The following is a 141,640-nucleotide window of genomic DNA, read 5'->3' as shown; positions in this document are numbered from 1 at the left end:
CTTTCTCTAGTTGCGGCGAGTGGGGGCTACCCTTCGTTGCAGTGCGCGGGCTTCTCATTGCCGTGGCTTCTCTTGTTGCAGAGCACAGGCTCTAGGCACGCAGGCTTCAGTAGTTGTGGCACGTGGGCTCAGTAGCTGTGCTCGCGGGCTCTAGAGCGCAGGCTCAGTAGTTGTGGCACACAGGCTTAGTTGCTCCACTGCATGTGGGATCTTCCCGGACCAGGGCTTGAGCCTGTGTCCCCTGCATTGGCAGGTGGATTCTTAACCACTGCGCCACCAGGGAAGCCCTCTTTATATAGTTTTTAATTTTGACTTATAAATCTATCATCTGTAGGATTTGTTTTTTTATGTGAGTCAAGTTGTGGAGGTGTCCCTGTAAGAAAGTTTGGAGCTTCTGCTGAACCTGACAGGTGTCTGTAGTGTGATTCCTGTGGTTAGGCTAATGTCTTGGCTTGGCGTTCCTGGACTGCTTGGGTACAGTGATTTTTGGAACTCATACTTGTGATAATGGGGTTTCGTTTTCTCAGAGGTGACTTTTTCACCTCTTGACTTCTGGCATATGGCATACTTCTTTTTCATGGACTGGAAATGGGAGTTCATGATATTCCTGTTTAGTTCTTTTGTGGCTTTTGGTATTTTATGCATTTGACTCATTTTCAATTCCTTGTCTCTTAGTTTCTTTCAGGCATTAAAACACCTGTCCTAAGCCCTAAGCCCTGTGTCTGGTTTTAGTAGCCCTATGAGTTATTTGGCCTTGTAGCTTGTTTCTAGCATCAGGGAATTTCCCTTTCTTGCTTTTGGGCTTGCCTATGTGTATGTGTTATATTTTGCACGGTTTTTCTGTGTATTTGGATTGGGAAACGAGTGTTGCTGTGTCAGGCCTGTCTGCCATATTCACTGGAAGATCCGTGACACATTTGCTCACTTGCAGTTACATCCTGTAAAACAGGTGTAACTCACTAAAACATAGAAGTTTCTGAGTTCTGTCAGAATGGTGCTACACAAAGCACGGTGTCAGACTGCAAGGATGTATCAGTTGACATCATTAATGGGCCCTTTATAGTTTGATTGATCAGAGTGCGTTTGATTGCCTTGAGTTGTAGCACAGTTCTTTCTCATCAGCTGTTCTTATGGGAAAGAATTGCTGGAGTGTCCCAGTGTTGTTTTCTGAATTTAGATATATCTTGGGATAGACCACAACTTTTCTTTTAGTGATCTGCTCCATGCCACGCGGCATGTGGGATCTTAGTTCTCCGACCAGGGATCAAACCCACGCTCCCTGCTATAGAAGCATGGAGTCCTAACACTGGTCTGCCAGGGAAGTCCCTAGTAATCTAATCTCCAGCTATCACAGCTGAATGGGCAGATGCCCAGGTTTCTGTCTGTAATTCAAGAACTCCAGATCTGCACGCCCAAAAGGACATTTCCATGCAAAGATTCCACGGGTATCACAGATTCACCTTTCTCTTCATCTAGTGTCCTCTTACTGACATCCCAAGTCATCCTTCTGTTATGTTTCCTGTTTCTGTCTGCGCCCTCACTGTCTTCTCAGTAACCCAGACTCAAAACCTGTTTGTGGCTGTTTGTGTGTGGTCAGGATATTTTTCCTTTAGGCATATTAGGACATAACTGGGAAAAGAACCAGAAATGTATTTCCCGTTTTTGTTCTGTTTTAAACAAGTTAGTGAGTCATTAGGAAATTTTGTCTGTGGTGGTCAGGGAGTAGGGGAAAGGCTGATTCTAGAGACTGGACTTTTAGTCATTAACTTAATAGGATGTTGGATAAATTACTTATATTCTTTGAGCCTCAGTTTCGGCATCTATAATATGAGGGTTGGGGACTTCCCTGGTGGCACAGTGGTTAAGAACCTGCCTGCCAATGCAGGGGACACAGGTTCAATCCCTGGTCCGGGAAGATTCCACATGCTGCGGAGCAACTAAGCCCATGCGCCACAACTACTGAGCCTGTGCTCTGGAGCCTGCGAGCCACAACGACTGAGCCCACGTGCCACAACTACTGAAGCCTGCATGCCTAGAGCCTGTGCTCTGCAACAAGAGAAGCCACCACAATGAGAAACCCGTGCACCGCAATGAAGAATAGCCCCCACTCGCCACAAGCCCGTGCACAGCAACAAAGACCCAACGCAGCCAAAAATAAAATAAATAAATTTATAAAAAAATAAAAAATATAATATGAGGGGTTGAAGTAGGTGATTATATTATAGTCAGCATTTATTGAGCTGTTAATTTGTTCCAGGAACTGGGCTAACAGTATTTTCATGTGTTGTTACTTTTAAAAAAAACTTTTTTATTTGGAAATAATTCTCAACTCACAGAAAAATTGCAAGGATAAAATAAATAGAACAAAAACATCCTTATTCCATACACCCAGATTCATCTATTGTTAACATTTAATATTTGTTAGCAATGGAAATATTTGCATCTGTGTTCATGATGTGTATTGGACTGTAGTTTTCTTTTCACGTGAGAGTAGTGCTGTTCTTACAGAATGAATTAGTGTCTTAGTTTGTTTGGGTTGTTATAACAAAATGCCACAGACTGGGTAGTTTATAAACAACAGAGATTTATTTCTCACCGTTTCAGAAGCTAGAAGATCAGGGTGCCAGCATGGTAGGGTGAGGGCCCTCTTCTGAGTTGCAGACTTCTTTTTTTCTTTTTGGCCATGCCAGGCAGCTTGCGGGATCTTAGTTCTCCAACCAGGGATTGAACCTGTGCCCCGCTGCACTGGAAGCACAGGGTCTTAACCACTGGGAAATCCCCTGAGTTGCAGACTTCTTATTGTACCCTCACATGGTTGAAGGGGCCAGGGAGCTCTGTGGGATCTCTTTTATAAGTAACCCCATTCATGAGTCCACTAATAATCCACCTCATGACCATTCAAAGTCCCACCTTCTAACACTATCACATTGGGCGTAAGGATTCCAACGTTTGAATTTGGAAGGGGGTGTGGGGGACACATTATGACTATAGCAATTGGGAACTATCTTTTCCTTTTAGATTTTTCTCAAAGAGTTTTTATAGAATTGGTATCATTTCTTCCTTAAATAGAGTTCACCTATGGAGCCATCTGAACTTGGAGATTTTTTGTTTGTTTGTTTGTTTGTTTTGCGCTATGCGGGCCTCTCACTGTTGTGGCCTCTCCCGTTGCGGAGCACAGGCTCCGGATGCGCAGGCTCAGCGGTCATGGCTTACGGGCCCAGCCGCTCCGCGGCATGTGGGATCTTCCCAGACTGGGGCATGAACCCGTGTCCCCTGCATCGGCAGGCGGACTCTCAACCACTGCGCCACCAGGGAAGCCCTGAACTTGGAGATTTTTAATTATAAATTCAATTTCTTCTATAGATACAGAGCTGTTAAGGTTATCTATGTCTTCCTGGGTGAGTTTTAGTAGTTTTTGTCCATTTCATCCAAATTGTCAAAATTACTTTCATAAGGATATTCATAATATTTCTTTATTATCCTTTTAATATTTGTAGAATCTGTAATAATGTCACTGATCTCTTCCTGATATTGGTAATTTGTGTTTTCTGTCTTTACCTTATTAGTCTGGCTGGTGTTTCATTAGTTTTAGTAATTATCTCAAGAATCAGGTTTTGGTTTCTTCGACTGTTGTTTTTCTGTTTTGTTTCGTCGATCTCTGCTCTTGTTTTTATTATTTTCTTTCTTACGCTTGATTTGGGTTTAATTTGCTCCTTTCTCCTTCCCATTTTTCTCATGAGGGAAGCTGAGGTATTTATTTGAGACCTTTCCTCTTTTCCAAGTTAAGCATTTAATCTATACAACAAAATTGGATGTGTTTTTGTTTTTATTCAGTTCAAAATATCTTTCTGATTTTTCTGTTGCTTCTTTAAAATTTTGGTTATTTGGAAGTTGATATTTAGTTTCTGTGTATTTGGGGAATATCCAGAGATCTTTCTGTTTTTGATTTTTAATGTAATTCTGTTGTGATAAGAGAACGTACCTTATATGATTTGAACCCTTTTAAATTTATTGAGGCTTGTTTTTTGGCCCAGGATACAGTCTGTCTGTGTAAATGTTCCATGTGTACTTGAAAACAATGTGTATTCTGCTGTTGTGAGGTGGTGTGTTCTGTAAATGTTGATTAGCTTGTTGGTGGATAGCATTTTTCAAATCTACATATATTCTTACTGATTTTCTATCAACTTATTCTAGCAGTTATAACTATATATAGGGAGGGGATGTTGAAATCTCTAATTGTGGATTTGTGTGTTTCTTTTAGTTTTATCAGTTTTTACTTCATGTATTTAAAAATTCACTTTAAAAGGTACAGAAACATTTAGGTTCCTCTTGATAACTGACTCCTCTGTCATTTTGAAATGATCATCTTTAGCCCTGCTAATATTCTTTGCCCCCAAATCTACTTTATCTCATAATAATATACCCACTCCTGCTTTCCTTGGATTAGTGTTTGCACAGTATATATTTTTTCCTTTTTTTTATAGTTAGACAATAATTTATTGTAGAACGAATAATACAGTTAGAAAACCAGAAACTATTTTGATATAAAAAGTTATACCACTTAAAAGTTTTTTTGGAGAGGTAATAGGAATAATTAAATACATATATTTTTGTTTGTTTCTCTTTTTTTTAATTGGAGTATAGTTGCTTTACAATATTGTGTTAGTTTATACTGTACAGCAAAGTGAATCAGCTATACATATATATGTCCCTTCTTTTTTGAATTTCCTTCTCATTTAGGTCACCACAGAGCATTGAGTAGAGTTCCCTGTGCTATACAGTAGGTTCTCATTAGTTATCTATTTTATACATAGTATCAATGGTGTATATATGTCAATCCCAATCTCTCAATTCATTCCATCCCCCCCTTCCCCCTTGGTATCCATACATTTGTTCTTTACATCTGTGTCTCTATTTCTGCTTTGTAAAGAAGATGATCTACACCAATTGTTTCAGATTCCACATATATGAGTTAATGTATGATATTTGTTTTTCTCTTTCTGACTTACTTCACTCTATGACAGTCTCTAGGTCCATCCATGTCTCTGTATATGACCCAATCTCGTTCTTTTTTATGGCTGAGTAATATTCCATTGTATATATGTACCACATCTTCTTTATCCATTTCTCTGTCGATGGACATATAGGCTGCTTCCATGTCCTGGCTATTTTAAATAGTGCTGCAGTGAACATTGGGGTGCATGTGTCTTTTTGAATTATGGTTTTCTCTGGGTATGTGCCCAGTAGTGGGTTGCTGGGTCAGACAGTAGTTCTATTTTTAGATTTTTAAGGAATTTCCATACTGTTCTCCATAGTGGCTGTATCAATTTATATTCCCACCAACAATGCATGAGGGTTCCCTTTTCTCCACACCCTCTCCAGCATTTATTGTTTGTAGATTTTTTGATGATGGCCATTTTGACCGGTGTGAGGTGATACCTCATTGTAGTTTTCATTTGCTTTTCTCTAATAATTAGTGATGTTGAGCCTCTTTCCATGTGTTTGTTGGCCATCTTTATGTCTTCTTTGGAGAAATGTCTGTTTAGGTCTTCCACCCATTTTTTTGATTGGGTTGTTTGCTTTTTTGATATTGAGCTGCATGAGCTGTTTGTATATTTTGGAGATTAATCCTTTGTCAGTTGCTTCGTTTGCAAATATTTTCTCCCATTCTGAGGGTTGTGTTTGCGTCTTGTTTATGGTTTCCTTTGTTGTGCAAAACCTTTTAAGTTTCATTAGGTCCCATTTGTTTATTTTTGTTTTTATTCTCATTACTCTAGGAGGTGGATCAAAAAAGATCTTGCTGCGATTTATGTCAAAAAGTGTTCTACCTATGTTTTCCTCTAAGAGTTTGATAGTGTCTGGCCTTAACATTTAGGTCTTTAATCCATTTTGAGTTTATTTTTGAGTATGGTGTTAGCGAGTGTTTTGATTTCATTCTTTCACATGGTTTCCTGGCACCACTTATTGAAGAGGCTATCTTTGCTCCATTGTATATTCCGATCTCCTCTGTCATAGATTAGGTGACAAAGGAGGTGCGTGGGTTTATCTCTGGCTTTCTATCCTGTTCCATTGATCTGTATGTCTGTTTTTGTGCCAGTAGCATACTATCTTGATTACTGTAGCTTTGTGGTACAGTCTGAAGTCAGGAAGCCTGATTCCGCTAGCTCCATTTTTGTTCCTCAACATTGCTTTGGCTGTTCGGGGTCTTTTGTGTCTCCATACAGATTTTAAGATTTTTTGTTCTAGTTGTGTGAAAAATGCCATTGGTGATTTGATAGGGATTGCATTGAATCTGTAGATTACTTTGGGTAGTATAGCCTGTGTCTTTGTATTTCAGGTGGGTATTTTGGTTTGTTTGTTTTTGCAGGCATCATATAATTGTGTCTTGCTTTTATCCAGTTTTTCTCTGCCTTTTTGTTGGGATGTGTAGACCATTTACATTTAGTGTGATTACTGACATTATAGAGTTTAAATCTACCATCTTGTTAGTTGTTTTCTGTTTGTGCCATCTCTTCTTTGTTCCTTTTTTTCTTCTTTTTATGCCTTCTTTTCATTACGGATTTTAAAAATATATATTTTAAATTCCCCTTTGTCTCTTAGTTGAACTTTTTTTTAAAAAATAATTTATTTATTTTTGGCTGCATTGGGTCTTCGTTGCTGCACGCAGGCTCTCTCTAGCTGCGGTGATTGGTGGCTGCTCTTCATTGTGGTGTGCAGGCTTCTCGTTGCAGAGCATGGGCTCTAGGCTCGTGGGATTCAGTAGTTGTGGCTCGCAGGCTCTAGAGTGCAGGCTCAGTAGCTGTGGCACACGGGCTTAGTTGCTTCGAGGCATGTGGGATCTTCCCAGACCAAGGATCGAACCTGTGTTCCCTGAATTGGCAGGCAGATTCTTAACCACTGTGCCACCAGGGAAATCCCTGAACTTTTAAATTTTGTTTTAGTGGTTACATTAGTACTTATCGTATAGATATTTAACATCACAGTTTGCCTTCAAGTAATATTATACCACTTTACCTGTATTTAAGAACCTTATAGCAGTATACTTTCACTCACCACCACCCCCCAGTCTTTGTGCTGCTGTTGTCATACACTTCAGTTCCACAGATGTTATAAACTCCATAGTACATTGTTATTATTTTTCATTTAAACAGTCTTTTTGAGAATCTTTTTGAGAGATTTAAAAAATAAGAAAAAGTCATTTTTACCTACATGTTTTCCATGTCTGGTACTTGTCATTGTCTATCTGGTATTATTTTCATTCTGCCAGAATGACTTTCTTTAATATTTCTTGTAGTGCTGGTCTGCTGGTGTTGGTATTTTAAAGCATTTGTGTGTCTGAAAAATTATTTCTCCTTCTTTCCTAAAGGATATTTTCATTTGGTACAGAATTCTAGGTTGATAAGTTTTTTCTTTCTGTACTTTAAAGATCTTGCTCCACTGTTTCTGGCTTGTATTATTCTTGATCAGATGTCTGCTGTTACTGTAATCTTTGTTCCTAAGTAAGTTATGTTCTTTTCTCCTCCTTTTTGTTAATTTTAAGATTTCTCTTTTTTCTTTCTTTTTTTTTTTCTGACTGTGTGGTGCAGCTAGCAGGGATCTTAGTTCCCTGACCAGGGATGGAACCCAGGCCCACAGCAGTGAAAGCATGGAGTCCTAACCACTGGACCACCAGGGAATTCCCAAGATTTTCTTTTCATCACTGCCTTTCAGCAGTTTCATTATGATGTGCCTTAATGTGGTTTGTTTCATGTTTCTTGTTGCCTGGGTTTTGTTACGTTTCTCGGATCAAATTTGATAAATATTCTGCCATCATTTCTTCAAATATTTTTCTCTTATATCTCCCTTCCACCTTTCGGGACTATAATTACATATATGTTTGGCCACTTGAGGTTGTTCCCAAACTTATTGATGTGCTATTCATATTTTTTCCAGTCTTTTTACTTTTATTTGTTCTGGGTAGTTTCTGTTGGTACATCTTCATGGTCACTGATCTTTTTTTCTGTAGTGTTAGGTCCCTTTGGGTGTTGTTTATGTCTTACATGTCTCTGCTTAATGTGCTCAGTGTTCAACACATGAAATACAGTTATAGAGGCATACCTTGCACTTTGCTTTATTGTCCTTTGCAGAAGTTGCTTTTCTTTTTTTTTTAAACAAATTGAAGTTTTATGACAACCCTGCGTCAAGCAAGTCTGTTGGCATCATTTTTCCAACAGCATTTGCTCACATCATGTCTCTGTGTCACATTTTGGTAATTCTCACAATATGTTAAACTTTCTCATTGCTGTTATTATGTTTGTTGTAGTGATCAGTGATCTTTGATATCACTATTGTAATTGTTTTGGGGTGCCATGAACTGTGCCCATATAAGACAGCAAACTTAATTGATAAGTGTTGTGTGTGTTCTGACTGTTCCACTGACTAGTTGTTCCCCCATCTCTTTCCTTCTCCTTGTGTCTCCCTATTCCCTGAGACATTATAATATTGAAATTAGGCCAGTTAGTAATCCTACAATGGCCTCTAAGTGTTCAAGTGAAAGAAAAAGTCTCATGTTTCTCATTTTAAGTCAAAAGCTAAAAATGATTAAGCTTAGTGAGGAAGGCACATCAAAGCCCAAGATAGCCCAAAAACTAGACCTCTTGTGCCAAATAATTAGCCAAGTTGTGAATGTAAAAGAAAAGTTCTTGAAGGAAATTAAAAGTGCTACCTCAGTGAACAGAGGAACGATAAGAAAGCAAAACAGCCTTATTGCTGATGTGAAGAAAGTCTGAATGGTCTGGATAGAAGATTAAACTAGCCGCAACTTTCCTTTAAGCCAAAGCCTTATCCAGAGCAAAGCCCAACTCTCTTTAATTCTGTGAAGGCTGAGAGAGGTGAGGTAGCTGCAGAAGAGAAGTCTGAAGCTAGCAGAAGTTGGCTGATGATGTTTAAGAAGAGAAGCCCATCTCTGTAACATCAAAGTGCAAGGTAAAGCAGCAAGTGCTGATGTAGAACCTGTAGCAGGTTATCCAGAAAATCTAGCTAAGATAAGTAATGAAGATGGCTACAGTAAACAACAGATTTTCAGTGTAGACAGAACAACCTTCGATTGGAAGAAGACACCAACTAGGACTTTCATAGTTAGAAAGGAAAAGTCAAAACCCAGCTTCAAAGGACAAGCTCTCTTGTTAGGGGCTAATGCAGCTAGTGATTTTAAGTTGAAACCAGTGCTCATTTACCATTCCAAAAATCCTGGGGCCCTAAAAAATTATGCTAAATCTACTCTGCCTGTGCTCTAGAAATGGAACAACAAAGCCTGGATGACAGCACATCTGTTTATCACATGGTTTACTGAATACTTTAAATCCGCTGTTGAGACCTACTGCTCAGAAAAAAAGATTCCTTTCAAAATATTCCTGCTTATTGACAATGCACCTGGTCACCCAAGAGGTCTGATGGAGACGTAGAACATGATTAGTGTTTTCATGCCCGCTAACCTAACATCCATTCTGTAGCCATGGATGAAGGAGTCATTTCAACTTTCAAATCTTATTATTTAAGGAATACATTTTATAAGGCTATAGCTGCCATAGGTAGTTATTCCTCTAATGGATCCTGGCAACTTTAAATTGCAAACCTTCTGGGAAGGACCCACCATTCTAGATGCCATCAAGAACATTCGTGATTCATGGGAAGAGGTCAAAATATCGACGTTAACAGGAGTTTGGAAGAAGTTGATTCCAGCCCTCATGAATGAATTTGAAGGGTTCAAGAGTCTAGAGGAGGAAGAAACTGCAGACGTGGTGGAAATAGCAAGACAGCTAGAATTACAAGTGGAGCCTGAAGATGGGATTGAATTGCTTCAGTCTCATGATAAAAGTGGAACAGATGAAGAGTTGCTTCTTGTGGATGAACAGAGAAAGTGGTTTCCTGAGGTGGAGTCTACTCCTGGAAAAGATGCTGTGAAGATTGTTGAAATGACAACAAAGGATTCAGAATATTACATAAACTTCGTTGATAAAGCAGTGGCAGGGTTTGAGAGGACAAACTCCAATTTTGAAAGAAGTTCTACTGTGGGTAAAATGCTGTCAAATAGCATTACCTGCTATGGAGAAATTATTCATGAAAGAGTCATTTGATGTGGCATATTTTATTTTATTGTCTTATTTTAAGAAATTGCAACGGCCACCCCAGTCTTCAACAGCCACCATCCTGACCAGTCAGTAGCCATCAGCATTGAGGTGAGACCCTCCACCAGCAAAAAGATCATGACTCAATGAAGGCTTAGGTGATGGTTAGCATTTTTTAGCAATGAAGCTTTTTAATTTTTATTTATTTATTTTTTAAACAATTTTCTTAAATTAATTATTTTTGGCTGCGCCGGGTCTTCGTTGCTGTGGGGGCAAGCAGGGGCCACTCCCCGCTGTGGTGCGTGAGCCTCTCACCGCAATGGCCCCAGGCGTGCGGGCCTCAGCAGTTGTTGCATGCAGGCTCAGCAGTTGTGTCTCGCGGGCTCCAGACCGCAGGCTCAGCAGCTATGGCACGTGGGCTCAGTTGCTCCGAGGCATGCGGGATCCTCCCGGACCAGGGATCGAACCCATGTCCCCCTGCATTGGTAGGCAGATTCCTAACCACTGTGCCACCAGGGAAGTCCAATAAAGCTTTTTAAAATTAAGGTATGCACATTGTTTTTTTAGACATAGCACTATCTTTCACTTAATAGACTACAGTGTAGTGTAAACATAACTTACATGCATTGGGAAACCAAAAACTTGGTGTGATTTGCTTTATTGCGATAATCACTTTATTGCAGTGGTCTGGAACTGAACCCAAACTCACAGTATCTCCAAGGTTTGCTTGTAATAACTTTTTGTCGAGTCTTCAGTAGTCCTACCATGTGTCATTTTTGGGTCTGTTTCTATTTATTTTTCTTGTCATTATGGGTTAAATTTCTCTGGTTTGTATTCTTAATAATTTTTTTATTGGTTACCATACGTGAATTTAACTTCGGGTCCTGGATATTTTTGTATTCATGTTAATATATATTTTTAAGTTTTATTTATTTTTGGCTGCGTTGGCTCTTCGTTGATGCACACAGGCTTTCTCCAGTTGTGATGAGCAGCGGCTACTCTTCCTTGCAGTGCACAGGCTTCTCATTGTGGTGGCTTCTCTTGTTGTGGAACATGGGCTGTAGGCGCGTGCGGACATCAGTAGTTGTGGCTCATGGGCTCTAGAGCACAGACTCAGTAGTTGTGGCGCACGGGCTTAGTTGCTCTACAGCATGTGGAATCTTGCCGGACCAGGGCTTGAACCCGTGACCCCTGCATTGGCAGGCAGATTCTTAACCACTGCTCCACCAGGGTAGTCCCCATGTTAATATTTTTGAGCTTTGTTCTGAAATGCAGGTAAAGTTACTTGGAAATGTATCCCTTGGGGTCTTGCTTTTAAGCTGTGTTAGGTGGAGTTTATCCTTCCTGTCTTTATTTTTATAAAGACACACCGATATATGTTTTCAGATTTCCTTTTCTTTCTTTTACAAAAATGGCCTATATGTGTTCTTTTCATTCATTCTTCCTTCATACTCATAACTGTCTTTTTCCTTACAGTTCTAATATTCTTACTCAGGCAATAATTACCCCTGGCCTAACTATTGCATTCGTCTCTTAATTAGTGCTCTAGTTTTCAGACTCTTTCCATCTCTAATGTGGTGTTCCAATTACTGTTGGAATGATTCTAAAGTACAACTCTGATAATGCCACTGCACTTCTTTTCAGTGCCTACAGCAGTGGGATTCACTTTTTTTTATTATTTCCCCAATAGTAATTTTAAAAAAATACTGAGTTCACATCCTCAGTGTGTATATGTTTATATTTGTTTATTTATACATCATATATATGTACTATTAGACGTAAGCATATGTTCTTTTATAATATGTCCATTGTGAAATACACCCTAAAACAAATTTTAAAGCATTTTAAAATTACACTATATTTTGAAAATAAATAGTTAACATTAGAGTGAAATTATTAAATGGCAGAAGGTATGTTTCAACTAGTCTTATCTCATTTTGAATGTTTGGGCTAACATCTTTTTTGCGCATGATTTGCTTGTTGTTGACTTTATCGTGTAATATACCTGATGAAGAGTTTATATACTTGCTATAAAATTGTCAGCTCTTCTGTTTTCTTAGTGTCCCTTGTACTTGCATTAACAGTATTACCTCAAAACTGCCTTTTCTTTATGGTAATGTTAGTAAGCCTGGTTAAAATTAGCTATAAAGTCTGTTAATCTACGTAACTATGCATGTGAAACATGCTGAAAAGAATTTCAGAATACTGAATATGATGTAGGAGTGATGTAGGAATTGAGAAAGAGCAGCTGTGTCATTCCATATACTAAATGGGTAAAGCTTAATTTCGTGTTCTGTCTTCGGATTAAAAATATATGTGGGGAATTCCCTGGTGGTCCAGTGGTTAGTACTCTGTGCTTTCACTGTTGAGGGCATGGGTTCAGTCCCTGTTTGGGGAACTAGGATCACACAAGCCACGTGGTGTGGCCAAAAAAAAAAAAAAGATGTTAAAAATATGTGTGTATGTACATTTTATTTTGGCAATTACTGGCCCCATCGATAGACACATCTCTGCCTAATCCTTGAGCACCTCCTGATTATTCTGTATGTTTAAATATTATAGCATTTTGTATCAGTTAGCTTTGCTGTGTAACAGGTCATCCCCAAATGTGGTGCTTTAACTCAGTTCCTTGGGAGAATTGGTTGAATGGGCTGTGTTTCTGGTTTGATCTGGTTCAGATTATCCGATTATCTGGGCTTGGTCTTTCATGTATCTGTGGTCAGCTGGAGGGATGGCTGGAGGCTGGATATGTTACACAGACTTCTAAAATGATCCTAGGACTTCCCTGGTGGTCCAGTGGTTAAGCCTGTGATTCCACTTCAGGGGGAGTGGGTTCGAGCCCTGGTGGGGGAACTAAGATCCTGCATGCTGCATGGCACGGCCAAAAAAAAAAAAAAAAAAAAAAGATCCTAATAATTGATGCCTTTCTATAATCTCTTTCTTGGGCATGGGAGTGAGATGTGCAGTTGGCTTCTCACCAATAGGATATGGCAAAGGTGAAGAGAGTTTATAGATGCATTTAAGATCTCTAGTCAGTTACCTCAAAGAGCTATTATCTTGAGTTGGCCTGACCCAATCAGGGAAGCCCTTTAAAAGAGGACCTGGAGGTCAGAGATGGGAGAAGTAAGCTGCTATATTGTGAGAGGGCCACACGGCAAGAACTGCAGAGGTCCCTAGGAGCTGAGTGAAAGATCCAGATGACAGCCAGCAAGAAGGTGACCTTAACTCTGCACCACAAGAAGTTTTCTGCCAATAACCACATGATCTTGGAAAAGGACACTGAGCTCCAGAAAAAAAAGCTTGGTTGACACCTCAATTTGAAACTTATGAGCCCCTGAACAGAGAACCCAGCTAAACCATGCCCAGATTCCTTACCCCTGAAAATTGAGATAATAAATGTGTGTTGTTTTAAACTACTAAGTTTGTGACAGTTTGTTATACAACAGTAGAAAACTAATATACTTGATGTCTAGGATGGCCTTAGTATAATTTTATCTTTTCCAGAATGGAATAGAATCATACAGAAAGCCTTTTGAGATTGGCTTTTTCACTCAGCATAACACCTGAGGTTTACCGAAGTTGTTGTGTATATCCACCCTTCCATTTTATTGTTTGATAGTACTCCACTTTATGGACATATCATAGGTTGTTTAGTCATTCTTATACTGAAGAACATTTGGATTGTTACCAGTTTGGGTCTGTTACAAATAAAACTACTGTGAAAATTTGCATGCAGGTTGCAGTGTGAAAACATTTTTATTTCTTTGGGATAAATCTATGAGTGTAATTGCCGGGTCATATGCTGTGTGTGTGTGTGTGTGTGTGTGTGTGTGTGTGTGTGTGTGTGTATTCATTGTTCTCATCAGTTTATTTTATTATTATTTTTTAATTGGAGTATAATTGCTTTTTACAGTGTTGTGTTAGTTTCTGCTCTACAGTGGAGTGAATCAGCTATATGTATACGTACCTCTCCTCAGTCTTGGACCTCCCCCACCCCATCCCACCCATCTAGGTCATCACAGAGCACTGAGCTGACCTCCCTGTGCTGCTACATACGTGTTTAACTCTATAGGAGACTGCCACACTTTTCCAGATTGGTAGTACCATTTTTTGTTCTCACTAGCAATGTATGTGTGAGTTGTTCTGCTTTCTCATTAGCACTTGATATTGTTGGTATTTTTCCTTTTATCCATTCATAGTAGAATCTCATATGGCCTTTAATTTGCATTTCCCTTATGGCTAATTATGCTGAATTTCTTCCCTTGTGTTGCATCTGAATATCTTTTTTTTGGTGCAGTTTATGTTCATGTCTTTTGTCCAGTTTCTAATTGGATTGTTTTCTTATTGTTGACTGTAAAGTGTTCTAGATAATTTGTTGGATATGTGACTTGCAAATATTTTCTCCCAGTGTATGGCTTATCTTTTCATGTTTTTAGGAGTGTCTTTTACAGAGGAAAGGTTTTGAATCTTGATGAAGTCTAATTTATCAGTTTTTAAAATTTATAGATCTGTTTTTGTATTTCTGTGCATCATGTCTTAAGAACTCTTTGCCTAACTCTAGATGATAGAAAATTTTTTCCTTATATTTTCTTCTAAAAGTTTTATATTTTACATTTAGGTCTACAATTTCTTTTGAGTTAATTTTTTAATTAGGTGTAAGGTTATGTTAAGGCTTTTTCTTTTTTTGCCTCTGGATGGCCAGTTGTTCCAACACCATTTAAATTGCGTTTACACCTCTGTAAAAAATCAGTTGGCCATATTTTTAAAAGGTTCTGCTTTTGGTCTCTCTTCCATTAACCTATACGGCTTTTCCTCTGTCAGTACCATGTTATCTTGATTACTGTTGTATACCCATATGATAAGTTGTAAAATTAGGTGATGTGCTTCCTCCAACTTTATTCTTTTTCAGAATTGTTTTACCTATTATAATAACTTTGCCTTTCCATATGGAACTGTCTTAACTATATCTGCAAAATACTTTGTTGAGATTTTAGTAGTAAATACATTAAACCAGTAGATCAGTTTGGGGAGAATTGACATCTTAACTATGTTGAGTCTTCCAGTTTATGGGTGGTATGACTTTTCATTTACTTAGATTGTTTTTGGTATTTTCATCAGCAGTTTTTGGTTTTTAGCATACAGAGTCTATACATGTTTTGTTAGATCTATACCTTAATATTTAATTTTTGGACAAGCTATTGTAAATGGTACTGTGTTTTTACTTTTGGTTTCTAATTGTTGATTGCTAGCATATAGATAGTACTGATTTTTTTTTTTTTTTATGTTGACCTCTGTCCTATGAATGTGATAAACTCACTTGTTCTAGGAGTTTTTCCTTTAGATGACTTGGGATTTTCTATGTAGATTATCATGTTATCCATGAATAGGACCAATTTCACATGTTCTTTCTGTTGTATGTGCCTTTTATTTCCTTTTCTTGACTGATTTCACAGGCTAGGATTTCAGGGATTGTGTTGAATAGGAGAGGTGAGTGTGGACATCCTTGCCTTCTTCTCAATCTTAGTGGGAAAACATTGTCTTTTACTATTACTATGATGTTAGCTGTAGATATTTTGTATATGCTCTTCATTGAGTTGAGGAAGTTCTATTCCTAGTTTGCTGAAAGTTTTTATCATGAATGTGTATTGAATTTTGTTAAAAATTATCCAGCTTTAATAAATACATGGTTGCTTTTTTTATACATATCTCATTGTTTTAATTGATATTTCTCATGATAAATGATGATGAGTACCTTCTCATGTACTTATTGGCCATTTGTATCATCTTCGTATGTGAATTGTCTATTAAAGTGTTTTGCCCATTTAAAAAATAATTTATATTTAGTTTTTAACAGTGATTAAACTTTCAGAAAAGTCTTAAATACAATGCAAAAAAGATCTCTTTTCCTGAACCATTTTAGGGCCTTGTTACAATACCTTAATACTTTAGTGTATATGTGTTACAATTAAGGACATCTGCTACATTTCCATAATACATGTATCAAATTCAGAAAATTACATTGAGTCATTTTTGCCATCTAATCTTCCGATTCCATGTAAGTTTTGTTAATTGTCCCTGTAATATCCTTTATGCCTAAAGGATCTGGTTCAGAATTACATGTTGTGGGACTTCCCTGGTGGTCCAGTGGTTAAGACTCTGTGCTTCCAATGCAGGAGGTGTGGGTACAATCCCTGGTGGGGGAACTAAGAGCCCCAAACTGGTAACAATCCAAACATGCTGTGTGATGCGGCCAAGATAGAAAAAAAAAAGGCAGAATTACATGTTGTATGTAGTTGGTATAAGGAGTTGGTCTCCTTCAGTCCAGAACAGTTCCTTCGTCTTTCCTTGACTTTCATGACCTTGACTCTTTTGAAGATTATTTCATAGTTACTTCATAAAATGTTGTTCATTTTGGGTTTTCTTAGGTTTTCTCATGATTCGATTCAAGTTATGCATCTGTGTCAGGTATTAGCAGAGAAGTGATGCTTCTTAGTGCATCTTGTCAGTTGGCTCATTATTTCTACTTGTCCTGTTACTAATGCTGTCTACTTTTATCACTTGGTTAAGGAGCATCTGCCAGACTTCATCACTGTAAAACTCCTCTTTTCCCCCCTTTTAATAACTGTTTTGTGGGAGGGGCTTTTAAGCTCTGTGATATCCCTTTCTTCTAAATTTTGGGTTGTTTATATATCGATATGAAATCATGGTTTTCTGTTTTACTCAGTGTGTTATAATCTGTTATTATTACTTATTTAGATGTTCAAATTGTCCCTGATTTGGCTGGTGGGAATTTTGTCAGTATGACTTATGTGTCCCTTTGACATATTCCCATCATTCCTGGAGTTCTGTCTTCTTTCTGGCAAAAGATGATCTAGGCTCACTGTGTAATTTCCCTGCCTTAGCCCTTATTATTAGCATTTCTCCACAGAGCCCTGGTTCTTTTAATGTGTAGTGGCATTTAGAAGCCAGGATCTAGGTTTTAGATATGCTTGATGTTATTGGGGTGTTGCTGATCCCAGTTCCTCTCAGTGAGAAGCAGCTAAGGAATATTTGAGTGTATTTACATACATATACATATATGCACTTATATACATACATGCCCTTCTATCTATATTTATGTGTAGTTTTATCTAAATATATTGAAAACCATAAGTTTACACTAATAACACAAATTCTAATGTAAGCCCAGAGGGTTCATTCTACTTTTCTGCCTTTCCATATTTAAAAAAAATTTTTTAATTAAACATTTAAAAAAATCTATTTATTTATTTATTTTTGGCTGCGTTGGGTCTTCGTTGCTGCACACAGGCTTTCTCTAGCTGCAGCGAGTGGGGGCTACTCTTTGTTGTGGTACGTGGGCTTCTCATTGCGGTGGCTTCTCTTGTTGCAGAGCATGGGCTGTAGGCGAGCGGGCTTCAGTAGTTGTGGCTCACAGGCTCTAGAGCGCAGGCTCAGTAGTTGTGGCACACAGGCTCAGTTGCTCCACAGCGTGTGGTAATCTTCCCGGACCAGGGCTCAAACCCGTGTCCCCTGCATTGGCAGGCAGATTCTTAACCACTGTGCCACCAGGGAAGTCCTCCATATTTTTTTTAGCATTCATTTATTTTTATTTATTTATTTTGGCTGTGCTGGGTCTTAGTTGTGGCACGAGGGATCTTCATTGAGGCATGCGGGATTTTTAGTTGTGGCGTGAGGACTTATTAGTTGCAGCATGCGAACTGTTAGTTGCGTCATGCATGCGGGATCTAGTTTCCCAACTGGGTATCGAATCCGGGCTCCCTGCATTGGGAGCACAGAGTCGTACCCACTGGACCACCAGGGAAATCCCTCCATTTCCATATTTGTAACTCATTTCTCCAGCAGTAAGAAATCCAACTCCTATTTTTCCTGTTACCTCTATATATCTAGCGTATCTCTTAATATATTTACTTGTTTAATTTTCCCACTCTCTTATATAACTAATCTCTCCCATCAGTGTTGCTGCCTTTCCCTCATGAAGATGCCCTCTTGACGCCTCTTGAATTCCAACACCCTCTGCTAGGTTGGCCCCCATGGATGATGGCCTCGTCTGCTCAGACTCTGATCCCCTGCACCAGGCTGCCATCTCGTATAAGCGCCGTCCTCACCCAACTTGGGCTTTGATACTCTGCCCCTTGTCATTCCTTGTTTGGGAATTTCACCCTTTTTTAGCTCTCATTCCCACACCATGCTGCCCTCAAATGTGAATACCCTCTGTTCCCCACTCAGGCTCTAACATCCTACTCTTGGCCACTGGGGCTCCTTTCCCCACATTTCTCGTACACACACCTAATGGGAGGAAGAAAATAACAGCCCTTCCCCTTTTATTTTTAAATTGAAGTATAGTCATTTTGGTTTCCATTTGTAGATTTAAAAAAAAATATACCCTGGATTCAAGTCCTTTGTCAGATATATGTATTGCAGATATTTTTACCAATCTGTAGACTGCCTTTTCAATTTTTTTTTTTTTTTAAGATCTTTCTTTTTTTTTTGACCGTGCCACGTGGCTTTCGGGATCTTAGTTCCCCTACCAGGGATCAAACGCAGGTCCACAGCAATGAAAGCACCAAGTCCTAACCACTGGACTGCCAGGGAAGTCCCCGCCTTTTCATTTATATTAAGCTGTCTTTAATTAGAAATTTTCAATTTTGAGAAAGTCCATTTAAAAAATTTAATGAAAGTATATAGTTAGTGTTTTTAGAAATCTTTCCTTTCCAATGAATATTTTATTACATTTTCTTCTATAGAAGCTGTATATATTTGGCTCTTACGTTTAGGTTTGGCTCCCTACTTTATCTACTTTGTATCTAGTTATTTGCTCAGGTCTAGAATAAACATTTAATACTTTAAGAATTGCCAACCTATTCTCCTATGAAAAATCTAACTAGAGCTCAATATTTGTTTATAGTTCATTTATTTCTTTAGCGCAAGTGTACATAGTTAAAATACTGTGTTTAAAAACTGCTACTTGAGGGACTTCCCTGGTGGTCCAGTGGCTAAGACTCCGTGCTCTCAATGCAGGGGACCTGGGTTCGATCCCTGGTTAGGGAACTAGGTCCTGCACGCATGCCGCAACTAAGAGTTCGCATATCACAACGAAGACCCAGTGCAGCCAAATAAATAAATAAATATTTTAAAAAGGAAAAAAAAAAATGGAGTTGCTACTTGGGTTAAATCCACCCCTGCCCCCCTTTCAGTGTGGTTGTGTTATTTGAATACATAAAGCAAAAAATTTTTAAAGTATCACAGTATATTTTCTCTTTTCAAGGCTGTGGGAAAACAGGCATGTCATACTTTGCTGTTAGGAACACAAATCAGAACAAGTTTTTTTTGAGGGGAATTTGGCTGTTAACAAAATTACATTTACATCTACCTTTTGACCCATCATTTTCCACTTTAAGAATTTATTCTGAAGATACACCTTAGTAATATAAAAGCACAGATTCACAAGGTTATTCAAGGCAGTGGCATTTCTATTTGTAAAATATCAAAAAGACATCTAAATGCCGGCATGTGGAGAAGTAATTGCATAAATAAAGTTCGGTACATCTGCATCGTGGAGTATTATGCAGCTGAGAAGAGAATGAGGAAGAATGTCTATAAAATGAAAGAGTTATTTTCAGGATACTTTTTTTTTTTTGGCTGTGCCTCACGGCATGTGGGATCTTAGTTCTACCTGAGATCGAAACCACGCCCCCTGCATTGGAAGCGTGGAGTCTTAACCGCTAGACTGCCAGGGAAGTCCCAGGATACATTGTTAATTGAAAAAAGTATTTTGCACTTTGCTATATATAGTGTGCCATTTTTTTGTCTAAGGATGAAGGGGAAATTAGGTGTATATATTATCATTTGTGTAAAAAGAAACACAAGAGAAATAAGCTGGAAACTAATGAGATTGGTTACCTAACCAGGGGATGGGTAGGAATGGATTGGAAAGCTGGGGAGTTGGGGGAGGAAGAAAGGGATAAAGGGGGGCAGTTTCGATTCTCTGAGTGTAACCCTTTAGATAATTGTGACTTTTATAACCATGTTATAGTTCACATTTACTTCAAAAGTAAAATGATAAAGATGAGGAATAAAAAACAACATGGATTACAAACAGAAAAGATGAAGCCTAATGCTATTACTAGCTATAAAAGTCCTCTTGATATGGTCAGACACAATGGTTTTGTTCTTCTTTCTAAAGGTTGGTCCTATTGCTGTCCTTATTCCGGTTCCCAGTATGGACTATTTATCGGGTGGGCAACCATCCTGGTTTGCCCAGGATTGAGGAATTTCCTGGGGTGCAGGACTTTCGGTGCTAAAATGAGGAAAGTCCCAGACACACCTGGGGCAAGTTGGTTACCCTGTCTGACATGCATATAGCTGTTTTCCTGGGAGTTCCTTTCATTCTCACCTTAGAATTCTCATCACCTTTCTCCTGTGTTATAGCCTCTCTTTCCTATACCTCGTGCAGGTGTTGTTTATTTATGTAACACATTCTCTAGTTGCTTCCTGAGAACAGGTGCATAGGAGGTAAATTATTTTGAGACCTTACATGTCTTTGTTCTGTGTTCCATACTGGATTATGGGTTTGACTCAGAATTCCAAAAGATGTTATTTTAGTACATTCTCTAAAACTGCTCTTGAGACGTGTGATGCCATTCTGACTTCTTTGTCATGTAATGTGTTCTCTCTGATTAAAAGATTTTAGGATCTCTTTTTCAATCCTGTATTCTCAAATTTCATGGTGAGGTGTTGCAGAATGGGTCTTTTTTCATTCACTCTGCTGGGCATTTTGCCTTATTAAACCTGGAAACTCAGGTTTTAATTTTGGGAAAACTTCCTGTCTTTTTCGGTTTTCTCTTTCTGGGACTTTTGTTTGTTGTATGTGGGACTTTTCTTGATGCAGCAGCCTGTTCTCTTTTTCTTTCGAGTCACTTCTCTGAGAAATAGCCTATTGGTTGTTATTGCTGATTTTTTGGGGGGGGGTATTATTTTTAATTACTAGCACATTGCTCATGTTCTCTGATGTTCCTTTATTTTTTAAAAATAGCATTTTGTACTTGTTTTTGGACTGTCTCTTGGAGGACATTTGCTGTGAGATCTTCATTATTTCTGTTTCCTTTCAGTTCCTCCTTTGTTATTTTGGTTGCTGTCCTTCATATAGCAGTAGTGCTTACTTATCTGGTGGCCGTTGATAGGTCATTTATGGTGAGAACTGACAGATTCTGTGCTTGTGGGCACTGCTTGTTGACTGTGGTAGAGTGAGGACCTGGATATTTTTTTGGAATCTCCCAATTATCTGTACTTTGAAGGTGTATTTTTTTAGGTTGGGCACTTTTTGCAGGAGGAGAGATCCTCCCGTCTCTTGCCAGGTAGCTGAGAGTAGGCTGGGGCTGTAGGGCTGCCACTGTTTGGGGAGCTTTGGGAGCCGTAGCTGGGGGAGAGAGTTAATGGTGTCACCGTTTTGTATATGGTCTTTGACTTAATGCTTCTGTTTATGGAGTGTGGCACCTCAGTCTCTCCCCACTCCTTGAACTGGTGTCTTCTATTCCAGAACCTCTCTGGTTTAGTCCAGTCAGAATATAAATCTCCTGTTTTCTTCTGGAGCTGGAGAAGGGTATTGCTTGACTGTTTGGGGACAGAGAGGAGATCTGAAGGGTCTGACTTCTTGTTCGGACTTCCAGCCACTTCTATTTTCATTCCCGTGCCTCACCTCTGTCTGCAGTTGTTCCTGGTACCTCTTAATCCCTGCCCCCTTGGGGGTTTTACAGTAGAACTGGCTTGCTCTTTGTGGCTTTTCCCTCTGCAGTCTTAGACTTTGGTTTTCTTTCCCCTGCTGAGTCATCACTTGTCTTCCTGTTATTCATCTTCTAGAATTTTATTGATAGTCCTCATCTACTGCTTTTTCTTCCCTCTTTCTCTTTGTGCATTTGTACTTTTTAAAATGCAGCCATTCTAAATGAGGCTTCAGGAGTTTGCAGAGAGCTGTGTGTGTTCATTTCGCCATGTTTAAATGGAAGCTGCAGCCTTTGTGCAGAGAAAGTGAGAAATGCCTTTGACTTCCACACCAAACCCTACCCTTGTATATGCCATCCAGGCCTATGGCCCTTGTTCCTTCCCAGTAGCAACCAACTACTGTCATCAATTTAATGTGCATCCTTCTTACTCGTATGTGTCCATGAAAAATGTGTGGTTTGTTTATATAGATGTATTTTTTTATTCCTTTTACCTGCTGTTTAATTGTGCATCATATCAATATATCTTTTTATTTATCCAGTCCCTGTTGTGTACATTTAGGTTTTTCACAAGTTTTCCAGTTTTTCATTATTACAAACTATAATAGTAAAATTGCTGCAATAATCATCCTTTTACTTTTGTAGTCTTCATATGCAAATGTGTGAAATTTTTCTAGGAGATACTTCCCTATCTTTTAATGGGTAAAATGGAGGTGATTTGGAGGTGCTGTGTGGGGCTCAAAAATATTTCATTACATTTTCTTTACGTGTTACACCTGTGATGAGAAAAGTTGAATTATAAAACTTCCAAATCTTTTCAAAAATTTTATCAAGAAGCATGTGCTTTTTTAATGGTCCAGTAACCCCTTATTAACAGTACGGAAATCTGAAATATTTTGAGAACTGACAAAATTTATTCCTAACTCACTTGGCAGTAAAACTTGACTTGCTTAAACTCATTTGGTGGCAAATCTCTGATCTAGACTGAGAAGGACACTTTAAACCTATTTATTTCACCTGGTATGTACATTATGTTAATTCAAAAAATATTACTGTGTTTGATTATGGGTTGCTGGTGGTGTTAATATGATATATTGCCATTTGTAAAATTCAAGAAATCCTAAGTTCTAAAACACATCTAGACCCAGGGGTTTCAGAGGAGGAATCATGGGCCTATGGTCACCATCAGCTAGAAACTTTGTTTGCAGATGTGGGTGGCACATCACAAAATGAGAATTTTTCTGGTTGATGGAATCTACTTTTTAGTCATTAGTGAGATCTCAGACAATTTCTTGTCTTTAAACTGTATTCCAAGAATGTGTTCATTTTTTAAATAACAGGTCTTTTCTTTGACAGCTGTAATATTGAAATTGCTTCTGATAATGCAAATGGATTTCAAATTCAAAGAACTTTTTTTACGTTAAGTATTTTTAAAAAGGATAAAGCCTTTTCTCAAGCATACACAGAGGTTGCTTTACAAGTTTTAATCTTTCTTTAGGATTCACATAACAAAGTTAAAACATAATAACGGACCATTGTCTAAAAATGAATTTTAACTTTCGATCTATAAACGTTCTATACACTTTAATGGGTTTTATGTGGTTTTTATAAATTTTGATTAGATTCTTTCATGTTTTCAGAGCTGTCAAATTTAGTAAGCAAATTTTTATCCAGGTTTTTTGGGATGTAACTCACAGACCATATAGTTTACCCATTTAAAGTGTACAATTCGGTGGCTTTTAGTATATTCATAAACTTATGCAACTATCACCATTATATAATTCTAGAACATTTTCATTACCCTTAAAAGAAACCCCATACCCTTTAGCAGTCATTTCCTATTCTCCCCTCCCCCTAGCCCCTAGCAACTGCTAATCTACTCATTTCATTACTAGAGCTTTATTAAAAAATAAAATAAAATAAAGCAGAGCATCTCATCTTGTTCTTCTTCAGGAGTGTCTTGGCTTATTTGCGGCTCATTGCTTGTCCCTGTACAGTCAAGTTCTACCAAAAAAAAAAAAAAAAAATCTGGTTGAGTGTTTTATTGCAATTTCATTGAACCTACAAGTCAATTTGAGAAGAGTTGACATCTTTACAGTGTTGAGTCTTCCTAATCAAGAACATGGTGTAGCTCTCCGTTTACTAAGTTTTAAACCTTTCTTGATAAAGTTTTGTTTTCTTCATAAAATGATTGTTTCTTTTTGAGCTTTATCTCAGAGTAACATATTCTTTGTTATAAATTACATTTTCTAATTGCTGGTATTATGCTGATGTTAGGATCGCTTGCGTTTTTAATGTGATTTTGAATCTTACAGCCTTGCTGAATTTCTTACTAGGTCGGAATCCCTTGCATCTTCAATGTGGATAATTATACTTGTCTGGAATAACGACACTCTGGTTTCTTCTAATTCCTTCTTGTTTCTTTTTCTTATGCATTGGTTAGGAACTCTAATATACTGTTGAATGGTCAGTACGTTCTTAGTTTTTGATAATACACATTAAACAACCCTCAGATCAGCCTTCTCTAAGAGAGTACAGATTTCTTGTTGAGGACAGGTTTGTCAGACCCATAAAGAAAGCAAAGGCATACCTGAAATTTGCTTATCGTTTTTTAGTTGTGAACCTAATCCTGGGTGGTTTAAAACTTCATCGGTTTAAATTTTAGAGTTCCATTTTATTCATGTTTGGGGCTTCTTGTATTTACAGTGCATTTTATTTTTTAAAACATTTGACTTGGGCTTCCCTGGTGGCACAGTGGTTGAGAGTCCGCCTGCCGATGCAGGGGACACGGGTTCGTGCCCTGGTCCGGGAAGATCCCACATGCCGCGGAGCGGCTGGGCCCGTGAGCCATGGCCTCTGAGCCTGCGCTTCCGGAGCCTGTGCTCCACAACGGGAGAGGCCACAACAGTGAGAGGCCCGCATACCACAAAAACAAACAAACAAAAAAACATTTGACTTACGGGAAAATATTGTATCTGGGTTTATTTATTAATGCTGGTTGCTTTTTTCCCCATCACTAGCCTCTTTGCCAGTTGCCTTGCCAAACTAATATATTTTATGTATTTTTGAAACATTTATTTGTGTTAATAGGTGAACACGGGTAAAAATTATACGGCAGGTGTTCTTTGTACTATTTTTATTCTTACAGCTTTTCTTTAAATTTGAAATTATTTCCAAATAAAGGTGTTCAAAATGTATTTGTTTGTAAAGGTAATACATGCCCATTATCAAAATAAAAAATGATTCAGAATAGCTATAATAAAAAAAGACAAGTAACTCTTTTTTTCTTTTCTTTTTTTTGGGTTTTTTGGCCATGCAGCTTTCAGGATCTTAGTTCCCCAACCAGGGATCGAATCTGTGACCCCTGCAGTGGAGTGCCGAGTCCTAACCACTGGACCGCCAGGGGATTCCCTTTTTTTTTTTTTTAACAAATAAAAACACTTGAACAAACAACTTCAGAAAAGGAAGATATGAAAATGTCCAGTAAGCACATAAAAATGCGCTCAATATCTTTAGTCATCAGGAAAATGAAAATTAAAGCCACAGTGAGGTACTCACTGCATTAGAATGGCTAAAATAAGACTGATACCACCAAATGTTGGTGAGGATGTGGAGCACCTGGAACTCTCATACAGTGTTGTTGGAAGTGTACATCTTTGGCTTTTTTTTTTTTTAAAATAAAGTTCAACGTTCATCCATCCTATACCCCCCTTGTTCTATTCTTAGATATTTACTCAGGAAAAATGAAAACATGTCGATAAAAGCTGTGTACAAGAATGTTCAGAGTAGCTTTGTTCATAATAGCCCAAATTTGGAAATACCCCAAATGCCCTCAACAGGAGAATAGATAAACAAATGGTTGCATATGAATGCTACTCTGTAATAACAAGTAATGATCTACTGATGTATGCAGCAGCATGGATGACTCTCATAGACATGAGACTGAGCAAAACAAGCCAGACAAAAGAGAGTACCTACTGTATGATTACATTTACATGTAGAACAAAAATAGGCAAAACTAATTTTTGGTGGTAGAAATTGGAACAACCATTGTCTCTGTGGGGTGGGAGGGGCAGTGTAGAGTGGGGATTGACTAGAAAGGGGCACAAGGGGACTTTTAGGAGTGTTGGGTATGTTCTATATCTTGGTATGAATTTTTAGAAATAAATTTATTGGGCTTCCCTGGTGGCGCAGTGGTTAAGAATCCGCCTGCCAATGTAGAGGACATGGATTCGGGCCCTCCTCCGGGGAGATCCCACATGCCGCGGAGCAACTAAGCCTGTGAGCCACAACTACCGAGCCCGCATGCCACAACTACTGAAGCCCACACACGTAGAGCCCATGCTCCGCAACGAGAAGCCACTGCAATGAGAAGCCCACGCACACTGCAACAAAGAGTAGCCCCCGCTCGCCGCAACTAGAGAAAGCCTGTGTGTAGCAACAAAGACCCAATGCAGCCAAAAATAAATAAAATTAAATTTAAAAATAAAATAAAATAAATTTATTTATTTATTTATTTTTGACTGCATTGGGTCTTTGTCGTTGTGTGTGGGCTTTCTCTAGTTGCAGTGAGTGGGGGCTACTCTTTGTTGCAGTACACGGGCTTCTAATTGCGGTGGCTTCTCTTGTTGCGGAGCACGGGCTCAAGGCGCGTGGGCTTCAGTAGTTGTGGCATGTGGGCTCAGTAGTTGTGGCTTGAAGGCTCTAGAGCGCAGGCTCAGTAGTTGTGGCTCATGGGCTTAGTTGCTCCACAGCATGTGGGATTGATCTTCCCGGACCAGGGCTCGAACCCGTGTCCCCTGAGTTGGTAGGCGGATTCTTAACCACTGCGCCACCAGGGAAGCCCCTTGATACACATTTGTCAAAACTAATCAGATAGTATACATTTCACTCTTTGTAAATTGTACCTCAATTTAAAAAAATAAGGGAAAGGACACAAAGGGTATACATTGATCCAAGGACAGTCTCCTGCATAAGCACAATACAGTTCATCCATGTTGTTGTGAGTAGCTGTAGTTCGTTCTTTTTTTTTATTATTGTATAATATCTATTTATTGAGTATTGATCAATAAATACATCAGTCAGTCCATGTAGTGATTCTACTGATGGGCACTTTGTTTATAGCCGAAGTTACAAATGACGCTGTCACGAACATCCGGATGTGTACATGCATGTATTTCCCTAGGGAATCCAAACCTAGGACTGACATTGCTGGGTCATAGGATGTTTGTATCTTCAAGTGTAGCAGATAATGCCAAACCACATTCTTAAATGCCTGGATCCATTTTCAGTGTACCTGTTCCCTGTTCCACATCCTCATTAGCACTACTTGGTATTGTTAAACTTTAATTTTAGCCATTCTTGTGGATGTGATGTCATCTCACTGTGGTTTTAATTTGCATTGTTTTGTGTCTTCCTTACTTTATTGAGGTTAAATACCTTTCCGTGTGAATGTTGGCCATCTGGACATCCTCTTTGGTACAGTGCCTAATACAGGTCTGCCTATTTTTCTTACTGGTTGCCTTTTTCTCTTTTTTTTTGCTGTGCTGCGTGGCATGTGGGATCTTAGTTCCTGGGCTAGGGATCAAACCCGTGCCCCCTTCAGTGGAAGCAGAGTCCTAACCACTGGACTGCCAGGGAAGTCCCTGGGTTGCCTTTTTCTTATTGATTTATGCAGTCTAGATACAAGTTCTTTATTGGTTATATGAATTGCAGATCTCATCTTCAACTCTGTAGGTAGCTTGCCCTTTTTACTCTATTAATGGTATCATTTGCTGAACAGAGGATATTAATTTTAATGTAGTTCAATCGATTGATTTTCTCCTTTTTAAGATAATGTCCTGGGTGAGTCTTACAAGTGTTGGGTTAAAAGGTATATACAGTTTTTAGAGTTTTGCTTACAGTTTACTTTACCACTGGCTGTGTATAAACCTTTTTATACCATTTTCACTCTCACCAACAGTGTATATGTGATTTTCCCACACTCTTGCCAGAACTGGAGTTTTGGGGTCAGTTTTGACAATGTAATAGACCTCTTTTCTTCATTAAATGAGTATTTTGTCTTAGTTTGCCTGTATGATTCAGGGAATAAATTTGTTGCATTGTTCCAAGAACATGGCAGTCAGTAAGCCTAATTACAAGATTAATACTAAAAATATTCTTTAGCTTTTGATCCTGTGAGGAGCATTTATGGTTGGTAGGGAAAAGAGAGAAAGATATAAAAAACCATTTTCTTTTTTATTAACTTAAGTCAGCTTGATGTTGGCTTAAATTAATGCAAATAAACTGATGAAGACTTAAGACAGTAGTCCTCCGTTGTCTGTGGGGGAATATGTTCCAGGACCTCAAGTGGATGCCTGAAACTGTGGATAGTACCTAACTCTATATATGCTGTGTTTTTACCTACACATACATACCTATGATGGAGTTTAATTTATGTATTAGGTACACTAAGAAAGTATAAATCAGGCAGAGCGGGAAGTGCCAGCACCACTACGCTTGCCTTTGGGGCCATTATTAAGTAAAGTGAAGAGTTCCTTGAACACAAGTGCTGTGATACCATGACAGTCGATCTGATAACTGAGATGGCCACTCAGTGACTAATGGGTGGGCTACGCTGGACAAACAAATGACCCACGTCCCAGGTAGGTCGGAGCTGGACAGTGTGAGACTTTAGCACAGTACTCAGAACAGCATGCAATTTGAAACCAATGGGTTGTTTATTTCTGCTACTTTCCATTTAATATTCTTCAACCATGGTTGATTGTGGAAAGTGAAAAAAACCCCTCAGATAAGGGGAGGCTACAAGGAATCCATGGAATTGATGAGTTAGAATTTTGTGGATTTTCCTTGTAAATTTCTGGCATATTTTTAAGTGATAGAATCATGATTTTACCTACTCTTTTCCACACACTTTTACTCAAAGAAGACATCCCCACCCCAATCTCTATCTGCTCCTCCTCTCTCCATCCCCAGTATTCATTCATACTCCTTCCTGGTTTCAAGGTAGCTCCTAAGTTTTCCTTGGGGATGGGTAGAGTTTCATTTTGAGACTCCACGACAGAGACTGTTAGAAGGAGTATTTGTTAGGAGATGAAATTTGGAGTGGAACTCTCCTCTACACTCTAGCCTTGTTCCCACTCTCTTACTTTAGTTTAGATCTTTATCCTTTTCAATAGATTTCTGTCATAATCTAACTCTTCTTCTGCCTCCAGACTTCCCATGGTTAACAGAATGAAATTCCTAAAACTCAGATCATTCTCCTGATTCATATCCTTCAGACTCTAAAAAAATCAGTCTTAATCCCTCAGCACAGTGCCATGATTATCATCAGCCCTCTTCCTGTCTCTCTATCCTCCTCACGTATCCAGTTTCCCACACACCTCCTGAAGTCTATGGTTTCTTTGAATTTGGAATGTTCTTCCACATTCGCTCATCACATTACCTAGGACTCCCTCTCCCTCCCCACTGGCAACTCATCTGCCTATTAACTGACTTCTTTTAAAACTGAGCTCAAGCAACACATCTCCTTGGAAACCCTACCTCCCTGATCCTTATTGCCCTTCTGTACCTCCATGCCCTCTTCTCCAGCTCAGTGAGTTAGATGTTCCCTGTTCTGGGCTGCTACAGTTTTCTCTCTATCCTTCCATCACTGTGCTTTGTATTGTTATGGATTTGACTTTGTCCTCTACTCATTTGAGCTCCTTGAAGGCAGGGCCGTGATTCCCCTCCTTATTCCCACCCCACCCACCGCTTGGAACTAGCATGGTGTAATTTATAGGAGGCACCCCATAAATGTTTAATGAATAATTAGATGCAAAATTATATCTAACTCTTTAATTTATTTTTGGCTGCATTGGGTCTTCATTGCTGCACATGGGTTTTCTCTAGTTGTGGCGAGCGGGGGCTACTCTTCGTTGTGGTGCGTGGGCTTGTCATTTTGCGATGCCTTCTCTTGTTGTGGAGCACAGGCTCTAGGCACGTGGGCTCAGTAGTTGTGGCACACGGGCTCAGTCGCTCCGCGGCATGTGGGGTCCTCCTGGACCAGGGATCAAACCCGTGTCCCCCGCATTGGCAGGTGGATTCTGAACCACTGCCCCACCAGGGAAGTCCCTCTAACTTTCTTAATGTACGTATGAGAAGAACTTTCTGAGAAAAAGAGGTCAATTAGAAAGGGACAGGAATTTAATCAATATTCTAAATCCCTCTTCTCCAAAAGCAATGCACATTTAGGAATGACTACTGTGCTTGTAGGATTTGTAGGGTTTTGCTCACCTGAGTTGTGCCTTGTTGTCACAGAAGGATGCCCTGCAGTGGTCTCGCAGTCCGGCTGCAGTGGAGGGAGAGGAGCCAGAGGACACAGCTGATGTGGAGAGCTGTGGGTCTAATGAAGCCAGCACTGTGAGTGGTGAAAATGATGGTAAGTGTCCTTGACAAGATGGGTGAAGAGCCACAAGCAGTCGCTAGGGTCTAACCTTTATTTCCCTCTCTTACAGTTTCTCTCGATGAAACATCTTCTAATGCTTCCTGTTCTACCGAATCTCAGAGTCGGCCTCATTCCAATCCCAGGGACAGCTACAGAGCTTCCTCACAGGTGGGGGGAGAGTTGGTGACTAGGCTGGATGGAAAAGTGAGGCAGGCACAAGACAGGACTCTTACTCCTGTAGTTAACTGAGCGTGTTGAAGAGTGGAGAAAATCACCTTGGTCTCCACCTGTTAGTACCATTTAAAAGCGGGCCATAGGAAAAGTGGGTAGTAGATCTGAGAGCAGGGCAATTTGTTTTTTCTCTTTACCATGGGTGGATAATTTTGTTTGTATTTATGAAAAACCTGGGAACATTCAGGGAGAAGTATAACAGAGTGGGGAGAACATGAGCTTGGGAGTCATCAGTTTGAATTGCAGCCCTGCCACTCACTAGCTTTGGGCAAATTCCTTACCTGTAAAGTGGGGAGAGCAACACACTCTTTTCAGTGTGAGGTGATGCTTGGCACAGTGGCCAGCACCTGGCTCAGCAGAATGAGTCGTTGCTATTATTGGCATTACCTGCCCGTGCTGGTTGAACACTAACTCTGTTTTACAAGACAGCGAGGGAGACGTGGTCGAGAGGGACAGCTGTTGTGGCCTGCAGGTGACTCAGGCTCCTTTTGTATCCCCTCTGGGAAAATAGGCAAACAAGCAGAAGAAGAAGACCGGGGTGATGCTGCCTCGAGTTGTCCTGACTCCTCTGAAGGTAAACGGGGCCCACGTGGAATCTGCATCAGGTATGTGTAAACTCGTGATTGTGATGCTTCTTCCTCAGGGCCTGGGGACCTGCCTCCCTCTGGCAGCAGCTCTTGGCCTAGGTAGTAGAGTCAGGAGCCATCCTCTGGCGGTCAGCACGCCGTGGCGGTGAGACCCGACCTAGCTTCCGGCATGGGCTCTGCTGGGCGCCCTTCCCCTGGCCTCCCAGGGCAGTTGTGAGGGTCCTGTGAAGGCGTGTGCAGGTGCTTTGTAAAAGACACAGTGCAAACCAAGATGGCGGTTTGGCATTCTTACGTGATAATTTAAAGCCAGACCAGGAGGTGGTGATCTCTGACGGCCCAAGGCTGGGCCATGGAAGCACCAGTATTGCTGGCAGCATGTCAGGGAGAGCTGGGAGAAGTAAGCTTGTCTGAGAGCCGTGGGCGCGGCGTGTGATGCTTTTGACCGGTGGAATGCTGTGCCTTCAGGGTTCTCAGGCCGCCACGCCGATGGCGAGAGCGGCAGCCCGTCCAGCAGCAGCAGTGGCTCTCTGGCCCTGGGCAGCGCTGCTATTCGTGGCCAGGCCGAGGTCGCCCGGGACCCTGCCCCGCTCCTGAGAGGCTTCCGGAAGCCGGCCACAGGTAGGTGGCTTGGCACTCATTTCTCTGCCTGAAAGGGGGCCCCTGCAGGCCTAGAGAGAAGATGATGTCTTCTACTCCACTCCTTTACAGTTTATTTTTACTTCGCAGGTGGCCCTCTATTTTTGTTGGTTTTTACCTTGTATTTTGGTTATGTCACATACAGATTTTTCTCTGCTAGACTGAGAGAACTCCCTGTGGGCAGAGATGGTGCCACATTGCTCCTTGTATGTCCCTGTAAGGGCCTAGCCTGTGCCTGCCTTGATACTGCTTAGTGAGTGCTCAAGTGAGTGAAAATTGCTTCTGAGTGTCTCAGTGAAGAATTCCAACATTTGTTTTCTTTCTTCGGTAGCATCCTGCCAAGTTTGTTCTCAACGTCTGCAGTCTCTGTCAGATGCCCTTTTTTATAACCTAGTTAGTATACGGGGTGGAAGCCTATGTTGAATATGGGCTATGCAGACAAGTTCAGTAGTGTGCACCTCCCACCCGCAGTAGGGCTATTTGCAAGGCTAGTATGCCATTTGCTATTTCCGGATTTATTTCTCAAAGCCCCCATGCTGGGTTTTTGTAGATGGGCCACTTGAAATCATTAAGAAGACTAACCTTGGCTTCTGAAAATTAGAATAAACCATCACCCAAGTGGCAGCTAGGTTTGCTGTCTTGTAGCCTCTCCAGCTCATCAGCCTTGCTGAATCTTAAAGCCTCACAGGTCTCTGTTCCATTTGCTGAGGCTTTTGTGAGAGGTATTGACATTGCAGTGGGCTTTAAACAACCCTTAGCACCTTTCTGCCTGGAGGTCAGACCTCTCCAGCCCATTCACAGAAGACTTCTGCAGATTTTTCTGTAGGACGCTAACCGGATTCACTTTTAGACTTCCATCGTTTCTCCCATTGGCTTTGTGGAGCCTGTTCTCCAGCTTTGGAGGGAAGCTCAGAGCCTGCCCCTTGCCTGGTTTTCTGTGGGAAGAGTGTCCCTTCAGGCTGTGACACAGCATGCTACTGAGTCTTGTCTGAGACGATGCAAGCCCAGGTGTTCTCTTAGGTTTGATGGTAGCTGATAGGTTAGGGTAGACTGGATGATTGAGCTCATTGTGTGCAGATAAGTTCTGGGTAGCTTGGGTGCTGCCACCAAAGTTTTCCCTCAGTTGGCATTTGCTTTTTTGGTTTAAGAAGCTGAAAATCTACATTTTGCTTCCTACTGCTTGAAAAATCACAGGTCAAATGAAGCGCAACAGAGGGGAAGAGATAGATTTTGAGACGCCTGGGTCCATTCTCGTCAACACCAACCTCCGGGCCCTCATCAACTCTCGGACCTTCCATGCCCTGCCGTCCCACTTCCAGCAGCAGCTCCTCTTCCTCCTGCCCGAAGTGGACAGACAGGTACATGTGGGCGGCTTCCTCTTTGCTTTCTCTGGGCTAGCTTCTGTTCTCTTTCTAAGTTTCTTTATTGTTTTTTTTTGCCTTGATCCTTCCAGGTGGGGACCGATGGCCTGTTGCGTCTCAGCAGCAGTGCACTGAACAACGAGTTTTTCACCCATGCGGCTCAGAGCTGGCGGGAACGCCTGGCTGATGGTGAGTAAACGTTCTCGTCCCAGCGGCCTGAAAGGTGCCTGCCACGTGTGGTGTCACTTGTCTCCTGTTTTTTAAAACCCAAAACCCAAATACGCATTTTTCAAGTCTTTTTTTTTTTTTTTTGGGCGGTACGCGGGCCTCTCACTGTTGTGGCCTCTCCCGCTGTGGAGCACAGGCTCCAGACGTGCAGGCTCAGCGGCCATGGCTCACGGGCCCAGCCGCTCCATGGCATGTGGGATCTTCCTGGACCGGGGCACGAACCCGTGTCCCCCGCATCGGCAGGCGGACTCTCAACCACTGCGCCACCAGGGAAGCCCCTTTTTCTTTTTTTTCCAAGGGGTATTCTTTAGTATAAGGCAGGCTTTCCTCTAATAGACGTGGTGGATGTTAATATGCCCCGTAGCTCTAAAGAAGGTACAAGAGTATTTGGGCTTTCACTATTTTGTGTGTATATATTCATCTGCATTGCCTCTTCATCATTAAAACTATAAACTCCTATTCTTTCCAGTAAGCATGGCATTGACCTACTCGGTAAGTTCCACCAGGTGCTCTGTCTTTTTAGATGTTGCCACTTGGAGTGATTGTTAGCTTCTCGTAATTCAATTTTGTGGGGAAGCTACGTGGGAAGTGCACTGGGAGGTCCCCAAGACTCCCCTCCAGGTTCGATGATTTGCTAGGAGGACTCACAGGACTCAGCATGTAGTTGTACTCATGGCTGTAGTTTATTTTGGTGAAAGAATACAGAACAAAATTAGCAAAAAGGGAAAAGACGTCTGGGGTGTAGTCCAGGGAAACCAGGTGCACACTTCTGAGATCCTCTCCCGGTGGCGTCCCACAGGATGTGCTCAGTTCCCTCAGCAAGGAGTTGTGACCGCACGTAGTCACAAGTGTAGTCTGCCGGGAAGCTCGTCAAGGACTTGGTGCCTGTGGTTTTTACTGGGAGCTGATCATGTAGGAAGCCTCTGTCTGACCCAGACCCAAATTCCAGATTCCCCAAAGGAAAGCAGGTGTTCACCATAAACCATCTGGTTTGCTTCAGCTGTTCAGGCACAGTGAGCCATTCCCTGTCAGTTATGGGGTGGGGACCCTCCTGAAATCCAAGGTCCAAGATGTCAGCCAGGGGCCCACCTTGTCAGCAGGCCTGTCTGAGCCTGCTATGTTAACTTTTTTCTGCGCATGGAGTAAGAACAATTCTCTTGTTTGTTTTTGTTCTGATCAATGTGGTGTTTGCTGTTGAAGGACTGATTACCCGAGGGAAGGGTAAATTTCCCTTATAATAGGTGGGTTAGTTCTGTCCTGAATAAGAGCACCATGTGAGAGTTCCTCTGGGGGAGATGGGAGCCAGCGTGAGGAAGATAGTGAGGGTTAAGAAAATGATTTCCAAGCTCACCAAAGTCACGTGTTATTTTGAAAACTCCTGACATGGTAGAACTGCAAGATTTGGCGTTTCCTAAGACAGACCTTAATATCCTTAATGCATCACTTGAAGAGTTTTGTTTCTCTCTAGGCGAATTCACTCATGAGATGCAAGTCAGGATACGACAGGAAATGGAGAAGGAAAAGAAGGTGGAACAATGGAAAGAAAAGTTCTTCGAAGACTACTATGGACAGAAGTAAGGCCCTTGGTGCTGTGAGTCCTAGTGTGGTTTCTGGGGGGACAGAGGCAGGTGTTCTCAAAGCCATGCATACTGCTGTGTCACCCAGGAATGTGGAGATTGCAGTGACTCTTATTTAGCTTAATGCCATTCATGGGGAAGCTAACATAGGTTTTTCTATGGTTAGTGTTACATACCATGCAGATTTATTTTGTTCTGAGAGATCTAATATTTGGGTGCATATTATTCATAGTGGATGTGCCCTCTCTGCCCTGTAACTGATAATGTGAGTTTGGTTTGCAGGTTGGGTTTAAGCAAAGAAGAGTCATTGCAGCAGAATGTGGGCCAGGAGGAGGTTGAAATCAAGAGTGACTTGCGTGTCTCGGGAGAATCAACACGACCGCAGCGTGGCCCGGCCACCCGGCAGCGAGATGGGCATTTCAAGAAACGCTCTCGGCCAGATCTCCGAACCAGAGCCCGAAGGAATCTGTACAAAAAACAGGAGCCAGAACAAGCAGAGGTTGCTAAAGACACACAGTCTGTGGCACCAGACATCCCCCTGTACAAGGATGGGGAGGCTAAGACCGATGCAGCAGGGGTGGGCGGTCCCCACCTGCCTGGCACATCCTCCGCTGCACCCAACCCAGAGAGTTCCGAATTCCCGGTGGAAACTGTGGCTTCCCGGATCCAGCCCAATCCAGACGACCTGGCACATGTCTCCACGTCTCCAGACAGAATTCCCAGCTTGCCTCAGGAGACCGTGGATCAGGAACCCAAGGATCAGAAGAGGAAATCCTTTGAGCAGGCGGCCTCTGCGTCCTTTCCCGAAAAGAAGCCCCGGCTTGAAGATCGTCAGTCCTTTCGTAACACAATTGAAAGTGTTCACACCGAAAAGCCACAGCCCACCAAAGAGGAGCCCAAAGTCCCGCCCATCCGGGTAGGAGGCTGTTTGATACTGGCTGCCCTGAGCCCAGGCCCCTTTGAGGGACGGGAGGGACGGGAGATTAGTGGGGCTCCTTTGCAGGGACAGAAGGACCCCGGGCCCTTGTGTTAATTATGTGGGAGTGTAGAGCTCGCTGTACGAGAGGCGTTCTTGAGACTGACTTGAGTATCAGGGGGATAAGGTTCTTTTCTTCCTCACTTGGTTGTTCACTCTGTTGAAGTTATCTCTAGAGGTCATAATCCTTTGGGGTTTTAAAATCTTTTATTAGGTGGTGGTAGATTTTTTGTGTAGTGACTTACACAGTCCCACCAGAAATTAAATTTAGAAGTGTGGCATATAACAGCCCTTGAGCAGAATCTTCTCAGAATGGTGTGGTGTCTTGGACAGCCATTTTACCATGATTATTTCTTTTTTTTTTTTTTTTTTTTGCGGTACGCGGGCCCCTCACTGTTGTGGCCTCTCCCGTTGTGGAGCACAGGCTCCGGACGCGCAGGCTCAGCGGCCATGGCTCACAGGCCCAGCCACTCTGCGGCATGTGAGATCTTCCCGAACCGGGGCATGAACCCCTGTCCCCTGCATCGGCAGGCGGACTCTCAACCACTGCGCCGCCAGGGAAGCCCGATTATTTCATTTTTAAGGAAAATGATTGGATTCTCTAGGCCACTAGGGTCGCGATTTAGCTTTACAGTTCCTAGGTCAGAGTGCTCAGTCAATTAAAACTGTTTTCTTACTTTTCTCTTGCAGATTCAACTTTCACGTATCAAACCACCCTGGGTGGTTAAAGGTCAGCCCACTTACCAGATATGCCCCCGCATCGTCCCCATCACGGAGTCCTCCTGCCGGGGCTGGACTGGCACCAGGACCCTTGCAGACATTAAAGCCCGTGCTCTGCAGGTCCGAGGGGCGAGAGGCCACCACTGCCATCGAGAGGCGGCCACCACTGCCATCGGAGGGGGGGGTGGCCCGGGTGGAGGTGGCGGCGGGGCCACCGATGAGGGAGGTGGCAGAGGCATCGGCAGTGGTGATGGTGGTGAGGCCTGTGGCCACCCTGAGCCCAGGGGAGCCCCAGGTACCCCTGGAGAGTGTGCGTCAGATCTACAGCGAACACAACTACTGCCGCCTTGTCCTCTAAATGGGGAGCATGTCCATCCTGGAAGTGCCGTGTCCAGAGCCAAGAGAGAGGACCTGGCTTCTCCCAGAAAGGAGAAGAGCTACCCACGACAGAGGGTTCCAGATGGCCTCAGAAGTGGGCTGGAAGATGCTTCCCGACTTCCCATTGCTCCCACTGGGGACCAGCCACGCCAGGCCTTACTCCCACTGCCCTCCAAAACCCCGGCACCTGAGCGATTAGTTGAGCAGCCTGCGTTGCATCTGGGAGGTAGAACTGAATGTGGGTCTGGTACCACTTCCTGGGAAAGGGGTAATGAGGAGCGAGGACCCACCATCCCCCTGGAGAGCAGTCCTGTTCAGGCTCTAGCGGGGGATGTTGGATTAGAAGAAGGAACCGGCCAGGCTCTAGACAGTGACAGTAATCCCACCGTGAAGGATCCTGTGAATGTGACCCCCAGTCCCATCCCTGAACCATCGTTGGCCGGTTCCCTGCAGGACAGACCATTTGATGACGAATCAGGACTTGGTGGCTCGGGCCCACCCACGAGGGAAAGTGCTACTAGACAAGAAAACTTGAAAACCGAGGCTCCCGTCTCCGCTGGTGCTGCTCCTTGGATGCCTGGCCTGTCAAATGACAAGGCAGTGGGACAGCCTGAACCCGACTCCAGAGAAGACGTCCCATCTGTTGAGCCGCAGGTTGGAGAGGAGTGGGAGAAAGCTGCTCCCCTCATTCCAGCGTCACCTGGGGGGTTGACTGCTGAGGAGGGTCTGGATCCCCCCGACAGCTCGGCTTCACTCTGGACAGTGCCATCTCCGGGGTGCGTTGCGAGCACCGGCCACGACCGCAGACAGCTGGAAGGTGGAAAGCTGAAAATCAGTGGAGACTCTGAAGTGCTGAGTCCTCACAGCGAGTCCACGGACACAGCCTCTGACTTTGAAGGCCACTTCTCTGAGGACAGCATTGAGGCCGAGCCTAGTGAAGCTGCAGTGCCGAAGAGGTCCTCAGCGGTGGAGCAGGGTGAGAAACACGCTTGGAACCGCTCCACCTCACCCTCCAAGGTGAACGGTGACCTGAGTCTGGTCACAAGGACAGACGGGATGGTTGCTCCACAGAGCTGGGTGTCTCGAGTATGTGCGGTTCCCCAAAAGATCCCGGACTCCCTGTTACTGGCCAGTACCGAGTACCAGCCGAGGCCTGTGTCCCTGGGCAGGCTTGCGTCCTCGGTGGAGGCTACTAACCCCCTCGTGATGCAGTTGCTGCAGGGCAGCTTGCCCCTAGAGAAGGTTCTTCGTCCAGCCCGCGGTGGCAGCAAACCCGAATCCCCACGACTCCCACTGACGACAGAGCCGAGCCATGACGGCTCCCTGCATGTGGGATCTTTGCAAGACCCTGCGGAAAGCAGTTGTGAGGTTGGCAGTAGCAGTCCCAGTTCTTTAAGAGCTTCGAAGGAGTCTCTTCTACCTGAGAGCCGTGAAGCAAGCACCGGCCTCGCCAGGCTGGAGGCCGCCCAGGCTCCTGGAGCGCCCCCAAAGATTTCCAAGCACGCCCTGAGTTTAGGCTCCCTATATCCAGTGACAAATCCAGTGGCTGCCTCTGGGAAAGTAGAAGTGGATTCCAAAGAGCAGTTCTCTCCCTTTAGTTTTGAAGATCAGAAGGAAGTTGGTGACCTGTCCCAGTGCAGTAATTCAAGTGCTGCCCCAGGCACGAGTCCGGGAAATCTCACTACCTCGAGAGCCCCTTGTTTCTCATCTCCAGTTGTGGTCTCCTCGGGTCCCGATCAGGCAGGTCGGGCCCTGGGTGATCAGAACAGTGCTGGAGGCCAAGGGAAGAAGCTCTTTGGCTCCAAAAACGAGGCTGCAGCCCTTCAGTGCCCCCGGCCTGTGGAGCCAACGCCTCTGCCTGCTGATGCCCCTCCCGATTTTCCCAGCAGGAAGTTGGGGCCAAGCAAAAACTCTGTGTCTGGTGGGGTACAGACTGCCAGGGAAGACTGGGCTCCAAAGCCACCGCCTGCCTCTGTTGGCAGCATCAAGAGCGAGAAGACTTTTGGTGGGGGGCCTCCCAAGGCGAATGCAGAGAACAGAAATGTCGCGGGGCCTGGTCCTCGGGAGCTGGTGGATCACTTGCAAGGGATCCCCTTTGTCCTTGATTTGCCCTTCTGGAAATTACCCCGAGAGCCTGGGAAAGGGCTCAGCCAGCCTCTAGAGCCTTCTTCCATCCCCTCCCAGCTCAACATCAAACAGGCATTTTATGGGAAGCTTTCCAAACTCCAGCTAAGTTCCACCAGCTTTAATTATTCCTCTGGCTCCCCCACCTTTGCCAAAGGCCTTGCCGGAAGTGTGGTGCAGCTGAGCCACAAAGCAAACTTTGGTGCGAGCCACAGCGCATCACTTTCCTTGCAGATGTTCACCGACAGCAGCACGGTGGAAAGCATCTCACTCCAGTGTGCGTGCAGCCTGAAAGCCATGATCATGTGCCAGGGCTGTGGTGCGTTCTGTCATGATGACTGTATTGGACCCTCAAAGCTCTGTGTATTGTGCCTTGTGGTGAGATAATAAATTATGGCCATGGGAAAAGTTGTATATTTAGTGTGTGTATTTTGATAATGACGGATCTTAAATCTGTATACAGAATATCATTGATAAAATAGACTGTCTCTAGGCAAGAGTTCTCTTGCCTGTCCCTAAAATCTGTAGTGCTAAAGCCCCTCGGCCACTTGTCGGCCTTCTGGTTTTGCTGGAAGGGTTTCCTGCAGGGCAGGTTGCTGGGCTGCCCAAGGCTGGCCGGCCAGCCCGAGCTCTTGTCACACAGACAGAGCCTGGTGCGGCGTGGGGAGCCTCCTTGAGACTCAGAGGGACTTGAAGCTGAAGCAAGAAGGTTGTGTTCTCCACCAAGGGGACTAACCTACCCGAACTGAGTAGAAATGTCAGTCTTCCACTGCCCCCTCCCTGCCGTCTTTCCTCCCGCTGTTGCTCTGGGAGTTGATGGGGAAGAAGCCAGCACAGGGTTAAAGCAACTCCCAGCAGTGCCCACCAGGGGGCTTCAGAACCTGCTGACCTCAGGGTCACAGTCATTTGCCAGTTGGTGGAGCCAGTTTGACCTTTGGTTCTGTTGCTGAAGCCAGTTTGGGACTTGGCTGTCTCCGAATAATCCACTGGCCCACGGGAGCTTTCGGGACCTTGAATAGACCTGCTTGGACAATGGTCGGGCATAGGATTGTCTTTCCTCCTCGTAAGTCAGGTGTCCAGACGTTTGGCAGGTGAATTTGTCTGCTCGACACCCTCTCCGTCACTTTGGACTCTGTGGGAGTGGGCATCTCCACACACCTGTGTATGTGAAAGTCATTTTACATTTCAAAGCAGTGTGTTTTTCTTATTTTTATATTTTTAACTCTTTATCCTTGGATGTATAAAGTGAACTTCTGGCTTCTGTAAGTATGCTCTCTGCACCTCTAATGTTTTATCATGTATTTATATGTTGTACACAGTACTGGCCGATTCTGTAAATGGATGTATTGTACAGAGAACACGAACGACTCTCCCTTATTTTACGTCTTCGGCATCATTGCATTAAAGTGGTGTCATTGACTTCTCTCCACCTGTGTCAGAGCCACTGCGTGCTGTGCTGCCCGACGTGAGGGGTGGAGTGATTGATTTGGGACCTGCCAGTTGGCCCGGTGCCCTGTCACCGGTCAGCCGGTGGACCTGCTGCACTTGCAGAGCCACGGGCAGCCCGGCTGCTCGCGGCTGGGCGAATGCGTCTTGCTCCTCATCGCTTCTCCTCCGACCTTCACTGGCGGCTCGCCGCCACGTGTGACAAATCACCACCACCAGTGTCAAGTGCTTCTGGATTCAAGGGTGAGTGACCTGGGCAGCCCCCAGGTGGGCCTTCTGGACCTGGCTCCGGGCTCCCCACCTGTCAGCAGTACCTGGGAGCACGCTTTCCTGGGGCCACAGGACTCCACTGGACATACTTTTGACAGCAGGTTAAGGAAGAAACAGCTATGCCAGCTGCCAGCCTCTCTCCCAACACGTTTCCAGCAAGTAGATGTCTCCATAGCTGTGCCACCTCACCCTGCTTCCTGCCTTATTTCTTGTTCCTCGACTTGTGAGTTGAGCATCTTCCTTGTTGAACTTAGGTCTCCCTGTGTGAGTGCGTCTGTGTGAGCTGTAAAATTGGTATGACTTCAGCAAGTCTCATTTCATCCGAAAGGTCTTTTCTTTCCCCCACTTTTCATCCATTGTGGCATTTCTGTCATCTGAAGCATGAGTGGGAAGTTGGCAAAGATGTGGTGGTGATTTAAATGCAGTATTGGCCAAGTCCAGGTTGTCAACTTCAAGAGTCTGTTTACCAAAGACAGGGAGCAGAGGCACAAGCGTGTTTGACCCTCTTCCTCCTTCTGCTGTGACCTTTGGGGCCACCCTAGGGGACAGTTGGAAACTGGTCCGCCAGGGAAAGCACTGCTCTTGTATGTCTCTGTGGTCTTGGAAAAATAAACCTGTACAACCTGCACGTGTGGTCTCGGTCATCTTCTGCGGCCGCCCTGCTGGGCTGGGAGGAAGGTTGGGTTGGGAGGCAGACCCTGGCTCACTTCACCTCAGCGCTGGAGCTGATTTTCTAGTCTGTGGAGTTTTTTGTTTTGTTTGATATAGACCATTTTTTGAAGTCTTTATTGAATTTTGTTACAGTATTGTTTCTGTTTCATGTTTTGGCTTTTTGGCCGCAAGGCTTATGGGACCCTAACTCCCTGACCAGGGATCGAACCCACACCCCCTGGGGTCTTAACCACTGCACCGCCAGGGAAGTCCCTCGTGTGTGGAGTTCTTTTGAGACGTTGGTCCCAAAGGTGCGACTTGTCAGTGTTGCTGGTCTTCATCAGACTGAGCATGACGTGGCGAACTTACCCATTTATCCACCATGTGGACTGGAAGCAAAATCTCATGAAAACGGTGGGGGTCCTTTTCGCCTGAGAATCGAAGCCGTGAACTATGCCGTCCCTCCACAGCTGCTCATCCCAACCGCCTTGCTGAGACTGAGGTTGCCTGAGAGAGTCCTCCTGGCAGAGGGTCTTGCGGGAGGGTGACCAGCAGCAGTAAGGGAGGGGCCTGCCCGAAATGGGGTCTGACGCTGGTTGACGAGCCTCAGTGGATGACAGACTGCAGGGCTTGACTTTAAAGATTAATTAATTTGTTTCCCGTGAACTGGAGAAAGTAGATTTTACGTGCGTGCGTTGGAACATGTGTTGGGGCAGTGCAAGCTGTCGTTTTGCGGTGCTGCGATTTGATCGAGGTGCGGGTAGAGGAGTCGTGGTCAGGTGGCTTTGTGGTGCCTGGGTAACTGCCTGGTGGTGGTGATGTGTACGTGTGCCTTCATGTCATGGAATCTGTTTGCCCAGTTACTTCTGCAGGAGCTTAGAATGTGTTGGAAGCCGGGGCTGGGACCTGACTGCCAACTGCATCTCAGCAGGGAGGTGGAACGTGCGCTGGGTGAGAGTGGGGGCCTGGCCGCTTGCCAGCTCAGTGGTTGGGGTAAGTCACTAAGCCCCTGGCAACTTTCTCATCACTGATTTGGGCTGAGAGTTGCTACTGCATAAAGTCATAGTGTGCGGCACGTAGGAAGTACCCCATCCTGTTAGCTCGCGTGGGACCGAGACAGGAGAGGCTCCTGGCGTCTGCTTGACCCTCACCCCAGGGAGGAGCCGTGGAGAGGGGGGCCCGTGTGGCGTGCTGAGGGCTGGTGCGAGCTGAGTGGATATCTGCCTTTCAGCCCCTCGCTACAGTTGAGTGCATAGTCCTGGGTGTAGAGACTGAGTACTTGGCAGGAGAGGCTGATTTTACTCATGGTCCAAAGGACAAGGAAATCTGCTGTTTCAGAATCTGGAAAGTGCTGTCTTACTGGCCAGGCACAGTGTCACCCGTTTGTTTCATGTCCGACCTGCTCATGAGGAAGTCAGACCCTGCTTGAGAGGGATGCGTGTGTGTGTGTGTGTGTGTGTGTGTGTGTGTGTGTGTGTGCGCGCGCGCGCCATTTAAAGTGATGGAGAGGGTAGGCTCTGTGACCCTGGAGGTTAATACTTGAAACCAAATGGTGACAGTGCCCTGTGCTTCTTCCTCTTTGTGCATCATTTTGAAAACCGGGAATGAGCATCTCTAACAACCAAAAGGTATAGACGGAAGCTCTGTAAGGATGACAGTAAGAAAAATACAGCTGTCAGTGCAATGATTCTTAACTTTTCTGGGAACACGGGCTCCTTTGAGAGTCCAGTGGGAGCTCTGGACCCTCTCCCCGCAGGAACGTGCACATGCACACACAAGTTGTATTATTTCAGACGGTTTAAGAGACCCCCTCCGCCCCGCCGGCAGCTGGAGCCCCTCACTGAAGAACCCCCTGGCTGATAATAAACCTAATAAAATCTGGGTTTATACAAAAGAGGGGAGAGAGGACTTTGCAAAGGCTTATCCTACAGTCTGTAGCTACTGACCTTCACTAGTGCACTTAGATTTAAAAGTGCGCTACAGGCACGGTCTCCCCTCCTCACCAAGTAAGCTGAGCTTCGCCTGCTGGGCCACTGAGTAGCCTTGATCGGACTGTTCCATGGGGGCGTCCCCTTTGACGTCGTCCTCTACACTTAACACCGGTGGTCTGGAGCTCCATTTAAAGAAGCTGGGCCGGGACCAAGCAGCCCTTCTCTGTCCACAAGCGCTTCCTCCTTGGATCCCAGTGTCCCCGCGGCTGGCTGCGGCTTCAGCTGGAGGTGAGTGCTTTCCATTGGGCCAGCGTGGACCGTGTGCCGTGGGCCCGGGCTCTGGCTGTGTTGTCCCAGGTGGGGGAGTTTGTGGTCCTTCGGTGACTCTCAGCAGTGGTAGTTTTGGTGGGACAGGCACTGTCATGGCATCACTGAGGACTTGCTGCTCTGGGTCCCTACCTGCATCTGAGATGAAGTGTCACCTTGTGCTTTGACTACCTGCTCCTCTTCTTACGAATCTCAGCCCCAGGGTATATAGACTCCCACGGGGCAGCGTCTTCAAACTGTTGGCCCATCTCCCTTTACCTGTTTTATATATTTGGCTACTGCACAGAATTTCATTTCAAAAAAAGGTTCTGCCATTACAAAAAAAAGTTTAACGACTGCCACATAGTGTGTGGGGGTGTGTGTGTATACAAGCAATTGTTAATTACATCTATGCTTTTAACTCAGAGTTGATTTTAAACTCCTGATAATCAGGTTTGGCCCCAGTCACATTCCTGAAAGTTTTCCTCGAAGTTTAACCTAAATTGAATGCAGGATGAAAAAAAGTCTGCACACAAGTAAACGTCTTTGAAAAAAAAAAAAAGCAGCCCTTTTGTTTCCTTCAAGGGGATCCCAGGTGTTGGGTTGAATGGAGTGTCAAGTCCTGACGGTTCAGGACCAGGGATGGTGTTTCCTCAGTTTTCCCAGCCGCCTGAGTTTGGTTTCAGTCTCAGAAGAGCTGCGCCCTGGGCGGACGGGAGTGGAAAGAGGGCGATTTGCCGGGAAACAGCTGCATTTAAGACCTTGCTTGGGCGCTGGCTGAATCCAGGCGAGGTGTGCACCCGGCGTGCCCTCTTTCTCATCTGTAAGCGGGGCCAGAGCACCTCCCTGGGAAGGCAACGGTGAGATTTCAAAATGATGTGTGCCTGTGCTGAGCGCCTGACGAGAACCAGGAAAGGTCCATTTCCTTCCCTTTCTGAAGGGTGAGGCGCCAAAAAAAGTGACAAGTTCATGTGTTCAAGAAAATCTACTAAGGACCTTCTGTGTGCTAGCTTATTGGCTAGGAAAAGGTGGAATCTGGGACTTCCCTGGTGGTGCAGTGGTTAAGAATCTGCCTGCCAATGCAGGAGACACGGGGTTCGATCCCTGGTCCAGGAAGATCCCACATGCCACAGAGCAACTAAGCCCATGCGCCACAACTACTGAGCCTGTGCTCTGGAGCCCACGAGCCACAACTACTGAAGCCCGCGTGCCTAGAGCCTGTGCTCCGTGACAAGAGAAGCCACCACAGTGAGAAGCCTGTGCACCACATCGAAGAGTAGCCCCCGCTCGCTGCAACCAGAGAAAGCCCGTGGGCAGCAACAAAGACCCAACGCAGCCAAAAATAGTAAGTATATAAATAAAAAAAAAAAAAGGTGGAATCTACTGGTAGAATGGTGTCTCAGTGCCAAACTAGAGTTGGAGGGAACAGAACTGGCTGGCAGTGCTGCTGTTGAGAGGACACAGTGGAAATAAAGCATTCAGTTTGTTATTCAGTGTTTATTAAGTAGATTCAGTCTTATATATGATATACAGATTCAAAAGAAAAAGGATTCCACATACTTATGAAATCAGTGCATTTAGCAAGTAATACCATGGAGATAACAGCTCGATTAACAGCTCATTGGTCTTTTGTTAAGTGAGGGGAGAGGGAGTTGGCCTGTGCTAGTCATTCCACAAACAAAACAGAATTTAGTTGCATCACATAGAGAAGACACATTCTAAGAATTAAAATATTAAGCCACATTTACTGGAAAAACTCACTATATAGAACACAAATAATTTTTATAGAGCATTGAGGAGGAAGTCCTCACCTGCTTAGAAGAGCCACGTTAAGTTGCATAGGTGCATATCTGTAAAAATATAATTTAGAGGTGAAGCCATTGATTAAGTAATAAAGAGTCATCTTTAAAAGTTCGTGCCATCTGCTTACTGTCCGGAGCCCCCTGCCCCTCCCCAGAGGTGATGCCTCATGAATGAGCCGCCTCCAGGGAACCCTGAAGAAATGCTCATACCATCTGCATTGGTAAGTCTTAAAACTCATCTCAGGTAAGGAACTTGCGCTCTTCCCCAACGTGTCTACATTATGCCAGGGGATTGGAAACCTCTCGGGTTGTCCCTAAATCTTGGGTGGCTTGACCCTGAAGCTCCCATGAGTCAACGTGACCTTCCCATTCCCAGGCTGTCAGGAGAAGAGCTATATCCACCCCCGGCTCTGCAGCCAAGTCCTACTTTCACTTTTCATGAGTCCACGCAGTCAGTGTCCCACCTGCAGCCGGTAGGAAGTCTCCCTTCTGAGCCCTGCTCCTAAATGGACCATATGACACAGGCATATGGGCCATCTGCCGCATGGAGATTTTTCTGAGCTTAGAAAAGTATTTTTCAGCAAATCTGAGTTCTGTGTGGTGTAGGTTTTTTGTTTTTGTTTTTAGGTGGAAACATAGGTAAAAAGTGAGAGGTTTTTGTTTTGTGGCTTTGCTAAGCAGATGAGCTTTGAGGTGCACCTTCCTCCTCAGGAGCGAGTCTTGCAGGACACACAGGGACCGGGGCATCTGTACATGTAAACAGTACACTTTCACTGAGTCCAAAATTAGGAGCAAAAATACAAAGGTTCACATTGGTCTTAGGTAGATACAGGCGAAAAAGGACTGAGCTGTTTAGCTCATAAACAACAAAAACAAGGTTTCTAAAGCACCACTAAATTATATAAAAATCAGACCATGGACGGATTGAAACTGGTATTCTGGTGAAATACTTTACTATCTTGTAAAAAGTTTTACAAAAAATTACAAATTAAAAGTATCAACCCTCTGAGTTCAAAGCAGCATTTTGAATATGAACTGGTAATTAATCCTATAACCACCCCTGGAGTCATAAGTGGCCCTTGGGAATAGGGATGGCTGGGTTCCACCTGTTGGTTTGAAATCTTCTAAAACTGTCCAACCCCCTGCCGGTCCCCCTCCCCCTCAACACTGTCCTTGGGTATAAACTGAGTGGTGACTGCAAAATGAGTTTTAGATGGGTTGTACTCTCACTGGTCTACCCGATGACCCACCCCTAAGACCAAATTCCCATTTCTCCTCTGATTCCAACCTTGTGGGATTAGTTAGCCCCCTGCAAAGACTCTGGAACTGATACATTCTATTCTTGCATTACCTCTTAAAAGTAGGATCCCGAATGATCAATTTGTGCCCTGAGGCCCTCCGTAAGCACTGGCTGTGGGGCAGGGCTTTGGACGCTCCCTTTAGGAGAAGCGGTCCCTGGGGTGGGCGGGGACAGCAGCGAGCTGGGTTCAGCAGAGCCAGCTCCTTGGTGCTTCTCCAAGTCAGGACGAGAGGGATGGGGTTGACGCTGCATCTTTTAAAACAAAAGCAAAACTGAACAAGTTCCCTGACTGAACTAGCTAATGGAATCCTGTTTCCACACAGTAACTTGCTCCTGATTCGGCCGTCACGAGGGCTTCACTAGGAAGGAGCCCACCCAAGAGGTGGGGTCAACGTGACGGGATCCACTGTCCTGGAGGGGCTCTGGGAGCCCCAGTGGACCTTGACCACTATCATCATTTGCTTCCTTTCTCTTTGAAGCACACTGAACCTACACTCTTATTATCGCGGTGCTAAGGCCGCTGAAGGTGGTCAGTTAGTTAGGACAAGCTTGACTCAGAAAAACACGACTTCACACTGGAGCTTATACTGAGCTTCAGATCTAATCCCTTGTGCGGGTGGTGGCGGAAGCCCCTTCCCCAGTCTTTCTCACTCCTGTGCGTTCAGAAAAGCTAACCGTTTGTGCCTGGCTTGGGTACTGCCTCCGGGAGGAGAAATGACATGTGAAGCAGTTGATGTCGAGAATTCTAAGGCGGCGATTGTCTGTGCCAGTTTTCAACATTAAGATTTTCACAAATTGCCTGGGGTAACATTTTGCAAAAGATCTACTGATTACTTTTTGTAGTATTGTTCACACACAAAAATAAATATTTACACAAATTCAAACGTCCGCGAGTAGTACTGAGCAGATGGGGGCGGGACGTGTGGACGCTGGGGGGGTGGGAGCGGCCTCGGGCACTGGAGCTTGTGCTGTGCTGACGGCGGGTCTCGGCGTCCCGGCCCTGGCTGGAGCCTGGGGACTGGTCAGATGGAAGGCAGAGGTGGTGTGGCTGCATGGGGTGCTGGAGGCCACTTGGGAGAGCAAAGGCCACCCTCAACCTCTCGGGGCTGGAAGCAAGCAGGGGGCAGGACCCCCTGCCCTTCAGACTTTCTGGATCGGGGGCCCGTAGCTCAGTCGCGGATCCGAGGAAGGGGAGGCATCCACGCTGGGGCCCCCTCACCACCCCTCCTGAGGGTGGTCTGCCAGTGCCAGGAGGCAGTTGGCTGCAGAAAAGCTGGTTTGGGAAGGGGCGGGTGCCTGCTTTGGGGTCGAGCGGTTCTCGACCCTAGGGTCCCCTCGGCCCTGGCTCCCATGGGACCTCTTTGCTCTGAGGGCGGAAAGGCAACAGAGGGCTTCTGCCAGCTCCGGGCAGGGGCAGGCAGCAGAGGGCTGCTGTCATGGCTACGGAGTGTCGCATGGAGAGGCCCTGTGGGCCTTGTGAGGTCTGGGCAAATCCCTGGTTTTAGCAGCACTGGTAGGTATTGCACTGAGCAAGAGGAAGTGCCTATCGGGGAGGAAGGAAACCAGGCCAGCCTTTTCTTTTTGCCCTTTTTCACACTCCAGGGATTATGGGTTTCTTCCAGGACTGGCCCCTGCAGAAGGGCTGGTCCTAGGAGAACCCAGGTGGCTTCTCCACTTCTGCTGATGGCCCCTTTACTCCAGCCACGGGGGCAGGGGACAGGAGCTGCGGTCCACCTTTCCTGACAGCCAGGGGCGCACCCTGCAGCAATGAGGGGGGTGGGGTCGGGGGCCCTGTCCGAGGGGCCAGGGCCTGTGCGGAGAAGTGTTCAGACCTGGCTCCCTGGGGGCAGGGTGAGGGCAAGGGCCCAGCTGACCGGCTGCCTGTGCCCCAGCACTCTGTCCTGTCAAGTGCTGGGGCCAGGGGCTCCTCCCTGGGCTCCATCCAGCTCCTGGCCTCCCCTCTGGACTTACCTCCCAGGCAGACACACTGGGTGGGGGAGGTGGGAGACAGCCGTTCAGAACAGGCTCAGGGCACATCCTGGAAAAGCCCACGCTGGAGTGTGAGGTAGAATACGGGTGACCGTGTGACTGGGGCGTCTGTGGGATGGGGGAGGGGGAGCCGCTTTTGTTTGTCTTTGCTCTGTAGTGGGTGTGGGTGAGGTCCTCCTGCTTGGCGGGGCTGGGCGCTCAGAGGGACAGCCAGCCCGGCGCCCCCGCTGCCCCCAGCCCTGCCGGCCCCCAGCCCGCGCCAGTGTAGTGATATGGAATGTTAGGTCACAGGGATACATCCTTCTGATCAGACAGACACAGACTGGCAATCTGTACAAACACAAAAGAATCCATTTTCAGAAAAATAAATTACTAAGGGGAGAGGAAGAAAGGGTCCACTTTGTTTTTCTCAATAAATATGCAATTCTGCTCACCTAAGACTTGAAAGGTAATTATCTGGGGGTGGGATTCTAACATCAGGGTCCACGAAGATGATTCTAAATAGAGCTGCGGCCCCAGCGCCTTGTCAGGGGGAGCCCCAGCCCTTCCAAAGCTGCCCCGTTGGCCTCTTCCAAGCAGGTCAGAGCACCCGTGTGGTGAGATTCCAAAAAAAAGTGTCCTTGTGCCCAGAGTCTCAGGCGCTTGGAGTGTGGCTAGAAACAGCTCTTCTGCATCCACCTCTTTCAAAAAACAAAAGGTACCAACTGGTGAGGCGGGAAGCCGGTCCGGGGCTGGGAGAGCCTCCTTCCCTAGGGTAGTGCACTCCACGTGCTGCTGGGTCAGTTCTGCTGTAAAATGAGGTTTTCCAGTTCATCTGCTGAGCGCAGCAGGAAGGCGGCGGACTCCCGGTAGCCGGCGATGAGCTGCCGCACGGCACTGATCTCGGTGGGGCTGAGCTGGGCGGTGGGCATGGTCCGGCTGGTGCTGTTGCTGGAGGGCGTGGGCGTGGGTGTGGTGGAGGTGTTGGAGGCCCCGCCTTTCATGCTGAGGTCCGTGGGCCCTGTGAGGAGGGGAGCCAGGGTGAGGAGGGGCACCCTTTCCCCTATCGTGGGGGCCCAAGGCCCTCGTCTGTCTCCACGGTTGTACCCCAGTGCTTAGAAGGGGGCCTGCAGACAAGACGTGGGCTTCTCTGTTAAGCCCGAGGGTGATCCTGCGTTGGGGTCGGGGGGAGGCTTTAGCCTCGGGCCGGGCAGCTCTCTGAGCCCAGCTCCCTGGCACTCATCGCACCTCGGCTGCTCTCTGAGGACTGTCAGGCAGGCCTCCGCGCTCCGGGCTCTGGGCTCCCGGGGAGGAGGCGGCCTCGAGCTGGCGGGGGAGGGGGCGGCTAAGACACTGCCGGTAGGTGGGGGTCCGACGCCCCCGAGGGGGACAGGGTGCGGAAAGCCCTGGACGGAGTCCAGAGTTGGAGCCCCAGAAGGCCAGGAAAAGAAGCACCCATGGGTGCGCCTCATGAGACAAGGAAGGGGTTTCTCAACCGCTGCCGCCGGGGAAGAGCAAGAAAGAGGCTGGCTGCCCTGGGCTGCCCTGCTTGGGCCTGGGAAAGAGGCCGGGGCTGGAGCGGCCAGATGGAGCGTGCCCTGCCGGGAGCGGCGGGAGGGGCAGGTGGAGGGAGGCGCTGGGGGCTGAGCCTCCTCCTGATGGGCTGCAGCACCTCGAAGCCCCTTGCCTTTGAGAAGTTCTCTTGTGCCCAAGCGAGGTGGAAGATTAATGCTGGTGGGACGGGGGAGCGTGGGGTGGGTGTGTGAAGGTCGGAAGGTCAGACAGGACCCAGAGGGGCCCTCTGGAGAAATCACCTCCCCTTTGCCCTTGAACGGTGGCAACGAAGAGGGAGCCTGCAGTCTTACCGAAACACACGGGGGGTGTGTGCTGGGGCCACCAGGCCTGGTCTCCTCTCCACCTTTCCCAAACGGCTCTATGGGGTGCGCTGTGGCTCTGCAGTCAGCGAGCCCGGACCCCGCCGTGGGTGATTCCTACCTTCCCTGGGCCCCGGCCCTCAGCTACAGCACAAGGAGCCTGTTCTGGGCTGAGCCACGCCGGTGAACCCTTCGGTGCGGCTCGGCCTACGGAGGCCCACTGGGAAAGGGCTTCCAGGAGACACAGAAGCTCCCGGAATTTGAGCATTCTTTCGAGGTGTTCAGCAAGAAAACCGCCAAAGGAGAGGATCTGGCGGTGTGGGGGCGGAAGCTTGCTTGGGAGGCCTTCTGTGCCCTGCCCAGCCCCCAACCCCCATAAGCTAGGTCCGTCTCCCTGTGCCCTGCCCAGCCCCCAACCCCCATAAGCAGAGATCATCGTACAAGGGTGTGTGAGGCAGTTCTCAGTTACCAGCCAGTTTGAATCATTATTGCACCTACAGTGGCAGCAACTTTTTTTTTTTTTGGCCGCACCATGAGTCTTGCAGGATCTCAGTTCCCTGACCAGGCGCTGAACCCGGGCCACAGCAGTGAGAGCCCAGAATCCTAACCACTAGGCCACCAGGGAACTCCCTATAGTTTTTATGCTGCTACAGAGATGGACAAGCCCTTGTCACTGGAGACATATAGACCAGAAGTAACATCTTGGGAGAAATTATGGAAACTCGACTACTGCTAAAAGGAAGCTGGGGAAGGAAGTTGGAATCTAGATGGGACAGTCTGTCACGTGGGGTTATTTCTTCTCTAATCAGAGAACAGGGACGTCAAGCAGGAGGTCCTGGGAACTGGCCTGCTAAGGAACATCCTTGGAACTGAGGGTCGAGGGAAGTCCGTTAAAATGAAACACAGGAGGAAGGACTGGGGCTGTGAATTGCTGGGAACTGCAGCCAAGCAGGCGGCTGACCCCCACGTGGGTGCTGCTGGGATAGTCTGGGAGCAGGCAGGGGTGCCTGCGCTGGCTCCCGGCTGCGGCAGGGTTTGGTCCCCTCCAGACACTGGCTGTAATGGCAGAGGAAGGCCGGAGCCGCCTGCCACATGGGTGTGACCCGGCCCTGGGCTTCCTCTCTTTCCTCCCTCCGCCCCCAAGCCTTGTCCTCTTCACTCCCATGCTCAGAGCAGGCCTTCCGTCTCTTCCCCCAGGGCTCTGGTTACAGGCAGACACTCAGGTGGCCAGGTGGTTGCTAGAGGGGCCAGAGCGGGTGCGAGTTGCCCTGCACCCCAGGTAAGACAGGCAGAGCCTGAGTCTATCTGGGCTGACCTGGATCCACCCACGACGTAAGTGAGGAGCTCTGAGCTACCAACGCGACTGCCCAACCAAGGTGCCAAATGGACTGAACCCTCGTTTAAGGGCTGCTGCTGGGAAGGTACTGGGACTGGGACTGCCCGTGGTGTTCTTCCAACTGCTGGACCCAAACCCAGTGCTCACAGGACGCCACTGCCCCAGGCAGGAGGTCAGCGAGCAGATCTCGGCCTCCGTGACCTCACCACCCACCTCTAAGGAACCAGGGAGACTGAGGTACAGGGGCAGAGCTAGTGGCCTTTCTTGAAGCCTCTCTGGCAAGTGTGAACAGGGCGGGAGGGCGGCAGGCCTGGCCCTCAAGAGAGGCCGGAGCAGCCCTGGCAGCTGCGGCCCGAGACAGGCCCTGCTGTGTGGTACCAGGTGGGGGCCTATCACCATCGCCTGCCCCCTGGGAAGGACTCTCCCCGTGCGCAACAGGGGGGGCTCTAACTTCCTGCCCCGCACCTGTCTCCAGACCCGCTCTACCAGGGTCCCCACTCAGCAGGGCTGTCAGATAGGCTCCTTCCTGGAAGGAAAGCAGCCCGCCTGGGACAGCCATTTCACCCCTGCTGCAGCTGGCCACTCTGGCCTCAGCCTCAGGGATTAGGGCCAGGCAGCCTCTTATTTTAGGTTAAGAGGCATTAGGAAAGGATGAGAAGTTAAGCCCAGGCAGGAATCTTCCAGGGACCCGCACGTACTTGCCGGTGGTGGGGGGCAAGGTGAGCAAGGGTGTCTGGGCTTTCTGCCATGGGTAGGGACCAGCCGCCTCCATCGCTGCCCAGGAACAGTAAGGGGTCTCCCGTGGCCAAGGACAAGGGCCTGAGAGGAATTCTCAGCCAAGACCTAGAACCAGAATTCCCTGGCCTGCGGGCGGCACCTTCCTCTAACCTACTCGTCAAGCGGCAACTTGCTGTCACCCCCAGCCTCTCCTCTCGCCTCTGAACGACCCCCGAAGCACACTGCTTCTGCCTCCTGTCCTCCCCGTTAAAATCTCACCACAAGGGCAGACAGCACATTCATAGCCTCCTTCGGTTAAAGCCTATCTGTGGCTCCCGCTGCACACAGAACTAAATCCAGATACCTGGCTCAAGAGGCCCTGGGATCACCCCTACCTGACCCCGCCAGCTCCCGGAGGCCGCCAGGCTGCCCTTCACCGGGGGAACCCGCTCTTCCCCTGCCGCACCTGCCACCCAGGCCTCAGTGTGACAGGGCCTGAGGTCCGCACTCAGGGCAGCACCTAGCTCATTGGGAGGTTTGTATCTTTTGGGGACTGTTTCTCCAATACTGGCCTGTGTTCCGTCTGCATCAGAGTCACCTGGGCAGAGTTACAGGGGGCACCTAGGGGATCACCAGCTCCTGGGGTTAGAGTGGGGGGACAGACGGCTAACCACTGCCCCAGGTGACCTAGATGGGGCCCCACAGTGCAGCAGAAAGCGCTGGGACCCTGCTCCTAGGTGAAAGAACCTTCATCTCGGGGCTTCCCTGGTGGCACAGCGGTTAAGAATCTGCCTGCCAATGCAGTGGACACGGGTTCGAGCCCTGGTCCGGGAAGATCCCACATGCCACAGAGCAACTAAGCCCGTGTGCCACAACTACTGAAGCCCGCGCGCCTAGAGCCCGTGCTCCGCAACAAGAGAAGCCACTGCAACGAAAAGCCCGCGCACCGTACCGCAACAAAGAGTAGCTCCCACTCGCCACAACTAGTGAAAGCCCGCGCACAGCAAAGAAGACCCAATGCAGCCAAAAATAAATAAAATAAATAAATTTTTTTTAAAAACTAAGAAATGCTTTTAAAAAGAAGAATCTTCATCTCACAAGTGAGGTCCTAAGCGGTGGCCTGGAGAGGGAGGTGACCTGCCTGGGACCAAATCCTGGCTCTGCCATCAACTCTTCAAGAGCTGGGCCAGCGACTGTCTCACTGAGACTTGGTCATTTTGGGTGAGACGGGGCCTTGGCTGGGACTGCACACAGTGGCCCGTGGAGGGGGTGTGGGGCAGCGGCAGGGGACCAGGGAGAGGCCCAGCAAGCCTCCGGGGAGGCAAGAAAGGAGTGGAACGCTGTTCCTGTTAACCTTGCCTTCCGAGCTAAGGACTGGCTAAGATGATGAGATGGGGAGGGTCCCTGTGCCAAGAAGGAGTCACTTTCCCGGCCGCCTCTGCTGCTTCCTCGCCTGCCCCGCCCCCTTCCCAAGGCAGCTGGTCAGGGAGCCGCAGAGCCTGGTGTCCCACACTCACCATTACTGTGATTTCCTGTTTGGAGGGAGGCAGGGGGCTGCAGGTTGCTGCCCAAGGCCCCGTAACCACGGTAACTGTAGTTCAGGCCACCGTTGACGTACACAGGGTCCTGGGAGTAGGAGGAGGCTGGCAGTGAGTAGGTGGAGTGGGGGATGGCTGCGGAGTCCCGGGAGTGCTGCTTGTCCAGGGCTATGGGCTCGTCCTGCAGAGCGGGAGGGAGGCGCTGGGGAACCACAGGGGCAGCAAGCCCTGACCACGGTCCCTGGACGGGAGTGGGTGGTGGCCCCAGATTTGCCGGGACCCGGCGCGGGACCTGCAGGACTCTGCCTCTCCCCCTGGCTGCCTTGCCCAGGGCCTCCCCCAGCCCCCCATGTGCTCATCTATCTTCAGGGCAGATTTCATCTGTTCCTGCCCGGCTGAAGACACTCTCAGGGCTCGGGATGAAGTCCAAACTCCCTTCCTAGGTCCACAAGGCCTCTGTGTCTGGGCTCCTCTGACTCCCCCCCGCCGCCCCCCTCCCCCCAGCATCTCCATCTCCCCTCTGAGGACGCCCTCCCTGCTCCCTCTGCACCCGGGGGGCCGTGGCAGTATCTGCGGCATGGCTGAGGACACCCTCCCAGTGGCTGGCGGCGAGCAGGCACCTGAGAGGACGGGTAGATCTCCAGGCGCATCCTTTTGGCTGCTTTTCTCGTCTCGCTCTCACAGGCAGCTGCCAGGATGTTTTCTGCCATGGCCGAGGTCAGGTGGGGAGGTGTGGGTCTGGTCTGCAGGCAGAATGGGGATGGAGCCAGTGTTAGGGCACAGGGACCCTGCCCTAGAGGTGGGCAGGGTGGCACTGGGCTTTGGGCTCCTCTGTGAACGAGGGGCCACAATGCCTGCTTCCAGGGGTATTGGGAGGGCTGTGGGAAAAGCGCCCAGGAGGCCGGGAGGGTGCGGGGAGCCTGGGACTGGTAGGCCTGGGGCTCACCATCTCCATGCCGTTCTTCTTCATGCGCCGGCAGGACTTGAGGTACGTGCGGATGCGCTTGCGGGCCCGCTCCTGGAACTCAGGGAACTGCCGGCTGCAGGACTCGATGATGGCCTGGATCTTCTCCTTGGGCTGCTTGGAGATGGGCACCATGCGGTCCAGGTTCTCGTCCACAAAGAGACGCACAAACATCTGCAGGAGACACAGGCTGTGGGAAGGGCTGGCCTGGCTGAGCCCCCGCCCCAGCCAGCCATCCCGGGCGGGCGCTCACGTTGAAGGCCTTGAGGCGCTCAGGGTCCATGCCCTCGGAGTCATTCATCTTGTCATTGTCCTCATGGTCGTCGTGGTCATCGTCGTCGTCATCTGCTGTGGGGGCCCGGCCCACCGTCAGGTCCTCAGGGCAGCCACTGACCTCGGTTTTGATGGAGTCATAGCTCCCTGAGCTGTAGGGGGGGGACTGAGAGAGGGCGGGGGGGGGCAGAGGGTCAGGCCGCGGTGAGTGTGCGGGCAGGCGCGGCGAGCACACCCAGATGCCATGTGAGCCACGCTGCAAGGCCCTGAGCAAGTCACTCTCCTGCCCCTTTCCCCTGTGACACGGGGACAGTGATGCTGCCGCCCCTCCCTGGGCGGCGTAGGAGGGACTGCCCACAACCACACATGCAGAGGCCTGGCGCCCCGGAGGAGTTCAGTGGAGGGGGTAGTGGTTTACTCGGCAGCAGTGCCCACGCCAGGCTGTGCCTCATCGCACGAGGGAAAGGCAAACACAGAAATGGCTCCTTCCCGCCACCAGCCAGCCTCTCCTGCTTGTGCCAAGATCTGTTCTGGCTTTGGGGTTTCCCTCCCTGGTCTCCAAGGGGCTGCAACCTTGAGTTGACAACCGAGCTGTCACAAAAGCAGTGAGTGTGCTGTCTGTCGGGGATGAGGAACAGATGGGCTGGGAAAGAACCAGCCAAAGAGACAGGCCCATCAGGCAAAAGGGCATCCCCGCAGCTCCCAGGCTGGGCTTCTCCTGTCTGCCGCCACCCCTGGAAGTCACCGTGAGCCCTGATGCAGAGCGTGTGTAGAAAGGGGAGAGGGAACCAGGCACAGCCCACTGGGAACCAGGCACAGCCCCTTGTCCTGCAGTAGAGAAGGGACCCACCCCCTGAGCCCCTCTTGGAGCAAGACCCTTCCCCAGCTCTCCTGGGAATGCACTTCCCCACTCTCCTCTCTGCTTTTTCCATCCTCTTCATCCTTTACTGCTCAGTTCCCATCCGGTCTCCTGCCCCCTGCTGCACGTACTCTGGGAAGGCTCCCCGAGGACCACTGTCATTTGCCTTTTAGAAAGTTTGCGGCTTTGTCCAGTCCTGACTTCACTCAGTGGTACCCTGACTAGCAGTGTCCTGGAGACACAGTCCCTGCCCTCAAGGAGGTGGGCATCTAGTAGGCAGTCAGGCCCAGGAAACAAACAGCCGCGGATCACACCCTGCAACGTGGCCACATAGTGGCCCAGACGGCATACAGCTCTTGCTGACAAACGTATAAAGACAGACACTGATTGGTGTCCTGTCCCACGGTAGCTGCCACCACCAGCCTCCATGTGACCACACCCACCGGGGTCAGCCCTCCCAGGGTCCCTGGCCTCGTGCCCATCTCTTGATCCACACATAGACTCTGAAGGGGAAAGGACACCCAGGTTCTCTGGCCTCCCACTGGGCTGTGTCAGACTCGCGACGGAGGGTCAAAGGCGCCTTGGGCAAGTCACATTCCCAGGTGCTCTTTGGCCAATCCTCTGCCAGCGTCAGAGGAGACAGAAGAACTATCGGTGGCACTCGTGTTCCCGTCTCACTTCCGTGGTCCACACATGTGGCCTGAGGCCACGGTGGCAAACTCAACCCCTCTGGCTCTCTGCCTGCTGAGGCAGCAGCTGTGCCTGCCCCTGGGACCCAGTCAAAGAAGGGAAGACAGTGCTTTGGCCAGTACCTGTCCGTCAGCCTGGGCTCAGACACACAGCGACGACTGAACACCGTTCATTTGTACAGAACCTTCCCACAAGACACGTCATTGGAAGCCAGCACTGGCACCCACCCCACACCCTCTGCAGAAGAGAAAACAGGCCCTGGGAGGGGAAGGAACCTGTGCAGGGGCCCGTAGCTGCAGCCCAGGAGTGTAGGGCTCTGAGAAGGCACCTCTGGCCCCCCTAGCCTGGGCAGAAGAAAACACCCCCCGGGAGAGCTCCCGCCCCCGGTGCCGCACTGCACTGCTGCAGAAGACCTCCGTGGCCCGGAGATGGCTTTCGGAAGCAACAGGGGAGGGGTAGGGGAGCGCCAAACGGTGGGGCACCTGTCCACCCCCCATTAGCCTGGTCTATTGAGTTTCACACATCCACATCCCTGGGGCCACAAACAAAGGCCTCACCTTTTTTCTGCACCATCTGTAGAATGGGGACAGGCATGCAGAGTAGCGAGAAAACGTGAGGCCTTGGGCCTCTGTGCTGAATGCAGCCCACTTGCTGCTGCTCCTCACAGCAGACTGTTTTGGAGGCAGAGGGGGCCAGGCCACACGTCACCCACCACGTCCACCAAGGCAGAGGCCAACAACCCCACTTCACAGATGGGGGTGGAGGCTGAGAGAAGTGAGGGCCTTGCTCGAGGTCAACTGAGCGGTCTCCCGTTCCAGAGCCTCCCCAGGACAATGAGAGCAGAGCAGCCACGGCTACCACCCTGACTTGGTATCACAACCCCGGTACGTGTGATTTCACGTCAGCCCCACACAGCCCTGCCGTGTACGGGCGCGGCAGAGGCTCCCAGTTCCGGCGGGCCAGCAGCCCGCAGCCCCACACACCTCGGGGGTGGTCTTCACCCCGTACTTGACGCGGCTCCGCAGTCCATCGGCGTCGGAGGGGTAGGAGGGCGTGCCGAGCGCCGAGCCCTGCGGGAGCTTGTCGCACAGGTTGATGGGCTGATCCTCGGCGGTGGCGGTGAAGTCCACGGGGGCCACGGTGCCGTTGCCATTCATCTCGGGGAAGGCGGGGTCTCCCTGTGTGCTGCTCGAGGTGGACGGGTTCAGGGTGGAGGAGCCATTGCCGCTGCCGCTCTCGGAGGAGGAGTCGTCTGAAACGAGAGGCCTGGGTGTGAGGCTCCACCGCAGCACCCGCTGGCCCCTAAGACCCCCCTCCCCCCAGGTACGTGGCCACGGCAGCCACAGCGGGTACTTGCCCTGTGCTGTCCTCGCGAGCATCCCTGGGCAGGAGGCGAGTGAGCGCTGCTGTCCCTGCTGGGGGCGCCAAGAGGCTGGCCTTGCCCCAGCCTGAGGTGGGGGCAGGGTCCCTCTGCCAGAAACTGGGGCCATCAGGGCGGAGCGGCCATGGAGCATGCCTCCTGCCCTCCACCCCACAAAAGCCTTATCCAGCTTCGGGGGCCAGGGAGTGAGTGGCTGCAGCCTCAAGTGTGACCTGCCTGCCGCAGGTCCAGAGGTCCTCGGACATGCCAGGGGCTGCATGGGGCCTGGCCAGTGCCCCCCTCTTCCTCCAGATCACAACTGCCTTGCCCCTTTACACCCTCTCCCCACAGGACCCCTTCCCCACAGCAGACCCTCGAACTTCTCCATCCTCTGCCTGAGGAAGGTTGGCTCCACTGTGACACCCCTGCCCCTTAGTCACTCCCTCCAGCAAAAACGCCCAGGCCAAGCCTGTGCAGACAGAGATCTGCCCTTGGTGCACGGCCACATGGCACTGAACACCCAGAGCCAGGGCTGCGGGTGCATCCCTGGCACCTCCTGGGCCATCCCTGCTTTCCTGAAGTGACAGCCCAACAAAGCCCTGTGGAGGGCGCCCCCTGCTGCAGACAGCGCGGCATTGCTGGGGGACCTAGGAGGACAAACTTTTAACTAGGGGGTTAGACACTTCAGATAAATTCCAGGCCCCTTTTCCCCACCCTGCCCCAGCCTCCTGCTTGATCAGCTGAGAAGGCAGAGGCCCAAGCTACGCTCAAGCTCCCGGGGTCACTGTCAGGTGAGTACCGCGTGGTTCCTGGTGGCGCCCAGGTGCCCAAGCGGCTCTGCACCTGTAACCAGTGGGTGGGGGAGGGGCGGCCACTGTGAGCCCTGACTGCCTCCCAGGCCACCCCCTCCCCCAGGCCAGGGTCGCGCACGACCCCACCCCCACCCTCCCAGCCGGCAGATTATGAAGATTTAGTTCCTGGTGCTGGGCACTGGGCACGCGCACCTCCGAGCGTCCCCATGGTGACCAAGCGGCTCTAGCTCGCCAACCAATCACTGGCCTCCCGGCTGCCCAGGGGCGGGGCCGGGCTGCCCATCAAGCAGCCAGGGCCCAGGGCAGAGGGGGATGGGAAAGGCCTTCGCGCCATGGCACCCCTCCCCCTCGGCTGCCGCAGGTCCCCTGGGCCAGGATGCCCCTCCTGCCCCTCTTCCTCTGGGCAGTCACTGCTCTCTCCATCCTCCTGCAGGGCAGCTCCAGGCTCTACACAAAGCCACCCCAAAGATCCCCCACGCGTTGCTCAGCTACATCCCACAGTCCCCAGGCTAGCCGCCCTGCTACGTCTGGAACCTCACTGCCCATCCCCTCCTCCTCAATCACAGATGGGTCTGGTTTTCTTCTGGCAGTGTCTCCAGCGACCAACCTAGACATTTGTAGAGTGAGTAGTATTTACTGAGCACCTACTGCGTGCTGGCTCTGTCCCAGGCTGAGAAACAAAGTAGTGACTATGACCCAGATGCCAGCCCTCCTGGGGGGACAGACGCACATTACTGAAACACACAGAGAGTGAATGGGCCACCAACTTGCCAAACCACATCCAACCCACCCCCACCCCATCCAGCCTCCTTGGCCGACCTCCCCCTTCAGCACCCCAGCTCCCCTCGGTCACCCCACCCTTTCCTAGCACCAGTCTAATGATCACTCCCCTGTTCCCTAACCTTCCTGCTCCCCACAGCCTGCCCAAGAAGAGTCGGCAAGAGTGCCGGGTGTGTTCTTGGTCCCACGATCTCTGCAGCCTCCCCCAGCCCAGGTCCCACTATCCTGGGCCACTTCTGAAGCCTCACACCTCCAGGCCTCTGCTTGGGCTCTGCTGCCTGCCTGCCACGTTGCTTCCAGCTCAGTAAATGTCAGTCCACCTTCAAGACCTGGCTCAACGCTACCTTCTCAGAGCAGGCCTCCTTCCTCCGCTGTCCCTAGGAAGGAGGTACTGAGAGCTCCGAGCCCAGCCTGGTACCCATCCTTCCGAGGGATACTTCATGCCTCCTTCAGCGGCTCAGGGTCAGTCCTGAGAGCTGCCTACCTCCCCACCAGGGCTGGGCCCGTTGCCAGAGAAGCCCCAGCACCCGGGATTCAGAAGTCTCTGCCAGGGTCAAGGAGCTGAAGGGCAAGGATTGACACCCATCCTGGCCAACGTCTGAGCTCCTCTGAGCTCTGGCCGGTGCCCATTCTTAGCTCACCTTGCAGGTGTGACTTCACATCCTGGCACCACCCCCAAAAGGCCACTTGCTTGACCTCAGAGGGCCTTGTCTTCCTCCTCTGGAAGGAGGGGTTGCTAGGAGGGTCAATGGGCACCACACCAAGCACAGAGAGAGCCAATTGTCACTACGCTCAGCACGGGCGTCAGGCCGACGGCCTCCTGCAGCATCACACCAGGAACGGGCCCAGAGGTGGCACCCTGACTGCCTGCCTCCTGGCCAGATTCCCTCCAGGGAGGATGGACCCTCTTGCCCTGTGCATCTCCAGGCATGAGCATGAAGGAGGCTCGGGTGCTGTGAGGACACACGCGCGTGGGTGTGTGTGTGCACGGGTGCGTGTGTGTGCGCGCGTGTGCGTGTGTGTGTGTTCCCAGGGCCCTCCAGCTCAGGAGCCCAGGGTGCTGGCCCAGACTCTTGAGCTGCCAACACCCTCACCCCAGGGCTGTGCACCTCAGGCACTGGCTCCAATGGTGGCACGGCCCCTCCGAGTAGGCAGATGCCGCCTGAGTCTGATAGGGGAAGTGTCTGGGCAGATGAGACCCATGAGGCCAGGAGCCCTGACCCCCTGTAGCTGTGCATTCCAAGTTTTTAGAAGAAACTGGAAATATGCACCCTTATGTAAATGTCCAGATTTTTAAATACTGGTGACTGACTTACATTGTTCACATTTTGAAAAACCTTACTGGACACACGGACAAACAAAACGTGGTCTATCTATGCAATGAAATACTATTCAGCCATAAAAAGTAATGAAACTCTGATACATGCTATAACACGGATGAACTGTGGAGACGTTACGCTAAGTGAAATAAGTCAGAAGCAACAGGACGGATACTGAATGAGGACACTTACATGCAATATCTAGAACAGTCATGTTCAGAGGGGCTGAAAGTATATGAGGGGACACCAGGGACTGGGGGAGGGCGGAATGGGGAGTTATTGCTTAATGGTTACAGAGTTTCTGTTTAGAGTAATGAAAACTCTGTTTTGGAAATAACGTGTGCTGGTTGCACAACATCGTCAATGTCCCGCTGCCGCGCTGTGCGCTTAAAAATGGTTAAATGGCAAATTTTATGTTTTACCAAATTTTTCACCACAAAAAATTCCCCCAAAACAAAGCAAAGCAAAAGTCCTTGAGTAGGCCAGCGGGCTCCAGTTTACAAGCTCCATTTGCTGCCGCCGCATGTATCCACGGGCCAAGCCTCTCGCGCCTCCACTCTGCATCTGGGGTCAGGGAGACCCAGTGACACACACAGAGCCCTCCTCTGGGGCATAGGTGAGTCACAAGTGCCTCCCCCTGCCCCCAACATGCCGCCCTTAACCTGCTCATGGGCTGCCTGCAACCTGGGGTCCACTTCCAGCCGACGAGGGAGGCCATGGGCTTTAGGCAGAATGCAGCGGGGCTGTGTATCCTTGAAGACACCCCTTCGCCTCCTTTCAAAGTGGGTGCCATGTCAGTAGACAGCACCCGGCACAAAGCAGCCCGATTCCCTGCCCCCGCCCAGGCCTTCTCACTTTGTAACGCACGTGCCTCCCGAGCGTGGCTTTTCCAGGCTGGACTGTGGGCTTCCGGGGGCCCCGTGGAGCCCAGCTCGGTGCCAAATCTGAGGTGGGCACGGTAAAGGGAGGTGGGAGAGGGACAGGGCCGGGAAGATGCTGTTCCTGCCCTCGTCCCTTCCTTTCTCGAACACTTACTGGGTGTCAGGCCTGTGTGGGGCACTGGGGACACGGAGGTGAAAAGATGGGGGTGGTCACTGTCCTGGAGCTCATGCTCTAGGGAGCAAAAAACGAAACATAAGGTTCTAGAGGACACTGGGCTCTGGAGAGAGCCTTGGAGTTTCTCGCCCCTCCTGTCCCCCCACCTCCCCCTGCAACCCCTCCCTCCTCTGGGAAGCCCCTCTGACTGCAGCGGCCATCGAGGCCCCAGTTCTGGACCACCCGCTGCGGGTCTCACCCCAGGGAGGGTGGAGCTAGGGTGGGTGCTAGGCAGGTGGGAGGCAGGGCAGGCTTTCTGGGAGAAGCCTCCAAGGAAAATGCTGAGAAAGCCCTGGGGCAAGGGCTGAAGACCCCTGACCAAAGCAGGGCAGAGGGCTGCTGAGGAGAAGAAAAGCAGCTGCGTCTGTCCAGAGGCCCCGAGGCAGCGGCTGCATCTGTCCAGAGGCCCCCGAAGCAGTGGTGATGACCCGGCCACAGTCCACGGACTGAGTTCAAACCCCCAAGTTGAAGCCAAACTCTCCCCAGGCCCACTGGGCCCTGCTGGCAGCCCCCCACCCCCGCTGTCACCCGCTCTGGCTGTGTGCCCTGGCCTCTGCCCTTGTTCCCTCTTCTCGGGACACTCCGAGTTCCCTTCCCTCCAGGGCTTTGCTGAAAGGTCACCTTCTCAGTAAGACCTCCCTGCCCCCACTCTGACACACTGACCCCTTTACCCGTTTTTTTCAGAGTGTTTATCATCTCACATATTACGCCTATGGTCTGTGCCCAGCGCCCCGGTAAGCTGCCCCGGATCGTTCCTGCCTCTCCAGAAACCACACCCCTTCCTCTGGTGAGGGCACCCCGAGTCTTCCAGGGTGAGCATGTGTCCCAGGCCCGGCCAGTCAGCACAGCCCATCACAGCGATCCCTGGTGGGCATGTGACCAAGCTCGACCCACGAAAGTCAGTCCAGGGGCTTTTGCAGAAACAACGGGGGAGAAGTACCCTCCCCTCACCACAGGGGCCGCTGAGCCCACTCAGCAGGGAGGCCCTCACGCGGAAGGCAGAGCTGACAAGCTGGCACAGACGAATCCCCCCTAAATCCGTCCGTGCCCAAAGCCAAAGGAGGCCCTGGACTTTCTGGTTACAGGAGGCAATGATTTCCTCAACCGCTGAAGCTGGCCGGAGGCAGGTTGCATCACGTGTGCCTGGTTTGGTCTCTGAGTAATCCACAGTCCTGCCCCCGGGAGCGCCCGAGGGAATGCAGCCTCCACTGGCCCTCTCCTCACTGTGGGCCACCCCAACCCCAGGAGGGGCTGGCTGCAGGGCCCGCCCTCCCCCAGCGCCCCGCACAGCCCTGGCCCAGAGACCTGCCTGTCACCGTGTGGGCAAAGAAGAAAGAGGGAGAAACATCGACATCCCAGGCTGGGGCACGCTGGGCTCTGATCCATTCCTAGTTCTCTCCTCCTCCCGACCCTCTCCAAAAAAATGTGATTTAAGGGAGTCACGCACGCAAAGCCATGCCCGAGGAGCAGGGCCGGGGGAGCAGGTGCGCAGCCTCGCCGTCTCCCGACCTTGGGCACAGCCTGCCTCCCTGGGCTCCTCTTATCTGCAGTCTAGGGAGTTGCCGCTGACGCCCTCTTGGGCTCTGACACTTTATGACCCTGTGAAAGAACCCAGCTGGCCCCATGGGCACCAAGGGCCCAGTACACAGAGTACAGGAGTTGGGCCTGCCGGGGGTGCAGGCCTCCAGGCACGGGACACGGAGCTGGAAGTGACCCTCTTGTCTCCACCTGGTCCTTATCTGTGCAGCCGTGCCAGGAGGCCCCTCCAGGGTGGGCACCCCACCCACGGCCGGCCAGCCGGAGCCCCGAACAATGCCAGCAGGACAGGACGGCCCCCAGCCTGTGACTGCAGTGACAGGGACAAGTGCAGTGCGGGGCCACAGGGAAGCGGCGGGAATGCACCCCTCCCGAGCATTTCCACAAAACCAGGCCTCCCTGGCTCCGGCGAAGGGCAGCTCCCGGGTCTGGGCAGGACACAGGGCCCACCACCTGTGCCCGGAATGCCTATGGGCAGGGGAGGACTGCGTGCCCATCTATGTAACGTGGGGCAATGCGCTGCTATTCAAATGGGGGAATTAGTGATGAATGGGGGAAATTGTTCCTCCTTCTGTCCAGTCTCCAGAAGGAGACAAAAACCCCTTTTACCTCGGCAAACAATGCCCTTATGTGGGCGCCAGCACCCCGCAGTCCGCACAAGCCCGGCTCTGTGCGAGCCGCCAATCGCCACACCAGGCTCTGGGGCCACAGCCGGTGGCGCCCTCTCCCAGGGGCGACCCTCACAGGCTCCCGAGGAGGGCTGGGCAAGAGCGCGAAGGTCCACCGGCCCTGGGACCACAGGCCGGGCCCCACCAGCCCAGAGTGCCCACCGCAGGCTGCCCGCTGTGGCCAGAGGTGTGGCTGGGCTGCCGCAGGAAGCGCCCCCTCCTGGCGGGCTTCCAGGCAGGGGAGAGGAGGGGGAGTCGATAATTCACACACACAGGACACAGCCCGGAGGAGGCGGGGAGGGGAGAGCGCTGGAGCCGCAGCCCCACCGCGGCCCCGGCGGCCCCCAGGATGTGGAAGAGCCAGCCCCGCCTCCCCCCTGCCACGTGGCTTCGGGCTGCAGTCCGGGGGCCCTGACTCTGCTCTGAATTTGGGGTGCGCGCCTCGCCAGGGCTGGCCTCCGCTCTGACAAAGGCCAGTGGCCAGGCTGTGTTGACATGATGCCTAGTTCCCAGGAGCACCCGGCTCCTGGCAGGCTTACCCGGCTCTTCCTCCCGGAAGAGGGCCCTGGGGTCAAACGGGGGACACCGAGGAGTTGGGTGAGGCGGCGTCCCTGGGACCCCACCATCCTGGGCGGTGGGGCCACGCCGGGCATCTGCCCCACAGTCTGCCTTTGGACCCCGCTGCCCGCCTAGCTGCCCCTCCTGAGCGCCACCCCGCTCCATCCCTGTGGCTCCCAAGGCCTGGCCCGGCCCCTGCTCCCCATCCCAGCTCCACTCCTGCCCCCAACACCCCCAGCACCTCTACTGCACAGCATCCACCTTCCTGCACTTTTATGACTCGTTCCTGAAGGTGGCATCAACACCTGAGCCCTCAGAGTCCAGAGCGGCGCTGTCCAACAGAAACGTAACGCGAGCCACCTACGGAATTGTCAGTTTTCTAGCAGCCACATTAAAAAACGTAAAAAACAAAAAACAAGTGGAATGAATTTTAATAAACTACTTTATTTAACCCAGTATATCCAAAATATGATCATTTCAACTAATAATTAATTCCGTGTTAAATCTGAGATACCTCACATCCTTTTTTCATACAAAGCCTTTGAAACTCAGTGTGTATTTTACACGGTACACCTCAATTTGCACGAGCCCTTTTCCATAGCGGTCTGTGGCTCCCACGTTAGCACAGACCCAGATTTTTGTGACTTCCCTCTAAAACTGAAATCATTTTGCTCAGTGCAGGGACCCTGGGGTCTCAGCCCCTAGAGAGGTGTCCAAGTTGCAGATGAGAGTTGGGGTCTTGGGGCAGGTGGCCTGAGCAGGGCTGGTGGCGGGGCACTGGGGGCAGGCGCCGCCTTCGGTGGGGGTGGACACCAAGTATGTGGCAGGCGCCAGGCAGACTCATCGTGCCTGATTTGCACAACCACCCCCCGGAACAGACGTCAGGAAGGAACCAGAGGATCCCAGAGGGAAGTCATCGGCTGTCACACAGTGTGAATGGAAGAGCACAGAGGAGCCCCAGTGCTGCCTGATTCCCCGAAGCACCCACCCCCATGCTCTTTCCTCTCTTGGCCTCGATCTGCCCATCTGTACTATGGGACAGCCCCCACCCCTGCCACTGTCCCACTTTCTGCCGGCCCTCCCCAACATATCCTGGCCCAATGTGCCCCGGGGGAAGACACTCCCAATATGGACTGCCTGGGTCTTTGTCTTCCCAGGCCCGACAGTCTCCCTGGCCCCACCCTCAAGGCCAAACACAGGCAGTGAGCCCTCAATGCTAATTCAGTGTGCAACTCTCTAGCTGAGATGTCCCCTGCACCCCCTCAACCCAACCCCCAAAAAAATGAGCGAAAAGAGCCACTTCGGGCAAGCATGTGTGAATGATTCATGGGGCAGGGCCCTAGCCCCAGAGCCTGTGTGCTTGTGCGTGTGGCTTCTGAGGGCCTGGCAGGCCTTCTGCCAGACGGCTAGGAAGCCCGTCTGGGTTCCGTGCATCCCAGCCCTTAGGTCAGAGTGATCAAGCCAGCGTGGCCCCGGTCACTTCCTGGTTCCTGGGAACGTGGCCTGGGGACAGGCTCCGGTGGCGAAGCCTCTCCGACACACCCCTCCCCCGGCCTCCTCTCCAGCACAGCAGGCCTGCCTCCACAGAGGGGCAAGAGGCAGCTGGGTTTCCACGTGTCCTGGGCTGGGGAGGGGGGCAGGGGGGAGCAGGGCTCTGACACCCCGATGGCTCAGCAGGCCTAGGCGAATCTTCCAGGTGTCGGGGGGGGGGATCTCCCTCTCCCTTTCTCAGCAGGTGAACTTTACCTCTAGGGCCCTGGAGCGTGTCCTGCCCTATGCCCCTATGCGTCTGGGGGCCTGTGAGGGCCTAAGACCCTGGCAGCCTGCACAAGGCCAGGGCTGTGCAGGCCTGGCCTGCTCCGGGGATAAAGGGATCTCTCGGTGCTGTCTCCCAGCCTCCCTTACCCCGCAGCGGCAGGAGGCCAGGACAGCCCAGCATTGTCTGTGCCGCCTGCAGCCCAGCTGATGATGGACACTTTCCTGTGACCCGGGCCTGGCAGGGTGGCCCACGGCCAATCCCCGGAAGGGCTTGGGCCCTAGTTCTGGGGTTGGGGGGCGGGGGCAGGAGGCTGCCGCCGCCACTGCCTCTCTCCATCCGGTGTGGATGTTCGGAGCCTTGAATAGGAGCAAATAGCTCCTGCTCTAGAAGGAGGAAGTATGTGACCTGTAGCCAGAAAATAAGGCCCAGACACAGCTTCCAGTCTCACCTGAGAAAGGTGGAGTCAGGACCAAGATCAGGCGTGGGGGAGAGGAGGCTCAGTTTAAAGGCCCACTGCAGGAAGCCATCCTAGGGAGGCCACTGTGAAGGGGCTACAGTCCCCCCCACATGTGACAGTGACCAGGGAGGATGCCCAACAAGGGCTGGGTCCGCAGTGAGCAGGCTGCAGCAGGCTGTGAAGCCTTGGGGCCCCGGCTGGGGAGACAGCTGCTCCAACCGCAGGGGTGGGCCCGTGGGAGGGTGGGTACCATGCGCACAGAACACGAGAAGTGGCCGAGGCTCAGGGGTAATGCGGGCGATCGTCTCAGAGCCTGCCTGGCCTGGCCCCAACCCCGCTCGCAGTACAGCCTCTTGGCTCTCCCCTTGCACAAGCAGCTTCCATCCCCAGCCGGGAACACTCCCATGGCATCCTCAGTGCCCGGCACAGTGGCCAGCACACAGGAGCTAAGCTGCTGCCCGGGCGCCTTCTCCTTGGACAGAAGAGCTAACTTGCAGCTGCCCATGGGGCTGCCCATCAGTGAGGGAGCCTGGGACGGGTCTGGGGTTTGCAGATTAGAGAGCAGGATCCTGGGAGATGTAAGGTCCCCCAACAGGCCCTGGCACACATGGGTGGTGAGTGGGACAGGAACTCAGGAGATGCTAGAGCAAGCTGTGGGTGCCCAAGCCGCGAGCTTGTAAAGAAAGCCGTGGTCAGAACCCCACAGGGCGCAGTGGGCAGAAGGGATCAAGAAAGACCTGGATGGATGAGGAGACAGGACTGGACCGCATGGGGCAGTGAAGGGTCGGGTGGATGGGGTAAAGTGAGGCGGACTCCTGACCCACCTACAGCCCCCTCAGCCTGTGAGTGCCAGTCGGCCACGGACCCCAGCCTCCGGCTCTTCAGCAGAGGCTCCTGCAGCTGCCTGGCCACCTGAGAGGAAACGATCCCCTCTCCGGTCACCAGCCTTCCCTGTCCACACACTGTCCAGTCCTCACCCCGCCATCCAGTGATGGGGAGGGATTGGCCCCAGGCCACACAGCAGACAGGCCGCAGAGGCAGAATCTAGCCTGGGCTGGCTCACCGTGGCTGGGGTTAGGGCACACTCCCCCTGCAGACCCACCCTCCGTGGAGACCGGCCCAGGTGGGTGAGGACAGGGGAGGCGGCACTGCTGTAAATACCGAGCCCTGGGCAAGCAAGTCACACACCCGCTCCCCAGGTGACCGCCCCTGCTGCTGCCCAGTTTGCGTGTCTGGGTAGTGGAGCGCCACACCCAAGGGCAGCAAGAGTCAGGAGGCAGGAAGCCTTGGTCTCCTCACAAAGGGCTCCTGAGACACACCAGGATTAATGGCTGCAGTCACACAGGCCACGCTCCAGACAGCAGCCAGGGATCAGAGGTGAACAACTTGCTTAAGACCCCACTGCAGGACCAGGGCAGGCCAAGACCTGCTCGGGAGAGCCACGGCAAGGTGCCAGGGGCTGCCGGCAGGGGGCCGAGTCCGGGAGAGACCCTGGGCCCACAGAGGCGGCTTCACCTCTCTCCTTCCTCCCGGATCCCCTGCGTGCCAGCCTCTCGCCTGGCCTGGGCCCTCTCTCCTGGCTGAAGCTTGGGGCCACAAGGAGCTTCTGGAGACATGTGACCCAGGAAATCCCCAACGCTGGCATGCAGCATCTCCCTCCCTTCCCAGCCTCCTCCTGACGTTCTGCCCAATCTTCCCAGGCTGTTGACACCTGCCTTCGACATCACAACGCAGCCTCCTCCGAGAGGCTTCCGCTGGTCCCCCGTCTCTGCCACCAGCTTCTCAAGAGCCGTTTGCCGGGCACCTGCTCTGAGCTGAGGACTGGGGATAAAGCCCAGAAGAGGACACTCGGCCCCGAGGCTGCTCCGTGCCGCACTGTTTGTGACAACAGAAAAGTGGGGGCTGGGATGGCCTTCCCCATGAGTGGCCCAAACGTAGGCTCTGGAGTCAGAGACACCCTTGTGGCCACTTGGAGTCCGGGCACGTTACCTCTCCCTCTCCCTCTGCACGTCAGGCCTAGTCACAGCTCTGAGCTCACAGGGTCGCAGCCAACCTGCCACCAGCGCAGAGCTGAGCAAACAGTGGGCTCAGGAATGGGACCTCCAGTCACTGGGGTGACCAGACAACCTTTAAAAATGCCTTATCAGCGATGGGGAGAGACGAGACACCATGTGGAAAAAAACGTGGGTCCAACACTACACGATCCCTCTCCCCCACCTTTTTTTTTTTTTTAAAGGAAACGACTTCGATTATATACACAGAAAAGACTAAGAAAAACAGCACTGGTAACATTGGTAACTTTGTCTTTTTTTTTTTTTTGCTCCTGTTTTTTTTCTGTTTTCTACAATGAATGTAATACTTGTGAAAGAAGGTAAAAAATAAGATACGTTTAAAGACACATCTCCTGCCCTCAGAACGCTTACAACCTGGCGGGGGTCCCACGTTCTGTGTGCCTGTCCCTCTCTTGCAGGTTCCTTGAAGGGGTGAGGGGTTAACAGCCTCCCAGGCCACAGGGCTTGATATTCATGTGACAAGGCTGGTGGAGAGCCCTGAAAGAACCAAAGGCTTAAGCCAGGACCCTCAGCGCCTTGGTCCAGCCTCAAGACGTGGTGATGGCCACTGGAGGAGAGACCCCAGACGTCCAGTCTGCAGGCAGAAAGCGCCGGCACCATGTCCCTGGAGGGAGGGAAGCTCCGAGGTCCAGTGGGTCCCAGAGGCCCAAGGCTGGAGGAGCCTCCCATCTGAGAGGCACAAACAAGAGGCCCCCCAGATGCCCCACAGCTCCTGCCCAGCAAACCCCAATGGCCCTGCAGGAAGACAGAAGCAGGACCCCCGGTTCTGCCCTGGCGGTGACTTCCTGTCTGCCCGGAAGGTGAGTAATGTCCACTCCCCACCCCCCGCATCCCTTCTGGAGGCCAGGCCTCACATTTTCCGCTCAGGAAGAGGCAGAGCAAGAGGCCTGGTGAAGCACATCAAGGCGAAATGGAAGGAGAGGGCCCTGGCCTGGCCATGCATCTGACATCCAGCAGCCTGTTGGCTCACCTGCCCGGCCTGGGCCCTCTTTCGCTTACTCATTTAACAGACACTCCCCCTCACTTGCTCTGTGCCAGGTGCTATGCTGGGCACCAGGGAACTGGCTCTCAGGGTGCTCAGTCGGTCACTGGGGAAGAGACGGTCATCGAACAGATAATCCCACTGACGGGGCATAACTACAGAGGGATGTGCCGTTTGGTCCTAAGTCAATGCCAGACCACCGTGTCTCTGGACGGAGTCTCCACAGTTGGCTTCTTCCAACTGTCCTCCTCTCCACCCCCTAAATGCAGCTCCTGGGTGTTTTTCCAGGCACCTGTGATGAGACCAGGGCTCTGTGTGGACTCAAAAGAAAGCCCAAAGCCTCAGCTGGGGTTTAGTGGAGGGTCTGGAGGGGACCTGGCTGTACGTGGACTGCAGGCAGTGGTGGGAACAGCCTGGATCACTCAGCCCTGGATCACGACTCAGAGAAGGTAGTGCTCTGAGTTTGGGGGGACAGCCTCCTCTGGTTCCCAGGCTCCCGTGCCCATCTTCCGGGGAACCTCACACACGACCTCGACGCCTGCCAAAGAGGACAGAGGAGGGCAGCAGCCTTGGCAACCCCTCCCGACTCTGGCCAGATCACCCAAGTTCTCTCACTGATCAACAGTTCCCTCCCCTGAGACGGGACAAGAGCCCTGTGCTCACCCACAGCAGCTCCAGCCGCCAGTGAAGAAGCACCACGGGGCTCCCCGGCCGAAGCAGCCGATGCCGTGATTTCAAGAAGCCAGGAACGGGGCCGTGAAAGAGACCTGAAGCGAGGCCTCGCAGGCAGTGGCAGCCTCGGGGACAGAAGAACAGCCGCGTTTGTGTTCGTGGCGAGCACACTCCCACAGCTGCTGAACCTCAGACAAGCTCCCAGGAGTGAGAACTGGCCTGGTTCATTCCTGGTCTCAGCCACGGGACCTGCCCTGCCAAGGCCCAGCCCTTATCTGCCTTTGCTAAAATTTGAAAAAGGGGGAGGGAGGAGGAGGTGCTGGAGGAAGAGGAGGGCCCCCGATTCACATCCACCAACAGGTGTGAATCTGTGCAAACTGCCTCGTTTCCTGAAATGCTCTGGCTGTATCCCTGAGCAGCAGGGGTGGGATGCTGCTCCCCGGCATGGCCTTGGGAGTCCCCACACTTTCTGGCTAAAGGAAAAGCCCCAGGTGCTCAGACTGGGGGGTAGCCTCAGGAACAAAGGAGCCGACTTGGCGGGGGCAGACCTCTATCCCCTCTGGAGGGTGCGCTCGGGGGTAGGCCTCAATAAATGTTTGCTCCTTTATTCATTCGGGCAACAAACATTCAGCAGGCCCCTATGACGTGCCAGGCGTGCAGAGTCACCGGGGACAGCAGAGGGCGAGATCCACGTGGTCTGCCCCTTGCGGAGCTCACAGTGGGGGCCTCAGACTAAGGACCCCCGAGGCAGGACCGAGGGCCAGAGACCGAGCGCCAAGCCGTCCTGGGGGTCGGTGGCGTTGGGGAAGCTTCTGGATGAAGGCACGGGAGCAGGGAGTGGAGACCATGGAGGGCTGTGCCTGGACGCACACAGGGCCCCTGCCTGGCCTGTCCCTGCCCAGTCCTTCTTTAACAACAGGGGACATGAGAACACCCTGAAGCCCCCAACGGTCTCCCACCGATTCACTGATGGGAGCGGGATCTCAGCTCACGTCTACACTGCAGGCACCTGCAGAGGGAGGGCTGGAGGGCTGGCCAAGGACTCCAGGCCGGGTCTGCGCCCAGCTTTGGGAGCCCACTGGTCTGGACAGACACGGGAGTCACCACCAGATCTAGGACCAGAAGGGCAGCAGAGACCAAGCCAGCCGGTCTCTCAAAGCCTGCGACCCCCTGCACTGGGTCTGGGTCGGCCTCTGGCCAGCACGTCAACCCACAGCCTCCAGACACAGCCTCTGATGAAATAATTAAATCGATGGTATCGTGGTCAACACCATCCTCCCTGTCTCCAGCTCTGGCTGCCTGCCCTCATAAACACCCTCGTCCTGTCAGCGGGCCAGCCTGCCTCGGCCCCAGCACCCAGTCAGGAGGGACCTGGGCGGCCGGAGGGGTGGGGGACACGTGTGACGACACACACCCGGGTTGGCGCCGCCACCTGGCTCCTGCAGGACGGGCTGCGGGACACACTGACCCCATTAGCCTCCGTGGCTGGGGAAGCCCTGTAAACCCCACAGAAACACTCCCTTCTGCTACCTGATCCTGGAGGCCCCCCCATATCACCACATCTCCCTGGAAAGTGTCTCTGACAGAGCTGAGACACCCCCCACCGCGCCCCCCGCCAAAGGGTGGTTGTAAGCAACAATAACACGAGTTTTCTGAGAATGAGTTGGGGGACTAGGGCCCCCATTCAGTCCTACTACTCTGGGGTTTTTAAAAATAAATGCTCTGGATCCTTCCTGGGAAGGTGTAACCGACAGCCTTGGGCTGAGCTTTGCTGGTGTGGCCCTCGGTGTGGCCTTTGGCTGTGGCCCTCAATCAGCTCAGATGAGGCGGGAGGTCAGCTGCTGGGCACGCCCGGGCCCCAGAGCCCCCCGACAGCATGCGCTGCCCCTGCCCCGCTCCCCACCCGCGGGAACGCTGGAGCTGGAAGGCGGAATCGGTCTGGGAGGCTCGCAGCACAAGGGGGTCCTGCTGACCTCATGTAGCGTCAAGGGACAAAAGGCTTTTCTTTCCCAGCAGCCTCGAACCCCACTCCTCACAGAACCACACCCTGGGCTCCCCAGCCCCAGGCGCAGCCACCCCCAGCGGCCTCCGGGCTGGGTCTCCTCCCAGACAAAGCCGGATTCAGGACCGGGAGGGCTGTGGGGAGGCAGGCACGCGGGTTCCGCCATGGAGACGAACTTTGACCCAAACTGCAAGGCTCCTACCCCTTATTTACTCTTTAAGGCTAACCCATTTCACAGAGTTAACATTACACCCCTTTTTAACCCTGCACCTCCCGCCCACATTCCAGGCCCCGACCTTCGACCCCTCCTAATTGCAGCCCTACACCCCAGTTCTCTCCAGCTCATCCCCCACCCCCAAGCACCTCCTCTGGGAGAGCAGAGCCCGGCCGCCCGGGACGCTGTGACTACAGGTGCCACCCCACGCCCACAAATGCATCTAACTGAGGCAGGCACCGGAGTCCCAGAGCCCAGCCCCGGGGCTCAGCGTGGGAGCACCAGAGTGCACCTCTGGGGTCTGACTCTGACCCCAGCGCTCCTACCCCAAGAAAGGAGCCTGTGTTCCAAGAGAGGCAAGAGAAGGCTGGCTGGCAGGCCCTGGCGGGTGACAGCTCCTCACCAGACCACCTCTCATCCCAAGGGCCTGGGCACACACGTGGACAAGCGCACTGCCTGCTCGCTGACCAGGGGAAGGGAAGGGACCCTGGTCCTGTAGCCTCACATCCAGGCCACAGAAGCCCAGCTCTTGTTTTCGTTACTGGGCAGCTGGACTGTTCCGGGTCAGGCACACTGTTAACCTTCCCAGACCTGAACCGTGATAACTTCAAAATCCATATCCCACCAGCCCGTGAGCATCAGAGCAAACAGGGAGGACACCATCAGGCTGCCTATCCCCGAAGAGCTCTGAGCCCTTCACCTTTGGGAGGAACAACTGTTCTCCCCGGAACTAGGGGCTGGGGCAGTGGGGCCTGTGGAGACGCTGAGAACACTGGGGGCAGCTGTCAGCCTGGGCCCAGCCGCCCCCAGAGGCTCCAGCCCAGATTCTACCCCTGCCCCCCCTACCCCCCCCCCAGGGATTCCTAGGACCCTGCAGGCGGGGACACAGCCCCTCCCCCACCAGCCACAAAGGGACACTCACCGTCCTCTTGGCTGTGGAGGTTCTGCGGGCTCCGCATCCTCTCCTCCTGGCTGGGACTCAGGCTGGAGGCCAGGTGTGGGTCAGCTGACATCCATGTGGAGTCGTTCATATCAAAATCTTCACTGCTCACAGAAGTTTCATCCTGATCAGGGACAAAGAAGGTGGGCATTCAACAGGGACGGGCTCTCTGCAGCCCCTCGGCAGCATTCTGGGTGAACCCCAAGGCCCGTGGGCGTTTGGAGGTGCCCCCAAAGGCCGTAGGGCGCCCCCAAACCTTGCAGTGGGGGCTGGGTTGCTCCCCCTACCCTCCCATGGAAGTGGCTCGGGCTCTGGTTCCTGTCGGAAGCCGGGGCTGAGGGCCGGCGCTGTCTGTAATTGAAGACAATTACGAGGTTTCGCATCCTGTAGGGGCGGATCGCAGGGCCTGGCTCTTACCCCTGTGAGCCAAGGCTGAAGCAACCGCTGTAAACAAGGGCCACTGCTCCCCACTCCCTGCCCACAGCCCGGCGACGAGGGCTCACTCCACGCAGGGCCAGGCGAGCAGAAGTGGGCAGCGGGACACGCCGGGCACCACCGAGGCCAGGCTGATCGCGCCCACCACGCCTGCTTCCCGACTCCCGTGGAGCATGCATGGAATTCCTTTCTCCCACTCCCCCAGCCCAGAGGACATTTCTGTCTTCCTCCTTCCTAACCTTTGCTGTGCTTCAAAGATATGCTCTTGGGCGGCTTCCAGAGCTGAAAAGGCCAGCCCCAGAAGTATAGAGAAGGAAGGGGGTGGGGCAGGCGAGGGTTCGGATCAGACCGCAAAGGGGGTTCGGCTCAAGGGCCTGGGGGGCCGCCAGGGCCTTCCAAACAGCCGGAGGGCCTGCTGGAGAGGACCACGCCTGCCTCCTCTCCCCTCGCTGGCTTCAGTGAGCCCTTGGCCAGTCATCCGGGAACCCCCGGGGCGGGGCCCCTTCAACCCAGCCCTCCAGTGGGAAGGGACCCCACCTCCTCCTGGCCCAGCCTCTTTCAGGGGCAGCAAGCAACTGTGTTTGGGAGCTGGCTGCAAAACGCAAGAAAGATGACCCAGCGGCTCCCACACCCTGGAGCTCTGGCTTTGCCCCTTCCCCTTCCCCAGCAAGATACAGTGGCCTCTGTGGGCCCCCAGTAAGGACCTCTGGCAGAGCACTACCCCCCAAAGGCCTCCCTCCAGGGGCCCCTCACAGAGGTCTCTTTTACAGCGAGCAAACACACTTCGGTTTGAACTTTCTTCTGCTGCTGTCCGAGGCAGACACATCTGCTCTCCAAGTGCTGGGGAACCAGCCTGGATTATCCTCCCTCCCTCCCCCACCAGCCCGGCTGGCAGGGAGTTTCCTGGAATTTATAGCTTCTGTGCAGCACGAGTGTGCACCCTCTGCGGCTGAATCAGGAGGACTCAAGCCCGGCCCGAACGCCAGCTCCGCCCAGCTCAGGGGTCCCCACGCAGCACGCCCAGAGCCTCAGGGGACGGGGACCACATGTGCTCTCGTGCTCTCTCCCCACACACGCACGCACTCTGCTTCCCTCCCACAGGCCGCCCTGCTCCTCATACACAAGGACGCTCACTCACACACTCACTCAGACTGTGTTCTCACACCCGGAGGGAGGAGGGAGAGACACACGTTCAAAAGGTTCTCTCTGCACAAAGGGCAACACGACTCTCCCTACACTAACAGGACAGGACCCAGAGCGAGGGGTGGCGGGCAGGTGGGGAGAAGGACCCTTGGAGGGGTAGGGCCATACAGGTTCCGGGAGCCAGGAACTGGGCCCTCCTCGCTTGGGGCCCTGGCTCCTTCCTGGCTGCCCAGGGGTCACTGTGCTCAGGGTATGACCTGAAGTCCCTGCTGAAGCAGGAAGGCCCTCTCCTGGCTCTTGGGTATTGTCGAAACACTCATGGTTTAAAGGACCAAGTGTTCTGTTCACGTCTGGGAGTAACATCTATTCAAAATGCTCCGTCCGTTTATTCAACAAGTATTTACTGAACACCTACTATGTGCCCAACACCTTTCTAGGTGCTGGAAAATTCAGCTGTGGACAACTCCTGGCCTGCCCAGTGCTCACTGCCCAGTGGGGGCGATGGACAATCAGCAGAAAAACTCATAATATCTGGGGCGACGAGGGCTACAAAATAAAGCAGAATAAAGTAGAAGAAGAGGGAGAGGGACCTGCAGGACTGTGTTTGCCAGGGTGGCCAAGAGGAGCCTCACTGGTCAGGGGACAATTAGAGCAGAGGCCTGCAGAAGTGAGGGAGGTTGCTGGAGAGGGGGTGGTCCACGTGGGGAGTGCACCACGCACCAGCACGTGCTGGTGGCTTCCAGCAAGCAGCCCGGAGGCCACAGTGGCCGGGGGATGGGTGAGCGGTGGGCAGCGGAGCCATGCGGGGCACGTCATCTTGGGCAGCCATCTTCAGCTCAGAGAAGGAGTGTTCCGCTAAACACACAGGTTCTCACTGAGGAGCAAGAAAAAGTCCGAGCTGCTGGCTGCAGCGCTGAAGGCTCCCACATTCTAGTCCCACCTGGCAAGCGTTTAAAACAGTAACAACAGGGCTTCCCTGGTGGTGCAGTGGTTGAGAGTCCACCTGCCGATGCAGGGGACACGGGTTCGTGCCCCGGTCCAGGAAGATCCCACATGCCGCGGAGCGGCTGGGCCCGTGAGCCATGGCTGCTGAGCCTGTGCGTCCGGAGCCTGTGCTCCGCAACGGGAGAGGCCACAGCGGTGAGAGGCCCGCGTACCACAAAAAAACAAAAAACAGAAACAACAGAAGCCAATGTTTATCAGGTGCCAAGTGCGCCACAGGCCCGCTGGGTAGGTGCAGTTATCAGCCCCATTCTACAGATGAGGAGGCTGAGGCTCCGAGGGGTGAAGGCAGCTGCCCAAGGTCACGAGCTAACAAGTGGCAGAGCCACAGGTGGGCGGTCCCGAAGGCCTAGATGCACCCTCCTTCCTGCCCCTCATCTGGAACGCCCGCACTGCCTCGGTGCCCCACAACCCAAACTCCAAATGCACGTCCGTCCCCCTGGCTCCATCAACTCCAGCTCAGTCTCCATCGTTCCTTCCTTACACCCTCTGCCTGCCGGTACCATCAGCCCTGGCACTTAGGCAGGCACAGAACTCAGCTGCAGCAGGCGGCACAGTGGCTCTCCGCCCTCTCTTTCCCCAAGAAAACCTTAAGTCCTCCCAAGAGCGGGGACCAGGCTCTACGCTCTCTGGACAAGGCCAGCGAGACCAGTCAAATTGGCTGAATTGCCTGGCATGATACCGGTGTTTAATGAGGACGCGGCAACAGTTTGACAATCAGGGACGTGGACCCACTGAACACAGCTCCTGAATGGAGACCATATGAAACCTGGACCCTGGCTGCCGTGCCGCATCCCCCCCTGCAGCTGCCAGGCGCCCCCATGCAGAGCCTCAGGTTTCTCTGGCTCAGATCACTTAACTATCCACCAAAATGGCCCCCCTCCACTTCTCCCTGCCCTGACAGGCCAAACGGGGCACAGGTGGGCTAAATTTTACATTGAGTTGCAATCGCCCGATAATGAAGAGCACCCAGTGCCCACACATGAAGGGCTCTGCGGCAGGGGTGTTATGAGATTTCCTCGCAACAGCCCCGCAGAGAAAGCAGGCACCCGTGTAAGGCCTATCTCCAGATCTGGCGCCCGCCCCTTGGAGACCTGCCTCAGCTGCCCAAGGGCACCGTAGCTAGTGGCAGAGCTGGGATCTGAACCCAGGCTGTCTGTGCCCAGAGCCCACATGACAGCCCCCACACCGAGGGGCCCCCTCACCACACTTCCTCCCTTCAATCGGAAGAATCAGATTCCTTAACAACAAAGTGTCTCAGGACGAGGCCCAAAGGAAACCCCGTGGGAGACGAAGCTGTATTTACACCCATACCCACACCCAGCTCACTCTCGTCAATGAGTCGACGCGCACTTACTGAGCATCTACTATGTGCTGGTGTTACGTTAGGGGCACCAAGACTGTGGCAGGGCTCCTTTCCTCCAGGGCCCTGTTATTTAGGGAAGAACAGAGAAAAATTCTGACCCACTTGTAAGCGCAGAGAGAGAAGGGGGCTGGGGAACCCCCTCTCCAGTTATCTACCGACCATCCAGCTCTCCCCAGCGAGGGTTCCTACAACCCCCAGGGTTCTGCCACACGAATCCCTGTTTTGTGGGTGATGGTTCTAGCTAAGCTTCTGACACCACTGATACAGCAATTTTCTAAGTGAGAAATCAAACTTATTAAACCTAACTTTAAAAACCTGCCAAACTCTTAAGTTCCAATCAAAATTAGCTCCCACACCCTCACTTCCAGGGCTGACCTGGGACAGAAGGTTTCCCAAGCCCCCTCTGCCACCCACCTGCTACAGCAGAGCTCCCAGCTGCAGAGGGCAGACTGTAACCTCACCGGCTCACACTGAGCCCAGGCTCCAGGAGCAGCCCAATTACACAGGCAATTACCAGTACACAGTTCAGAGCCCATCAACGATGAGCAGAGGGGGGCACAGCCGGGCCTGAGGACCTGCGGGAGATGCCAGCGCAGGCTATGAAGGGCCAGGCCCAGAGGTCATAAGTCGGGCACTGCTTGTTTTTCCCTCTGGAATCTCAAGGGAACTCAGCCTACTAATTTCTCTTTCTTTAAACAAACTTCAATGAAACTTACATTAGAAAATAAGAGTGTGTACAATCCATTACTTCCAGGTCCCCTCTCCCTAGACCCCACGTGACTGGCCAGCCAGTACCCCCGGCTCCTCTCACCTTACCTTCGGACACCCTGAAGCCTGCAGCCTTGCCCACCTGTTGACAAAAGTCCATCATTTATTAGGCACCAAAGGACCTGAGCCACTTGCGGGTCACAGGGCGATCAGGTCAAATGTTCTTCTGAAAAGGGAACACAAGAGTTGGGGCAGGGAGAGGGGGCAGGCAGACAGCACCCAGGCAGCCCCTGGGACACACCCCAATCTGGCAGCCCTGACTCTGGGCAGAAGGAGAGGAGCCGACCAAACCCTCCCTGCTCTTATCTGTGGTCCAAAATTCACGGGCAGGTTCAGTTTCTCTCCACCCAGGTCCGGAGGCCCTTCCTCCTCTGCAAGCAATAGTACCAAGCACGGCTCAGCCCAGGAGGAGGAGAAAATGGGAGACCAGAGGGGAAATGGTGGAAACGCGCCTGTATCCATGGCACGTAACCAGGGGCAGGTGCTATCAGTAACCTGATTATTTTACAACTGGGGTCACTTTCTCGGGAACTGGGTTCCTGGTGCCTCTGAAGTTGAGCCATTTGCATCCTCCAGGACAGGGATCCTGGGCTTTGCCTCCACAACATTTTCCAGGCCTTTCCTCAGAGCTGTAACTCTATCTCTACCACTTGCTTTGAGAGAGAAAAGGAGGAGGATTTGCTGTGAATTTAGCGCAGTTGTGAGCCGTAAGCCCTGACCAGGAGCCTTCTTGGGTGTGTGTTTCAGAGGAGGGGCGGAAGGCAGGCATGGGCCAGGCAGGAAACAGAGCCCCTCTCTGTCCAGCCCTTGGGGTCTTTTTGATGAGAAGCTGAAGCTCCTGCCAGAAAGACCACCAGGCTCAAGGCAGTTGCCCTGGCACCGGCCCTAACCCAAGCAGGCGGGCACCAAGACGGAGAAAGTGAGCACCTCCTTCAGGAACACCTGCAGGCCCCTTCCAGGCCCTGGAAATTCTTCAGTGCGAGGCAATTCCCCCCCTTGTCTCCATGTCAGCGAGCATTACACACACAGCCTTCTGAGCATGCCAAGGAGGTACTGAACCGCATTTGACCCCAACTTAACCACTTCAGTTCATCAGATGGCTTATTAATGGAAGACGAAAACCCTCCAGGATCCAAGGCAACAAGGGTTCAAATCCCTGTTGGGAAGGAACAGCACAAATGAAATCGTAGGGTGGTCGGAGCCACAGCTCCTGGGAGCTGCGGGGCCCCAAGGCTGCAGCTCATGCTCCTTCCCAAGCCCACCTGGCCACCAGGGGAGGAGGCCAGCCTCCCGGGGACACTCCCGCGCAATTCCACTCCTTCCTGCCAGCGTACCTCCTCTGCTTCCTAGTCGTACAAGCATACAGGCTCATCTGGGAAATGGGAAGTGGGGAGGGCTGATACAGCTGATCACCTAGCACATTCTAGGTAGCCCCCCACACACACACACGTGCACACACACACACACACATGCACACAGCGTCCGTCAGAAACATGTTCGCATCTACACAGGGACGCTCTGTTGTCTTTGCTGTCATGGGTGCCTGGATGCTGGGGTGAGCATTTTCAACACCTTCCTACTAGTGTATTGAGTGTAAAATGGGCTTTTGTTTCCCAAGCAAAGGCAACTGGCTGTCTTCCCAGCACTCCTCACCACGAGGGCCTCACTGATACCCCAGGCCCTGCCTTGAACAGGGGTCTCTTTAAAAGGGAGGCTGGAGAGATGAGCTTCAGTAGACAGGGTTCTTCCAGCCAAAAAGAGAGCTGGAGAGAAATCACTCTGCACTAATCCCCTGCAGGAGTTTCCTTCCAAGAAAAGGGCCCAGACAAGTCAAAAAAGTTCTTGAGCAACTCAGGGGCAGTTCAGCTCCACATGGCCCCAGGGTGACGGAGGCCACAAAAGCTTCCCCAAATCGGCCTTTCCAGCTGGGAGGAAGGCCCTGGGTGCTCTGTTCCCGCTGTTCCTCAGGAAGGTGCTGAATGGGGTCTTGGCACCCAGCCATGGTGCAAGGATGTGGGAGGAGGTGCTGTCTCAAACCCTGACTCTCCAGGACAAGCCCACCTTGAGATGGAGTTAAATTAAGCTTGATATTATTCATTCATGGACACACTGAGGCCCTAATGGTTTCCCAATATAGGGGTAATTTACTACCTGGGGGCTAAACTACCACTGGGGCCTGGGCCCTAAATGGGTCTTTCTCCCAGAATGACCTGAAATCCAGAAGCAGGGGGCAAGGCAAGAAAGGGCCCCTGGTCAGGACTCTCTCCTGAGGAGCTGTGAGAGCCCCACAGCCCTCTCCCCATGCCCCCCACCTCGTAGGACAGGGGCCCAGGCTGGGGTTTCCAGCTGATTCTGGGATAAGTAGGGCTTTATCTCAAGGGAGGATCTATTTCAAGCCACAATCCTTCTCAGAAAGAGGAGGAAATCACAGAGTCCAAACACCATTTCAGGTGAAATCAGGAGGTTATTAATCTCCCCTCAGAGCAGACAGAAAGAAAAATCAATGTTTTAGAGGGGGGAAAAAAAGGTTCCATTTGAATTAATAGGTTTGTGGCTTCTCCATTGATCAGTGCCTCTTCACACTTTCTTTTTGTGCTTTTGTGCTCTTGGGGAGGAGGGAGGAAGAAGGGAATGGGGAGGAGGGGGGTGGGCCTCCCGATAAGGAAAAGGACGCTCTAACCTTAACCTTTCTCCAGGAATAATGCTAATTAGCGAGGCTTAGTGAGAACTTCCCCCAGGAAGCGCGGCCCGCTAGGGACGACCGGACTCGGGCAAACGCAGCTCCAGGTGGGATTGGGGGGTGGGGAGGGGGGTCACTTCTGAACCTGAGCTGCTGGAATAAGAACGCGAATGGCACTCCCCCACCCCGCCGCCGGAAAAAGTGTCCAGCCTTGGAGAAGCGGAGAGCGGCGGACGGAGGTGTAAATCCAACTTAACCCGGGCGCGCGCCCTCACTCTGGCCAGCTGCCCCCGCCCCATGTGCCCCCGTCAGTAAGGAATGCCCCTGCGACAGGGGCCGCCGACGCCTCCAGCTTCCGCTCCGACCGAACACTTGCCAGGGGCATCAGGTCCGCTCCGGGGAGGGGCGGGGGCCTGCCGAAGTGGGCTCAACTCTGCAAACCTCGTCTCAACTCCCCGCGCCGAGGCAGGGAGCCCCTCCCTGCCACTCTACGCTTCCCGTCCTCACATCTCCAAACAGTCCACTTCCCTTCTCGCTACGGCCGCGGTGGCGGCAACCCGAGCCTGACCCCCACCCCACCGCCTGCGAACGCCTTCCTCACCGGGACGCGGTGCCGAGCCCGCTGCAAACCGTGTGGCCGCAGCACAATACCGCGGCGCGGCGCACACAATCACCGCCCCCCAGGACCGGCGGCGCGCACGGCCCGGGAGTGGGGTGCGCCCGGCGGCCCCCGGCACTCGGGGCCGGGCACACCTCTCGAGCAGCCCGCGGCCCCCAGAGTGCAGGCTTCACGGCCCCCACCCCATTCGGTCACACTCACCCGCCCCCCGCCCCAGCCCACTCCGCCTAGGGCGCAGCCGCTTCCGCGCGCCCCCCTCCTCAGCCCCGGTGCAGGAAGCTCCCCCGCGTCCCCCTCCCCGGAACCCCCCCAGCTTCCCGCCCCCCTAACCGCAGCTCAACGGCCGGCGGCAGCAGCAAGAGAAGGGGGGCGGCGGCCGGGGGCCCGGAAACGGCCCGATCGCGGGGATCCGGGCCGGACTCCGTACCTGGGCGGGAGGCGAGGCGGAGACAGACGGTCGGGCTCGGCGAGTGAGCGGGGCGGGCGGCGGTGACAGCCCTACAGCTCCAGCTGCTGCTGCTGCTGCCGCCGCGGCCGCCCGGGGAGAGGGACTGGCACCGCCGCGGCGCGTCACTGCCCGGCCCGGGGGCGGGGGTGGCCAGGGGGAGGGCCCAGGCGAGCGGCGGCGGCGGCAGCGGCGGCGGCAGCGGCGGCGGCGCCGCGGCCGGGAGGGAGGAAGGGGGAGGGGGGCACCGGGCAAGGGGAGGCGGGGGAGGGGGGCGGGACCCGGCACGGGGCGGGAGCCGGGGGGAGGGGAGCACTGGGAGGGCGCACGCTGGGAGAGTAGGAGGGGCAGCAGGAGGAGGAGGTGGAGGGGCGGGCGGGAGGGAGGAGTGGGCACTGGGGGAGGGGGAGAGAGGAAAAGGAGGCACCCAGAGAGAGGAGAAAGGAGGGAGAGGCGGGGGGTGGGGAGAGGAGGAGGAAGGAGCGGGTGCTGGGCCAGGTACGGGGGGAGGGATGAGGGCGCGCTGGACGCGCCGCCGCGCTCTCTGTGGGGAGAGCTCTCTTAAGGGGGAAGCGCTTGGAGGAAGATTCTTGCCGGGGTCTGAGCCCGGGAAAGAAGGCGGTGGGGTCTGTGCCCGCCCCTTGCTCGCGGAGGACTCAGTCTTCGAGTCCGGGGTGGGGGTTGGGGGGCGCCCGGTCGGCTCTCCGCGTTCAGACCAGAAGAGGAGACACTTGGCCCAAAGAAAGTGGCTCGGGCACTATTAGGAACTCCCGGCACCCTGGGGCCTTCGGACAGCCCTCGACCCCTGCGCGTCTTCTGGTTCCCCGGGGACTTGGGTCCTCGCTGGGCGGGGCTGCTGGGCCAGAGGGCTGGGCCCCCCGGCGGTCAGAGCAAGACCCAGCTCTGGGAAAGACAGGCACGTGGTCGGCTCTGTGCCGCCCCCCCACTCTGGGCCCCCCCTTTTCTCGATCAAGTTCAAGCTCGGGCTCCTCGGCTTGCTGCCCATTCGCTGCCCCCTCCCCTCCCCCTCCTCTATTCCGCACCATCTCGCCTCTTCACTCTTCCTTTGTCTCTTTCCCACCACTTAGTTTACACCCTCCCCTGCTCCCCTTCTTCCCACTGGCGGGCGCCGAAGAGTCCGGCTGCGCTCACCTGTCAGACCCAAACATTTCAACCATCTCCAGCGCCCGCCGCCGGCCTGCTCCCGGCTCTCTCCCCGCCCCACCTCCCGCCGGACATTGTGCTCCTCTAGACCACACAGTTCGGGCTCCTTAAGACGCACAAGATACAGCTGTAAAGTCATAGGATAACATCAAGAAATGCTGCTCCATTCCAGACCCGGGCGCGCACTGTCCACAGACACAGAATCGCAGTAGGGGAAGGACCCACGCGGATCAGAGACGCAGTGCTCCGCGCAGTCAGACCTCATCCACCTGGGGTGCAGGAGAAGACGGCACCGGGCGTCGCGGTGGTGGGGGACCCTGGACCTCTGAGCAGCCTCAGACTCAGCCTGAAACATAACACGCTCGTACCCCGACAGAATTAGCCCCCGACAGAGAAGATTGGTCAGGGCGGATTCTCGCCTCCCCAAATCCACACCCTCCAACATATCAGCCTTCAGAAAATCTTGTGCTTTAACGGGGATGGAGAGCTGCCCTCGTGGAATTCTGTGAGGAAATGGCCAAAAAACAAAACAAAACAAACCAATAACGATCCCACCACCTGGTTCCTCTGGTCGCATCCAAAGAGGAGGGGCAATTTCTACTGACTTTACGCTACAATTCATTCACAGTGAAACCAGCAAAGAAGAGAAAACGAGACAGCCACCGCGATTGTTTGCAATTTTGAAACAGACTGCCTTTAACCCTCCAACTTTTTTTCCGTAAAAAGCCTTTTTCTTTCTTCCACTGAAAGCTTTGCATTGTGAACAATCCGAGGTAAACAAGGCTCCCTCTACAGGTACGAGTTGGAAATACAACACCGCAGGTTCAGGGCTCAGTATTCACCCATTAGAAAAATAAAAAGATGACAACACATCAGATTAACAGCACACCGACTTCCTTCTGCACACGCTAAAGATTTTACTGTCAATATAAAAGTCACACTTTGTTTTTAAAGGAGGCTCTAAGCATGTTACTCATTAGCACCTTTTATCCCTAAAATCAAATGTGTTTTCAAACCAATTCACTCTTCCCACTTTTCTCTATGAGATCTTTCTTTCTCATCCTTTGTGGTGGGGGACAGTTTGGAAACTTCATTGTCTGAACGGCCACACACCAATAATGATTTTTAGAATTAATTAGTGGCCACGAATCTTCAGTTCATACAGGGAAATATGGGTGTTTCCAACATGGGAACTGTCCTTCCTCACTCTGAAAATGAGATAATTCAGGCCCAGGATTTCCCATCTCTTCCCACCACATTTCTAGAGACCTCTGACTTCTCCTGGCCTGAGTCACTATTTCACAGCGGTGGTGGACATCTGGGCTTGAAATATAAAGCCAGATCCAGCTGATGTTCAAAGGTGGAATTGAACCCAGATAAGCCACCTCTTCTCTGACTAATAAGAGAAAGAGCTAGTACGCCAGGAGGGCAGAGCAGTGATTTTCTCTAGGCATGAAATGTGAACTCATTTACCATCCCTGAGATAAAACAGCCCCAGCCTCACTCGATACACAGGAAGCGGTTGGGAGCCCTGGAGAAGCCTGGCTGTTTAGTAGCACGGCGAATTAGGTGAGTTTTCATGTGTGCTGAAGCCTGCAGAAATCTCCCGGCTCCTTAATTCCTGCAGGAGCTGCCACTCCTTGAGTAACCTTGTGTAGGTTGCTCTCTGTGTCTTTGCGCATCTCCTTAAAGTGGCCACAGCATGGGTCCCAACAAGGAATGGCATAACCTAGTTTCTTGACCACTAATTCTCCCAGTGATGTGTCTCTTCTTCCAGCCCCAAGCTGGTGGGAGACCATGACAGAGAAGGGCTGCTCTAGTCTGCTTAAGGGGGCGGTACTGCCTTCATGTCCCCTCCAGGCTCTGCAAACAGTGGGTGCCTTTGTAAATGGCAAAATTAGCAGGGCATTTGCTCTGCGGAGCTTCTTAAACAGCAACCCCGTCCAGGCGGATTCCCATATGAAATGAGCGCGCTCCGTGAGCAGGGACCTGGCCATGGGAACCAGAGGTTGTGATTCGGAATAACAGGATCTTAGTGTGACTAGAACAGATGCTGTTCAGGCATCTCAAAGCATAAAAAAAAACCCTACAAATTACTTATTAATGATAAAAGGCACATGTACCTGCACCATGGAGAGACTGGTAGACACCCCCCAATCAAGTGATCAAATGCAGCAGACCCCGAAGGAGAACCACCTGACACGATGTGCTTACTTCCTGAAGGGATGCAATGAGAGAACATAGCATTACCTATGTTATGTTCTCCCCATGTCAAGTCCTCCCCTCCAAAATGCTTAACCTGAATCTGATCATGAAGAAACAACCAGACAAGAAATACTGAAAGAGAGACTCCATGACACAGGTATCCCGGACACTTCAAAAGATTCACTGTCATTAGTTTGACTGTTCTTTTAATCACGAGACCAATGAGAAAAAACAATGAAATGCAAAGTTTGAATCTTGGTTGGATCCCAGAGACAAAGGGTGAGGTGGTGATGGGGTGAAGGAGACGCAGAGGATGGGGGCGGTGAGGGGTGGAGGGGAGACAGGGGTTGAGGGTGGAGATAAGGTGGGCTCTAGGCTGAGTGGTCAGGGAAGGCCCCTCTCAGGAGTAAGCCCACATGTGCTCTGACCCCAGGATGCTGGAAGCTGACAGCTGGGTGAAGACTTGGGGGCACAGTCTTGCAGGCAGAGGAAACAGCTGGTGCAAAGGCCCTGAGGTGAGAAGGGACTTGGCATGTTTGAAGACTTGAAAGCTACCAGTGTATTTACAGCGTGGGGGAGGGTGGGAGGAGGTAGGGGTGAGAGGGCATGCAGGGCCAAGCACTCAGAGCCTTGGACACCACCGTGAGGTGTGCGGATTTTATTCTAAGAGCAAGGAAATCATGCCATCTAAATTATGTTTTTAGATCAGAGGAGATGAAATTATAAGGAAGCAGGAGTGGCATCCGGGAGACCACTGAGGAGGTGGACTAGAGTCTAGTCAAATGGGACTGGTTCCAGTTCTGGCTCTGACACCAAACAAGTGTCCTTGGGCACCAGTTTCCTCATCTACAAAGCAGATAATAAGATAGTGTGTTTAATGTATTTGACACCAAAATGTCCCCTTTGACATCAGAAACTGTGGTGTCCGGCCTCCCAGCTCTCCCGATGATCCTTCCCCCTCCTGGTGTCACACCCTCGGTCCCCTGGCACAATGGATAGGGCTGTGGAAATGAGGCTCTATGACTTCTGAGCTTAGGTCATAAAATACAGCTTGCTCTTTTCCCCAGAGGGAGTACTCGGTAAATGGTAGCTTTTATCGTCCTCATCAGGAGTCTACATTTTCACAGTGCTGGTCAGAACCCTCTCCACAAACGCTGTACCAGTTTCCTCAGCAGCAAGCAGCATCTGGTAGTTGTCATTTCACTACACACTTGTCAGCGCTTAGTACTAGCAACCTCCTTTATCTCTGTCAATCTGAGAAGTGAAAAATGGTGTCTCTCTCTGCCCTCTTCATTTGGGAATGTGAGCCTATATTTATGTGTATCATGTGTTTATTGGTCACTTGTAATTCTTTTCCTTTTTTTAAACAATCTATTCATATTCTTTGCCCTTTACTTGAGTTGGTGGTTTGTTTTTTTGGTGAGAACTGTTTAGAAAGGAAGGGAATTCATCTTTTGTCATATATTTTGCAAACATGTTTTCCTTTTGTTGTCTTTTTATTTATGATGGGATTTTTTGCCATATGAAAATTTTACTTTTTTTTTTTATATTGTCTCATTAGGTTTTTTTTTTTCCTTTAGGGCTTTAGGATTTCACGTCAAAACAAAGGTTTTTCTTTTTCCACTCTAAAATTATAAATGTAATTCACCCATATTTTCTTCTAGAGCATTTATAGCTTCGTTAGAGTTAAATCTTTATTCTATCTGTAATTTCTCTCCATATAAGAAGTGAGGTGAAGATCTAGCTTATTTTGTTTTTTAATGCCTATCCTAGTTGTCCCAATACCATCTTTTTTTTTTTTTTTTTTTTTTTTTGGCTGTGTTGGGTCTTCGTTGCTACTCATGGGGGCTGCTCTTCATTATGGTGTGTGGGCTTCTCATTGCAGTGGCTTCTCTTGTTGTGGAGCACGGGCTCTAGGTGTGCAGGATTCAGCAGTTGTGGCACGCAGGCTCAGCAGTTGTGGCTTGCGGGCTCTAGGTCGCAGGCTCAGTAGTTGTGGCGCACGGGCTTAGTTGCTCTGCGGCACGTGGGATCTTCCCGGACCAAGGCTCAAACCCGTGTCCCCTGCATTGGCAGGCGGATTCTTAACCACTGCACCACCAGGGAAGCCCCCAATACCATCTTTTAAATAACTCATCTTTATCCACTGATTGGAAGTGCCGTCTTTATGGTATACTAATTTCCCCTTATTTTTGGAATTGCCTATTCTACTGATCTGTCAATTCCTGTCCCAATAGCATGGCTCTGGAATATATTTTAATATCTGGTAGGGCCAGCACTCACCTCTACCTGCCATGAACTGTCCCTGCCCGCAGCATAATAAAGACAAACTCTTGCCACAGCAGGGAAGGCTCTAGGTGCAGCACAATTATGGCAAATGGTGAGGGGGGGGCGCGTTTCTGACTGAGGGGCTGTTGGGGGGTGGTTCCTGGAAGAGGTGACATCTACTCTGAACCAAAGAAGGCGGGAGGAATGTGACAGGTGGCAAGTGGAGGGGGCATCTCGGTAGGAAGAAGAGCGGGGATAGAAGCTCCAGGGCTTCACACATGCCTGGATTCAAAATACCTGATCTGCAGGTTGGGTAGTAACTCAGCTTATCCATTTATTCTTCACATTCACTGATTTTTGCCCAGCTGGCTGCAACCTCATAGTTGGTTTGACACCTTTGTTAAAATCTAGGAGAAACTGTCCCATGCCGTTTCCTCACTCCTTCTCTATTCAGATAAATTTCCCATGATGCGTATCACTAAGAGTCTGACTTGTTGAAATACACTTTCCTAACAACCATGACAAAAGGTAAAAATTACAACTTCATCAATTGCCTTTTCAGAAATGTGTTGCTTTAAAATGTCATCAATTAATCTCTCTTACTCCAAAACCTTCAATGGCTCCCAGTCACTGGCAGAATCAAGTTAGAGCTCTCTGGCCCAGTGTTTAAGGGCTTCCACAGCCCTGCTGGCCTTACAGCCTTCTGTTCCAAACTGTGAACTCTGCTTCAGACTCACAACTGCTGTCCCTCAACTGCCCATGTGTGACCCCCTTCAAGCCTTTGATCATGCATGCTTCCAGACACACGTTTTTTCCACAAATATGTATAGACCCCCTACCACATGCCAGGCACCATGATTAGTATGGGTGACACAACAATGAACAACACAGATACAGGTCTTCCCACCTGTAGCCTGCAGGCCAGCAGGAGAGAGAGAGATTAATCAAATGACCACAAAGGTTTTAGTCACAGGATATATATTCGGTTTGTACTTGACAGTTGTGGGGCCTGCTAGGAAGGAAGTGCCTAGTTATGTGAGAAGGACATAGTGGATCCTGGAGGGCTCCACTGAGGAGGTGACATTTAAGTTGGGCATTGAAGAATGCATGGGCGTTCACTAGGTAGAAATATACTCTGGGCCATTAACAAAGACATCCTCCACCCCTGCCGGATCTAGGCCCCTCTGAACTCAGAGCATCAATCTCACAGACCACCCAGCTGGCTCTGGTGGCAGGTCTCCGTCAGTCTTATATCACTTAATGCACTTGTAGTACTTCCCATTTCCTCGGCTATACCTCATCTCCCCAACTGGACCATGAGCTCTCAGGGGCTGGGACAGGGTCTCAGGTGGCAGAGTCCCCGGTAGCATCCTGCACACAGTAGGGACCTACCACTGCATCACTCAGGACCCCATCCTGCCCACTGCCCAGCACAGCCCTGATGTCTGCAACAGAGCTCTGAATTAAGCACACCCCTCTTAATGCAGACCACACTTTGGAGCTCCCCAGAGAGGGCACCTACCTCCTCTCTCCCTTCTTTCCTGGCACCGTTGGAGAGGCTTGGCCAAAAAGCCAAGGCCAGCTGCAACCTGGCACTACTGCTCCTGGGGGTGCACACAACAAAAACGAGTACAGATGGTCCCCAAACACACCAGGATGGTCATAGCAGCCCTATTCACAGCAGCCCCGGCCTGGACACTACCAAGTGTCCATCAGCGGAGAATGGATGGTGGTGGTACAGCTACACTGTGGAATACTGCTCAGCAATGGAAAGGAACAAACTAGTGGTGCAGGCCCCAACACAAGGACTCTCACGAACTCATGCTTGTGGGCAAAAGAGCACACACAGGCCATAGTAGAACAGGCAGAAGCAATCTGTGGTATCAGAGGTCAGGAGAGTGGTCACCCTTGCCAAAGGTTAGTGACCAGAGTGGGGGCTCAAAGGGTCTTTGTGGTGCTGACAAAGTTCTGTTTTTTGATGTGAGAACTGGTCACAAGAGGTGGATTCAGTTTGTAAAAATTTACTGAGCTGTCCACTTAATGATACGTGTTCTTTTCTGTATGCGTGTTATACTTCCATAAAAGTATGAAAAAGGGAAAAAAAGCTGAGGCCAGTTACCATAGCTGAGCAGCTTAGAGCTTGGTGTGATCCATTATGGCGACCCATACACTACCAGGCACCCGTGCTGGGTGGTAGGATATGTTACCCTATTTGACCAGCCAAATACCAAGGGTGATTTAACTACCACTTTGCACACGAAGATAGTGGCTGTGGGAGGGAGATTAAATGACCCATTGAGTCCCCCAACAGCTCAGAGACCAGGGGACATGCCCACAGTCACAGAGCTAAAAGCTAGTGGACGTGCTGGGGTTTGAAGCAGGGTGAGCTGGTCTCCAGGGTGCATGGTGGGCCCTGCCCAGGTGGGGCTGCTGAGACGTACCGCGGGGCACTGTGCTTCACCGACCTCCAGCAGAGCAGAGAGAGGAACCCTCTAGAGCGAGTCTGGGGCTGGGTGGGCAGAGGTTTCCTCCGGGGGTTGAGGCTGCTCCGAGGTGGTCAGCCCCTGCCTGGAACCCCAGCTTCTCCGTGCAGCCCCTGAGGGCGGCTGGGCCTGGGAGTCTCCTGGGAGGCAACTCCGGCTGCTCCTCAGCCGGTGATTGGAGGAGAGGCAGGGCCCCTCTGCGAGCTGAGCGAGACACTGGGAAACTGGGGCAGGTGGTCCCTCCGTGACGGAGGCTGCAGGTGGGGGTTGTGTGGGGGGACGGGTAGCAGCCCAGGCTTTGGGGCCAGAGTTGCTGCACAGAGGCCTTGCTGGTGGCTGGCGTCCTGTGTTTGACGGTCAGCATCTAAGGTGGGGGTAGAGCAGGGGACATGTTTTGCTTGCATTCAGGCCCTTCCTCAGTGTGATCTCAGGCAGGAGACTTAACTTCTCCAAGCCTCAGCTTTTTCATCTCTGAAATGGGGGCACAATAATAGAAGCTTGTTTCTGAAGACTGCTGTGCGCTTAAATGCAGGGATGCCTGCAGGGCGCTGGACTGATGCCTGACACAGAACACCTGCCCAAACCCCAGTTATTGTTAATGATGATGATGTGAAAGATAAGTAATTAATGATACAGACATCAGTCAACAAACATTTCTTGAGCCCCTACTGTGTGCCAAGGCCTGACCCAGGTGAGGGACTGTGGTGGTGAGATAAGCAGACCCAGGCCTGTGCCCATGAAGCTGCTGGTGCAGGGGCCTTGGCCTGGCCCTAACCTCACCATCACCTTCTTTCTCCTTTCCCTTCTCCCCCCCACCTCCCCACCCATCCGTTGGGAAATAGCAGCATTAACGTGGGAGGGAACAGGCTCTGCCTCTCACACACTTTGGGTGAGTTACCTGAGCTCTCTGACACCGAGCCTCAGTTTCCCCATGTTGTCTGTAAGGGACCCAGCACACAGAAGGCCTCAAAAGATGGTTCCTGCTCCCCTCCCTGCCACCCCCTCCTCTCTTCCCTTCCTCCCTGCTTCCACTCTGTTTCCTTCCCTCACTATTCTTCTTTTTCTTTTGATGTGGACCATTTTTTAAAGACTTTATTGAACTTGGTACAATATCGCTTCTGTTTTACATGTTGGTTTTTTGGTTGTGAGGCATATGAGATCTTAGCTCCCCGACCAGGGGTCGGACCTGCAGCCCCTGCATTGGAAGGCGAACTTTTAACCACTGGATGGCCGGGGAAGCCCCTCCCTTACTATTCTTCCCCCTGCCCAAGCCTGTGGCAACTTAACACCCAAAGGCACTGTCAAGCTCAAATGATGGTGCCCAGGCCATGGCAGACACTGTGGACTAACTTACCTGATAGCTAGACTCAACATTTCTCTCTCCCTTGTCTGAACTACAGAAGGTGGGAAGTGAAACTTTTTCTTTCCCAGCGCCCCCCCCCACCTGCACCCCCGCAGCTGGAAGTGGCCATGTGACCCTGGCCAATGAGATGTTAACAAAAGTGTACTGGCAACTCTCTGGGAAAGCTTTTGCTTTGCTGGACTAAGCTTACGCCACCCCTTCCCATCTTCCTGTCACACTGAATGTGGACAAGATGGCTGGAGCAATAGCAGCCAACTTGCAAGTGTGAGGAAAAGGTCAATAACATCACAGAGACACCAACCCAACATGGCTGACATCAACACCCACAGCTGCGCCACCACTCTTCCTATTTCAGGTGTAAAAAACCTTCATGTTTTGTTATAGAGCCGGCTGGGTTTTTAGACCTGTCGTCAAAAGCATCCCTGTCTGGTTCACAGGGCTCCTGTTTATGGATGGACTGGACAGTAAGGACCCCAGACCCATGTGGCCTTTTCCCTAGAGTGTCAGCTCCTTAAAGAGACTGAGGAGGGGGGTTGTGTCAGGGCACCTGCTGTGGCTACTGCGGTGCAGGGTGGGGGAGGACCCTGCAGAGGGAAAGGTGCCAGGCTCTGCACAGGTGTGCCCGGGCACTTCCCGAGCCACAGCAGTGTTCCAGGTAAAGAGGATCTTCTGTTTCTATCCTATTTTTTCTTGAGGCACTTGGAGCTGTTCCAAACATCCAAGCCTCCCAGCAACCATGGGGCTGGCAAGGCATAGGCTCTGTCACTCACGTCTACTGAGGAGGAAGCTGCAGGAGAGAGGGGAGCGGCCAGCCTGGAGCCGGGCTGCCTGTGGTCATGCTGGGCTGAGCCCCTCTCCCGCCTGACTGCAGCACCCCAGCCCAAAGCTCAGGGCTATCCAGGCCCTGTTATTTACTGCTGAAGGCTGGAGGTGGGCTGGCTGGGGGCAGGAAGGGCAGGTGGGCAGAGCTCTGGGCCCCTTTCCCAGCGACATGCCTGCCTCCTGCTGACGCTTGACATACTAACTTCCTCCCCAGAAGAGTTTCCTTGAAGAAAGGAGTTCCTCTGTCCAAAAGCAAATTTTGAAAACCACTGAAGTCTGGCCCAAACGTGCTGTTCCTGTAACAGGGAAGCTGCAGCTTGGAGAAGTGAAAGTTAGGCAGCTGGTGCGGGGCAGGGCCACACCTAGGGTCGGAGTCGATGGGCTCTCTTGGCCGCTCATCTCCACTTGCTGTCACCTCCAGTTAAGCCCCTGCCCTCCTCTGGAAGAGGAAGGTGCGCCTTGAGGTTCCATGTGCACACGACAGGTGGGCGAGAGAGCACCGTCCTCTGCAGGCTGCTCGGGCTTCTCCCAAGCACATCTGCCCCTCACTCCCCTGTCCTAGTCCCCTTGCTGTTCCCAGCCTAGGGCCTTTGCACTCACTGTCTGCTCCACCTGGAAAGCCTTTCCTCTATAGGGCGGGCCACCTCCTCTCAATTGGGTCTCAGCCTGGATGCCATCTTTTCAGAGAGGCCTTCTCACCCAGAGGTGCAGTCTATCGATGGTCTCTATTTTAATTCTCCGCCCTAAGCATCTCACTTTTGCATATCTTTTTTTCTTTCTTGTCTTGTTTATCAACTCTATGGCCTGTGAACTCCCAGAGAGCGGGCTCCTTGTCTGTCTCAGAACAGCGTCTGGGACGTTGAAGGAACTTAAATGATTGTTGAATGAATGAAGGAGGAGATTTTTTAAAAACTATACACACAGAGGGTCGCAGGGAGGGCAAGGGTCTGGAGGGCTGTGAGCAGAAGCGTGGGCCTTTGCCTCCTCCGTCTGAGTGGAGGTTGGGGAGCTCCCAGCCCGCCGTGGGTCGATGCCTGGTCCCCGTATGAGTAAAACAAGGCAGGCAGCACAAACAGTGTGACACTGCTGTGCTACCCTCAAAAAAAAAAAAAAAAAAAGGAAAAGAAAAAGGCCGGTTAATGAGGTAAACACAATCACAACCAGGAAAAATCCTGGCCATGCTTCTTCGAGTCCACCCAGAGCCATTATCTCTAATTGATCTCCAGACATCAGCTGCTGAAGCGTCTGAACCCCTCCTGCATTTTCCAGGTCTGGTTACAAAGCCCTGGCCCACCCAGCCACCAAGTGGGGTCAGGTCTCCTGGAGCAGCTCTTTGCTGGGGGCCGGGACCTGTCTGGGCCCCACCTGAGAAGAAGGAGCCAGCAGGCTGCCAAGGTCGGGGGAGTCAAGAAGCTGTGGAAAAGCCACAACCCATAAATGCTCGGCCCCCTCCGCCCCGGAGCCAAGCAGAAGGCGCATTGCGGCGCCTTGAGCAGAAGTCTCCACAAAGCCACCAGGGGTTTCGCCCTCAAAAACATGTGACAAGAAACAGGGAGGGCGGGAGAAAGCGCCCCACCCAAGATATCCCCCTCGAACTGGGGGATACCCAAGAACTGGGGTCAGGAGTTCCATTGTTAAAAACAACAACAGGACGTGGCCATGAGACAACAAGGCCCCTCTGGGTCTCAGTCAGGCTGGACCCAGAGTCAGAGGGGGGTGGGGCACAAGGTCGGCCATTGGTTCAGTGACCATCTGGTTTGAGCTGCTCCTTCCTGGCCCAGCTGGGGAGAGACACCTCCTTTCCTGTTGGGTCCTTAGAGACAGAGCAGGGAGTCAGCTACCTGGGTGCCTTGAGGGGCGGTTCACAGTCAGAGGTCTGAGAAGACAGAGCTGCTCCCATGGACGGAGGCCCAGGTAGCGGCCCCTGACCTTGCCCCCGCCTTTTCCCTTGACACAGATAAAGCATCTTCAGGCCAGCCCCACATGCAGGATTCTGCTCCGGGCACCAGGCAGCTCTCCTGCCTGCACCAGTAAATTATGGGCACTGCATGCATTTTTCCCCCCAGATAATGAAGCTGAAAGGCTGCGTCAGCATCTTTGCAAGCATGGGGGTGGATTTGGTAGCCTGGAAGGGGGCTGAGACTTTTGGAGCGGACGGGGACAATGAGTTGTTTAGGTTTGGGGTATCTACTAACTGCATCAGGCAACTGGCTTTGGAGACAGGATGTTGGTCGTTTTCTGCTTCTTTCCCACACAGCTTCAGGGAAGCAGGAGGAAAGAAGAGAGACACGGACGTCTCTGAACCCAGGCTGCCCTGGCGAAAACAGCCGTAATGCTCACTTTCTTCAAGTATTTGGAAACTGTAGCAAGTTTCTTCAAAGCACCGAGGACTGTCAGTGAAATATATTGATCACTAAAACAATGCCCTGTAACAAAGATGTTTGACAACGGGTTTTTCACTTTCCTTTTTGTCTTCTCAAAAAAGAGGTTTCTGGCTACCCTGGTGGCGCAGTGGTTGAGAGTCCGCCTACCGATGCAGGGGACGCAGGTTCGTGTCCCAGACCGGGAAGATCCCACATGCAGCGGAGCAGCTAGGCCCGTGAGCCATGGCCGCTGAGCCTGCGCGTCCGGAGCCTGTGCTCCACAACAGGAGAGGCCACAACAGTGAGAGGCCCGCGTACCACAAAAAAAAAAAAAAAGAGGTTTCCCAGAAAACTTTCCCTCTCAAGTTTTAGCGATGCCCTATTTTGCCTGTCACCATCTTTAGGAGGATGGGAACGCTGGGCTGTCAATATTTATAGCCCCCAGATTCCAGCACGGAAGTGTGATGCTCCTGGCTCACGGCCCACCCGGTCTGCTGGGTGAACAGAAAGGCCTGCAATCAAAGTGTTTCCGCTTCATGTTCACGTGGATGGATCAATGGTGCCTCAGTATCTTTCCCTCACCAGGAACGGAGTATGAAATTTTTTAAAGCATTAAACTTTTTTTTTTCAAATACTTATTTTTTCAAGCCAAGGAAACTTTAAAAAATAAGGACAACAAGGAGGGGAACCATTCCTGCTACGTAGTAAGATATATTAATTACATGTATTAGATATTAAGACATGTTAGTCTCAATACTTAAAACAGTGTGTAGCTGGTACATGAACAGACAAAGAAACCGGTGGACTGAATAGAAGTACACTCTGTTTCAGATGGAAATTTAGTAAATTATAAAGGTGGCATCTCAGATCAGTGGGAAGAAAATAGATTCCTTAATAAATGATGTTGACACAAAAGGGTAAAGCAGGACCTGTATCTCAGAATATACTAGGATGAGCTCCAAATGGATCAGAGATCAAATATGAAAAATGAAAACACATATATGTTTTTGCCCTGTCATCTGAGAGGGTCTAAAAGAAAGGACACCCCAGTAGCAATAAGTACACTCAGTGCCCAGATCTTGGTTTTTAATATGATTCTATAATATAAGGAAGATATGGCTGATTCTAGGATTGGGGTAGAATATATACAAGATGAGCCTGGAGCATCTTGTAGTAAAGAAACACTAAAACAAAATAAAATCCTTCAAAAAACAAACCAACAAAAAACTTCAACGGGGGTATGTCAAAAGAGCACAGGAGCCGGCTGAAAGAGCTCCCGGTGGCCAAAGCCGGAACAGTTGGAGCATCAAAATAGATAGAGCAGTACTGAGTTATAACCCCAAGTATAGAATAAATAGCCATATAAGTAAATGACTGAATAGATTTATAAATGAGGAAGGAGAGACAAACCTCCCATGCAAAAGAATTCCAAATAATGTATGTAGACACTTTACCCTCAAGGAGGGAAATTATAAACCCCACTGCTTAGGTGTGGGCTGCACATGGTGACTTCCTTCCAAAGTGTACAGTGATGACACCTGACAAACATTATGTCAGCCGGTGTGGCCAAGGCAACATCAACGGTCATGAGTCATGGTGACAGTAGGTACACTTGATATGATGTGGTAAAAATGGCACTCTGAGTTGGGCATTGGCAGAGGCAAACTATTGTATACAGGATGGATAAACAACAAGGTCCTACTGTAGAGCACAGGGAACTATATTCAATATCCTGTGACAAACCATAATGGAAAAGAATATGAAAAGAATATATATATGTGTGTGTGTGTGTATACGTATAACTGAGTCTGCTGAAATTAAACACAACATTGTAAACCAACTATACTTCAATGAAATTTTTTTTTAAATGTCACTGTGTCTGTGGTCTTCCTCCTAATACCCCATAAGCCCAGTTTTATATTGAGAAAAACATCAGAGAAATTCCAAAATTCTACAAAATACTTGACCAGTATGCTTTAAAACTATCAAGGTCATCGAAACCAAGAAAAAGCTGAGAAACTATCACAGCCAAGAGGAGCCTAAGGAGATGTGACAAGTAAATGTTAATAGTGTATCCCAGATAGGACTGTGGAACAGAAAAAGGACATTAGGTAAAAACTAAGGAAATCTAAATAATATATAAACTTTAGTTAATAATGTATCAGTATTGGTTCACTAATTGTAACAAATGTATCATACTAATGTAAGATATTAATAATAGGGGACGGGCTTCCCTGGTGGCGCAGTGGTTGAGAGTCCGCCTGCTAATGCAGGGGACACGGGTGGGTGCCCCGGTCCAGGAAGATCCCACATGCCGCAGAGCGGCTGGGCCCGTGAGCCATGGCCACTGAGCCTGCGCGTCCGGAGCCTGTGCTCCGCAACGGGAGAGGCCACAACAGTGAGAGGCCCGCGTACCGCCAAAAAAAAAAAAAAATAGGGAAAACTGTGTGGGGGTGGATAATGTGGGAATTCTGCACTAGCTTCTCAATTTTTCTCTAAATCTAAAACTGTTCTAAAAACATGAAAATACTAAAAGAGAACACGGAGGCAGAGTGGAGTTAGGTTTTTCTTAAGACTCAAATGCAGAAGCTATTAAAGAAAAAAACTGATAAATCTGAGTACATAAAAATAAAAATGACACACACACACACACACACCATAAGCAAGCTCAAAAGATGGAGGGCTAAGGCTGGAAAAAAGAGGCAATGGCTAACTCTGGGGAATCAAAAGAAAGAAAATGTAATCACAGTGTGCTGATTGGCTCAGCTATGAATAACCTACACAGCCATTATAATAGAAATATAATAATTTACCTAAATAGGGAGGTATAAATAATACTGAGGGATGGAAGAAGGAGAAATAATACATGTGTTTATGAGAGGGTGTAATAGTGTACATACTTATCTCCTCCAGCAGGAAATTAAACAACAATAACCAAAACAGTCCAAACTGAAAAATCAAGAACTAGCAGCATGAGCACATGTTACGTAGAAATAGGAGATAAATACCAGAAGAGACAGCTAAAAGATAAGAAAGAACGGAGGCTGTCTCTGAAGGGTAGAAATTGAAGTGGGGAGGCTGGGACAGGATCTGCTGTTTTTCTATATGACTTTTAAGATATGTATTTTTTATTGATAAAAATAAAAATGAATACAAATAAACAAAAAAGATGAACACTTGAGAAGCTGTTTCTGAGGGTTAGCTGCCCTGGGGTGATGCGGGAGGGCCTGAGGGGCACAGGGCAGGACCTGAGATCAGCTACCCCACCTGCACATCTTCTCACAGCAGAAATGTGCCAAGGATCATTCTTTGCCTGGAGAAATCCAAACAGCAGCCTCGGTCAAGGTCAGTATTTCAGTGGCTTTTTGTTTTTCTTATCACAGTACAAACCTTCTACAGTGCCAGGGATTTACTGAGATGGGAAAAGGTTTGTGCTACAGCTTCTCAGATCTTGATAATGGGGCCAGTGGCATTTCAGGCCTTTCTTGGGCTCTCATGGAGGCAAGCTGGGCCCCCTTCACTCAGCTACATAAGGCAGGCTGATCCCAGAGGCCTGTGGCGGGTGTCTGAGTGGAGGGAGGCAAGAAATGGAATGTGAGAAGGAAGCCAGCAGAGGACCAGGAAGGCCTGGACTTGGAAAGAAGGGAAGGCGGCTGGGAACTGAGAAAGTGGCCCCAGCAGACCTCAATGGGTGAGCCCAGTGGGGAGAGGAGGAGAGGGACTAAAATTCAGGCAGCTAAGGCTGCAGACCGCACATTCTCACAAGTTCCATGGAGTCCGCCCCTCATATTGCTCCATGCACATTTCCAGAGAGCAAACGCTGATGCTCCAAGTACAAATACTGGTTTAGAGAAGTAGCTACAGAAAGATAGTAGCAAAAATTGCAAAGGTGAAGAGACTGATGATGGGTAGATGCTGAGGGATGTGAAAGAAAGGTGCTGCCTCCACCCTTTGCCCCTTCTACTCCCCTGATACGTCCAGGGACCAGTAAAGGCCCAGAGTATATTTACATTTTGCTTACATGCTGGGATTATAAAAGATCCTCACAAGAAAAAGGGATAAAACATGAGCGTTTGGGAAAGAAAGAAAGATGGAAAGAAATGAAGGAAGGAAGGAAAGAAGGAAGGAAGGAAGGAAGGAAGGAAGGAGGGAAGAAAGAAAGATGCTGCCTCCCACAGTGAAGTCCAAGTTACTCTTTATGTTCATAAGACCTACTGCCCTCCTTGACGCCCCCTCAGGGCAGACTGCTGAGGTCAAGAGCCCTCAACCTCCCCAAGGGTAGACCTCCAAAGTCAAGAGGCTCTGAAATCTTACTGGGAAACTGTGCTTTTGATCAACAAAATATCTCACTTTGCCCTATTTAATGCTTTTTTTGCCTTGAACATGTTTGCGTTGAACTTGTTTGACACTGATAGCACTGCCCTCTCTTTCTTATGTTTTAATCTTCCTTTTTGTGTCATCTGAAAAGTCTTTTATAAATACCAAATGGATTTTATCATTAAAAAACCTCATCTGAGCCTTTTTCACTCTTTGTAGTGGAATTTAACCCATTTATGTTTATTGTGATTTACTAGTGTTTCATCTTGTTCCTGTTAGTTTACCTATCTTTTCCATTTATTATATCTCTTTTTGGTTACTTCTTCTTTTATTCCCTCTTTTAATTACTCTTGCTGGACTGATCAAGTTTTCTTTGGTTCTTTTATTGTTCTCTAGTCATTTAGAAGTTCTACATTCTGTTTCTATTCCATGAAGATTACTGTTTAATTTTCAAGAACACATTGGCCTTTTCACGGTGATGGCACCGAAGGCAAAGAAGGAAGCCCCTGCCCCTCCCAAAGCCAAAGCCAAGGGAAAGGCTTTGAAGGCCAAGAAAGCAGTGTTGAAAGTCACGCATAGCCACAGAAAAAAGAAAATCTGGACGTCACCCACCTTCTGATGGCCCAAAATACTGCAGCTCAGGAGGCAGCCCAAATAGCCTCAGAAGAGCACCCCTAGGAGAAACAAGCTTGACCACTATGCCATCATCAAGTTTCCCCTCACCACCAAGATAGCCATGAAGAAGATAGAGGATAACAACACACTTGTGTTCATTGTGGATGTCAAGGCCAATAAGTACCACATTAAACAGGCTGTGAAGAAGCTCTATGACACTGGTGTGGCCAAGGTCAACACCCTGATCAGGCCTGATGGAGAGAAGAAGCCCTGTGTTCAGCTGGCCCCGACTATGATGCTTTGGATGTTGCCAACAAAATTGGGATCATCTAAACTGAGTCCAGCTGGCTAATTCTAAATATAAAAGTTTTCACTATTAAAACACACACACACACACACACACACACACACACACACACACACATCAGAACTGCTGCTTCCTCAAGAGACCATTAAATCCTTGGACATGGCAAAGTTTCCATTCTGCTATTTCTCCCCTGAGCTCACACCTTGCCTGGGCTTCAGGGCAGCCTGAGGAAGGGGAAGGAGGAGATTACCATTGCTATCAAGCTCTTAAACCTGGGTGTCAGAGTCAGTACTCACAGGTTCTCCACAGGTAAAAGTCCTGTGAGTCAGGCGCTGTTTAAGTAAGTGACAGGCTCTCACTGTAACCCATCAACTGTGCTTCCTCTTTAGGTCTGCCCATTTTGGGGGGCCCTTTTGAGCAGGAAGGAGGTTGAGAATGTCCATGACAAAAGCAAGCCACAAAGAGGGGTAAGGACTCAGAGAGAGAAGGAGCAGATCCCTGTTTTAATCCCTCCCTATCCCATAACCTGGTCTAAAATATTAAAAAGTGAATGTGGCTAGCCAAAAAGTGGAAACAACCCAAATGTCCATCAACGGACGAATGGATAAAAACAATGCGTTCTATCCATACAATGGAATATTATCCAGCCATAAAAAGGAATGCAGTTTTGACATATGTTACAACGTGGATGAACCCTGGAAACATGCTGAGTGAAATAAGCCAGACACAGAAGGACAAATATGTGATTCCACTTATATGAGGTAGCTAGATGGTCAAATTTATAGAGACAGAAAGTAAAACAGTGGTTACCAGGGGCTGGAGGTGGGGGGAACGGGGAATTATTGCTTAATGGTTACAAAGTTTCGGTTTGGGGTGATGAAAAACTTTTGGAAATAGTGGTAACGATTGCACAACACTGTGAATGTACTTAATGCCGCTGAACTGTACACTTAAAAATGATTAAAATGGAAAATTTTACATATATTTTACCACAATTAAGAAAAAAGTGGGGCTTCCCTGGTGGCGCAGTGGTTGAGAGTCCGCCTGCCGATGCAGGGGACACGGGTTCGTGCCCCGGTCCGGGAAGATCCCACATGCCGCGGAGCGGCTGGGCCCGTGAGCCACGGCCGCTGAGCCTGCGCGTCCGGAGCCTGTGCTCCGCAGCGGGAGAGGCCACAGCAGTGAGAGGCCCGCGTACCGCAAAAAAAAAAAAAAGAAAAAGAAAAAAGTGAATGTGGAGAGCTTTTCAGAGTGGACTTGTTTCCTTCTCCTCTAAGGAAGATGCAAGCCTGAGAAAGTTTCACACTTGGAATGTGCTCATTTCCTGCCCCAAATCCTTGCCTGGCTCCCGAGTGCTGACTGAGGAAAGGGCTCTCTCGTGGCCTTGCTTGCAAGAGGTGCATGCTCTGAGTCCCCTCCACCACCTCTTCTTCCTTCTCCTCCTTTTCCCCAAACTGGCTCTGTTCTTCCCCAGCCCAGGTTCTCCTAGAGCTGTTACCCCTCAGCTTCCCTCACCTGGGCCCTCTTTGCTGGTCCAAATCTCATTTTCAAATAAGCGAGTGTCCCCTGAACCGCCTGGCAGGTTCCTGGTCCCCTCTTGTTTCTGTTTTCTTGTCTTGGATCACAGTTCCCTGGCTGCTGTCTTGTCCCCTCTACTAAGAAGAGCTCCTTGAGACCAGCTACGCTGTCTTACTCATCTTTGCGGCGCTGCTCTCTCGGACAAGGTCATTCACTGTGTCTATTAAACCGAGGCTGCATAATAACATTACCACCAACAACAGCAGAGGTCACTGAGATTTCCTCTGTGCTTCTGAGGTGTCCGGCACGGTGCTAAGCACTATGGCTGCTTTGTGTCATTCAACTCTTGGAATAACTCAGTGAGGCGGCTGTATTGTTACTATTCTCAAGTAACGTGAGGAAAACGGAGCACGGAGGGGTGAAACGGTTTGCGCGGAGTCACACAGCCGGTAGGCGCCGGAACTGGTACCGTCAGTCGGACTCCAGGGTCTTTGGTGGGCGGGCTGGAGTCCTGGCTGAGAACAGTGCTGCTTCCCGCTGGCCTGGAGACCCCCCCCACCCCCACCCTGCAGGCCCCACTTGTGTGTGGGGGAGGGGGGCAGCCTGCCCTCCTCCCCCAACCTCCAGGATCCAGGGAAAACTCAGGGCCGGGCGAGAGCTGCCGAGGAGAGGGAGGCAGACGTTGAGGAATCGAGAGCCTCCGTCACGTGGGTTTAAACAATGGGGCAGCGCACCACTTCACACGCTGCCGGGAGAACCATTAAAACCATTAGCGGGACATTAGTGCTGCTCCAAGAACTGGAGACACTGGAGGTGGGAGGCGAAGGAAGGTGCCGACAGCCCTCCCGCTCCGGAAAGAGCAAGGGGCTGGTGGAGGGGCGGTGGGCACCGGAAAAGCCTGAGCCAGGGGTTGCCCTGGGAAAGTTGCTGAGCCGCCCTGGGTCTCAGCCTCCGCTACTATAAAATGCAAGTATGTGTCAGGGAAGGAACACAGATGATTTGTCTTCCTCCTTCGGATCTGGATCTGATTTCTACAACAACAGGGTCTTGGTTCAAACACTGCGATCTCAGGAAAGATCAGGATCACATCGCCCGTGACGTGGCTATCAACTTATCCACGCACCCCTGCAGGTAACTGAGCGTTCACGAGGTAGGGGGCGACCTCTCCCCCACCCCAGCCCCTTACCAAATCCCTCCTCCCGTATTTCCTTAAGCGTTATATGCTTAAGGCGGCTCCCAGTTCCCAAGCCAAAGAAAGCTCTCTGCCCTGCCAGCGTCTCTGCCAAGGACATTTTCTCTCCACTAGCCGTGCCGGCGATCTGGCATTCAGTACCCAGGTGGCACACCGCCTCCGATTCTGAAGAGCACACCCTCATCCAGGAAGTACAGGGAGCAGCAGGGCTTGCGGCCGCGGCAAGCGCACAGGTTTGGACGCAAGAGGTCTGAGTTTCAGCTCACGTTAGTGGCTGTGTGACCTTGAGCAAGTACGGAACCTTTCTGAGCCTCAGCTACGAACCTGTAAGGCGAGGATGACAACGTGACCCTGCTGAGCTGTGAGGGCGAGGGGTGAGGTGTGTAAAGTGCTGAAACAGCATCCACCCTGCTCACTGCCCGTCCCTCCTCTGTTCCTCCTCTAAGCTCTTCCTACAGACCGCACAGCGTTAATTTCGGTTTTCCTTTCTCTCACTGAACTCTGAGAGCCAGCAGGGCAGAGACGCTGTTCACTAGTCTCCTCAGCGCCTGGAACCATGCCAGTTCAAGTGCAGGATGGATGGATGGATGGATGGATGGATGGACGGGTGGACGGGTGGATGGGTGGATGGGTAGGTATGGGTGAGAAAGGAGTGAATGACAGGAAATTATACAATCAGCTTATCTGGTAGGTGGGAACAACAGGGCCCAGAGGGTAAGGAGACTGAATAGGATGGAAAATCAGCATCAGAAAAGCAAAGCGGGTTGTAAAATGGTGCAGATGGGGTAATTCCCTTTTCTATTCAACAGTCTGGAGGGGTGGACACCGAAATATCCACAGTGATCTGTGTGGTGAGATGATGGTGACGTTTGTCACCCTGCTTTTGCGTTTTGGCAACTGAGGCCATGTGTATTTGTGTAACTAAAAGTATGAAAGAAAATAAAATGAGACAGAAAACAAATCAGCGGCTGCGTGAAGACGAGACCCTCACATTCCTCTTAGTGCACCTTGCACACGGCCCTGAGAGGGGATTTGAAACATCAGCGGCTGGGGGTGCACTTGCTGGCCGCCTCTGGCCCTATGAGCTCGGCCTGCACCCCTCCCTAGGACCCCATCTTATCAGAGAATGCTTTGGGACATTCTCTGAGACAGTCCACATCTCATGAAATCTTCACACCCTCCCCCTATGAGAAAATGTATTAACCATCAGTACAACTAAATGCGATTTCAGTTTTATATCTTTATGACTGTTTTCCCAAGTAAGGGGGAAAAAAATTTTATCAGGCTACCCTCGCCTATTTTCAGCTCCATGTGGCCACCGCAATGACAGCTCCTGGGGGGTCTTGTGTCTTAGGGTGGAGCTCCTGGAGGGTGGAGTCTGACCCCTAAATGTCTTGCATGTTGAGGACACCATAAATATTTGCTGCACTGGATCAGATGTCAAGAATCTTTTTTGTTCATGTGAACATTATTATTAGATTTTCATATTAACTAATGTCCTCTGTGGAGAAAGACCCATTTCTCAGCACATTAACCCAACACAACTGGACAAAAGGTAACATGGTTCTGTCCAGTTCACAAGCACACTCCACCACCCGTTCGTTGTCTGCTCGAAGCCAAGTGAGGGGAACATGTTCTACTTGCCTCACTAGTATAGTGTCTCCTGGATATCTAATGCTGGAAAAAAATGAATTCTTAGATTTTTCTCACCCAGAGTTTTTAGACGTAGAGCTTTGCTCGGCATTAATAAAATATCATTTATCCCGTTACTTTAGATTTGGGTTTGTTTTCCGCGTAGCCTGCACGAGTGATTTGTAGACACTACAGGTGTCTTCTGTTGGCAGGCCTTTCGGGGCCGCAGGGATGCTGCAGGGAATGAAACTACTTTCAGAGCCTTGTCTTGGGACGTGGGGTTTGACGGCAGCAGAGGTAGCCCTGTGGCTGCGTTGGGATAGGGAGCCATTCACCCAGTCCTGCTCTGACTGCACTACAGGAAAGAAGCTACCAATTCAAGTGTATGTATTTTCAGTTCCAACCCAAGCTGAAGAATCAAAGACATCTGGGCCCTTGGCCCTTCCTTGCTGCTGCAGATAAATAAACTAGTGAGCAATGCGACTTCTTGTTTGCCACGCGCCTGGCTATGGAACCGGGCTAACGGTGCTGGCTGAGAGGCTGAGGCCTTGAGCGCTCACTGCAGCGCGTGGAGTGTGGGAGACTGACAGCTGAAGGGCCCCAGGCACGAGGTGGGGTGCCGCTTCTCCTGCCAGGTGTGTGCAAGGAGGGTCTGAGCCTTTATCCCCGACCACGGGAATGTTCAGATGATCCCCATCTGGGAAACCAGAAATGGAGACAAGGAAGGCACAGTCAACTCCACTGTCCACGGAGGGCACCCCGATCTCAGCCTCAGCCCCAGCTGCAGCATCCTAGGGACAAACACATCCCACAGCTCTCCCTCCCTTTGGGAGTAGCCTGAACCTCACCAGGGCAACTTATCCATCTTGTTACATGAATTTCCGTTCATTCACAGATGCGCAGCAAGTGCTTATATGCCCAACACTGTGCTTCTCCCACTTTTATTTAGCTACAGAACTCCTCACACTCCCCGCACCAGCCACACCAGCCTCACAAATTCTCACTGGTGCTGTCCTCCCTCGAGCCACAGGGCCTTTGCACAAGCTGTTTCCTCAGCCTGGAGCTCTCCTCCCTTCAGATCTTGATCTCAGCTCAGGCACCCCCTTCTGAGGCAAACCTTCCTGACCCCTGCCTCAGTCCCCGCACTGTGTCCATCTAAGTACTCATGGCACCATGAGTCTCCTGCCTGGCACTCGTCACAGCTGCACCGTGGTGGCTCATTACCATTTGTGCGTAATGTTTTCATCAGTGTCTGTCTCCCCCTAGATCATAAGGAGAGCTAGGAATGGTACTGTCTTTGCTCATCCCCAGAGCCCGGCTCACGGAGTGGGGCTTCATAAATATTTGTTGAATGACTGAATCCTTGCTAATGTACCTAACCTACAGTCTTAATGCCCCACAGACAGTAGGAATTTGTATACCAAATGAAACGTAACAGAATCCATTAATGAGGGATCACAGAGTGGGCTACACTGACCACTGCTGGTTCTGGTGGTGAGCTGGATGGAGCGCCATTTTGTAGAAAAGAAAGAGCCGTGGGGCTCTACTCCGGCTGTTTGGCTGTTCGAGCGCCTCTGCTCTTCACCCTGCGTGGTGGTGTTTAGATTTTATAACTATTAACAAAACAACACCCTTATAACTGGCATTCCTGCACAAAAACAACTTTACCACTGTGAGTTGAAAATCCAACACCATTTTCCCCACTGACATTGTTTGTGAGTACATGAAGTGTCTTAGGGACGCAACCATCATAGAATAGACCATCTCAGATGAAAAGACGCAAGAGACACAGACGGCTCTACTACCCAGAGCCAAGCTTACTTCATTTGACCTATGGAGGCTGTAAGGATGGGAGGGCACACCATGTCTCCTCCTCGGGGGAGTGCAGAACTCAAGCCAACCAGCTCAGATCCTCAAACTGGGTGCCACAGCCCCAGATGCCACCTGAGCGCGTCCTGTAACATCACCTCGGAGCTGACTGCAGAGCCATCACCCCCGGGGCGGACACAGGCTCAGGTTGTCAAGGAGACCAGCCATACCCAGGACGGAATGCACCCAGGGCTGAAGTCAGACTTTCAACGGAGGAGAAAGAACCCATTCCCCTTGGCAGGCCTCAAAGATACAGTAGGTTCATGTGTCACAACAGATGAAAAAACTTGAAGCGAGAGGTTAAGACATCATTACTCTAGTTTTCTGGGCAGCGGCGGAGGGAGGGGGTGGCACTCACCTAGTCCTTCTCTGAAAGACAGTCAGGCTACTTGCCTTGCAAAGGGCTAGAAGGTGGGCTGTGCAGAGAGGCAGGCAGGAGGGGTTTTCTTTTCATAACCTGTTTCCATGGTGCCTGACAGCCCTGGGCAATCCACAGCTGGGGAGTCTTAGACAGCCGGAGAGGGGGAGCCCAGGGCCTTATATCACCCAGGCCACCCTCCAAGGCCCATCTTCTTGGCCTGTCTGGGCCCCAAGGGTGACAGAAGCCACAGGCAGGCAGCAAGGGCCCCCCTCTCTCGGGGGAAAGGAGCCGAGTGATGTAGCAGACAAAGGGCAGAGCAGAGAGAGAACAACCCAAGGGCCAAGGTGGGCAGCTCTTACCCACCCCCTTCCTCGCCCCTGCCCTGAAGGAAAGTTTCACTGAAGACCCGGCAGACCCTCTAACTAGGAACACATTCCCTCCCTCCCCTCTCAGCCTGGACTGCATGGCCCAGATAACCAGATAAGGGCCTCTTTGATTTCCAGTGTGTTTACACAGGTCTCGGAAAGGATCGACCATATCCAGGCAAGTCAGGGCGCCTCCAGGGGGGGTGAAGGGGGCGGACGCCTTACCTGCTCCTGGGAATTCATCACACGCAACTTCATCTGCTTCAGGTACGTAGAGGTGAGGGGCATGTTGTAATCGATAATCCCGGAGACCAGAGGAGAGGGAGGCTCGTTTTCTGGCGGAAAGAAGAAAAGGAAGCCCCTTTCAGCCTGTGCTGTGGGCCACCAGCAGCCTGGCACCCACGTGGGGGACCCAACACAGGGACTGAGGAGGAGGGAGGGGAGGCCGGAGATCGCTGACTGGGGGCTCGCCCGCCGTGCCTGGCCCGTGGATGTGGACTGCATGACACTTAAGTGCCAGTGTTTAGTGAGAGAGTTCACCTTTGAAAACCAGGGATTTCTGACTCCTTTGAGAAATGGAAGGTCTGGTCGCACAGGGCCCGCACTCCCACGTGGCAGACACCCACTGCAGCTGAGCAGCAGCCGCTCCTTTTAGACAGAGTGTGAGGGCTCCATTTTGCCACAGTCCCCACCCCTCCCTATTGCGCTGCACACTTTCACTCAACGATGATGCCTGCCAGGCCCCTGAAGTCATTAAAGTTTCCAGTGCTGGCCTAAGCCAGCTCACGTGCCACACTGTCCCGCCCCGTCCCCCAACCCCCACCATATCCCCCCCAAAGCACCGTCAGGGACCACATCACTTGTAGGTCTGGGCCAGGCCTCCAGTATGCCCAAATTCTAGTTCCTCTTTCATCACACAGAGAGGAGCATTGTTCCTCCCATTTATTGCTTTCTTGTCCTGAACATCAAAGTAACGCATATCCCTTTTGTAGAGCATTTGCAAAGTGTGGAAAGATGTAAAGAAAAATTTTAAAAACCTTAATTGCACCAAGAAGCTTGGCATATGCTTGTTTATTTTTTCCCTGTGATTTCTCTTTTTTATATACTTGATATCACAATGCATACAGAGAATTACAGTCTGCTTAAAAAAATTTTTTTTTGCTTAACATTTTCTCATAGGCACTTCCCCCACCATCAAAAATCTCGTTTTGCTTTGCAAGTATAATTTTTATAGCCCTGTACTATTTTATCCTATTTTCCTTAAGTCATTCCCTTATGATTGATTACTTAGGTTGTTTGCTATTGGGGGTTACTATAAACACTGCAGGGGACATCCTTGTGCAGGAATACTGGTCTGTATTTATGATCGTTTCCTTTTTAGACCAGACTCCAAGACGTGGAATTTGTGGGTCAAAGGGTAGGAATACTCGGAAACTCTTGAAATGTCTGGCCATGATGCCTTCTGCAAAGGCTCCTGCAGTGGACACTGCCCAGCCGTTGTGTTCTGCATCTTGGGTGCCACGGTGGGTACCATTTAGGAGAGACTGCAGTGGCACAGGAATAAGTCAAGAAGACGAAAAGCATGATTCGAAGGGAGCCCATCACGTCTCTCTCCAGTCCAGCTTCCCCTTCAGATGTCTCCTGCTGTGACCAAGCTCGAAACCCTGGAGTCACCCGCTGGGACCCGTCACACGAAGCGGGGCCTCATTTCGTCACTTAGTCGCTTGACCTGGCTTCACCCTCCGTCCAGGGAATAGTCTTGGTTACCTGTTCTCTGGTTGCCTCTTCCCCCCGTCTCCAAGGGTGCCAGGCCTTTGACCCATGTCCCCCCTGGTTCATGGGCTGGGGTTTGAGTGGTGCGAGAAGTGGGAACGACTTCCAGACAGGCCAAAGCCTGCACGTCACCACAAGCACCGCGCCCAGGAGATGCGCTGGACAGGAGCGGGTGACAGGACTGAGGTGGAGAGAGGCAGGGATTTGCAGAATCTGCCGCTCCAGAGCCAGAGCCCAGGCCAGACAGGCCCCTGCAACCTTGAAAACGCTCTGCTGAGGGAGAGAAGCCAGACGCCACAGGACAAATACTTTGTGATTCCACGTGGATGGAACATCTAGAACAGGCACATTCACAGAGGCAGAAAGTAGAAGAGGGCTTCCCTGGTGGCGCAGTGGTTGAGAATCCGCCTGCCAATGCAGGGGACACGGGTTCGATCCCTGGTCCAGGAAGATCCCACATGCCGCAGAGCAACGAAGCCTGCGCCACAACTACTGAGCCTGCGCTCTAGGGCCCGCGAGCCACAACTACTGAGCCCGCGTGCCTAGAGCCCGTGCTCCACAACAAGGGAAGCCACCGCAATGAGAAGCCCGTGCACCGCAACAAAGTGTAGTCCCCGCTTGCCACAACTAGAGAAAGCCAGTTCGCAGCAATGAAGACACAACGCAGCTAAAAATAAATAAATAAATAAATTTTAAAAAAAGAAAGAAAGTAGAAGAGAGGTTTCCGGGGACAGGTGTCTGAGAATGGGAAGTTACTGCTTCACGGGTCCACAGTTTCTGTTTGGCGTGGTGCAAATGTTTTGGAAACAGACAGTGGTGATGATCGCCCAGTGGTGTGACTGTGACTAACACTGAGTTGTACACTTAAAAATTATTAAAATGGCACGTCTTGTGTTGTAAATAGTTTGTCACAAAAAAGAAAAGAGGCAAAAAAAAACCCCAATAAAGATGTATTTAAAAAAACCAATAAAGGTGTACTAAAAAAAAAAAAAAAACACCAATAAGGATGGATGTACATAAAAAAACAAAAAAGGTAAGAAAAAAGGCCCCTGCAAACTAGGGGGAGAAACTACCCAAAAGGCAGCGGGCAGTTCCTACTTGGCGCAGACAGGAACAGCCCTGCAGAAAACAGGGTCCATGCGTCTTGGGATGGTGTCCTTCTGGTGACTGTACAGCTTGAATAACACTTCTTATCAAGTTTCATAAAAATGCAGAGCTTTGTTTTGCTTTTTTTTTTTTTTTTTTGCCTTTGGGCCGTGCCATGCGACTTGTGGGATTTTAGCTCCCTGACCAGGGATCAAACCCAGTCCCCCTCAGTGAAAGCGGTGAGTCCTAACCACTGGACCACCAGGGAATTCCTTGTTTTGCTTTTTAAAGCTATGTTGTCTTACGCAGAATTTCTGTTTGTCCAGGAGGAGGTAAATGTCGCTAATAGAATGTCTCAGAAACTGGCTTAGAATGGGCCAAACCTTTCTTTTTCTTAAGGGATTTCCTCTTGGTCTGTGGCAGAGGGGTTCTCTAACACCAGTGCACACCGGCCCCTCTGACACAGATGCCCAGTGCTGTGGGGAAACTAAAATGCATTTTTGTGACCTTGGGTCCTCTTCTTCTTGCCGCCCCACCATCAACCCAGACGTGACCTCTTTCAACCCAGGGGCGCGTTGGGACCTGGCCTCCGCAGCTCCATGAGGTTGGATACAATAGGTGAGGCAGACACTGCAGCCACATTGAGATGAGGTCACTCAAAAGAGCCGTGGTTCCTGGTTTGGAATGTGGGTCTTCAGATGGAGGACTCTGCCGTTTCCATTTCATTTCCTCAAAGACGTGGTTGTCTGCTGAAAAGCTGCTGGACAACATGGTAGATGAGAAGGGACCCCCACCCTAAGGGTCACCGGTCAGAGACTCAAATGAAGACTTCGTCGGCTGCCATGGCGACGCTCTGTGTTTTGTTGTCCATGGAGGCCGGACACTGTGTTCCTTTATGGATGGTCACCCGTGTCCTGCCTGAAAGCCATGACTACTTACGAAAAGGTAACTTTAAAAAAGCCAGGTATAGCTAGGTTTAGGAGAAAACCCACAATGGCTGGGAAGGCACTCTTGCGGGGTGGGAGAAGGGGTCTTCCTTGGCCTGTTCCCTCCACAGCAGGTCCACCGATCAGAAACTGCTTCCAGGGCCCGGAGGTGAGCCAGGAGAGCTCGGGAAGAGGAGGCCGGATGCCCTCGTCTGGGGAAGCAGGGACATCCCGGGCACACACACGAATCCATCCGAGATCGGTGTGCAGTGAAATGCTTGCATCTGCAGTTCCGGAAGTGAGGGTTCTGTCGGGGAGGCGGGACCTTGGTGGGTGGGACACGTTCCAGGTGAGGGAACATGCCAGGGAGCTGGCTGTGGGAGGCCAGAGCTCGGCCACACCACGGCAAGAAGACAGGCAGGCAGGGTTTTCGGCAGTGGGAAGCCAAATGGTTCCGGGGGTGGTAAGTGCCACACACGAAGATGAACAGCTTACTAGGAAAGAGCTAAGGAGCAGGGCCAGTGGGGGCGCCGTGGAGTCCGGTGCTGGCGGCGGGATGGGGGATGAGCTAAGGTGGACACACGAACAAGGAAGAAGTGGCTTCCCTGGGCTCTGATGGGCAGGCCAGGTCCCCGCTGTGGTCAACAAATACAGTGGCCACGCCTGAGCCACTACAGGTAACCTGAGACCACGGGTGAGTTAGGAGCTAGGAAGGGTCACGGAGCTGAAATAACCCAGTAGGTTGTTGGTGAGAGAAGCAGAGAAACCACACAAAGAAATGTTTCGACACCTTTTTGCCAAGAAAAACTGAAACCAGCCCAAGCACTAGTCCTAGTTTTACAGGCCTTGAAAATAACCAGCGATGTAGAGGTTCTCCCAGGGCCAAGCCGAGAGCTGATCACAGCTGGGCTCCAGTGACCTTTGCCAATCAACGCAAATTCCAGCTGAGGTGGCGGCCCGGATCCTCCAGGTGGAACACAAGGTGGCAATTCTCATGAGTTTCCCCCTACAGGATGGAAGAACTCCTCCGTCCAGAGACAGCTGTAGCTGCTGGATGCCAGGGTGAGACCTCTCGGGGTCAGAGCTGGGGGTTGAAGGACGTGTGCACGATGAAGGCCTGGCACAGAGGAGCCTCGAGAGCGGCCAGCCTGCCATGGGGCTCAGATTTGGAACTAGAGAAGCCAGGCCTGGGGCTGGCTCAGATGAAAAGACCTCTCTCCCAGGGAAGCGAATCAATAGGTCAGCAAGTCTTCAAGGAGCACTGATGTGTGTGCATTCGGGGTGGGGACGGTGGGGGGAAGGGCGTAGGGACGGTGCCTGTGCTCAGCAGGGCAGGACTGATGGCGAGTCCATTAGCGCTCCAAGAAGGAAGAGCTACAGGGCTGTGAAGGAGCTCCAGGCAGCCTTGTGGAGGGGGGATCTCAACAGGACTTCCATTCAATCACTCAGATGACAGCCACTGAGCCCTGCCAGAGCGCCACGCAGACCCTCCTGCGTGGTGCTCCCAAGGACTCCGTGGGGTGGGTGCTCGTGTTAATAACCCCACTTTACAGATGAGGCAGCCACACGTGGGGAGGCTACGCAACCTCCCCAGGTCGTATAACGAGTGAGTATGAGAGCCGAGAGAGGACAGGCCAGCACAGGAGAGACTGCAAGGGCAGAGGAATGAGCCGGGATGGGGTCACATGGGGCAGGACAGGAAGGGGCGATCTGGAGGGGCCAGGCAGGGAGGGGGTTGGAAATCACAGAGGAGTCTGGGCCCGGCTGCAAAGGCGCTGCCTGCCACCTGAGTGGATGGCTCTCGCTGAGGAAGGGACCCTTCGGTAGGTGACTGGCGTTGCCCACTGCTAACTCCTAGTCTGCAGCCATGCAAATGGTATTTCATCACATCAAAGAAACGTGAAACGTGCCCCCCGAGGCCCCTCACCCCTGCAGCCAGAGCTGGGCCCAGGGCACACCCACTTCTCATCTCTGCCTCCTCCAGTCCAGACTCAGGGGCTGGTAGAAGAGGAGAGTGGAGCCGGCAGGCCCTGGAATCTCCCATCCTCGGACTTCCTGATCCCCGGCAGCCTCCTTTGTTCGTGCTTCTGGCGCTGGGGGAGGGCACAGGACTGTCCAGCCCCCTACCCCCCCACCCCGCCCCCGTGCCGGGACAAACCACTGAGCAGGGGAGGCTGCTTTGCTTCCTTTCTTTCTTTATAACATGAGGCCAGGAAGCGAGGCGTCCTCCCAGCAGCCCCTCGAGAAGGCTCCATCCTGTTCCCTGTCTCCCTCCGGCCCCACCTTCCTGGGACAGGAACCTGGGGCCTGCCTCTGGGCCTTGGGGCAGGCTCTGATTTCCCGGAGGGCGGGCGAGGGAGGAGGGAAGGCTGGCAGAGCAGGAGTGCCTATGAAAGAGCGGTCGGAGCAGCTGACCACATCCAGAGAGGCCAGCATGGCAGGCGGAGACAGGATCTCCAGGCTCTCAGCTGGGGCAGGAGAAGGGAGAACCTGCCAGCTGGTGAGGGTGGTCCAGGCACTAGTGCCTCTGGCCATCAAGCAGACAGGGGAGCCTTTCAGCCTCTAAGGCTCTCCACTGGCAGCCTCCAGAAACCAAACCCTTCCCTTTTGCCCAGCGGCCAGGTTGTGGACCCAGGGTGCTCACCTGGGTGGGTGACTGACCGTGCATCTCCCCGTGGGACACCTGGACATTGGCAGCCTTGTGCCTGGGTGGTACAACAACACGGCGGTAGGGTGGGGGACAGGCTGATGCTCCCTAGGCACCCACGGCACCAGGCGCCTGGCAGAATGGGCTCGTTTAATTCAATTGCATCCTCATGAAAACCGAGACGGGGGAATTCCCTGGTGGTCCAGTGTTTAGGACTTGGGCTTTCACTGCCATGGGTCTGGGTTCAATCCCTGGGGACTGGGGAACTAAGATCCTGCAAGCTGTGTGGCGTGGACAAAAAAAAAAGAGAGGGAAGCATTACTCCCATTTGTTGATGGGAAGGTAAGTTCTCCTGCCTTCTGGGGACCTCGGACAAGTCACCCTACCACCTCTCTGTGCCTCCTTTCCTTAGCTGTGAACAGGGACAGAGCCCTCACAGGATCATGGGGCTGTTATGAGCAGCTGATGTTCAGAGAGGCCCCTGAACCTGCTGAGGGACACACAGCAGGGAGCGGGGCGGCACACCCAGGCCTGCCAGACCCCAAGCCCACTTTCTGAGACACTGAGGCCACACAGTCTCCTGCACGGGAAGCTCCACTCCTGGGGACAGGGAAGTGGCACTCTGCCCGAGGACAGGCAAGGATGGGCGCGGCGCAGCCTTACTCTGCCTGCCCTCTGTCTCGCTGGCGCAAGCCCCTGGACAGAGGCTCCAGCACAGGACCCATGAAGCTGGGGCGTGTGCTCTCTGCCTCTCCCCCTCCCTTGGTCCCCCCTCCCTCCCCCTGGAGACCTTGCTGCCTCTACTGGGGAGTCGGGGACGTGAGGATGTCCTCCACACCAGCGTGGAGAAGGGAGCAGAATAGAGCCTGCAGGCGCCCCAGAGCAGCCCAGAAACACAGTCCCTCTTGGCCTGCCTTTGTTTCCCCCAGGTTCTGTGTCTGACTCTGCCAGTTGCTATGGAAACGATTAGGCCAGCGCTGGAGGGGACAGGCGGATGGGCGGGCAGGGACCAAGCAGCCACCACCAGGGCCCGCGTCCCTGGGACCCAGACCCGGGCAGGGCGGGGAATGCAGCAGGGAAAGCCTCCTGGCCCACTGGCAGGTACCAAGTGCTGTCCTGGTGCAGGGGGGCCTCACTCAGGCCCCACACGTTATCACAGTAACTGCCACAGCCATGGCTCACTCCTCCTGCATGGGAGCCCTGTGCCAGGTACAGGGATTAATTATCATATTTCATCAGAACCCTGCCCCCCCGCCACCAGATAGGTGCCATTGTTAACTCCATTTCACAGATGAGGAAACTGAGGCTCACAGAGGTGAAGTCACTTGCTCAGAACACATGGCTGCTGAGCGGCAGAGCCGGGATCCGAACCCACCCAGTGCGGCCCTGGAGCCCCTGCTCTTAAACCAGGAACGCAGCACTTATGAGGGATTAACTAGATTAACTCCTGTCCCTCATACTTTAGTGGTCATCCAATGAGCTCAGTGAAGTGGCCATGGCCTAATGGCCCCCAAGGACAGGAAAGCCTCTGGGTCTGGTGAGGTGGCTGCTGTCCGAAGTCGTATCGGGGACTACCAACCAGGAGGACAACCTCACTCGACACCTGTGCTCCAATTCCTTTGCTGTCATCGGGCCTCGTTGTTGGTTTTTCCACGTATTTGGTGGATGCCACTTGGGCACCACCTGAGCAAATGGCTCAGCCTTCATTCTGAGTCTGTTCCCATCCTCAGGCAAATGCCCACCGACCTCAGCAACCTTTGCGGGCCTGATACCTAGAAGCCCTGATAAGTCAGCCACCGGGGCATCATGTCTCAGTGCTGAGTTACAGTCACACCAGCCAAACACAACGGCCTGTCTCGCTAGGCCAAAGCCACCTGCGAACAGATGGCCCAGACTTACTGGAGGCCTCTGGGATGTTCGGGTAGAGGCTGTGGGAGACTGAAGCGGGGATCTCACTGGGCAGGGTAGAGCTGGAGAGCTTGGATGTCGGTCTAAGGGACCACCTTCGGCTGATCACAAGTACTCTGGGCATTTTCAATTCTAACGAGTCCCCACAGATCTCCTGGGTGTGCACTGGGGGTGGGGGGCAGGGGACAAATACTTAGGGAGGCCTGCTAATGTTAGGTGGGTGGCTATAGGGTAGGCGGGTGCACGCAGTGGGGGGTGTGCTCCTGTCCTCAGAGAGTGTACAGTCGGGTCAGTGAGACCAGATCCACGTGCACGCCGCCTGGGGTGAGATCTGGGAGGCAAGTACTGCAGAGCTTAGGGAACAGGGCGAGGTGGCCATTTCCATCTGGGACCTCGGTGGGAGAGGAGAGTCTTGAAGGGCAGTAGGAATGCGCTATTGGTTTTTAAGTGAAACTTGACATTTTAAAAAAAGTTTTAAAAAAAACAAACCTAAAATGAGGCTCTCTGGGCAGCTCCATGGACCCACACTGGCCTCTGGGAATTGTGACAACTGCTGGCCATGCACTTTTCTGTCCGTGCCAGCAAAGGACAGGCCCTTCTGGGGGAGAGCCCCTCCCCGCAGAGCCTCCCCTGAGCCTCCAGCACGCCCACCTCCTCCCCTACCTTTGGGCTCCAGGCCGTTGGAATTAAAGTGCATCCTCTTCTGACACTCTGTGCAGCTCATCAGGAACCGGGTCACAGCCTCTCGCGGAAGGAAGGCGTAGGTCTCGGCGATCTGGGAGAGAGAGGAGGTTTGCTGTTACATGGACCCGTGGGGAGGTGGCTTGGTCACCGGTTCACCAAGGGCTGTGCTTTGCCCTTGCCAGGAAGGGCAGGGATTTGAGGAGCAAGGAGCAGATGTCTTAGAGTCTCAGCCATGGAAATGAGTCAGTACTTTTGCAGAATACCAGCAGTTGTAAATTTTTCAATGAAAGAAGCTTAAAAATTGAATGAGCAAAACCATGAAACATCATCTAGTCTTTAACCTATGTTCTCATAAGTTGGGAATAGTCCTCTCAGCATATCATTGCTACTACTGAAAAATGACTTGATAAACATTGGTCTAGGGTAGGAGGAGACAACTTCCACAATTCGAGATGAAGAAACTGAGCCTCACTTACAAAGCGACCGGCTCCGGGCCTATAAATGGAACCCGAAGCTCTACAAGCTATTCCTTGATCTACTCACAGATCAAGAGAGCTGTGAAAGGCTGATGCCAAGCGGTTCGATTTTTCAAATTGGACAGACTCTTAGGGACCCCCTTGTTCCAGGTGAGTTTATGAGGCCCAGAGAGGTGAACCAATTCGCCCAAGATCACACAGCTCCTTAGAGCAATGCCAGACTAGAAACCAAGCTCCAGGTCACGCCCCATAGCTGGCTCCAGGGGGCCTCCCCTAGCTAGGGAGAAAGACTAAGCAGTGTGGGAGGGAAGCTGAAAGAGACGGGAGGCGACACAAGAAAGAGACTGGGTGGGGGAGTGGGGAAGAGCGGGGTGTGGGCCCAGAAGCTCAGTCCTCTCCTCTTGTTCTGGGTTTTGAGAAACCCACTGGTCCTGGTTTGGCTGCCTGAGGGGCCCAGAGGGACCTCTTGGACCCGGGTTTCCTGGCTGAGGCCGGTGGCTGCCCAGTTGCTGGTTTTCACGTTTCCCAGAGCCCAGGCCCTTCCACTCCTCTCCACTAAGGGGCAGCACCACCCTAGCATTCCGCCGTTCTCGCCGCAGCCCAGTCGGGAAAGTTGGCCAAGGGTGCTGGTCAGCCCACAGTAGGAGGGGCTGCTCTCCAGGACGCACCTGGTCTGCTCCTGCGGGGTGGACACGTGCCCAGCCCCATCTCTGTGGTGGCTAGGAAGCAGGGCGGGGTGAGGCAGAGTGGATGGGGTTGGGGGGGTGCCAGGGGGCCCCCCCGGCTGCGGCCAGGCCGTCAGAGGACCAGCTTAGGCTGTGCTGCCTGCGGAGCTCCAGGGGCCGCTCCTGCCTGGTGGCCGGCTACAAATGCAGAGTTGATCTTGGTGACACAATTGTTATTTCTCAGCTGATTTGATGCTCTGCGGAGCAGGCAGGCTCCTTGATGAGTTATCTCCCTTCCAAATTCCCTGTCTGATTGCCTTCCTCTGGAGGTCAGGGACAAGGGCAAAGCCCTGCTCTCTGATTGGAGCTGGTGGATGGGAGGGCGTGAGGGCCGAGGCACGGGGGCTCTCCTGCCACGCATGTGGACATCTTCATCCCCGGCCAGGGGCTGCCTGGTAGTCTTAGGGGTGGCAGGTCCCTCTTGGGCCTGCGGGGTCGGGAGGGGTGGGTCCTGCTGAGGGGCTGACGGCTGCAGGAGTCAACGGGCAAGAGGGGAGGATGCCCGCTGTGCCAAGCAGAGGGCCAAGGCTCAGTTGGGCCAGCAGATGACCTCCTAGGTGCCCGAGGTGTGGCCTCTCTGGTCAGGTCCCAGAAGAGCTGAGGTGAGGGCGTGGAGGAGGAGGGTTGCAGTCTGCTGGGAAAGGAAGGGTGACACCATGGGGAAAGAAGCCCTACTTTACTACCCGGAGCTCACCGGCCGCTGGGCAGAGACAGAGTTTCTGCAGGGCTCAGGGAGAGCCTCCTGGGTGGGCTGCTCTGCTGAGGGCTGCCTGTGGCATAGGCAGAGGCCCTGCTTGCCGCCTGGCCCACTGCGGGCACAGGGACAGTTACGAGAGAGCGTCCTACCCAGGGGCCGGAGTGGCAGCCCCAGCTCTCCCGGCCTTGGCAGGGACCCAGCAGTATGCAAAGGCTGGCCGGAGTGCCACAGGGAGGTGGCGCACCGGGCACACGCCTTCTGGCCCTGGGTCCCATGGACGGGCAGGTGGGCTGGACCAAAGGCGGGTGGGTAAGAAGTCCTTGGAGCTCTCCGAGGGCCCGGGAGGGAAGCCCTGCCCTGCGTGGCTGGAATGTCTGCAGCCTCGCTAAGAGCTCCCCGGGGAGCCAGTAAAGTGCAGAGTCCAGCTCCACGCTGCTGCAGGGACCCGAATGGAGGACGATGCCTTCCCCCACTGGGGCCTTCGACCTCCTGTGGGCATCTTTTGGTTCATGCTCCTGCCTTGTCCACATGAGAAATGGGACCTCCATTTGTTTGACTGCACAGATGCCCAAGGCCACAGGACCCACAGGATGAGCTGAAACAAGGAGGACCATCCCAGCTGATGCCCTGGTCAGTAGGATGGTGGTTTTCAGATAGTTTTAGAGCTACAGACAGTGTTCTGGAAATAGACTCTTATCCTGAAGCCCAAAACATGACACAGATAAAGATGGAGCTGTTGCACTTAAGAGGGGAAGCTCCAGGACCCCTGTCCCCACCCAGCTGCCCTTGGAGCCCCTGGACTGTCTGTTGCCTCACGCTCAGGCCTCCTGCCTGGACACTGAAACACATAAATGAATGTGCCTTTTACGTTTTTCTTAGTAGTAAAAACTGAGTGAGATTTCGCTGGCAGGGAGAGCAGAAGCTATTTGCAGAGTTGCTGACTTGCAAGGCCCCATTTTCGGTCCCCAACTCAGAGGTCAACAAAGACAGATGAGGCCAATTGGGGGGATTTGCACCACTTTACAAGATCCTCCTTCTGCCCTGCGGGTGGATTAGCACGTGGTGGGCCTGCAGCAGCTGCTGACCACATCTGGCCCCAGCTCTGAAGTGGTCTGGGCAGCCAGATCAGGACTCCAGAACCCGATCTAGCCTACTAGCACCCTGGGAAAGAGGAAGGAAGCAAAGGGGATCACCCTAATTCAGATGGGTGCAGACACCAGAAATGCCCCTTGAAGAAGGACCAGTCCTCTATGTGGCTTCAGCGAACTTTGTAGAACCCACACCCCTGCCTTGGCACGACTCCCCGGGATCCTCTGGACCTCAGGTCACGCTGCGTCAGAGGCAAAGTAAGGCAGGGGCTTCTTGCCCAAGATGGGACTCCCCTGTATTGTCCGTCGTAAACAGCCATCCACCCCTGGCTCAGAGACCTCCAGTTTCAGAAAAGCTCATTACCTGCCCTCTCTGATCCCTAGAAAGTCCTTTGCCCACTGAAGAATGCGCCTCGTTTCATGCCCTGAACAAGCCTGCCCATCTCCCTTCCAGGCTCCGGCTCCCTCAGGCACCCCAGGCCTGTAAGAATCTGGAAGGTCCCAGGTGTCCCCAGAGACAGCAAGGCAGTCCCAGGATTCACGTTTGGTAAAGCACACACAGGCAGGTCCAAAAACCCCTCCGAAGGGCCTGACGCAAAGCCCGCAGCGCCAGGCTGTGCCTCTCTGCACCCAGCAGCACGGAGTTTCCTTTGGGGGCGGGGGCGGGTCTCTTTCCACAGGCATGGATGGGGCTGAAGAGCTAGGCTTGGGCTGAGGAAAATGGGAGCAGGTGAAAAGAGGAGGACAAAAGCATGCGGGCACCGCCCCATCCCCCCAAAAGGAAAAGGGTGGCAATGAGAAGGGTGACAGATGGAGAAGAGGGGGGAAGGGAGAGGAGGCACACAGGGGAGGAAGGGGGTACGGCGGCCCCCCGGCCTCACACCCACTGCAGGAGGGCCTGGCCTGCTCCCTCAGCCCTGGCCCTGCTGCTGAAATTCCAGCTCTGCACGCAGCCCAGCTGGCTCGCTGCCAGTCATGTGCCAGCTCCAGGCTGGGCAGCGGGAAGTGGGGCACGCGGCGGGCATATGGACGAGAAGCCAGGAAGCGCAGAGCCAAGGGCTGGACGTCCGCTTGGCCCAGAGACGCAAAGCCTGGCGGGTGCAGCCAGCCCCGCCCTCTCCACAGCACAGAGCTCGAAGACCCCAGCCTTCGTAAACACCCAGGAAGTGCCCGAGGGCGAGACTGGGGGCTGGGCACCCAGGGGACCAGGGAAATCATGAGGTCTGGTTGGTACAAGCAAGTCAGCGGACCCCACTAGCTGGCCATAGGAGGTTTGTAGAGAGGTGGCGTGTGTGGTGCTCAGGGTGTGGGCTCTGGGACAGCTGCCTGGCTCTGAACATCAGCTGGATGACCTCAAGGCAGGTTTATTCATCTCTCTGAGCCTCGCTTTCCTCATCTGTAAAATGGGGGTACAGCAGCACCTGCTTCATCCGTGTGATGGCTCAGAGAGCTGGTGCAGGGGACGTGCTGAGCGCAGAGCCTGGCACGTGCCGGCTCCCAGCAAGGCAAATTCAACGCTGAGAAAGTGTGCGGGGTTGCATCAGTACCAAGGGGCCCACACAGGCCCCAGCTCGGGTATCCCTCCCTCCATTTATGACCCTCCGGTGGAAATACCCTCAGAACTCCCTTCCCACAAGCCGTTGCCCAACGCACAAGTGCTGAGAAGCAGTAGAGGTCGGGGCAGATAGGACAATCATCTCCTGCTTCCCTCAGCCCGACCCCTCATCTCTCTGAGGTCCTTGTCATGCGGGTCCATCCTTAAGACTCATTTAGAGCCAAGGCCATCTTCTGAGGACAAGGACAAACCAGATTATTGGATTTTTTTAAAAAAAATCAGGCCATATGGGGAAACTATAGACTTATACAGGCCACCTCCGCTGCACTCCAAGGATATTTATAAAAGAACTTGGAGGGTTCGCATCCGCTTTGGGTGAGGTAGCCCCATCACAGAGGGGCAGGTCTCTAGGAAGCCAGAGAGAAAGTCAACGCAGAGCTGACTGCCACTTCAGTGCTGTGTGACCTTAGAGCGGTAGCCTACCTCTCTGGGTCTCAGTTTCCTCAACTGTGAAATGGGCCACAGCACCTCTGTCACAGGACTGCTGTGAGGCTTGAATGAACATCAAGTGCTTGGCTTTACTGGTTCAGTGGTGGGTGCCAGACAAGTGGTTCAGAGCTGGGCATGAGCCATGGCAATGGGGGTCAATGGCGGGGGGCAGGACCAGAACCCAGGCAGGCCCCTCCTGCTCCGGCCACCATCCCCTCCACTGCCCGGTGTGTGGTGTTTCCCACCCTAGGTTGCCGCCTCTGCTCTCTTCTGTCTACCCAAAGTTTAGATTGCTAGCTCACCTGCCACCTTCTCCATGAAGTCCCCCTGGCTTAGCACTGAAAGTTGGTGTCTGGAGGGGCCTTTGCTGAACGACCAGGCGTACCTGGGTTCTTGTTCCCTCGAAGCTAGTCTTGGACACATTTCTGTTTCTCGTATCTTGGTTTTGCTCTCAGCCTCCCCACCCCAAATCGAACTGTGCTTTCCTAGAGGGTGGGGCCCAGGTCCTCAGACTTCCCCTGGGGAACTTCCAGCACTGACTTCACAGGGTCGTAGGGGGCTGAATGAACTCACACATAGGAGTATTCAGGACAGGCCTGGCACACAGTAAATGCCATGGAAGCATTTGCTCTGATGATTATTATTATCTAGCCACCCCACCCCCAACTGCGGCCCCAGGCTGGGGCTGGGGGGATGGAGTGAAGCAGAAACCAGGAAGAGGAGGGCTTTCCTCCTTCCCTCATCCCTCTCCTTCCCTCCCTCTCACTCCCTTCAACCTGCTTCTCCTTTGTGCTCAGACCACAGAGCCCGCCCCCTCGCCCCATGAGCCATCTCTGGCTGCCATGTCCTTGCCCTGTGCCCCCCTGGGTCCCCAAAGGCTGTTTCATCACGCCTCAGCTCCCTGCCCCACCCCCCTGCCCAACATGTGCGGATCCCATGGCCTCCTGCCAAGGCCTGGGGCTGCCAGCAGAGGCAAAGAGACAGAAATCTCACCGCTCGGTAGGTTTTCTTCTGCCCAGCGTGCTTGGGGGCTTTGCCTGGCTCCGCTGAGCTCTCCACATGCATCGAGTAGATGATGTCAAAGAAATCTTCCACCACAGCGACCCGCTTCAGAGAGATGCCCTCCGGCTCCGACAGGCCATCTGCCCCCTGCGACAGGGTGGACAAGCTGTGTTAGTGTCAGGGATGATGGCAGGGTGAGAGCTGGGCCCTGTGGCTGGGCAGTGGGTCAGGGGCAGGGACACCGCTGCTCGCTGACCCCGTAAGGCCTCCGACGGTAGGTCTGGGGGGCTGGGGGACAGGAGCCTGCTGAGAGGGCCGCAGGGAGGGGGCTTCCAGAGTCAAGGGTGGCTGCTGCTACTAAATCTGCCAGAAACAATGGGCAGAGAAAAACAACAAATTAAAAAACCAAGAGCCACCATGTTCACAATTTCAGACAGATTGTGCCAGGCTCAGAAGGGAGCTTTCGAATCACACACTGTGCCAAGACCATCCTGGAAGCCTCTGGGGAGGGGGGCGGTGCTAAATAGATGCGGCTCCATCGAGAGCTCCCCAATTAGCAGTCACCTTTCGCTGTGGTCGGGGGCTAGGGTCCCAGGGAAACGGCTCGGATCACCTGGGTGACTCCTGCCTCGCCCTGGCATTTCAGAAAAGCTTTTCACCGCTGCCCACCTCCCCACTCCAGCAGCTGAGCGCCGGCAACGGCACCCGGGCTCTTTGTGTGTGGAGACGTAGAGAATGACAGACACAAGGCCACGTGGAGGTGGCAGGGCCACAGGAGTGGGGTGACCGTGGACCCCCCGAGCCTCTTACTGGGCTGGCACGAGTGCCGTCAGCTGGCCCCAAAAAGGAGTGCCAGGATCTCAGGGACACTGGGCTTTCAGCCACCATCTCCCAGAGTGGAGCCTTGGAGGGCCCCGGGGGTTTCAAAGAGGAAGAGCAAGCAGTGTTTGGGAGGGGAATCTGGGAAAAAGGAGGCAGGCTCTTCTCCAAGAGTGCTCAAAACACACATCTCCAGTAGAATTCTTCCCCAAGGATCCCACTCAAGAACGTTGGCTCTCTGGAGGGGGAAAGGGGGTGTTCTTCTGGGGGCTCACAGCTGTCTCCCCAGCACAGAGCACAATGCCTGGCACACAGTAGGCTCAATAAACAGCTGCTGAATGACTGGGTGGTTGTAAGCGGCAGCCAGGCAGGGTAGTTTAGACACACACTTCTCCAGTTGCAATGGGGCCCCATCATTGACGTGGCTGTGTGACCCTGAGCAGGTATTTTGCTTTTCTGAGCCTCAGGTCCTTTACCTAGAGGCTGGGCATAACGGAAGCACCTTTCCCATAAGCTGCAGAGAGGAGTAAGCGAAATGTGCGCGCGGCACTTAGCACCAAGCCTGGCCACAGAAACTGCTGGATAAATATTGTCATTAAGAAGTGCTTTGCCCATTGCCAAGCTTCCCCCAGCCAGGACGGGGCTGAACATCACGACAAGCCTGGGAGACCGTTAGGGTCAGGACCTGCCTGTGGGATGGTGGCTGGTAAGGGTCAGAGCCGGCTCAGGACTTTGGTCTTTGTCGTCCAGGGAGAATCGAGGGCACGCTGAATGGGACACTCACTCACAATACATTCTGGGCACAGGCAGGGTTTGCTTTTATCCAGCAATTTTCTCAACGTGCCATGATAGGATAGCAGGGCTATCTCTTTGCCAGTGGCCCACTTGAGAGCAGGTGGAAAGGAAGGGCATCTGGGACGTAGGGACCAAACACTAGGGCTAGTGGGCAGCGTCCATGAGTGATGACCCTGGGTGGTGACCTCACTGGCCCTGCATCCACTGCAATGGGGACTTCTCAGCAGGTACCTGTGTGTGTGTGTGTGTGTGTGTGTGTGTGTGTGTGTGTGTGTGTGTGTTCGCGCGCCTGTGTAAGAAGAGCAGCTTGCTGGTCCTGACTGCTTGCTGTGAGATCGTAGGCAAACTCTTCAACCTCCCTGAGCTTCACTTATGAGATGAGCTGTAAAATTCCATGACTGCTATTCTTAAACCCTCTCAGAAGTTACTGTTATCTCCGTCTTGAGGATATCTGAAGTCCCCCTCTGAAGTCCTGGGCTCATCAGTGGCTAATTCATTAGCTGACTTGTAACTACCAGCATTTTGGAGATCTTCAAATACTGCCGTGACAGAGATGCATGGGACAAATATTATGACAGGTCAGTTACAATACACTGCTAACCAGAGGTTCACATTGACAACAACAAACAAAAGAAACTTAAGAATGAAAATACAACTGGGTTTCTATTTCTTGAGCGGGGGTGGGTTCAGTTTATAAAAAGCCATTGATCTGAACACTTACAATTTGTGTACTTTTCTGTGTGTCTGTTAAACTTAATTTTAAAAGGTATATTTTTTAAAAGTATAATGGGGTGGGTAGTTCCAGATTTCAATAATCTGAGTCCCAGAGGCATAATGATGGGTTTCGCTGCTTACAAGTGAATAGACTCTCTGCTCATAAAATTGTTTCAGGCCAGAACACAGATACTTCTGGAAAAAGTTGATAAAATTTGATGAGAAGGAAGAGAGAAAAAAGACAATCTGATGAAAGATAATATTTTAGATAGGTGAGATGGAAAGTGCCCCCTAACCAGCTTGGTGACCTTGGACAGGTCACTTCTTCACGTCTTAAAACTCAGTTTCCTGGGCTTCCCTGGTGGCGCAGTGGTTAAGAATCCACCTGCCAATGCAAGGGACACGGGTTCGAGCCCTGGTCCGGGAAGATCCCACATGCCACGGAGCAACTAAGCCCGTGCACCACAACTACTGAGCACTCTAGAGCCTGCAAGCCACAACTACTGAAGTCTGCATGCCGCAACTACTGAAGCCTGCACGCCTAGAGCCCATGCTCCGCAACGAGAGAAGCCACCGCAGTGAGAAGCCCGCGTGCCGCAACTAAGAGTAGCCCCCGCTCACTGCAACTAGAGAAAGCCTGTGCACGGCAACGAAAACCCAATGCAACCAAAAATAAATAAATTAATTAATTTAAAAAAAAAAACAACTGTTTCCTCTCACCTGTAAAATGAACCTAAAAGTCCTAGTTGGATGTTCCAAGGCTCAGGTAAGAACGTAAGTCAGGCATCTGCCACATAGATCCATTCAGGTTACAGAAGGGGTCCCCCGAGGTAATAACCACCATCAGAAGAGATGCAGAATCTCATGCAAAATAACATGCTAATAAGGCTGTCACAAATACTTGGAATAAGCTTTCCTAAAGTCAAGGTATAACTAACGAACTCAGATTAAACAGCAAAACACACTGCCCAGTGCCTGACCTGCCTCGGTCCCAGCCTCCCACCTCCATTCACAGGCAGGCGCGGGTAACCAACAGCTTTGTACCTGGCCCAACGTGACCATAAAATTAACCCAGAGAAACTATTCAGGGATGCTCCCTCTTTAAAAATGGATTGTCGGGGATTCCCTGGTGGCACAGTGGTTGACAGTCCGCCTGCCGATGCAGGGGACACGGGTTTGTGCCCCGGTCCGAGAAGACCCCACATGCCGCGGAGCGGCTGGTCCCATGAGCCATGGCCGCTGAGCCTGCGCGTCCGGAGCCCGTGCTCCGCAGCGGGAGAGGCCACAACAGTGAGAGGCCCGCGTACCGCAAACAAACAAACAAAAAATGGATTGTCATCTCCTGTGCTGTTCAAACCTGGGTCCTGTAATCGGTCTATCTCAACTGCAGAAATGTACACGGGAAACGAGAGGGCCCGTAGCAACCAGAATTCAAACCACACAAGGTCTGCAGAGCCACACCTTGAACTGTCCTCTGGTGAGCTGTGGCCACCTGGACACCATGTGTACTACACCCTGAGGGTGGAACACCAGGATATCTGTGTGGCCTTCAAGGAGAACCCTGGGAAGAGAACAACGGGATCGCACGGCAGTCACGTGCCACAGACAGCTCTGCCATGCCCTGCATCCACAGAGGTAATAACTTCCATGCTAAGCGCTGCAGGAAAGACATGCCTTTCCTAGCCGCGAATCCAGACGCAGTACTACAACGCTTGAGCTGCTAATTAGGGAGTGGACAGCACCTTCCGCATAGCCTTGGGATGCCTCTGCCAACCACCTCTGCTTTGTACCCAAGTTAGCTTAGTCTGATCCACAGCCCTAAGCAAGCTGGGCCCTGGGTTGACAAAGGAAGCTCACGTCATCTACAGGCTGGATAAAGAGTGGGGCTGGAGCCTCTTGGCTATTCCCCACTTCCTGGGAACGCCAACCAGGAGTGATGGAATGGAACCCAGCAGCACCGCATGGGAAAATCCATGAAAAACACATGGTCAGGGCTTCCCTGGTGGCGCAGTGGTTGAGAGTCCGCCTGCCGATGCAGGGGACACGGGTTCGTGCCCCGGTCCGGGAAAATCCCACGTGCTGCGGAGCGGCTGGGCCCGTGAGCCATGACCGCTGAGCCTGCGCGTCCGGAGCCTGTGCTCCGCAACGGGAGAGGCCACAACAGTGAGAGGCCTGCGAATCGCAAAATAAAAAACCCAAAAAAAAACACGTGGTCAGTTGTGCAGGACCGACCTCTGGGGCCTTCCTGTGTGGGGAAGAATATTGCCATGGTAACTTACTACATCCTTTTGAAACAGCTAACTCCAAAAACAGCCAGCCAGACTTGGGCCAACAAAACCAGACATGGCAATAGTTGTTAAAAATTCATGGAGCGGGACTTCCCTGGTGGCGCAGAGGTTAAGAATCTGCCTGTCAATGCAGGGGATACAGGTTCGAGCCCTGGTCTGGGAAGATCCCACGTGCCGTGGAGCAACTAAGCCCGTGCACCGCAACTACTGAGCCTGCGCTCCAGAGCCCGCTTGCCTACAGCCCGTGCTCCGCGACAAGAGAAGCCACAGCAATGAGGAGTCCGCACACCGCAACGAAGAGTAGCCCCTGCTTGCCACGACTAAAGAAAGTCAGCGCGCAGCAACAGACCCAACACGGCCAAAAAAAAAAAAAAAAATTCATGGAGCTACAAACTTTCTTGGTTATTACCATCTTCCTTAAAACCAGCCCATCTGGGTTCCAAACTAAAGACCAGGTTGCAAGTCATTGAGGAAACCACCAAATGTCTGCTTAAGCAAGGCTGGTATTTCAGAATATTTATAACAATGGTTCGCAAAGTGTGGCCCCTAGGCATCACCTGTGAACTTGTTAGAAACGCAATTCTCAGGTTCCACCTCAGACCTACCAAATCTGGCACTCTGAGGATTTTAATAGACCCCCCAGTTGATTCTAATGCATGACAGATTTGGGGAACTGCTGATTAGAATGTCCCTGTGATTGAGACAGGGAGGTAACTAGTAAGGAAACTGGCATTGGATAATGAATATAAACATGTTCTGGGACTTCCCTGGTGGTCCAGTGGTTAAGACTCCACGTTTCCAGTGCAGGGGGCCCAAGTTCGATCCCCGGTCAGGGAACTAGATCCCGCATGCCGCAACTAAAAATTCCGCATGCCACAACGAAGATCCCGCAGGTGGCACAGCCAAATAAATATTTTTTTAAAAAAAGAATAAAAAAATTAAAAAAAAAAAAAAAAGAATAAACATGTTCCGTGCTGCCAGGCCTAATATATTAATACTTTTTTCTCCAGGGAAGACCCATTTTCCTAATGGTGGGAAGAAAAGAATCTCATTGGACAACATTAGTATGAATTCAAAACACCTACCAAGAGGCTTAATGTGGCTAATGGATAGAAAGAGCGGGAGTGCCCAGCATCCTGACATCTGATTTTTAAGTCCTCCCTGGCAAAATTAATTAATACTTAAGCAGGTCATCCCTTGACGGATCTTTTTCTGGCTTCCTCAGTTTCCTCAAATGATCTGAATGCTCGGCACAAAGGGGACTGCTGTGCCCAGGGCTGCAAACCTAGGAGAGAGATGAGCATGTCTTCCCAGGCCCCTGCCTGGGTGGCCTCGCGGGCTGTTGTTGGGAGTCATCTCTCAGGTGAGTTCCTGAATCTGACTGAGTTTTGCCCGTCTTCCCACTAAGCCAATTAAACGGACTCCTGCCCTTGATGGCAGGTGAGGTCCAATTGCTAATGGATTGCAGTTCTGTCATCTCCACTGGAACTTCAAAGTCACTTGCTGGTAATAAGTTATACACTTATCAAAGTGGGCTCACCGTTTCAGGCCACCGGGGTGCCGTTTAGTGCACCACCATCACTATAGTAGTGGCATATGCCTTCCAGCAACGAAGTGTCCATGATTAAGAGAATGAGGCTAAACAGTGGGGACATTTCTCAATTGGGTTCCTAAGGTAGAGGAAGAAACCATGCAAACAGTCCTTAGGATGAGCCCTTTTGGTGCAGCTCTCGACAAAGAGTAAAAATCAACGAGCTTCCCTGGTGGCACAGTGGTTAAGAATCCGCTGCCAATGCAGGAGACACGGGTTCGAGCCCTGGTCTGGGAGGATCCCACATGCCTCGGAGCAGCAAAGCCCATGTGCCACAACTACTGAGCCCGTGTGCCACAACTAGTGAGCCCACGTGCTGCAACTACTGAAGCCCGTGCGCCTGGAGCCTGTGCTCCTCAACGGGAAAGGCCACCGCAATGAGAAGCATACGCACCACAACGAAGAGTAGCCCCCGCTCGCCGCAACTACAGAAAGCCCGCGCATGGCAACGAAGACCCAATGCAGCCAAAAATAAATTTATTTCAAAAAAAAATCAACGAGATTGCTGTCAGAGGAGAAAGTCAGTGAGCAGAACCCACCCCTGGGGAAACACACCTTTAGCTACCACTTGTTTGGGAGCCCAGGACTTCAGGAGGTTGATTGCACAGACACGTGTGAAGATGCTGCCCCATCCCATCAGGGCCAGCCAGATTACAGGCAAAAGCTACTGCAAACGCTATTAGCTGCGTGTTCCTCCCAACTTCTGGAACTGTGGCCATTCCTCCCGTGCCCCAAACCACACTTTAATCAATTCAGGCGGGACCAAGGTTTTGGAAATGGGGGTAGCAGTTTTTGGGGAGTTCCCACTAAGTCTCATTCCAACTACTGGTAGGGCTGAAAGAAGACCCAAGGGGAGGAGTCAGCTTCCTGCAAAGGGTCCTCAGAGGGAAAGGAAAATGGTGGAGATGAAATTTAAAAAGCAAACTAAATGGAGAGAACGAAAAGAACAGAAAACCAGAATGAAAACTGTCACCCAAATATCCAGAAATTCTTTCCTCAGAATCTCCAAGAGAAGCCGGTCACAGTTTGTAAAGGGCACTCAGATGACTGAGAGGGGCCGTTACTTTAATGGGACAAGGACAGTATTTGAATTTCCCTACATTATGAACACTACTTACTGCAGACTGGAAACCAAAACCAAAAGCAGAAAACTCCAAGATAAAGATTCACAGCAGAATTTTCGGACCCATGGTTGCACTGAGCTCTGTAGGCCTGGATGGGGCGGAGGGATGACACCTCCCCCCGCATAAATAAATAAATACAAAAACAAGGCGTGGAGGACCTAATGTTGCCTCTTCTCCACCCCTGTGCACAATCTCCAACTGTTAGTGCAGAGCCGCCACCGCATCGCACCTGCCATCTGGAACAGGCCTCATATATTCCAAGGCTTCCTTTCTGCTTCGCTGAACCTCCATCTTCTTTCAAATCACGCCGGGGACCGAAATGCACACGCCAGGGCCACAGGGCAAGGTGCTGGGGATCAGCCCCCAAACAACAGCACTACCTTTGAGGGATGCCACCCTTCAAGCAGCTCTGAATGTTTTTCTTTTTCGTTTTTTTTTCTTTTTGGTTTTGTTAACTGTGGGATGTCTGGAAAGGGTGAACGGGGAAGGAGTGGGAAGAGAAAGGGGTGTAGCGGGCCAACGTGTCCCCCTCTTGGCGCAATGCCCCTGGTTTAAGGGATGGAGGGAGGGAGTAGCTAAGGCTCTCTCAAGCAGGATAGGGTAGGGCCTGGAGGATAGGAATTCTGGCCTGGGCGTGCCAGGAGGGCGCAGGTGCTCTAAGGTTAAGTCACAGGCCTGAGGACAATGAGCCCTGACCCTGGGCCTCAGTTTCCTCCTGTGCAGAGATGACACGATACGCGCAGTGCCTTTCGCCACCTCACAGGAAGGTTGTGGGAACCCAAAGGATGCACAAATAGCCCCCACCCTGGGCGAGATATCCATAAATAACCGCGGTCACCGCTACTATGGAGGGGCGCGCTCCAGGATTCTGGGCACCCGCCTCCCTCGAGCGCCGCGGCCAAGGGCAGGGGAGTGGGGTCGCTGAGGTGGGGGTGAGGCGGAAGGGGGCGGCCCTGAGCCAAGCAGACCCAGCGGGCGGGTCCCTTCGGGGCCGCGGCGGGCGGCCGGGGCGCGCTAACGAGCGGGGCCCCAGGTGCGGGCCCCACCCCAGACTTGGAGGGAGGAGGAGGGGCTGGAGGGGGAGGGGAAAGGCCCGCGCTAATGACTGTTGACAGCGCGCGCTGGGACTGGCCGAGCCGCGCGCGCCACTGACAGCTGCTCCGGCGGGGAGCTGGGGGACGGGGGTGAGGCTGCTCGCGCTCCCCCCACGGCGCACGCGCGTGCGCCTCGGCGAGGAGGGGCCGAGAGGAGCGCGCGCGCCAGGCCCGGGTTCGGAGGGCCTGCTGGAGCGGCTCGCGCGGGCTCCTCGCGGGCAGGCAGGTAATGAGAGTAACCATGGCAACCCACCAGAGGAAGTGTATTCTGCAGGAGACGTTAATCCCCTCTCCCCGGAGCTGGGACAGCCTGACTTTCCATTCTCACACAGTAATTAGATACCAGCTGTCAGTGCAGGGGGGACGGCTCCGCGGCTGCAGCCCGGCTAGGGGGGCGCACAAAGGGGGCGGGGGGGGCGGGAGGAACGCGGGGAGGAGGACGTTAAAGACACAGGGACGCTTTCCGGCGGGTGGGCCGGGGCGGCGCGCCTCCCCCAGTCTCCGGCCTCGAGGCGCGCTCCCGCTCACCTGGAGACCCCGCCCGCGCGGGGCCCCGCCCACTCGACACGCACCTGCTGCGCGCGCGCGCCCGCCCGCCGGCCCCTGCGTTCCCCCTTTTTCGACCCCGCCTCCCCACTCTCCGCGCACCTGCTCCGCTCCCCGCCCTCCTGGGACGCTGCCCACCTGTCCTTTGTGCGGGGCGGTACCATTCGATCTGCCCAGCTCTCCTTCAGGGAGCGCCCGCTATGTGCCAGGCGCCGTGCCAAGCCTGATCTGTGTAATCCTCACAGACCCTCTGCGGTAGGCGCCTCTGCTGTTCCCCGCCCAGGGCGCAGCGGGGTGTGGCCATTTGCCCAGGGTCACGCAGACTTGAACTCCCATCCCGATGCCCATTTAACCACCAAGCTGCAGCGCCTCCCCATCGCGTCCACATCCGTTATAGCTCCAGGGGCCTCCCAACCGCCCAGGGAGACAAAACAATCACGCTGGTGGCTGGCATCGTGGTGCACTTAATGTGTGCCAAGCATTCACTGCCTCATTTCACTTTCCCAGCAGCCCTGGGAGGATTATTACCCCCATCTTATAGATGAGGAAACTGAGGCACAGAAAATGGAAGGGACTTGTCCACAGGCATGGAGAACAGAGTGGAAGAGCTGGATTCAAACCCAGCCACTCAGACCCCAGGATCCATGCTGTCAGCTACCGGCACTATTAACTCCACCCCCAGGTTCCTGGTGTCTGTAATCCAGCCCAGGCCCTCTCCTTTCACCCTTCAGCCCACCCACATCCTGTCCCAGCATCAGTAAGGAGCTGCCTCTCTTAGCCATACCTGAGAAATAGAAGTTCCTAGGCCTAAAGCCACTGCCACGTCCCTAATTTCTGCCAGACCTCCCAGAAACCCTGGCTCTCAGTGAGGGTAGCCACTCAGAAATCATTGTAGGCCAGCCTCCCCATTTCCCAGGTAGGGGAACCAAGACCACCAAGGTGAAAGGCTAGCCCAAGGAGGAGATGGCCTCGTGGAGCCTTTGGCGGGGAGTTCAGTCCCCGCAGGCCCAGCTATGGCTCCTGCCCCCCCACCCCACAGTCAGGTCTGGGGGGGCACGCCAAGGAGGGGCAGGAAGTGCTGAGAAGCAGAGCGGGCTCCCGTCCCCAGTGGCGGCGGGTGTCTGGGGCAGGAGGAGGCTATCTGATCCCTTCCCCACTGCCCCGGCCATGACCTCCTCCCTCCCTCCATCTCTCCCTCCTCCCTCATGGCCAGGGGAGCCAGCACCCTGGGCTGCAGCTGAGAACCCAGCGTTCCCCAACCAGGCCCACATTCCTGTGGGAGGAGGAGTGGGGGGGGGCATTGGGCCAAGGGCTTTAGGGACGGGGCACCCCTGGGGTTGCCCCACCCTGCCTGGGCCAAGGCCGGGCTGTCTCCAACCTCACCATTTCCTGCCTCCGCTCTCCGCATCTCTCAGTAGCAGAGCTGCCTAAATTTGGCTCCAGGAGGGAATGGGGGAGGTGGCAGCAGGCGGGTGCTGTCAGAGGCCAGGGCGCAGCTCCCTGTCTAGCCGGCTGGCATTTTTGCTGTCTGGAGGAGGGCAGGGGGGCCCAGCAGCCCTCTCCGGGAAAGGGAGATGTTCGTACCTTCTGACGTGAACTGAGTAATGTGCAAACGACATGCAAACCAAGCTTCAAATCAGCATCTCAGCCAGGGAACAGCTTGGGTGCTGCTTTTGGGATGAGAACAGAAGGACCAGTGGCCCGCTCCCCAGGGCTCCAGTGGGGGCTGCGGGTGGGTACAGGGTGTCCGGGGCTGGGAGCTGGGAGACTCCGTTTCTTGCCCGGTGGAGCTTCAGGGCTTTAGATCAGTGGCTGGATGCTCTGGGTCCCAGCCTGAGAGCAGGGCCATGGCTTGCTCTGCCTGCTCTGGCACAGTGCTTGGCACACCCTGTCACATGGTTAAGCACATGAGTTTGTAGCCACCCTGTCTAGGTTTGAACCTTGGGTCTCTACTGGCCAACTCGGTGAATTCATCAACAGCTGTTTACCCAGGCAAACAGCTCATGTAATTGGCAGCCCTTTTAGGACTTCCCTGCCCTAGAAGGTGGGCACAGGGGCACGGCCCAAAAGAACATGGGCTTTGGAATCAGACCTGGATTCCAGGTCTGGCTTAGCCAGTGAGGCTCTGTGGGTCCCACGCCCTCCTCTGGGAAATGGGTTCAGGATCTCAAGCTCAGCTGTGATGTCCACGTGAGGGCCTGGACACTCCAGAAGTCTTCCCACCAGCGTGGTCTCACTGCTCTCTGCATTCATTCAACTACCTTCTCCGTCCCGGTCCCATCTCCCCTCTCCTCTTTGCTGTCTTGGTTTTTCTCTTGTCTTGTAGATTTCTTTCAGTCTCTCCCCTCCCGTTCTCTCCACTTGTCTCTGCAACCTCAGGGAAGCCACTGCCTCTCCCAGTCTCAGTCTGCACATCTGCTGCATGGGGGTAATGGGAGGTGGATGACGAGCTCTGTCTGGGGTCTAGGGCCCAGGAGAAACTTGATGGGCGGCAGCACTTCATAAGGCCCATTTACATCCCAAATGACCAGGAGGGGTGGGCTGTGCCCCCAGCTCTATCAGGTATGGGGTGTTGGGGCCCCACTTCTCGGTAACTCTGTTTAACCCCAGATAACTGCTCTCCTGCCCCTCGGCCAGGGCTGATATGAGCTGAATCCAACTTCCTGCCACCCAAAAGCCACTTCCTGCCAAACTCGAGCTGATACCAGAAGAACTTGTTTTCTGCGCACAGAGCAGTCCCGCTGGGGCGGCCACCCGCCTGCTCCGGGTGTGAACATTTTTTCCATCTGCAGGTCGGCCTGGTGAGGCCGGCGGGGGTAAGGGGGGAGGATGGGGACTCTGCCCTCCTCACCTCTGAACCTGCCTGTCCTGCCCCGCCATAGCCTCCGGGCCTGCCAGCCAGCCCAGGAAGGGTGCCAGGTGGCCCTTTGGGCCCAGACAGACGCGTGTAGGCAGCCATACACAGTCTGACACAGCCACACACACAGCCGGCCTGACAGTCCTCACAGCCACCGGGCGTTTGGGTGAAGACTCTGGGAGACAAGTGCGTGACCCTGTCAGACAGCAGTCACACACACTCAGAGTCACAGACAACCGCACACGGAGACAGTACACCCAGTCTCAGTCACTCACACACATGCACACGGAGCTCCCCACACTTGCCCAGCGTCCCCCTTCCAGATGTATTCACTAATTCAACAAACACTCTCTGAGGGCCTGCTCTGTGCCAAGCCCTGGGCTAACCCAGAGTAAAAGCTACTGGAATAGTAACACATAAGTAGCTGACCTGTGCTGTTCCCTCAGTTTCCTCACCTGTGAAATGGGGAGAACAGCCCTGCCCCATAGGTCTGTTGGGAGGATTAATGAGCTAATTCGTGCAAGGCCCTGGTCCCCATCTGGCCCGTAGACAGCACCGTCTAAGTTAGGCTATCTTAGTTAACCAGGAGCTTCCTGTGCCCAGCTCCGCTGAGATCTTACATACCTTATGGCCCTGAGTCCTGGCCCAAGCCCCCCATGGCTCAGGTCCTCATTCCCATTTCCACAGATGAGGAAACTGAAGCTCCGGGAAGAGGCCCACAGGTCCTCAGGGTGCCCCCATGAACTCCTCTCCTGCCGCATCTCTCTGCTGCCGCGGCCTGCCTCACTACCCGCCTCGCCACACAGCCACGGTTGCCTCTGCCTGGAATGGCCTTGCCACTTGCTCTTGGTGTGACCGGCTCCTTCTGACCTGCCTACTTCCCCAGCTCCTCCCCAAAGCCCAGGCAGCCCCTGTTCACTTCCCTCAGAACGCTCATCACCTGTGGAGCACCTGGACCCTCCACTGGCCTTTAAAGGCCAAGAGTCAGAACCATTTTGTCCATCCTCTGGCACCTAGCAGGTGCTCAACAACTTCAGAACTAAATGGATAAACGAAGTGGCCTGCCCCTCACAGCTACTGAGGACAGAGCCTGGGGCCACGCCAGGACACCTGAAGCTGGAGCTCAGTCCTGTGCTATCTTGCTTCTCACGCCACCAGCACTTCATAGCGTGTCAATGAATGAATGAATGAAACCAAGATTTCGGGATCCCGGTCCAGTGCTCTCTGGGCCAAACCTCCTTCACTTCCTGGCAGCGTGGACAGGAGCCAAGCTCCAGCCGCTTCGGATGGTGGCAGGGCTGACGGGCCGCCTGAAGCCTGCTGTCAGGAGCTCGTCTGGCCACAGCCGCCAGCAGGGAAGACCAGCTGGCGGTGCAGGGTCCATCGGCCCAGGCCTGGAATCTGAGCCGCCCTGAGAGGCCCAGCTTCTCTCCAGGCCCCCACAAACTGGCCTTTGTTTCCCAGGCCGGCCAAGACCCAGCAGCCTGGGCTTTCTCTCTGCCTGCGGCACCCGCACTGAGCTGGCGGGGTAAATGGGCCAGCCTCCCCTCTGTCCGGGCCCAGGATGTCGCTTCAGGACTAAATGGAGATGTAATTTTCTATACAAATCCATGACAATTTAGATGGAGTGATTGTAATTGGCTTTTCAATGGGGGTTTTGTCCAGTGCTGGTGGCTAGAACTGGGTGGCCTGTTTGAGGCAGGCTGCATTTAAATGACAATAAAGCAATAATATTGAGGACTTGTACAGTGCCCAGAGCCCCTCCTGGGCCCAAGTGGAGCCTCATGTTTATGGATCTGGTCCTTCCCTGGGGCTGTCTGGACAACCGGGTAGTGGGGGGCACAGAGCCCGGGAGAGGGGCTATTCCAGACATAAAGGCTCTGGGACGGCCGGGGCGGGGTCGCGTGTCCACCGGCTTCCCTGCTCCACACTCATCACACAACCACTGACTAGTGCCGCCCGTGGGCTGCTGCTATTCCAGGTGCTGGGGGTGCCGAGAGCCAGAGAACCCTCCCGGGCAGGTCAGAGGCAGGAGGGAACAGTGGCTAGCTAGCACAACATGCGGCTGGATGGAGAGCATGACCCAGAGCCAGATGGCACGGGTTCAAATCCTACCGCGCTCCTTACTAGTTTCCTGGGCTTTGGCAAGTTACTTAACCTCTCTGTGCCTCCGTTCCGCCAGCCATAAAATACAGTTGCAAAGTCCCTGTGAGGACGAAACACCTGTCGAGGGCTCAGCACAGTGCCTGGCGGGCGGAAGGGGCTGTCGGTAAGTTACCACCTTGTTCGCCTTGTTCGTTAAAACTCCAGCTCTGGTGTCAGACTTGCCAGGGGGTGACTGCGAGCTTGTGACTTAACCTCTTTAAACCTCCACCGGCTTCTCTTTAAGGTGGGGCTTTTAGGAGAGCCAACCCCACAGGGTGGTGGGGAGAGGATGCAGGAAGTGCTTGGCTCAGTGAACGTTAGCTCTCACTTGCAGTGATGCTTTTTGGCCTTGAGGAGCTTCCCATTCCGTGATAATTATACCGTTGGGTGTGGGAGACAGAAAGGGAAGGAGAGAAAGCTCACAGGAAGCCAGGACAGAGCTGTCTCTGCTGGCAGGGGCTGCACTGGGAAGGAATGATCTGAAGGGGCCTCGGGAACAGGGTGGGGCTGCAGGCTGTGTTAAGGAAGGAAGGCTTCACAGAGGAGGTGACATTTGGGCTGGGCCTTGAAGGATGAGTGGCGGGGTTTTGCCAACATAGGACGGATCCCAGTGCCAGGCACCGTGGCCAGAGAGTCACAGGCAGACCCTGCAGCCCTGCGTCCTGAGCACGTGTTTCGTACCTGTGGGAGTGGCTGAGGCGGGAAGATAAAGGCAGGCGGTCAGGGAGACCCTCCTGAAGGAGAGATGCTGAGAGCATGTAGGAAGGGAAAGAGCCTGTGCAAAGGCCCGCAGGTGGGAAGGCGGCTGGCGTCTTAGGCTTTGGTGAGTGGACGGTGGGGAAACTGCAAAACATGGCTGGAGGGACTGGACAGGGGCTGTGGGTTTACTCACAGTGAAGTAGGCGGCCACAGAGGGATTTTAAGCAGGCGGGTAACACCATCCACGTTACATTTTTAAAGGATCCCTCCAGCTGCTTGTGGAAAATGGACTGCAGAGAGGAAGGGGTAAGAGGGAAACCTTGGCCAAGCGGGCGAGTCACTGGAGGGAGGGAAGTGGTTGGATCCACAAAATAGCAGGCGCTCGGTAACTGCTGGCTGGATGATGGGCAAGCAGAGCATGGTGAGGGGCTGGGTGCAGCTGGCACATAAGCAGGGTTGGTGAAAGGAGGTGAGAGAAGAGAGGTGAGGGCCGCCTCCCACCTCCCCTTGCAAGGCTAAGGCTCTGGGGCTTTTTCCTGAGGGCAGCAGCGGAGCCAATACGGGTTCTTCTCCAGGCAGAGAAAGACCATGCTGCGATCTGTGCTTTGGAAAGATCATTCTGCCGCAGGGTGGAAGGGTGGGAGGTGGTGGGTGGGCGAGTCTGGAGGGAAGGAGGCAGGGAGGGAGAGGGGTTGCTGAGGGCTCAGAGGCCTCAACAGGCATCCTAGCCATCCCTCAACTCCAAGAGCAACAAACTTCCTCTTCAGCAAGGTCTAAAATCTAGTCCTGGGTCACAGAGTTGTCAACGCAGAGTTGGGATCCGACCCCAGGGCTGTTCCCCTTTATTATCATTCCCATCCTGCAGATGAGGAAACCAAGGCTCCGAGCGGCTGAGTCACTCATCTAAGGAGACACAGCTAGGAACTGAGATCCAGGCTCAGACCCAGGCAGTCTGACTTCAGACCTTTATACCAGAGGTCCTAACCTGTATGTGGGGGTCAGAGGTTTATTACCATTTTGAATTTATTGCTAATACGTAAAAGTTGGGAAATTTCGTGGAAAAAGAAAACCCGAACTTTGTACAGAACCTCCTGATGTTGACAGCTCCAGGAGCCAGTCCTTGAACCTCGTCCACCTAGCGGCTCCCAGGTTTACGCCTCCAGCCTGGGCCTCTGCTCTGCATCCATTCGGCCGATTGGACGTGTCTGAAAGCAAGTGCGTGTCTAGGGCCCCTGTAGAGGGCCAGGGAAAGGCATCTATCTATCCATGCACCCATCCATCCATTCATTCAAGCATGTGGACCACCGCCACCGCCTCCAATGCCCGGCCATCGCCACCAAATCTCCTCCACCAGAAGCCTTCTCCATCTCCACTTACTCAGGCCAAATACCCAGGAGTCATCCTTGATTCCTCCCTCTTTCTCTCACATCCCCCCACGCCCATCTCACCCAACAGCAAATCCTGTTGGCTCCACCTTAAACTTTAACCAGAATCCAACTGCATTCCACCACTTTCCCTGCTCCTGACTTCCTGTCCCGGGACCTGCGGGGCTCCAGGGAGAAGCACGTGCTGGCACTGGAGAGCCCTGGGGCCCTCCCCACTGGGTCTCAGTCTCTTCATCTGTAGGAAGGGTGGGATACAGCAGGTCATTTTGACTCCCGTTATCCTTTTGTCCAGACTCTGGAGTCGGGAAGAGCCTGGTTCACAAGACATTTCATGTTAAACTCCTAATTCCTTTCTGGCCTGGGCAGGACACAGGTGGGACAAAGGAATAGAGTGTGAGTGTCTGAGACAATGACAATCTTGACTTTCAACACCCTGGGGTGGGTTAGGAGCCCCCTGGAGTGGAGGACGTCTTGCTCACCACTGACCAGTCCTCAATATCTGCTGGAGCCTCGCACCAAGTAGGTGCTCAGGAAACATTTGTTGAATGAATAAAGGAATGAATGAACCTTCCTGGCCCTCCAAAGGCACCCTGGGCATTCACTCAATTTCAGAGGGCCTTGATTTTCCCATCTGAGAAATAGGTAGAGTAACCTAATGCCACTGCCTTCCTTCTGTACAACAACTAACATGTACTGAGCGCCTGCTGTGTGCCAGGCACATATTAACTCATTTACGCTTCACTATAATCCCAAGAAGTAGGAACAACTCCCTTTTATGACTGAGGAAACTGAGGCCCAGAGAGGTTAAGTGACATGACCAAAGTCACACAGGGCACAAGTGGCTGAGCCAGAGACCATTCCAGGCAGGCTGGACCTAGAACTCTCATTCTTTTTTTTTTTTTTGGCCGCACTGCAAGCAGCTTGCAGGATCTCAGTTCCCCAACCAGGGATTGAACCTGCGCCCTTGGCAGTGAAAGAACGGAGTCCTAACCCCTGGACCACCAGGGAATTACCTAGAACTCTCATTCTTAAACACTGTTCCAGGCTACCCTTCAAGGAGAAATGAGGTCTGGGGAAGCCTGCCCCAAGGAGGCAGCCCACAACTTTATAGATGGGGATATGCCGAGCAGGGCTGCCAACTCGACGGTCCTTCCATGGCCCCCATTTAATACCAGTCAAATAAAACCCAAATACCCACATCTGGACTCAAGGCCCCTGGAAGGAGCTCCAGCTGCATCTTCTCCTTCCAAAGGCCAGCCCCAGCCATGCTGGCTGCTTCTCTTCCCCATCAGCCTGGGGCTGTCCTGCCTCTGTGCCTGGACACACCCTGTCCCTTCTATGTAGAATGCCACCCCCTGGCTCCTGGGCCGTCGTTCCTCCAAGTTTCATTCAAATGTCCTTCTCTCTCCTTCCTCCCTTCGAAGACTTCCCTGACCCCCAGCCATATTTCTTATCTTCGATTTCCTAAAGCACTTTGCCAGCAAGGATAACATAGTTAATGCGTCTCCACATGCCAGTACGTACTATTAACAATGCCACTTTACAGATGAGAAAACCGAGGCACCGACAGGAGAAGGAAGTTGCCCAAAGTAACACGGGATGGAGTCAAGATTGAACCAACACTGGCCTGACCCAAAGCTAGATCGCCAAGCCCTGAGTCAGACCACATTTCCTGAAGTCTGTCTTTGAGTCTTAGCTGCCTTACCAGGAGGGATGCAGCCTGAGGGCAGGGGCTACTTCTCACCCATCTTGGCACCCCTGGCTCCTAGGACAGTGCCAGGCATACAGTAGGTGCTCATTCAAGACTCCCTAGTGACTGAACAGTGTGGACCTTCTGCATGAGTAAATGTGGTCTTAGAAACAGATCTTCCAGGCAGCACATGCTGAATTTGTGCTCTTCTGGCAGTTATGTCGGAAGGCGTTTGAGGCACTGTGAAGGCACAGGAGCTGGAGAGGATGGTGGAAAGTGAGTCAGGGTCAGAAGCCAGACAGACCATGTGACCTTAGATCACTGCAGAGTGGGGATTTTAATCCTGACCTTCAGGGTCATTGTGAGGGTATACCCAGTGCCAGTATATAGTGAGCGTTCAATACATAGTAATCATGATTATTAATTAACAATACATATTCTAGACATTGCTGCCAGGAGTGGAAGGCAATCTGGCATCATCTACCAAGGACCAAAAGCACATGCCTGTGGACCCAGCAATTCTACTCCTTGGTAAAAACTCACATGTGTCTGAAATGGCCATCTGCGTTCAAGGAGGTTCACTGAGGTCTTGTTGTGAGAACATAATGCTGGAAACAACTTAAATGTCCATCGACAGAGGGCTAGGTAAATAAATTGTGGTACATCCATAAAATCGAATACTACGCAGCTATAAAAAAGAATGAGAAAGTTCTTTACGTTCTGACGTACTTATGCACTGACAGCACATAGATCTACCGTTTCATGGGAAAACAACCTGAAGAATGTAAGAGCTAAAACTATAAAACTCTGAGAAGAAAGCATAAGGATAAATCTTTGTGACCTTGGATTAGGCAATGAAGATGACACTATAACACAAGCAAAAAAAAATTAGACAAACTGGACCTCATCAAAATTAAGAACTTTTGTCCTTTAGTGGACACCATCAAGAAAGTGAAAAGAAAACCCACAGGCTGGAAGTAAATATTTGAAAATCATATATCTGATAAGGGACTTGTATCTAGAATATAGAAAGAACTCATAACTCAATAATAAAACAAATAATGCAATTAAAAATCAGTCGAAGAATCTGAATAGATATTTCTCCAAAGAAGCTGTACAAACAGCCAACAAGCACATGAAAAGATGCTAAACATCATTAGCCATCAGGGAAATGCAAATCAAAACCACAATCAGGGGACTCCCCTGGTGGTCCAGTGGTAAAGAATCCACCTTCCAATGCAGGGGAGGCAGGTTCCATCCCTGGTCCGAGAAGATCCCACATGCCACGGAGCAACTA

General features: G+C 51.8%; 2 protein-coding genes and 1 pseudogene across 3 annotated transcripts in view; 2 read left to right on the top strand and 1 right to left on the bottom strand.

Annotated features, from left to right (window-relative positions):
- The window catches only part of ASXL1 (ASXL transcriptional regulator 1), a 67,625-nt gene extending 26,200 nt beyond the window's left edge, over positions 1-41,425 (top strand). For both annotated transcript variants that reach the window (XM_060031066.1, XM_060031065.2), the window contains 9 exons: positions 30,143-30,263; positions 30,340-30,437; positions 31,012-31,105; positions 31,553-31,705; positions 32,918-33,081; positions 33,177-33,273; positions 34,781-34,886; positions 35,172-35,805; positions 36,556-41,425. In XM_060031066.1, coding sequence (XP_059887049.1) covers positions 30,143-30,263; positions 30,340-30,437; positions 31,012-31,105; positions 31,553-31,705; positions 32,918-33,081; positions 33,177-33,273; positions 34,781-34,886; positions 35,172-35,805; positions 36,556-39,474 — 4,386 coding nt within the window. In that variant the 3' untranslated portion in view covers positions 39,475-41,425. The remainder of the gene's footprint in view (positions 1-30,142; positions 30,264-30,339; positions 30,438-31,011; positions 31,106-31,552; positions 31,706-32,917; positions 33,082-33,176; positions 33,274-34,780; positions 34,887-35,171; positions 35,806-36,555) is intronic.
- A 3,756-nt stretch (positions 41,426-45,181) lies between these two features.
- On the bottom strand, positions 45,182-122,735 carry NOL4L (nucleolar protein 4 like). Its single transcript, XM_069541481.1, has 10 exons — positions 122,588-122,735; positions 116,544-116,655; positions 107,766-107,875; positions 74,221-74,362; positions 57,996-58,264; positions 55,444-55,629; positions 55,173-55,364; positions 54,847-54,969; positions 54,206-54,407; positions 45,182-49,782 (listed from the first exon to the last, which is right to left on the bottom strand). The coding sequence occupies exons 1-10, from the start codon at positions 122,657-122,659 to the stop codon at positions 49,562-49,564; spliced, it is 1,629 nt and encodes a 542-aa protein (XP_069397582.1). The 5' UTR covers positions 122,660-122,735; the 3' UTR covers positions 45,182-49,561.
- Positions 100,160-100,629, top strand: LOC132438548 (large ribosomal subunit protein uL23 pseudogene; annotated as a pseudogene).
- Positions 122,736-141,640: the final 18,905 nt, after the last annotated feature.

This window comes from Delphinus delphis, chromosome 15, assembly GCF_949987515.2.
Source record: "Delphinus delphis chromosome 15, mDelDel1.2, whole genome shotgun sequence".
Classification (NCBI taxonomy): Eukaryota; Metazoa; Chordata; class Mammalia; order Artiodactyla; family Delphinidae; genus Delphinus; species Delphinus delphis.
Note: the sequence above shows the minus strand (reverse complement) of the source record. Positions and strands in the feature narration are given on the sequence as shown.

Bases quoted from the DNA above. Each gene is read 5' to 3' on its own strand.
- NOL4L (XM_069541481.1), bottom strand. From the start codon at position 122,659: ATGCATGTGGAGAGCTCAGCGGAGCCAGGCAAAGCCCCCAAGCACGCT. The intron at 74,363-107,765 runs GTAAGGCGTCCG...GTCCCTGATCAG, and splicing joins TGATGAATTCCCAGGAGCAG to GATGAAACTTCTGTGAGCAG. The intron at 55,365-55,443 runs GTGAGCGCCCGC...TGTCTCCTGCAG, and splicing joins AGCGCCTCAAGGCCTTCAAC to ATGTTTGTGCGTCTCTTTGT.